The sequence below is a fragment of the Taudactylus pleione genome, unplaced genomic scaffold (assembly GCF_031769625.1).
Source record: "Taudactylus pleione unplaced genomic scaffold, aTauple2 ptg000006l, whole genome shotgun sequence".
NCBI lineage: Eukaryota > Metazoa > Chordata > Amphibia > Anura > Myobatrachidae > Taudactylus > Taudactylus pleione.
In genome coordinates this window covers 3,473,916-3,618,094 of record NW_028284409.1, presented here as the reverse complement: position 1 = coordinate 3,618,094, position 144,179 = coordinate 3,473,916, and the positions used below count along the sequence as shown (strand labels likewise).

The window sequence follows — 144,179 nt, the reverse complement described above, 5'->3', positions numbered from 1 at the left end:
CCCCACTGACATCACTAGTGATGTCAGTGGGAGTGATTTTGGCTCTGATAGAGCCAAAATCACTCCTGGGCTTGCGGCTGGGAAACCCGACCGCAGGGTTTCCTTCGCAAGTCTGATGGTCACGATGGTCAAGACCATCGCGACCATCTTTTTGCACGCTCGTATATACTGTGGGTGGTGACCCACAGCTATATGAGCGTCCAGGAGGATGCTCCATTTTAATGGAGGAGGGCCCTGATTCAGAGCGAGCGCTCTGGTCAGAGCATCCGGCTCTGAATCAGGGCCTTAGTATGCATTATATGCCATGCCATGCTGAACCGATCGGCGCTTCCACGAGCAGCACATCATCTAACATCTCTACCATTTGTTTGGCTCCCATCTTGGGGAAAAAAAACTCTAAACTTTTCAATAGAAATTTATATTGGTGAAAGAATGTCAAGGCTACTTTCACTTACCTGTGGACGATTTAACAGGCCATGCCCACACACCTATAGAATAATAACCAGGTTGCTTCCACGCACCTAAGCCCTTTTTGAGTGCTTTGTACTGCTAGAATTTAAGCATTCCAATAACACTTACCCTTTTCAGTGATTTCGTCCACCACAACTCAGTTCACAATCACGATATGCCACAACCGTGCAGTTCAATCACAATGCCCAATAACCCTAACTGATCACTGGATGCTGTGATCACACTGAGAGCTGATACCTAACACAAACAACAACAACTACCCCTGCTGAGTGTATAGACTACGGTATCTACTACCGAAACACCAGGTGCCTAGCCCCTAAGGGTCCTATGATACCCTTAGCTAGGGAGCATGTTACCCCTACCAACACACGTTCACTGTTACACACCTTTTTCTGCGCAGAAAAATAAACGTTTTCCCTGATATGGCAGCACCGACTAAGATATTTAAAACAGTGCTATCATGCTATCAATATCACAATACAAACTCAACGGCTTTGTTTAAACACGTGGCAGCAATACAGGAATTACGTATATGCTATTGTGTGACTTCCCCTTTTATCATGAAATTTTATCAACGAAGGAAAACAAACTTTTTCCTTCCTTGTCCCTGGATTCTAATCAGCGCTCCTTGAACTCACACAATAGTGGATAGCGGTCTCTCAGCAATAAAGTGGTAGCAGGTATTCGAAGGCACAATGCATTATTTCCTGCGCATAGCGCCTCCACCCTTTGCTGAGAGATCGATAACCATGTGTTACCATGTGAATGGTAGCGTGATTTCACTCTACGAGCCCCTAACTATTAATTCCTACTTATCTATACACCCTAAATGTCGTTATTTAGCATTATAAGTCGCACAAGAAATAATTGCTTTCCAGACTTTGATTGTGGTTCCAAAGCACAAAAATATATTATTCACCAAAAAGCAGATAGTTACACGTTGTGATCTAAAATACAATTAGCACAAAAGATTATAAACAAGGTACAGTCAATACATTATGCAGGCGCTCTGGATCCAGATTTTCAGCATCAAAGGTGAAGCCTCCGTCAACAGCTATATAAGGGGCAATGCATAGGTGGAGGACTACAACTGGGGGCACTGCATAGGGGGCCACTACTGGGGGCACTGTATAAGGGGCACTACTGAGGGCACTGTATAAGGGGCACTATATAAGAGGCACTATATTGGGGGCACTGCATGGGGGGACCACTACTGGGGGCACTGCATTGGTGGGACCACTGCTGGGGGTATTGCAAAGGGGGGACCACTACTGGCAGCATTGCATAGGGGACACTGCAAAGGGGGGCCTCTACTGGGGCACTGTATAAGGGCTTGTGTAGCTATCGAGGGTGGGGATGGGGGGGTAAGGCTGAAGAAATGCCTAGGGTGCCAAGAAACCTTTCACTGGCCCTGACTGTTAGTAATATATGTACATATTTACATATACTGTTAGTAATATATTTACATATTTTCCCTTGAAGGTGAATCACGTTCCTAAGGCTTGGAAGGTATAATAAGTGTGAAACTTGACCTAGAGTCCATACGATCCTCACATTGAATCCTAGGCAGATTTCTTCTTGCAAGTACTTTTGATGTACCACAGTTGGTAGTACGAGATTGGGGGGGTGGGGTTGGGGGGGCGGTAGCGGCGGCCGGTCGGAGCATGCGCGTGCACCTTGTCATTGTATTTTTTTTAAAAAAAATACAGTGATGAGGCTGTGGAGGGGATTCTCAGAGACAGAGCTTTATCGCAAGCTCTGTCCCTGCAGGGGATTTTTAATAATTCCCTATGATATTGCCTGAATTCGTAATGCGAATTCAGTCAGTAATATCACACTACAATCTGCATTTTAATGCAGATTGTAGTAAATAGAGCCCTATATAATTTATATAAAACATATTTTGCCTGAGTACTGTGGAATTATTTACTAATATGCAATATCTTTCTTTGACCACTAGAGGGTACTCTACTCTAGATAAAGTGAATGAATTATTTGAAAGGCAGGATATAACTACATATTTGGAGGATTTTGTTATTACTGTATATTTAGTGTAAGGTGAAGGCAACAAACAATTATTTGAATCACATAATTTCTCTTTCTTACACAACTATTTATTTTTATTATTTTGCTTTGATTGAAAGAATTCACTTCTAACATACTGCATATATATTTTTAATAGGACTAATAATGTTTCAGATATTTTATGTGTGTGCAATGCTTAGTTGTATGAACTGGGGCGTGCCGCTGTAAGCTGCTGCATACACAGATGCATAACCGCTCACACATTAGGCCATACTCAAATGGAGAAACTGTACTTGCCATAGGGCTGATACAAGTTTTGATGGTGCATTTGATGGACGCTGCAAGTACAGTAGGTGTCTCAGCATTAAAGATATTGGCTGTGGCATTAGCATAAAGATGCAGCCGCATCTATGTGCGACTCAGAATCAGCCTCATTACAGTATGTTCCAAATTCACTACCTACGTATGTATGCCCTTTGCTTGTGTATCTTCCAAACATTTTAGCATTACTTGCAAAGCCTCTTGCAGCAATAGGATGCCAGCAACAGAGCAGAGGATGCCGCCAGGAGGAGGACATCACTGGACCTTGCCGGAGAGGTAATGAATTAATGATAAATATCAAAGGTATATTTGTTATTTTCACTGTGATACTAAACAAAATATGCAGCTGGTATTAAGTAAGCATTTTTATTAAATTGGGCCCTTAGTGCAGTGTAATACATGAAATATATGAGAAACATTTATAAAACATAAATTACTATGGTCGCAATATGGTTGATTCATAAGAGAGACTTTCTCATAAATATGTCTGCTAGTTAGTTTATGTACTGTATCACTAGTCTGCTACTGTAGTTAGTTTATGTACTGTATCACTAGTCTGCTACTGTAGTTAGTTTATGTACTGTATCACTAGTCTGCTACTGTAGTTTATGTACTGTATCACTAGTCTGCTACTGTAGCAAGTTTATGTACTGTATCACTAGTCTGTTACTGCAGTTTATGTACTGTATCACTAGTCTGCTACTGTAGTTAGTTTATTTATTGTATCACTAGTCTGCTACTGTAGTTAGTTTATATACTGTATCACTAATCTGCTACTGTAGTTAGTTTATGTATTGTATCACTAGTCTGCTTTAAGAAATTTACTTAAAAAAGCAGACTAGCAAAAACGAATGTGCCAACTAACAGTGGGGCTCCTGATGTATTATATTTTGTATGATACAATTCATATTAAAATCGTAGGATACAACTTACTAGCCATAAAAGTGTCAATAATAATATTGGGCACTTAAAGACGCATTCTGAACTATTATGATGAATAGAGAAAATATCAGGGGTAGTGCACAGCAATTTTAAACACTATTCTTACTTATTCTGCTCTGTTCATTCTTTTAATACTTTGCATTCAGTATTTACTTTTGTATTGATAAATAAATAAAAAGAGCACATTGTATAGTGTTATCTATTGTATTATTGGGTAACAACACCATACTGACCCCCATTGTTCATATTAATTTAGATATCTAATCTTATAGGATAAACACCAGAAGAAAAAAGATATTCCTTAATGGGGCACTCACAGATCTGGGTATGCAATCTAACAATAAGTAATATTTAAAGTCGGGGAAATGATATGTGAATTAAAATATAACTTTTATTATTCCTATCTAAAATAATATTGGCGAAATATAGAAAATATATATATATTAATAAAATGGTGCAACCACTGTTTGTTGTCTATATTAATGCTTCTGTTTGTATCTCAATATCATATAGCCCAATGGCTTCTGGTTTATTTGTCAAACGAGTATCTGTATACTAAGGGACACAACATAGTAGGTACACTCAACGGTGGTTCAATGTCTAGTCCTGCCGTTATATAAACTGTATATAATAAATGAGTGTAACAGGGACTACTGGGCTAAGTAATGGTGAATTACAAAATAAACATAGTACTGGCTGACAGTTGATAGGGAATACGAATAGCTACTAATCACCAAACCCCTTCTAGATGATCATATGGTGCATCTAGTGTCACCACATCTGATAGAAGGCCAAAATATCTCATACGTGAGAGGGTTAATATGCAGACCAAGTAGTACTATTCCCCCTGAGTTCTAAAGTAAGATATGATATTAATCCACCTAATGTTGTATCAGTGAGCTTCTCACAATAAAATGATCATGATACTCTGTATCTATTCCCATCTCAAGTTAATAATCAGATATACAAGGGAAGGGCTACATGCTTATATTGCGGCTTAATGTGTAGCCAAAACAAAATGACATGCTCACACGATGCTCCTTAAATAGACAGGAACAGTGTGATTAAAAACAAAGCCCTACAATGCGTACATAGAGGGGTTAATATATGAGCCAGGTACTGCTGCTTTCCCTGAGCTAATAAATCAAGTATAGTAGTATAACTTTGTATCTGTGAACTCCTATCAGTATAATTACCATAACACACTGTGTCTGTTGCTATCTCAGATTACAAGTGTGCAGAGAAAGGGGTACACGTTTATATTATGGCTTAATATGTAGCCAGTACACAATAACATGCTTACTTGATACTCCCTCTATACAAATAATAGCAATGAACTAGGTATATGAGTAAAAGACAGTGAAGTCTATATATGTCTCTGTCTTTTATCACAGTTTACCAGGTCTAAAGTATACCTGGTCTATAGTACTGTGATCGTGATACAATGTATCTATGTGCCTCCGTTGGTCGGCTTAAGGTCACATGTGTTAGCTCTCACTGAACCTCTCTCATCAAATATGAGCCACCAGCATCCACTAACTACGTCCCTGCGTCTAACAGACACCCCAGAGAAATGCATTATTGACTTTCATTAAACAGTGATTTAACAACACAATAAAACAGTGCACATGCTAAAAGCGTGTGCAGCGTGTCTCCTGACACGCATTTCGCATAATTAGCTTATTCCTACGATCAACCAGTGTATAGGGTTGATAGTACTTAAAAAGCATGTATCGGCCAATCGTAGCGCTATCCTATTTGATTGATGTACACTTCAGCCAATCCGTATCTCTAGTTATGATTGACTGTTGAAAGGACCAATCAGAGCAGCCTGTCAGCTTTCCCATTGGTTCTTGCTCATACCACTTGGGAATACAGAAAAAATGAATGAAAAGCAGGTAAGTGGGATCAGTTTTATAACAATAAAGGTGTTCTACACTACTAGATTTCAACAGTCTATTATTCATCTCACCAAATATGTAATGCCCTATGATTGCATTCTCAATGCATCATATGTACATTATCACATATGTAGTATGCATCTATGAAGACATTTTTGTATATAAGCATTATTCTCAATATCTGACATATCCTATATAATATAGATGACATATGCGCACAATAATATAAAAATAATAATGTTCCCAATGATCATGTTATAAATAACTCAAATTATCCCACTGTATCATATATATAGGAGACTTGCATGTTAGGGTATCAACATTCCAAATATGTATATACCAAAATAATGTATATACCAAAATAATTATTACAATGATAATCCCCCTAATGTTATATCAGTGAGCTCCTTCCAATATAATTATACTGTGTCTATTGCTATCTAAAATTTTAAATGTGCCGGGAAAAGAGTACATGTTACTATTACATAACATGCCAAGTCTAAAGTATAACAGGTCTACAGTGCCATAATCGTGATATAGTATATCCTTATAACTATCTTGATAGCTATAAGGATACACTATATCACGATTATGGCACTGTAGACCATGTTATGTAATAGTGACAGTGACACATACCAAGTAGCTAATGAAATTCTCATAGACTTCTTCTGCACGGATTATCTAGTCTATTGTTCCTATTTATATAGGGAATATTTAGTGAATGTGTTATTGTGTATTGGCTACATATTAAGCCATAATACAAACATGTACTCTTTTCCCGGCACATTTAAAATTTGAGATAGCAATAGGCACAGTATAATTATATTGGAAGTAGCTCATTGATATAACATTAGGGGGATTATCATTGTACCAATTACAATAATGCATTTCTCTGGGGTGTCTGTTAGACGCAGGGACGTAGTTAGTGGATGCTGGTGACTCATATTTGATGAGAGAGCTTCAGTGAGAGCTAACACATGTGACCTGTAGCCGACCAACGGAGGCACATAGATACATTGTATCACGATCACATTACTATAGACCGGGTATACTTTAGACCTGGTAAACTATGTGATAAAAGACAGAGACATATACTGAGCAGCACTTATATAGACTTCACTGTCTTTTACTCATATACCTAGTTCATTGCTATTATTTGTATAGAGGGAGTATCAAGTAAGCACGTTATTGTGTACTGGCTACATATTAAGCCATAATATAAACGTGTACCCCTTTCTCTACACACTTGTAATCTGAAATAGCAACAGACACAGTGTGTTATGGTAATTATACTGATAGGAGTTCACAGATACAAAGTTATACTACTATACTTGATTTATTAGCTCAGGGAAAGCAGCAGTACCTGGCTCATATATTAACCCCTCTATGTACGCATTGTAGGGCTTTGTTTTTAATCACACTGTTCCTGTCTGTTTAAGGAGCATCGTGTGAGCATGTCATTTTGTTTTGGCTACACATTAAGCCGCAATATAAGCATGTAGCCCTTCCCTTGTATATCTGATTATTAACTTGAGATGGGAATAGATACAGAGTATCATGATCATTTTATTGTGAGAAGCTCACTGATAAAACTTTAGGTGTAATAATATCATATCTTACTTTAGAACTCAGGGGGAATAGTACTACTTGGTCTGCATATGGAATGGGTATGATATACCGCCGTCCGCATGGCCGGCGTTCGATTCCCGTCAGCAGCAGCCCGACAGTAGCAGAGTGTGACGCAGCGGAAGCCCGACAGCGCTGGAAATCCCGATCGTCGATAGGTAAGTATCCACTAACCTAACCCCCCTAACCCTAACCCTCCTTAGGGGTGCCTAACCCTAACTTCCCCCCCAAGTGCCTAACCCTAATCCCCCCTCTAAGTGCCTAACCCTAACCACCCCCTTCCCCGCTGCCTAAACCTAAGTCCCCCGGGGGGTGCCTAACCCTAAGTCCCCCCCGGGAGTGCCTAACTCTAACCCTCCCTCACCCTAGCCTAACCCTGATGCCTAACCCTAAGTCCCCCCCGGGAGCCCTAAACCTAACCCTCCCCCCCCCCGCGGCTGTCCGCTCGCGGCGCCCGGCATCACTACGATCGTGATGCCGGGCGCCGGTCTCCCGGCGTCGGGGAAATGCGGGCGTCTACATCTAGACGCCCGGCATTTCACCCTTGCCGGGATAAGACAGTCGGGAAGCCAGCTGCCGGTATATAGGCAGTCGGCTTCCCGAATGCTTCCCCTGCATATTAACCCTCTCACGTATGAGATATTTTGGCCTTCTATCAGATGTGGTGACACTAGATTGACCATATGATCATCTAGAAGGGGTTTGGTGATTAGTAGCTATTCGTATTCCCTATCAACTGTCAGCCAGTACTATGTTTATTTTGTAATTCACCATTACTTAGCCCAGTAGTCCCTGTTACACTCAATTATTATGTACAGTTTATATAACGGCAGGACTAGACATTGAACCACCGTTGAGTGTACCTACTATGTTGTGTCCCTTAGTATACAGATTCTCGTTAGACAAATAAACCAGAAGCCATTGGGCTATATGATATTGAGATACAAACAGAAGCATTAATATAGACAACAAACAGTGGTTGCACCATTTTATTAATATATATATATTTTCTATATTTCGCCAATATTATTTTAGATAGGAATAATAAAAAGTTATATTTTAATTCACATATCATTTCCCCGAACTTTAAAAATTACTAATTGTTAGATTGCATACCCAGATCTGTGAGTGCACCATTAAGGAATATATTTTTTCTTCTGGTGTTTATACTGTTGCTTTATTCCAGGGTGCACGTCCTCTGATAATATTACCTATTGGTTTTGAATTATGTGTGAAAAGGGAAGGATATGTGGTTTAACCAAATACTTTTGTGCGGGTGGTTCACCTTCTCTTTTATCTAATCTTATAGGGTAAGATTAGGGATTGGTACAGATAGATTTCTGTAAATTATGCCACAACTAAAAAAATTGTGAAGTATTCCCTCTCTGCCTATAATTGGTATTATTTGCAACTAAAAAAACAAAATTCTCTTTTGAGGATAAAATACTGATGCCTACATCTACAGTAAGTTTGGAATTGCATACAGTATTGTTCACAGATGATAAATTTTCAGAACCTTCCAATGCTACTTAATACAGTCCTGTGTGTCTCATCTGGAATGCGTGCCCACGGTTGATGATCCCTACCAGTGGTGGCTCCAGAGGTGGGGCTGCAACGCAGAACAAAATTCAAATAGGGAAGCCACATCAACTGCTACCCCAAATGCTGCCAAACATCCCTGCCCAGGACTCACTGGCAGTTGGTGTGGCTCCCCTATTTGAATTTTGGACTGCGCTGCAGCCCCACTTCTGGAGCCACCACTGATCCCTACTAAATAGACTAAACTTATCATCATATAAAAGTAAAATAAACTTTTATGCTTACAGAAATTTGCCAGAAATCTATACCATCACCAGTGCCAGTATGATTAGATATTAGCAAATTGAAAGACAAATTTGCAGCTTTAAATTGCTTTAAGCACACACAACTTGGATGTAATGCAAGCATTGTCATTTTCCTCTTTAGCTGTTGTCTGCAAGCTTAATTAAAGACATTCATGTTTATTTTTTATTTTAGGACACCAAACTCCTTTTAAAGCTTAAAAAGTGGGTTATAAGGAAAACTCATGGCACGTGTGAATTGCAACGCCTTGCAAATGATTCCAAGGGTGGTGCACTCAGGACATGTAAGTGTAGCAGTAAATAAAGGCTAATGTTGTGCTCCACTCACTTTCTACATTAAATGCAATTTCTATCAAAAGTATATATCACAAAAAAATATCTCACAAATGCACTAGGACAGGTTAAATGTTATTATTTCATTGTCTAGTGAAAGGCAAAGGATGAATAACAGAAGCGCTGCACTCACACTCAAAATGTCTTGCAGAAGCATGACCCATCTTGTAACTTACAGCAATGTTTATGTGCTGTCATTTAGCTCATTCAGAACAGTACATTCCTTACTTTGAAATTATATGGGCACATGATAGATCTTTAAACATCATAGTAATGAGATAGTCTCGGCTGTTATGACCAGTGGCACACGCAGGGGGAATTTCTGAGTGCCCAGAACCATCCACCCCTGACACACCGATTTTTTTTCTCTGAGGAGAATTCTGTGATTCTCTCTACAATGGCTGATGTTCTATTAATGTATTATAGGAGGGTGGGGCAGGCAGGTAGGCTCCCGTACGTACAGGAGATATGAGATGAATGTGAGTTTTAGAGGCTTCCATGATGAGGAATGGCATTGTCCTGATGGAAATATTATTGGTGTGGAAGTAACAGGATTGGGAGAGTGACTGAATACAGTTTGTGCATATTCTCTATTACACACAAGCAGCTGTTTTACGTGAGTGCGTAATTCAGTTAAAATAACATTTATTAGTATAAAATTGAAGACCATCTCCATATTTGTCAGAAAGTATTCTCCCTATTAGTAGAACAGAAGAGGCATCAGTGTGTTCTGCAACATAACAGTATGGAAGATTCTGTACATGTAATGGGCTGATTGCAGATTGTCCATTTACCACATACTGATAACCTGCCTTCATCCATGTTCATAATCACAATTCTCCACTCTGCAATGGATGGGGCATCCTTAACGGTGTGGTTACTGTCAGAGGTGCTGAGAGGGGGGCGAGCGGGTACTAATTACCCAGGCCCAGGCTGCTCCTCTTCCCTCTTAAATCACAGCAGCCCAGCACATGCTGGCGTGTGCTGAGCTGCAGTGGGAGACTGCTCGTGGCAGCTGAGCAGCAGCCACAGCGGTCTTCAATGCCTGTGGCTTTGTGCCGCGCTGGGGGGCTCACAACTCCCCCTCCCCAGCATGCAGTGCTGCTAAGCGACACTGCAAGTATTTTTTTAAAACAAATCCTAATGGGGCGTGGCCACACCTCCTGCAATTAGGCCATGCCACCTCCTTTCACCTGGGACCGGCCGGCCTCTCTACACCCCTGGTTACTGTTGTAGGGATGACTTCCGTTCTCATAGGCTGAGAAATGAAATTCCCATTCAAATAGCACTGAGGGCCTGATTCAGAGATGGATGCTTTTGCACAGCAGCTGCATATTTGTCTGAAGCACAAAGATGCCTCCTGCAGGAATTTGAGATCTGATACCTGTGTCCGAAGACGCAGGATCAGATCAATGCCCAGCTAACTCAGAATGGCCACCACCTGCCCACTCGCAAGGCCAGTAAATTGGCATCAGAAGACACAGACTCTGGCCTCAGCACTCCCAGAAAACAGGGCTGGCACGCCATTTTCTGGAAATGCAGGCAGTGCTGACCATTCCCTGCCTCCAAACGGCCACAGCATGTCAATCATGCTGCAGCTTGGGGGCACTGGGGGCACTCTGACATCGCAAAATTGTTTGTCCAAGTATAATTTTGCATTCTTTAGTTGGATTTTCTGCATACTGTAAATGAAGACCCCGGTGTATGACTAAATTTAACTTCAACACTGATTAGAACATTGTAATAATATACATCTGCTCTCTGACTATAGAGCTCTTAGCAAACAGGGTGAAACAGCTGCCTAAATCTGGCTGCATGCTACACAACTTTTCACCCAAATAACCAAATGAACGATTATCTGACCAACAAAATGATCATGCAGTGTAACTCCATACACCAGCTGTTGTTAGCCATTGCAGCCTATGGACTACTTACCACAGCATTTACCGGGAAAATGTTCCACTCAATGGCCGTCCCCGCATGAGCAGTTATGCTGCGGGGTCCCGAAGAAGAATTAATTGATCATATTAAAATATTATTATTATTGCATTTTGGTGAACAATCAGTTCTTATTGTCCCAATAAGCGCTGATAAGAAATTATAATATATGCCCCTCTGTCTTTTCAGAAGATGTCACTATTGAGTGGTCAGCTCAGGAATTGGTTTGTACAGAGAAGTTCAATAGATATTGAGAGATAAAGTTACACCAAAGTAACACATTTATCCTTGAATAGGCATTTTATGGACTAGAATAGAAGGTGTAATCACATGAGGAGGATATCAGATACACCAGTTGTCAAAAAACTCTTTATTATTTCATGTGTTTATTAGGGAAGCAATCGGGAAGCTGACTGCCTAAATACCGGCAGCCGGCTTCCCGACTGCCTTATCCCGGCATGGGTGAAATGGCGGGCATCTAGATGTAGACGCCCGCATTTCCCTGACGCCGGGAGACCAGCGCCCGGCATCACGATCGTAGTGATGCCGGGCGCCGCGAGTGGACAGCCGCAGGGGGGGAGGGTTAGGTTTAGGGCTCCCGGGGGGGACTTAGGGTTAGGCACCCCCCGGGAGGGTTAGGGTTAGGCTAGGGGGAGGGAGGGTTAGGGTTAGGCACCCCGGGGGGGACTTAGGGTTAGGCACCCCCCGGGGGACTTAGGTTTAGGCAGCGGGGAAGGGGGTGGTTAGGGTTAGGCACTTAGAGGGGGGATTAGGGTTAGGCACTTGGGGGGGAAGTTTGGGTTAGGCACCCCTAAGGAGGGTTAGGGTTAGGGGGGTTAGGTTAGTCTATACTTACCTAACCACGATCGGGATTTCCAGCGCTGTCGGGCTTCCGCTGCTTCGCCATGCAACCGGCGGTATTTCATACCCATTCTGTTTATTAAGTTCTCTAATGCTAGTTTGGAAAACTGAGTTAGTTGATTTAGAGAATCTGTCCAGGTTGTGATCTAAGGGCTTGATTCAGAGATTTTTGTAAAGCCGATATTTACGCAGATTGAGCGATTGTTTGCCATTGAGAATGTGCAAAAGCAGCACTGCGCATCTATCAAGAATATGGTGCCATTAATACTGAGGGCCTGATTCAGAGCCGATCACTGTTGGCGAGCGCTCGCTCTGAATTAGGGAGTGTTTTTTTTTTTTTTCTCCAGTCTGCTCGTAAAGCTGTGAGTGACCACCCACAGCTTGTGCGAGCGGCCTGGAGTCCGTCGCGATTATCGTGACCATGGATCTTGTGACGAGACCCTGTGGTAGGGTCTTGGCTCCCACAAGCCCGAGTGGGCTTCCTGCTCTAATAGAGCAGAAAGTCCACTACTGACATCACCGCACGCCGGACGTGGCACATGCGCAGACCATAAATATCGAGCCGCTTGCGAGCAGCTCTGAATGAGGCCCTGAATCTATCTGTGTAGCCTTCTTGCATAGATTGTAATGCTGGAAATATTATAAGAAATTAATATACATCATTATATGGGAACAATATATTTGCTATAGATATCTGCAGTATCATATACAGGTAGCAATTTTCTATTACATTTAAGAATATTTAGCCTGAAATAAAAATGTAACAGTTCATAAGTTAAGTAAGCTAACAGACACCTTTTATATACAAGGTTGCTATTTATTCATATTCTAAGAGACATCATATTTTTATTAGAACAAAGAATTACAATACAAAAAGAAGATTCAGTATTAATATTCTTGATAGATTCGTAGTTTACAACATAGATATCAAGTGTCCCATGAAGATCAAACACACTAAAAGAAACATTACTGACACAACGGCCGAACATGGGATACTAAGGGCCTGATTCAGAGCCGTTCGCAATTTGCGGACGTTCGTTCAGGAAAAGGGGGTGGCTATTCAAATGAACCGTTCGCTCTTTGCGGCCTGTTGACGCCTCCATGTCTGAACGAGCGAACAAAACCTGCGTCCGCTATTTTGTAAAAAACGCCCCCTGGCCGCTCGCATCATACGTCATGTCCGCTATTTATTAGATTAATCGAGTACATCGATCAGCGTATGAACTGCACGCTATTCTTGTGGTTGGTTTTTCCTACCACTATATTGCGAGCAGTTTTGACTATAAAACAACCAGGTGACGTGGTCAATGACGCTGCTGTTTTAATTATGTACACCCATAAAACGCCCGTTTTGACCTTTAAGCACTCCTGCATTCTTAATTCCACTCCCCGTTTTCAAGCACCTTCCCCTGTTACCACCCACATACGCCTCATCCTGTCACTCAAAGTAGCAGGCATTCGCTATATAGCGAACAAACGATTTTCGGCCGCACTGACTGGTTCGCGCATGCGTATTATAAACCGTACGCATGCGCAGCAGTGCTAACACCGCTCGGAACGAGCGTACTGCCGCTTACGAGCGGCTCTGAATCAGGCCCTGAGTCTGAAACATTTATGCAATAGATACTGCACACAAATTCCGTGTTTAAATGATATTTACTTACATATACATCCTGTATTAGGATATAATATCATTCAGATGGAAATTCCAATTATATCTGAATTAGGAAGGTGTTGACATTATTCATCTGGATATTTTCTAGATAGCTCATTAGAAATATATAAGGTCCATACCATATTATTGTTAGCGCCAAGCGATCGGATAAACTATTTTATTCACCATTTTTCTTTTCTGTTTTTCGCACAACTTTATTTTTAATATTTTCACTGTTATATGGATCCAATGTTGGATTTTTAAACTTTACGAGTAAAGGTTATGTTTTAAAATAAGTGCATCAAGATATGACAATTCTTTTTTCCGGTATATGTATACAGACTGCAGTTTATCATCCACGTATTGTGACACTGTAAGTTGTAGTACAGTGTGTTATTCTTAATCATAAAAAATCTTGTGACACTGTAAGTGGTAGCGCAGTATTTAACGCAAAAAAATCTTGTTACACTGTAAGTGGTAGCGCAGTGTAAATTAAACTTTTCACTTCTAATCCTCAATCGTGAATAAGTTATTAGTCTACACGCCGACTAAAAGACCACAGCAAAGTGCTTAATAATATATAATACATAATGACATCATGGTAAGTGGCAGCGCAGAGTTTTATTATTTTCTTATTCATAAAAAATCTTGTGACACTGAGGCCCTGATTCAGAGCCGGACGCTCTGACAGAGCGTTTGCTCTGAATCAGGGCCGTCCTTCTTAATTTTAAAGCGGCCTCCTGGCTGCTCGTATAGCTGTGGGTGACCACCCACAGCTATAGCGAGCGGCCAGGAAGAAGGTCGCGATGGTCAAGACCATCACGACCATCGGGCTTGCGACAAGACCCTTGTGGTAGGGTCTCGTTGCCGCAAGCCCTGGAGTGCTCTCTGCTCTATCAGAACCGAGAGCACTCCCACTGACATCACTTGTGATGTCAATGGGGCCGGCCCCAGACAGTAGGCGTTCCCATGGGAATGCCTCCATCTGGGCAGCCACGCCCTCGGCACACCCACCAAAGGGGGCGTGCTGTCACTCAACATCGACAGCACGCCCCCTTTGTAAGCAGACCCGGAGTGACAGCTTGCCCGTCACTATCCGGGTCTCATGCATGCACATGACAGAGCCGCCTCCATCGTGCGCATGCGCACTGGACCACCATCAACCCACTTGCGAGCGTTCTGTGCTCGCGAGCGAGTCTGAATTAGGCCCTGTAAGTGGAAGCGCAGTATGTTACCCTTTTCTTATTCATAAAAATTTTTGTGACACTGTAAGTGGTAGCGCAGTGTGTTATACTTTTCTTATTCATAAAAAATCTTGTGACACTCTAAGTGGTAGCACAGTGTTTTACTCCTAAAAAATCTTGTGACACTGTAAGTGGTAATGCAATGTGTTATTCTTTTCTTATTCATAAAACATATTGTGACACTGTAGATCATTGATACCACAGTGTAATATTTAAAATTGGTACAAAGTGATGTGTGTGCTGTACCCCACTTTGTTTGGGTTTGTTGATATGGAGAACGATCAGTTGAGAGGAGAGCAGGAACCACATACTAGTGCTGGAGCTGCTGCCTGTGCCAACAGTCATGATGATACTAGTCCGTCTACGTCATCTATTAAAGCCAATGCCCAAAGGCATACAGGGCTTAAGTCAGGATATCTAAAATAAAAGAACCAATCTTTTACATTGCTAATGAAAAAAACATCAAAGGAAAAGTTATCTGCAGAAAGATATAAAATTGGCAATATGCCTTTCACCACATGAAGTGGCAAGGAAAGGCTAAGGCCTTGGCCTTAATTTATGACTGGTGGTTCTGCCTGTTATGATGATATAAGCCTTTCTCCCTGTAGACATTTAAAAAAAATTTAAATTGTTAAGGCACAGCAACCAACTGTGCGCTCAGAAATGTCACAAATCCCTGAGGAAAGTCTAAGTGTGTCGGTGGGTGCCATGTGTGAGCCTGACCTTTCCAAAACTTTACTCGAAGAGGAACCTCCTTCGACCACTTGTGCATCCTCTGAAAATGTGGAGATGAGCAGCACAAGTCAACATGCTGACATAGAAATTGAGGATGCTTCTGTGGAAGTGCACCAGGATGAGGAAGATATTTGTGTAGCTGAGGTTAATAAGGATGTTGATGATGAGGATGCTGATGATGATGTTGTTGTTGATGAGGATGTTGTTTGTGTAAATCAGGCCCCAGTGGAAACAGTTGTTGCCCATGATAAGTAAAGGCCATTGTCATGCCTGGGCATAAAACAAAAAAATCCACATCTTATGTTTGGAATCATTTCTACCCAAATCCAGACAACAATTGTCAAGCCGACTGTACACACTCTCATGCCAGAGTAAGCAGAGGTAGGGACCTTAACCATCTAGGAACCTCCTCGCTGATACGTCATCTACAGTGCATCCATCCAATGTGTTTGCAAAATTCAGAAACTGGCTAAAAAAGTAACAACAAGCAGTCCAGCATCAGCTAGCTCCCTTCTCTCTGCTATATCCAAGCACCTGGCATCTTCACCACCAACACCTTCATCAACAATATCCTCAATCATGATCAGAACTAGTCCTGAATCCAATTTGATAAGGCTAACTCAGTCCTCCCCTGTCCTGAATTCCTCAAAATAAACCTTGAGTGCTATGCCTGCTGCTGCTGGGAGTGGATTCATCCCAGTAGGGGACCAGGAAGACTACTAGTAGTAGTTCTAAAAAACAACTATTATTATTATTATCTTTTATTTATATGGCGCCACTAGTGTACCGCAGTGCCTTACAAAGTACATAAACAACTTGTAGACAAGCGACTTACAGAACAATACAATACAGGACATGGATAATATATATTGCTACATTAGCAACCATATCACCCAGATAAGCAACAAACCATAAGCAACCAAGTGTTAGGTGCCCTAGTGGTGAGTAAGAAGTAAATGACACTAAAGTAAGGAGAAGCACAAGAGGGTAGATGGCCCTGGTCATGAGAGCTTACATTCTAAAAAGGTGGGGGAAGACAAATTGGTTTGACACAGATGGGGTAGATGGGGAGAAAGGAGCATATAGCAGGGAGTTAGGATGAGAGCTGGAAGGCTTTGATGAAGTAGTGGGTCTTGAGAGCCTGTTTGAAGGATTGCAAAGAGGTGGAGAGTCTGAAGGGGAGTGGGAGAGAGTTCCAGAGGTGGGGAACAGTGTGGGCAAAATCTTGGAGGCGGGAGTGGGAGGAAGTAATCAGCTGGCATGAAAGGCAGAATGCATTAGTTGAATGAAGAGAGCAGAGAGGAGCGTGAAGGGAGATGAGATCAGAGATGTATATGGGAGAAAATTGGGTGAGGGCTTTGTGAGCGAGCATGAGAACCTTAAATTGGGTTCTAAAAGGGAAGGGGAGCCAATGGAGGGCTGGTAGGAGAGGGGAGGCAGATGTAGAGCATTGGAGAGGAAGATAAGCCATGCAGCAGCATTAAGGATAGACTAGAGAGGAAAGAGATGGGATTTGGGGAGGCCAGATAGGAGGAGGTTGCAGTAGTCCAATCTGGAGATGACCAGTGAATGTATGAGTGTTTTAGTAGCATCCTGGGTGAGATAGGGTCTGATCTTAGAAATATTTTTGAGACGGAAACGACAGGACTGTGAAAGGTTCTGGATATGTGGTTTGAAGGAGAGGGATGAGTCCAGGATAACTCCAAGACAGCGCACCTTGGGACTAGATGAGATAGTTATTCAATCAATTGATAAAGAAATAGGGAAGTGAGGTGATGTGGGAGGGCGTGAAGATGATCAGCTCTGTGTTAGACATATTAAGTTTAAGAAATCGCTGGGACATCCAGGAAGAGATAGCAGAGAGACAGTTGGAGATACGAGTCAGAAGAGAGTGGGAGAGATCAGGGGAGGAAAGGTAGATTTGAGTATCATCAGCATAGAGATGATAATGGAGGTCAAAAGATCTGATGAGTTCACCTAGAGAGTAAGTATAGAGGGAGAATAGGAGAGGACCAAGAACAGAACCTTGGGGAACACCTACTGTAAAAGGCTGAGGGGGGAAGAGGAGTCATGAGAGGAAACTGAGAAAGATCAGTCAGAGAGGTAGAACGACAGCCAGGAGAGGACAGTTTCACGTAGACCAAGGGAGTGAAGGATATGCAGCAATAGAGGGTGGTCCACAGTGTCAAAAGCAGCAGAGAGATCAAGGAGAATGAGAAGAGAGTAGTGCCCTTGGGATTTGGCAGCAAGGAGGTCATTGCTGACTTTTGTGAGGGCAGTTTCAGTTGAGTGGAGAGAACAGAAGCCAGACTGAAAAGGGTCAAGGAGGGAGTGGGAGAAAAGAAAAGCGGTAAGGTGGTTGTAGACAATCTGCTCAAAGAGTTTGGAGGCAAAGGGGAGGAGAGAGATGGGTCGGTAGTTAGAAAGAAGGTTAGGATCAAGGGTAGATTTTTTAAGAATGGGGGAGACAAGGGAATGCTTGAATGCAGAAGGAACAGTGCCTGATGAGAGGGAGAGGTTAATGAGGTGGGCAAGATGGGAGCAGGCAGAGAGAGAGAGATAGCGGAGGAGGTGGGAGGGGATAGGATCAAGGGGGGAGGTGGAAGGGAGGGAGGACCGGATGAGGGCCATGACTTCCTCTCCAGATACAGGGGAGAAGGATGTTAGAGTTGGTAAAGTTGATAGGGAGGGGTGATCTGGGAAAGGAGGAGGTGGAGAGCTGGGGACTGGTTGGATATGATATCCTGATGTATGGAATCAATTTTAGATGTAAAGTAGGTAGCAAAGTCAAGGGCAGTGAGCAAGGAGGGGAGACAAGGAGGGGGTGGGTGAAGGAGGGAGTTGAAAGTGGTGAAGAGACGCTGGGGATTAGAGGACTGAGAGGAGATGAGGTTCTTGAAGTATGACTGTTTAGAGAGGGAGAGCACAGCACTATAGGATAAGAGCATAAATTTGAAATAGACAAAATCTGCCTTAGAGCGTGATCTTCTCCACTGTCGCTCGGCAGTTCGAGAACACTTTTGCAGGTATCTGGTGCTTTTGGAATGCCAGGGTTGAAGAGTAGATCTGCGAGTGTGAGTAGTGATCGCCGGAGCGACAGAGTCCAGAGCAGAAGTAAGGGAGACATTGTATAGGGAAGTGAGTGAAGATAGGGGAGAGAAGTGAGTCAAGCAGGGAAGAAAAGGAAACTGTCGATAACATCAATGTTACGCTTAGTAATGGTGACTTTTGGAAGGAAGAGGAGGGGAAGGAGAGAGGGACAGGTTAAAAAAGAGAAGGTGATGGTCAGAAAGTGGAAATGGGGAATTGAGGTGATCAGAAATATCACAACGGTGAGTGAAGACCAGATCAAGCACATTGCCACTCACATGGGAGGGTGAGGAGGTACATTGGGAGAGACCAAGTGAAGATGTGAGGGAGAGGAGTTTGGAGGCAGAGGATTCTGAGGGGATATCAATTGGAATATTGAAGTCACCTAGGATAATGGAGGGAAGGTCTGAGGAGAGAAAGTGAGGGAGCCAGGAAGCAAAGTTGTCAAGGAACTTGGAGGGAGGGCCAGGGGGATGGTAAATGACAGCTACTCGGAGGTGTACTGGGTGGAAGAGGCGTATAGCATGGACTTCAAATGAAGAGAATGTAAGGGATGGTTTAACTGACTGTTAAACAATCCTTTGCAAGGGGGAGCAAGTATGACAGCAGTCACCCAGTTGCAAAACGGATCACTGACGCCATAACATCTATGCGTCCGATATCTGCCATTAGTGCAGTGGGTTTTAGACAGTTAATTGAGGTCCTGTGTCCCCACTACCAAATTCCAACTAGGTTCCTCTTCACTAGAAAAGCAATTCTTAGTCTGTACAGGGACGTTAAAAAAAAACTTAATTAGTTTTTTCCAAAATGCCATTGTACCCACTGTCTACTTAACCACAGATATATGGACAAGTGGAACATGACAAACGCAAGATTACATAACTTCAACCGCCCCCTGGGTGGGTGTATTGCCTTCAGTGCCATCAACAGCAGCAGCAGCATCTAAGATACAGCAGCTCATTCAAAGGCAGGCTGCTCTGTGTATCACCGGTTTCACTAAGAGGCATACCGCTGACAACCTCTTAGAAAAACTCAGATAAGTAATTGCAAAATGGCTTACCCCACTTGGACTCTCCTCGGGAATTGTGATTTCTGACAATGCCACCAATATTGTGAGAGCATTACAGCAGGGTGAATTCCAACACGTCTCATGCTTTGCTCACACAATCAACTTGGTGGTGCAATTTTTTTTTTTTAAATTACAGGGCTGTGCAGGAGATGCTCTTTGTGGCCCGCAAAATTTCTGGACATTTTCGCCATTCAGCAGGTGTATGTAGAAGATTGCAGCACCAGCAAGAAATGTTGAGTTTGCCTTGTCACCAGCTGATGCAAGAGGTAGTTACAAGGCGGAACTCCACCCTTTATATACTTCAGCGGATGGAGGAACAGCAAAAAGCCATCCATCTCAGTGGAAAATACTTTCCGTGTTGTGCAAAGTGCTGAAACCCTTCCAAGTAGTCACCTATGAAGTGAGTTCAGACACTGCCAGTTGGAGTCTGGTAATTATCCTAATTAGACTGTTGGAAAAGCAGCTTAAGAAACTGTAGGAGGAGCTAAAATGAAGCGATTCTGCTAAGCATGTCAGACTAGTAGATTAATTCCTTTATTCGCTTTGCCAGGATCCAAGGGTTGTAAGGATCTTACAATTGGATCATTACGTTTTGGTGACCGTGCTGGATCCTAGGTTTAAGTCTTACATCATGTCTTTCTTCCCAGCAGACACAGATCTGAAAAGATGTAAAGAGCTGTTGGTAAGGAAATAGTCAGCTCAAGCGGCACGTGATGCAGCAATGGCTCCTCCTTCAGTTTTTCCAGCAAGTGCGTCTGCCAAGAAAAAAATTAACTTTCACAAAAAAAGACCCACTGGTGATGCAGATGAGTCAACACAACCAAGTTTTGACATCTGATTGGGTCTAAAAGAATTGCCCACAATTGATTAGACCTCTAACGTGGTCACCATTCAAATAATGGTTGAGGACTATTTTAATGAGAGCATCCAAATAGGCATGTCAGACAGTCTGTTTCACTACTGGCAGGAAAAAAAAGGCAATTTGGAGGCCTTTGCACAAACTGGCTTTGCTTTACTTGAGCTATCCACCTTCCAGTGTGTACTCAGCACATCCGGGAACCTTGTCAGCGATCGGCGTAGGAGGCTACTTCCTCAAAATGTGGAAAAATGAACTACAAATTTCACGAGGAAGACCTTTACTGCCAATTACATCCAAAAATTACAGAGGTACCTGAGGCTGTAATGGTGGATTCCAGTGGGGACTAATTAAAATTGTGTGAAGATGATGTACACACTGATGAGGGTGAGGAATCGGATGATGATGGCGACAACATCTTGCCTCTGTAAAGTCAGTTTGTGCATGGAGAGATCATGGCCAGCAATTTCAGCTGCCCATTGGTAGCTTGTTTTATGGGGGCCCAAACAAACCAATCACTTCAGCCACAATTGAAAGTCCTTGTCGCTGAAGTGATTGGTTTGTTAAACTGTGCTTGTCCTGTTTACTATATACACTACAACATAAGGGTGGGTGGAAGGGCCCAAGGACAATTCCATCTTGCACCTCTTTTCTTTTCATTATGTGCTGTTTGGGGCATTGCTGCCTGACATTTTTAATTTTATAGTTTTTTAAACTGCCATCCTGTCTGCCACTCTGTCATGTTGGAAACTGAACTTGCACATGTTAGTGCTGCCCACTTCTGTCGCTTAGCTTATTCAGCCAGCTAGCTCGATGCAACCTTTTGGCCTAAACTGGATGAAATCAATATTGTGAGCTGTAAGGTGGTCAAAATTGACTGGAAATAAATGTTATTGAGGTTAATCATACTGTAGGAACAAAACAGGCCCTAATTATGTGATTTCAGCTGTTTTTATGATTTTTTTGAAAAAAATACAGATCCAAAACCAAAACACGCAAGGGTGGTTGTAAAACCAAATCCAGATCCAAAACCTTGAAGTAGATACAGATCCAAAACCAAAACAAGGGGGTTGGTGCACATCCCTACTTTTCAGACAGATCACAAGTCTGGACAACAAACATTTAAGTATGTCCCAAGTTGTAAAGATGCAATGATAGTGTTCCTTTAACATAGCTCTAAATGTGATCCTTTCATCAACTGTGAGACATCCAAAAAAGCCATTCAGCATACCAAAAGATGGCAGAAGCATACATGAGTATTGGCTAAGGCACCTTATGGAGGATGGTCTGAGAAGCAGAGGAGGTGTGTCCAGTGCTGTGTGGGTGTGGCCAGTGCCATGTGGGCGTGTACACCTTTACACTATCAGCCCCAATGTTTCACTAAATATGTAAAAGTATAACAATTGCATCTTTTTGCGAGGAAAATAGAAATATAATTTTAATACTTATTATTTATGGCAGACTGTGTGATCAGCTGTTGGTTAGTCATCATCATGCTGTCATGATAATGGGCCTATTTTTATGTGGAGGCCTGGAATTGTATCTCCATCCACCCCATCGTTAATCTGGCCCTGCAACCAAATCCACAATCAATCTAAAAGGATATGTCTACTTATACTATATCTGGCAATAGTATGGAGTAGAGATCTTGATAAAATTGTAGCATGTTTGTATAAATTGCCCCTCTCAACGTTCCTGATGCTCTCTTAGCACTTTGAGGCAAAATCTAGAATCTTAGGGGAAAACAAGCATTGAATATATAACTCCAAGGAATCCTAAGAGACATATTCTAGTAGAAAGAGAGAGAGATTGCCTATACAGGGCATGTAGTGAATATGCAGGCAGACTGGACGCTGGCCATCAATATACGAATGCCGAAATTCCACCACCCTGCAAAATGCCAATACCGATACTCCGAATGTAGGATCCAGGTAAGTATTTGCGTTAGCCTGGGGGAAGGGGGGTTAGGTTTAGGGACCCCCGGGGGAAAATTAGGGTTAGGCACCACCCGGGGAGGGTTAGGGTTAGGCTGCGGGGAGGGGAGGTTAAGGTTTGGCACCACTGGGGGAGGTTAGGATTAGGCTGCGGGGAGGGGAGATTAAGGTTTGGCACCACTGGGGGGAGGTTAGGGTTAGGCAGCCCCCCAGGAGACTTATGTTTAGGGCACGGGAAGGGGGGAGTTTGGGTTAGGCACCACCAGGGGGGAGGTTAGGGTTAGGCACCCCCCAGGGAGGTTAGGGTTAGGCTGCGGGGATGGGAGGTTAAGGTTAGGCACCACTGGGGGGAGGTTAGGGTTAGGCACCCCCCTGGGAGACTTATGTTTAGGGCACGGGAAGGGGGGAGTTTGGGTTATGCACCTCTGGGGGGGATGTCAGGGTTAGGCACCCCCTAGGGAAGTTAGGGTTAGGAACCACTAAGTGAGGCTTAGGGGAGGGAGAGGGAAGAGTTAAGTTATATATCTTCACCTGTCGAGATTCTGCACCATCAGACTTATAGCATCGGGAATTGAAATGGCGGCTACTCAGCCACCGGTATCCCCCCATATAGGGCCTGATTCTGAGGTGGGACTAAAGCAAAAAAGAGCAAGTAACTGTGCACCGAACAACTGTGCAATGCAAAGGGTACACATAGATTTATTTATTTATTTATTTATTATTTTTGCCTGTAGGGTAAATCCTGGCTGCTTTGCCTGTAGCCCACAAATGCTGGACAACTTTATTTTTATACTGCAATTTAGATTTGTTTGGACACATCTCTCCCACATCTAACTCTCTCTGCACAGTTTATTGCATGGTTTGCCCAGGTACACAGTTACTTGCTCATTTTTGCTTTACGGACTCCCACCTCCGAATCAGGACCATACTGTGCCATGCCGATATTTACACAGTTGAGTGATTATCAGTGAACCGCGCATGTATCTAAGTCGCACAATGCATGGGTCGAGGCACATTACCGTAGTCGCTCACAGCAACAATTTATTTGCAGTGTGATTGACAGTCAGGGAGCATTTGCGATAGTGGTGGCAAATAATGCAGTGTTGCGACCATTTTGGAGGTGTGGCACATTCTGCGACTGTGATCCCATACACAAGAAAAATGGCTCCGGCATCTCAATTCCCACAGCCATTCTGTAGGATGATAGGCTTATGCAGGACTGCGACAATTGAATGATCTGTGAACGATGCTGTGTGTTTGTATGCAGATGCTGCGACATTGCTTGCAGAGAGAGGGGCCTATTCATTAAACATTAAAATTCTCTGGAGATAATTAGCTTTAGAACTCTCATGGAGTTCTAGCTAATTATAGGTGGAATTCATCATTCCACCTCTCCATAAGTATCTATTCCGAAAAGCTGTCATTTTTGCGATGACAGCTTTTCGGGAAATAGATACTTTTCCCTGCCTACACTACCTTATCGCATCTGGAAACAGTGCTGCGCATGCGCTGTTACATCTGTAAAACCAGCGCATGCGCAGCACTGCCTACAGTTTCGTACCCCCCCGATCCCCCCCCACCCCCCTCCGCTCACCTTCCCCCCCCCACTTACCTGTACGCGCAGCAGCCTCCGGCTCCGTCCTGCTGGTCTGTCATGTGGTTTCCCAGCAGACCACATGACAGATTAGAAAAAAAAAAAAAAAAAATTCTCTTTTTCTAAACTTTCTTGTGCTCTGCTGGGGAGCACACATGACAGACCAGCCTCCAGAGCCTGAGGACGGAGCAGAGCGCCGGAGGGACTCGTCGGGGGACCTGCACACGCTGATACAGGTAAGTGGATTCTGCTATTCGCCACCTCACAGTGGCGAATAGTAACTGCATCAAATTCCGAAAATTGATAATTTTGATGAATACCACAATTTCCACATCCCCATACTAATTTATGGGGAGTGTGGAAATTAATGCAGGGGAACTTAGCAAGGAGATATCTGTGATATCTCCTGTGTTAAGTCTGTTCATGAATACCAAAATAACGTTATTTAAGGAAAATGTCGTTAAAAACGTTATTTTAGTGTTGATGAATAGGCCCCAGAGTGTGAAGGACCATTGCTTGTGATTGTAAGTGCTGTTTTGTTGTAACTTGGACACTAGGGTGTATGTTCGATTTTGATTTTCGTGTGATTTCATATTCGATTTGCTTTCGAGTTTCATTCGATTTTGTCTTTGGAGATTCACTAAAGGCAAAATCAAATGTCAAATCGAACATAAAATTCAATGCCAATCAAATCCCACTCAAAATCGAACATCAGCAAAACATTGGTATTTTTACATAGACCAGTGGCGTAACTAGGGTATTTAGAACCTAGGGCAAAATTAAAATGGAGCCCCCATGTGCACACACTGAAAAAGTGGACGTGGCCACATGCCGCAAGGTGCATTGTCACTGAAAAATTGGGGTGTGTCAACATGACACACCACCGTTTCTCGTCACTCTGGGAACATTCCTTTCCATTCCATATGCACCTTAATGCCCCCAGTAGTAGTGCCCCTTATGCAATTCCCCCAGTAGTAGTGCCCCTTATGCAATGCCCCCTGTTGTAGTGCACATTATGCAGTGTCCCCAGTAGTAGTGCCCCTTATACAATGCCCCCTGTTGTAGTGCACATTATGCAGTGTCCCCAGTATTAGTGCCCCTTATGCAATGCCCCCTGTTGTAGTGCCTCTTAGGGAATGCCCCCTGTTGTAGGGCCCATTATTATATACACATTACCTCTGAGGAAGTCCAAGTGATGAGTTATTGCTCCATCGTAATGAAACACATTGGGTGTTTTTACTGGTTGGCTCTCTTCAAATAGGGTGTAATATTTCATGCAAATTATACAAGCATTATCATACTTTTTTATTAATGTATTTGCGTGGACAGGATTACACTATATGCTCTTTTTATTTTTATATCTTTTATGTATTATGGAGTCATGATTAAGGGGTATATTTATTAACATTATATTTACTAAAATAATGTGAAAATGGGTGTTTTCACACCCTTTTCACATTATTTTAGTATCACATAAATTTATTAATGAGCAATTTGAGTAGTTTTCATGAAAAACTACTCCAGTCTATTCAATTCACATATTTTTAGTAAGCAGATCACCTTTTCCATACTTGTAATGGGAAATGTGATCTGCTCAGATTTACTAAATATAATTTGTGAAAAAATACTGGGGGAAGCCCTGTGATAATAACGCCACCTTCAGATGGCTTTATTGGGGTTTTCGCTCAGTTCCCCAAGTCCTGCTCTGCTCTAACAGGCAGAGCAGAGCTGGGAGTCGGCCCCTGTGATCAGTTGTGTGGTCTAAATAGACGACAAGCTGATCACTGCAAAAATTAAAAATAGTTAAAAAAATAAAAACACTTACAGTACCCGCATCTAGGGACCGGTGATCGGTGCTCTGGTGAGGTCCTCTCTCTGGGGCTCCGGTCAGCTGGTCTCCAGGCTCCTGCACTGTGACTCTGGTCAGCTGCTGCCTAGGGGTCACAGTACAGGAGCTGGGAGACCAACTGACCAGAGTCCTCAGAGAGAGGCCCTCACTGGAGAACCGATCACCAGGCAGGTAACTGTAAGCTGGGGGCTGCACGCAGGGGAGGGGGATCTTCGATTGCAGAAGGATGGATGAATGCGGGGGGTAGCAGTAGCTAGTGGTAGCACCTGCGCAGACACATACATGCTGGATTTTTTTTGCGAAAATACTGAGACAAGTATGTGAAGTGGATTCGCAGGGACAGAGCATTATCACAAGCTCTGTTTCTGCATACAATTTTTGATACATCCTTGTGATGTATTCAACTATCACAGTGCAATATTAGGCAAATTTATCACAGCCAATCTGCATCTGAGAAGCGGATTGTGATAAATATGCACCTAAAAAACATTCCTGTTGCTGGGACTACTTGTGAAGTCTTTTCAAGATAGCAGATAAGCCTAAATGTATCTATTTATGGTATGAGTTCACTTCAAGCTACAGTATTTTTCACAAGTGGTGTTGGTTACACATTATTGCACCAGGGGGCACCCTTCCTCCAGAAATAAAGAGTTGGTGTGAATTTTCAGGAGGAACTCTGCCATTCCTTACATGTAGAATTTCTTATGCACTTTAATAATTTTTATTATTTTTCACATTTGACACTTGGAATATTAAATTTGTTTTTGTATGAGTGTTTCACTATTGAATTTTTCTTGTATACACTTTTTAGCTCCTAATTTTATTTATACAGTATAAACCTGTTTTATTGGATGTTGTATAAATAGGGCACAAAGGGGAAGAAAGAACCATGGTTAGGATCCTGTATACAAAGAACATTTCGTCAGCACATGTACATTTAATGTGTATATTTTTAGTGGGGGATGTAGTCCCGTCTGTCTAATCCCGGCAAAGTACTAATGACAGGCGTCATTACCTACTACACCCTTTAGTAGATATCCTGGTTAAAGTTTAATTTTGTAAATAAAACTGCAGTGTTGTCATTATGAGGATATTTAGTTTTATAAACACAGTGGTGCTCTCTGTCTCTTTTTTGTTAGGTGTCATATCAGCATATCCTGTTATATTCCATATTTCCTTATTTAGTAAAAAACTAAAGTGAAGGAGCAAAGAATATTTATTCTAATGTGACTGGTTTATTCAGTGCAGACTGCATAAAGGTAACCACTGGAGTTGGATGTAAAGTCAATCTATTACAAAAAAGATACATTAAAAATGCATACCTGATACTGAACTGAGGAACACTGTGAAAATAAAAAAAAATTGTGACTTGTACCACTGTATGAACCAGATTATTCAGAGAAATTCAATATGGGGGAAATGTAATTGAGTCCTGTTTTGGTTCAAACTCGCTGCAAGATGCCAGTGAAATTTGTCATCCAAACTACAATATTTAATACCACGAAGTTTGGAGGGGATGTAGTTGGCATCCCGGCGTGCGGGATGCCGACGGTCTGAATACCGGCGCAGAAATCCCGACAGGTTGGGATCCCGGCTGTCGGCATCCCAAAGGTAAGTATCGGGGTGTTAGGGGGAGTTTAGGGTTAGGTAGCTGGGTTAGGGTTAGGCATTGGGGGGGGGCTAGGGTTAGACACTGGGTAAGGAGTGTTAGGATTAGGGTGCGGGGAGAGGGAGGTTAGGTTTAGGCACATGGGGGAGGTTAGGTTTAGGCACCGGGTAGGGGTTGTTAGGTTTAAGGTGCGGGTAGGGGGAGGTTGAGGTTAGGTTTAGGAACTAGGGGGGGAGACTAGGGTTAGGCACCGGGGAAGGGGTTAGGGTTAGGGTAGGGGTTAGAAAAATGCTTACCATTACTTCCTATGGGTGTCGGGATGCCGCTGTCGGTATTCTGACCAGTGGCATCCTGACAGCAGGGATTTCATACCCAACCCATTTGGAGGCATAAACTGCAAATCGGCTACAATATACAGCAGGTTTTGAAAGCCAAACTCACCGTCTATTTGAACTAGAGATGAGCGGGTTCGGATTTCAGAGATCCGAACCCACCCGAATTTAGCAGATCCGACTCGGATCCAAACAGGCTCGATTTTTCCCGCCTGACTCGGATCTCAAACCAAGGCAAAACTATACTGGCTGAAATCTCACGGTTCACGAGCTTTTGTCTCTATGATCAATGTATTATATAAGGGACCAGGCAACGGACGCCATTTCACTCCGGCTGTGGAAACTGAATAGAGATGGTGGGTAGTGTAGGGCTTGGAGAGGTGCTGTGCTGCCTGTTCTGTCCACTGTATCTTCTTGGGCTGGTGCTGCTGATCCATTCTGGGCTGGTGTTGTGTTGTGCTGTCTGCTGTGTCCATCTGGGCTGTTGCTACTGAATTGATCCATCAGGGCTGGTGCTGTCTGCTGTGTCCATCTGAGCTGTTGCTGCTGAATTGATCCATCAGGGCTGGTGCTGTCTGCTGCGTCCATCTGGGCCCAAGTTCTGGACCAAAATACAGTGTCTTTTTTTGTGTAATATTATCATCAATCTGTGCTCTGGGCCCAAAGTTCTGGAGCAGAAAAAAATAAATAAAAAGAACTTGTCTTTTTCTTCAAATAATTGTCTGTGTGTGTTAGGCTTAGCCGCACAGGATCTATCAAGTCGGCAATGCAAGCTAGTGCTGCCCGACTCCAGTCGTGATCAATCTGTGCTCTGGGCCCAAAGTTCTGGAGCAGAAAAAAATTCATAAGAAAAATTATTTTTTTTCTAATAATTGTCTGTGCGTGTTAGGCTTAGCCGCACGAGATCTATCAAGTTGGCAACACAACCTAGTGTGGCCCGACTCCAGTCTGGGCCCAAACTTCTGGAGCAGAAAAAACAATAATTAAAAAAAGTCTTATTTTTCTAATAATTGTCTGTGCTTGTTAGGCTTAGCCACACTCCAGTTGTGATCAATCTGTGCTCTGGGCCCAAAGTTCTGGAGCAGAAAAAAATAAAAATCAATTGTCTTTTTTTATATCTTTTACTGTCTGTGTGTGTGTCTGTGCGTGTTAGGCTTAACCGCACAAGATCCAGCCAGAAATGCAAGTTGCAACCTAGTGCTGCCCCACTCCAGTCGTGATCAATCACTGCTCTGGGCGCAAGTTCTTGAGCATAAAAAAAATAAAAATCAATTGTCTTTTATTTGTCTAATATTTGTGTGTGTGTGCACAACTGCACGTGTGTGAATTTTGTAAGCGCACATTGGCTACACTATTGGTGCTTGTGACAATGCTTCAAGACCGCAGAAAATATGGAGGGCTGTTACATGACAGGAGAGCAAGGCCAAGAACCACATGTTGTAGCTGCCGCCAGCAGTGCAAGGCCATCAACTTCCTCGTCCTCTATGAAGGCCCATGCCCCAGGGCTTAAGTCACGCTATCGATATGGTAAAGCTACTTGTACTGAAGTTAAGGAAAAAAAATTGAAAGGAAATTTGCCTTTAGATAAACAAAAAATTGGCAATATGCCCTTCACTACACGAAGTGGCAAGGAAAGGATAAGGCATTGGCCTTGGAAGACTGCTGATTCTGATAGCCCTTCGGAAAAAAAAACTGTGTGCCCTGATAAATTGAAATCACAAATTCCACAGGAGAGTGCAAGTGTGTCCACTGTTGCCATGTGTGAGCCAGACCTAAATACTAGTGTACTGGAGGATCCTCAAAGTTCCAACATTTGTGTGCCCTCTGTAAATGTGGGGAAGGGCAGTCAACATCTTGCAGACGTAGTCATCGAGGATGCTTCTGTGGAATTGCACATGGAGGAGGAGGATATTTTGGTAGTTGAAGGTGCTAAGGATGATGAGGATGTTGATGAAGATGTTGGTGATGAGGATGTTGATGCCGAGGATGTCCTTTGTGTAAGTAAGGCAACAGCTGTGCCCATGGATTGAAAAACACAAAGTGCATTGTTGTCATGCCGGGGCAAAAGACAAAAAAATCCACTTCTCACATGTGGAATTATTTCAGTCCCAATCCAAACAACAGTTGTCAAGCCATATGTAACCATTGCCAAGCAAGAGTGAGTAGAGGGAGGGACATAAACCACCTAGGAACCCCCTCCTTGTTACGTCACTTGGAACGCATTCATCAAATATCAAAGTGTATGTCGCCAAGTTCCAAAACTCAAAATGTAACAAGTCCAGTGTCACCTACCTGCTCCCTCTCTGTGGGATCCAAGTGCCTTCGATCTACAACACCAACACCTTTATCATCAACATCCTCATTTGTCATCAGGAGTAGTCCTGCTGCATCCAATGTTGTTATTCGAAGCATGATTGACTCCTCTGCTATCCGTGATTCCTCAAAAGGATCCTTGATGACAACGCCTGTTGCTGCTGCTGTTGCTGTCAGTGGATCTTCATCCTAGAAGGGGACTAGGAGGAAGACTACTTGTAGGGCAGCTTCCAAAAAACAATTAACTGTCAAACAATCGTTTGCAAGGGCAAATAAGTATGACAGCAATCACACAGATGCACAGCGGATTACTGATGCCATAACAGCTATGCTGGTATTAGATGTGCGTCCAGTATCCACAGCGGGTTTTCAACAGTTAATTCAGGTCCTGTGTCCTCACTACCAGATCCCTTCTAGATTCCACTTCGCTGGAAGAGCAATATCAAATCTGCACAAGGACATTAAAAAAACCTTATTGACCACTTAACTGACAATTTTTTTTTCTAAAAACTGCTCCAAAATTTTTTTTTTTTTTTTTTTTTTTTAGTGAATGAGGTGGGGAACATCCATTTTAACTTATTCAATATGGTTTCATCAAAAAAAAAGATTTTATTTTTTTTTAAGATTTTTTAACAAATTTTTTTTTTTTAACTATCGAAACATCGGAACCACCATCGGAACATCGGAAACAGCGAGACCATTGCGACGTTCAATTTGAGACTGGATCCAGGAACCTGGTACATAAGGGGAGTGAGGGGGGAAGTTAACTTACTTTTCCCCAGCGGCTGCTCAGTTCTGCGGGCACTGGGAAGGGGGTCCTGCTTTGCTGACCGATCATCAGTGATCGGCAGCACAGCAGACAGATGGGGAGGGGGTGCTGACAAGCAGAGGGACCAGAAGGTCCCTCTAAGAGCAGCAGCTGCCGGAAGATTCTCTTCCTGCAGCAGCCCTCATGTTTATCTGTCTGAATGAAATTTTTCATCCAGTACAGATAAAGAACTGCCTGGTGTGGACAGAAGCTTACGTCCATGCCAGGCAAGTGGCTTATGTCCTCAGATATGCAGTTGTACCCACTGTCCACTTGACCACTGATATGCAAACAAGTGGGACAGGGCAAACTAAGGCTTACATGACTGTGACAGCCCACTGGGTAGGTGTATTGCCTACAACAGCAACAGCAGCAGCAACATCTACCAAAAGACAGCTGATACAGAGGTAGGCTACTCTTTGTATAACTAGTTTCACTAAGAGGCATACCGCTGAGAACCTCTTAGAAAAACTCAGGGAAATCATTGCTAAATGGCTTACCCCACTTGGACTCTCCTCGGGATTTCTGATTTCGGACAATGCCACCAATATTGTGAGAGCATTACATCTGGGCGAATTCCAACACGTTCCATGTTTTGCTCACACAATTAATTTGGTGGTGCAACGTTTATTAAAAACTGACACGGTCGAGCAGGAGATGCTCTCGGTGGCCCACAAAATATCCGGACATTTTAGACATTCGGCGACCGCTTGTTGAAGATTGCATGACCAGCAGGTACTGTTAAATTTGCCCTACCATCAGCTGAAGCAAGAGGTAATAACTCGGTGGAATTCTACCCTCTATATGTTTCAGCGCATGGAGGAACAGCAAAAGTTCATCCAGGCCTATACAACGGACTATGACATAGGCCATGGAGGGGGAATGCACCTTACTCAAGCGCAGTGGAGAATTATTTCTGTTTTGTGCAAGGTTCTCAAACCCTTTGAACTTGGCACACATGAAGTTAGTTCAGACACTGCCAGCTTGAGTCAGGTTATTGCCCTCATCAGACTTTTGCAAAAACAGCTGGAGAAACTGAAGGAGGGGGTGAAACAGAGCGATTGCGCAAAGTATGTCGGACTGGTGGATCAAGCCCTTGATTCACTTCACCGGGATCCAAAAGTCGTCAATCTATTGAAATCTGAAAAATATATTTTGGCGACCATTCTGGATCCTAGGTTTAAGTCCTACCTTGTGAGTTTTTTTCCAACAGACAAAAATCTAAATCTGTGCAAAGAGATGTTGGTAAAAAAAATTGTCAGCTGCACCCGCATGTGAAACGCCATCATCTCCTCCTTCAATTTCTGCAGCTGCCAGGAAAAGACTCAATTTTCCTTACAGAATGCCTGCTGGTCATGCAGATCATTCACCAAAAAAGACATCTGGTTGGGCCTGAGAGAACTGCCTTCTAGTGACATGTCTTCTACCGTGACTATGTGTGATACAGTCTCCATTCACAGAATGGTGGAGGACTATTTCAGAGATAACATCCTAATAGGCATGTTAGACAGTCCCTTTCAGTACTGGCAGGAAAAAGAGGCAATTTGGAGGCCCGTACAGAAACTGGCTTTGCATTACTTAAGTTGCCCACCCTCAAGGACTATTAAATCTTGCACCTTTTTCCATTCCAATATGTGCTGATTGGGGCATTGCTGCCTGACATTTTAAATTAATGTTATGGTTGGTTTAGGAACCAATGATTTATTTTTAAATTCATTTATTATCAATTTAACAGCCAGGGGCTGTACCAATGAATTGCTTTTATTAATTATTCAGCCAGGGGCTGCACCCAATGAATTGTTTTTAAATGTATTTATTATCAATTTTACAGCCAGGTGCTGCACCCAATGAATTGTTTTTAATTAATTTATTATCAATTTAACAGCATGGGGCTGCACCAATGAATTTCTTTTTATTAATTATTCAGCCAGGGGCTGCACCCAATGAATTGTTTTTTTTACTTTTTTAATTAAATTATTATTAATTATTCTGCCCAGGGCTGCACCAATGAATTAGTTTTAATTAATTTATTATCAATTTTACAGCCAGCGGCTGTGCCAACTATCAATTCTTCAATCCTCAAGGGTATCCCAACCATCATCTTTGCACAGTCCTCAATTCTATTAATAATTATATCAATCAGTTTTGAGCCAGAAAGCTGGATGCAACTTTTTGGCCCTATAACTAGATGAAAAAATCAATATTGTGAGCTGTGAGGTGGTCAAAATTGACTGGAAACGAGTGGAAATAAATGTTATTGAGGTTATTAATATGGTATTACAGCAGGAGGCGTTATGCTGGACACTTCTATGCAGCAAAAAAGCCAGGAAATGGTGACTGGTTCCACCCACAGCGGCAGCGAGAAGCATTGTCACACATACCAATACTACACGAATGCCATCTGCCTGGACATCACAGGGTTTCCCACGTCCCGCCAGCCAAGAACACTTGGGTTCCAGCCTATGAGAGGCCGCTAGATGTGAAGCGGCCTCTGATTGGCTGACGGGATGTGGGAAACCATGTGACAAACCGGCAGCTGGCATTCGCGTAGTATTGGTATGTTTCACAAGGCAGTGACACATATCAATACTAGTCCATTTGGTTTTGGGTAAGTGTATTATTGTTTTGCCAAGATCCCTCGGGATCCTACGGAGACCAGTGCGAGGATCAGATGAGTATAGAATCTTCGTTGCAGGTACTCCCATTGGAATTTATGGGGACAGAAACATTTGGTAGAAGGTAAGTATGTGTGATTGAGGTATGTATGTAATACACTTTTAATAAATATGGTGTGTGTACTGTCTTTATTTAACAATTTATTTTACAGTGGGGGTACGGATGCTGGCCGCCTGATGGCACTTGTAGTTCCACAAGTGCCAAAAGGCAGGTATGCTGGCACCTGTAGCTCTACTGTAAAGTACAATACTATTTTACACTTTGGGGTGCAGGAAAGAGCCCTGGGCTTCAGATCAAGCCTGTGGTTTGGGAGAGGGGGGACCCCTTTTTAGGGGTTCCCCACCTCGCCTGAGATCCCCAGCCTGGCCTGACTGGCTTAGTGTGAGAATGCTTCCCCCTATATTTAAAACCAGGACTGGCCCTGCAGCCTTGTGCTGGCTCTTAAAATATGGTGGAACCCTACTCATTTTGTTCCCCATAATTTTAGGAACCAGGACTGGCTGACATGTCCGGGGCTGTTTATGCTTTTGGGGGGGGACCCTACATCATTTTTTTTTAATTAACCCTTACAACACACTTTCCATTCATAAACATACACAAATCACACTGATTTGTGTATGTTGGATTGCATCTCGCAGCTCTGGAGCTGGTGCATTTAAACTTATATTGAGTCCTCGATATCAGTGTAAAATGGCCGAATTTAGCAAAACGAATAATGGTGAATTCACGATTTAGGCACAAATAAATGAAAAGTACTTCCGATTTGAGCCGATGGTGAATTAATTTCTAATGGGAAAAAACAGACGAATTTGCGGCATTAAATCACCCGATTTTAACCCCAAAAGATGAACAAATCACCCGACTTTAATGATAGTAAATTCCCGATTTGCAAAAAAGTGATAATATCTCCCGAGAATGCAAATCGGGACCAACACGATTCTTAGTAAATTTACCCCTAAGTGTAACAATCACCATTAGAATAAGTACCAAAGCAGCACTGGATGGACACATAGTGTAACATGATTTACACAATGATTATTTATTATGACTACTCACCATGATCTACATTAATATATAGATGGTATTCATTACATGGACACTGCTATATAGAGCATGGTAATGTTTACCTAGAAGTGACAGTTCACTATGGAATTATAATGGAAACATCAGATAATGTATATGATTGTGGGACTATCCAAAGATGACCGCCGTCAGGAAAAGAGACTAAAGGTTAAACATTAAGAGAATACAACCAATGATGATAAGGGGAGGACATGTGCACTAGAGGCAGCAACTCCATAGAGCAGGGGTGGCCAACCAGTCAGAGGCAAAGAGCCCAAAAATAGCTGTAGGTGTGTCAAAGAGCCGAGATCATGCACTTGCCAAAGGCTCACATTCAAAAACACCCTGGTATGATGTTTGTAGAAGAATGTAAAAGCGCATGCACACAATCACCATGGAGGTAACTATTAAAGGGAAAGAAAAAGCCAGAACAATATAAAAAACATTGAAAAAAACAGATCCACATAAAATACACTGAAAAAGCCACATACACAAATAATACACATATCCACATAAAATAAATTGAAAAAACAAAAACAGATTCATATAATACAATTCAACCCCTCCTGGTGTCACTCAAGCCCTCCATGTGTCACTCCAGCCCTCCATGTGTCACTCCAGTCCCCCTCATGTGTCACTTCAGCAGTTTCGTGTGTCACTTCAGCCTCCCATTTGTCACTCCAGCAGCCCTCATGTGTCACCACAGCAGTCACTCCAGCAACCCCCTATGTGTCACTTCAGCAGCCTCTCATGTGTCACTCCAGCCCCCTATATGTCACTCCAGCAGACTCTCATGTGTCACAACAGCATACCCTCATGTGCCAATCTAGCCACCCCATCTCTTCCTTGGCCACTCCAGTCCAGCCACTTTCCCCCACACTCCCTCCCACTCCACAGGCCACTTCAGCCTCCCATATGTCTGTGTCATGTAGGTAGGCTCTGGTGTCTGCGACCGCGTCCTCTTCATGGCTGCAGGTTCAATCACAAGTTGAGCTCTGCCTTCTGTTTGGATTGACATCACCACATTGCCCATACTGACGGCACACCATACTTCTTTGTTAAAGAATGATTTGTTGTACCAGGTACTGGTAATATTGTGTTATTTGTTTCTGTGTACCATGTACTGGTTCCAAAAATCATGAGCAGATGGTATTGAGAGCGGCTCACACACATTTATGGGGTGGCCATATTGGAGAGGAAAAAACTCTCCAATGTATTTAGTGAAGATTTTTCTGGCCAGGTATTCGTGCTGCAGTAAAAAAGTATTGTCAGGAATGTCTGGTATGCCAGAAGACAGCACCCCGGGCAAAATTCAGAGCACCTCTGGTTTCCTTACCTATTGTGTCCGTGCCTTTTGAGCAGATTGTTATGGACCTGGTAGATCTAGTGGAAAAGTCTGCTCGTCGACATCAATACATCTTAGTGGTGGTTGAATACGCTACCAGGTACCCTGAGGCGATTCCTGCTGCAGAATACTAGGTCTGGCACCATCTCCCAGGAGATGATAATGTTATTTACATGGTTGGGAATCCCAAAAGAGGTCTTGATGGACCAGAGTACCCCTTTTATGTCTAAATTGATGAAGGATCTGATACTACCATCTCAGTGTATCACCCACAAACAGACGGTCTGGTAGAACAGCTTAACAGCTTAATCAAGCCCTTAAGCAGATGATAAGGTGGGCGGTGTTCCTAGAGAAGCAAGATTGGGACCTTCTCCTACCCTACCTAATGTTTGCAGTAAGGGAGGTACCCAGTCATCTACAGGGTTTAGCCCTTCTGAGCTCCTTAATGGTAAGCAGCCTAGAGGGATTTTGAATCTCTTAAAGGAGGGTAGAGAGCAGCAACCAACTCAAGAACCTAATATTGTTCAGTTTATGTCTCAGTTATATGGTCGCTTAAGGCAAATTGAGTCACTTGTTAAAGAGCATATGAACCGGGCCCAACAATGTCAGAAACGTAATTACGATGTCACGGCAGTTAACTGCTCATTTAAAACAGAGGACAAGGTATTAGTTTTAGTTCCCACCCCTGAAAGTAAATTGTATGCCCACTGGCAAGGTCCATATGAGGTCATAGAGCAGTAGGACCCATTAATTATAAAGTACGGCAGGAGGGTAGAAGTAAAGAAATACAAATTTACCATATTAATTTGTTAAACCCTGGAAGGGAAGTGTTAGTCAACCTTCTATGCTGGCCCTTAAAACCCTGGAATGCCAAGTACCCACTGAAGCCTCGTTAAGTCGCAAACCAAAAGAGGGAAGCTATAGACCTGGTAGCATGGCACCAAGATGTCTTCTCTGCCCTCCATGGGAAAACCCAAATAATACAGCAAGACATTATTATTCCACCAGAGCTTGTGATTAAGCAAACACCATATCGCATTCCTGAAGCTAAACAGGCTGCGGTAAAAAAAGAGGTAGAAGGGATCCTGCACCTAGGGGTCATAAAGGAGTCAAATAGTGAATGGAATTATCCCATTGTCTTGGTACCCAAGCCTCCAGGAGCTCTGAGGTTTTGCAATAACTCCAGGAAACTAAATAAAGTTTCACAGTTTGATGCCTACCCTATGCCTCGGGTTGACGAGCTAGTAGAAAATTTAGCAAAAAGCCGTCGGGAGTATGCCGCAGCTTATCTTGATGACATCATCATCTTTAGCTCTGACTGGAAAACTCACCTTCCAAGGTAGAGGCAGTTCTGCAGTCTCAACGGGCACATGAGTTTAGGGCTAACCCGAAGAAGTGTGCTATCGGAATGGTAGAGGTAAAATACAAAAAGTGGAGACAGTAGCAACATGGCCGAAGCCAGAACGAAAGTCTCAGCTTAGAACATTTCTCAGACTGGTGGGTTTATACGTGATTTTGGCCCTAGAGCAGCTCCACTGACTTTGTGTTTAAAGAAGCAGGCGCCAGACAAAATAGTCTGGTCTCAGCTAGTGGAAGCTGCTTGGCAAGACTTAAAACAAGTCTTATGCGAAGTACCAGTGTTGCATGCTCCAGACTTCAGCATCCTGATAAATGGAGGTGCCCCATAGTAACTTCGCTATCATGAAAAAGCCCACAGTGACTCCTATTTCCACGGTGACACCACCGCTGTCACAATCTGCTGGAGTACCGCTGTTCTACCAGTGGTTCTGTTCTTTCCACTGGTGCTAGTTTACAATGTTTCAGCCAGTCTGGTTACATATGCTGTTTGGTGATCATGTCAGATTCCCGTACTTCTTTTCATCCTGTTGGATTCTGCCTCTTGGGCTCCTGGTCTCCCTGTGTCACTGAGGTATGGTTCTTCCAGAAGCTAGCAATTCCAAGTTCTGCTTTGTATATGCTCCAGTGCTGTCCAGAAAACCTGCTCAGTGCAGTCCAGCAAACCTCTCCAGTGCAATCCAGCAAACCTGTTACAGCATTTTCTTCACAAATCACTCTGCCACAGTGTTTTCCAGCACAACTGCACCAGTGATTACTTCAGCATATAGCTACAGTGCAATCCAGTTACCTGCATCTGAGGGCCTGATGGTTAGAGCACATCTCAGATTGTTGGAGGACTGCGCATGCACAGGATGTGTACTGTGCATGTGCAGCCCACCATCTGCAAGTCTGCTCTCAGTGCCTTCCAGCCAGAGCTTGATTGACAGGCTGCGGCATTTGCGAGAGGATCAGGGGCGTTCCTGGCCACCATTCCAGGAATGAAGGCATATTGCTCCTGTTTTCCAGGAGGGACGAGGCCTGGGTCTGCATCGGTAGATGCAGATTAGTGCCAGGCTGATGGCCACGATGGTGATCCGAGGTAGCATCTCCGAATAATGAACTCGAATCACAAATGCAGCAAGGAGCTGTCTATTTCCTCCAAACACCTCCTGCTGCATTTACATTTAGTTGGACGGTATCGCACAGTCTCTTCCCCACAGCTGTGCAATACCGTCCATCTCTGAATCAGGCCCTCAGTCACCAGTTATCTGCATTACTAAGTGAATGCTGCATCTGATTAAGTCTCCTGTTATCTGCATTACAAAGAGCACTCTGCATCAAATTCAGTCATTAATCTACTGCATTGCTACCAAGCAGTCTGCATTCATCACCTGTTTCAGGACATATCTACAGCAGTGTGTTACCTTGTTCATTTATCTGTTCCTGTGTCTCACCTCACTGCTACCAAGCAGCTCAGTATTGTGTTATTCACCACCTGTTTCTGGACTTGCAGTAGTAGATTATGTACCTGGTACCATTTGAGTTATTGCCTTAGTGCATTCTGAGAGTGCCTCCTTGAAAAAGCCATCAGGCGAAATGCTCGTCAGGCCACGTTCTCCACGGGAGTCTCTGTGCGCACAGGAACTCCTCACATCACGGACATCAGTTTGCGGCATACACACCCTCTCCCCACTGTTGTGCTGACAGGTACTCTATTTCTTCTTCCTCACGAGACTCTCATCAGTTGCCGGCTATACACTTTAACCCTGCAATGCTATGGTAACAGGGTGAGTGTACTGCCCGCACTGACAGCAGAGAAAGTACTCTATTGTTTCTTCACTGTGCCCTGGGACATAGACTCTCATTTCCAGTCCAATGGTAATTACAAGACTGGTAAAAAGCAGATCTATGTTCCTCTAAGTGCACAGGCACTATTGTCTGTTTCTCAGCACACTTTAATCAGGGGCATACCATTAATAGGTTTATGCAGAAGGACGCCTCATGCTATTATAGTTTATTAATTTAGAACTATAATGTCCATGGTGTTATGGCAATTATCTGTCATTATATTATGTAATTATTGAATGGTGACATTTGTTTAATATTATTGCATTTTCGCCTTGACATAGTCATATTTACTAACAGCAATTGATGTTATCTTATGTGCCAGAATGCGACTTATATATGGAATTAGAAGGTATGAACATTCCTGACTCTGTTTTTCAGGAATCATATTTATGTAGCATTCACATATTCCATTATACGCGTGCAGACGGCTTTCAGGTATACATGCAGTGGATTACAATGCACTAACACTTTATTGACAAATTGCTGCTATTTGTATGTTTTTTTGCTCAGGTATACATGCAATGGATTGCAAAGCACTAGCACTTTATTAACAAATTGCTGCTATTCATGTCTTTTTTGAATATCACTATATTTATAAATTTTTCATGATTGTTTCACATGTCATAAAGGTCTGTTTGCAAACCGCAAATATATTATGTTGCACTAGCACTTTTGATTTGCTCACAATACATTTTTTCATATTTTTATTTATATTGATTTAATATTTCTGCATTTTTTGCCGTCTGCATGTACATAGTGAATACTTTGAGAAGCAATCCTAATATTTATCTTCACATGTACAATCAGTGGATGTGTGAGCATACTCCACATTACATGATGGTATAACTCTCTGTCTTTTTCAAGGATTAAAAAATAAGTTTGTTTTGTTTTCAAAGTTCCAACCAATTAAATTTTTATATATAATAATAAAAGTAAATTTTTAATATTAATATATGACTCAGTGTGCCCCAAACTAGGGAGTTGTTCTTTTCCTTTCCTTTTTTCTTTTCAATGAAATATAATAGGGTCCGAGTTTGAAAAATGTGCGACTTTACCGCTAGAAACATGTAAGTTTCAACACATCGTATATAATAGAATCTGAGTAAACTCCCATTAAACACATTTCGACTTGTAACATCGGCCCAAACACACCATCCAGATGTTTCCCATTAAAAACATGCAACTTGCTGGATGTAAAAGGCTGTGAGTTATAAACTTTCACAGAACTAGTAAAAAAAAAATCATAAAATAATAGACTTGTTTCAGGCTGGTGAGTGTAATGTGCCACTTTACTGTGTCTCATCATCTGAGGCACATTAACACAGAAGCCATTAGCACTAATTAAACCCCTATATAAACCACACCTACATCCATTTCACCTGTGTGGGTGTAGCAATTGCATTTGTGCTGAGTTCCTATGAGCTGTATTTGTGTGGGACATCACTTTCATTACTGTGGAGGAGCTGCACAGAAAGAGGGTGCAGGAGCATGACCAGACCCAGGTCCCCATCAGGGTACCTGCCAGATGAACCTGTAGAGCGATGGTGGACTGGATCACCCTCTCAGACATTTGAGAGCACCAGTGCACAGTTTTTCTCTGACTGGGTCCCTCTTCCTCCTCATTTAGGTCACCCTTCAACTCTTAGGGCCTGATTCAGACCCGATCGCAAGTGCTGAGCGCTCGTAACCGGGTCGATGGTGACCCACAGCTCATGCGCACGATGGAGCCGGCTCCGTCGTGCGCATGCACGAGACCCGGCTAGCGATGGGCAATCCGTCGCTCCGGGTCTCGCACCAAAGGGGGCGAGCCATTGATGTTGAGTGACAGCTTGCCCCCTTTGGTGGGTGGGCCAGGGGGGTGGCTGCCCAAACGGAGGCGTTCCCATGAGAACGTCTGCTGTTTGGGGGCGGCCCCACTGACTTCACGAGTGATGTCAGTGGAGAGATTCCGGCTCTGTTAGAGCCGAAATCTCTCTGGGGCTTGCGGCCATGAGACCCTACCACAAGGGTCTCATCGCAAGCCCAATGGTCGTGCACATCATTATGGCTGCTCGCAATAGCTGTGGGTGGTCACCCACAGCTATGCGAGCGGCCAGGAGGCCGTTCTAAAAAAAGACAAACCCGCCCCTGATTCAGAGCGTGCACTCTTTCAGAGCGACCGGGACTGAATCAGGCCCTTAGTTTGCCAAACAAAAGAGATGACTCTCAATGCTGCTCCTCACTACTAAACTGTCTCCTTCACAAAACCTATCAAAGATAGAAATGCAGTGGTGCTACTTATGTAGGGCCAGTGAGGTACAAATCAGGTGACTTTTGGGGACCAATGACTTCCATCAGTGTTGGACTGGGGCATGAAGGGCCCACTAGGGGATTGCATAGATAGGGGCCCATGCTATATGGGTGTAACAGTCCATGTTATGGGCCCCTTTATGTATAGTTTACACAGATAGTGCATGAAGTATAAAGTACCAGATTAATAACAGCAATGCACTGTAGCCCAACTCCTAGGATAGCAGTATAATGTAACATATGTATAACAATAAAGCACATTATGGTGATCCTGTCTGTATATATCAAATTATTGCATTGCACATGTGATAGAGGACCCCGTGCGCACCAGCCCAGGACCTCAATGAAATCTGCATTAGTAGTAAAGGTCAAATACCTGCCACTGTACAAATAAAAAGGTTCTATTATCTAAGTTCTCAGATAATTGTTTACAACTACATTCATAGTTTAGCAATATGCTGTAATTAAAATTTTATTGTCACACAAAAAGACTTAAGATCTGATAACCTAACCACTAACTTTGACTAGCAGAAGGGCAAATCTTGGTGTAGTTTCTATAGAACAAACCATGCACCCATGTTCATCAATGGTTCTGCTTCACCAGGCAGTGGGGCCCACCGGGGATTTCCCCTGTACCCCAGTGGGCCAGTCCGACCCTGGCCCTCATGGTTTCAAACAAAACATGCTGCATTTTATGAATCTTGAATTCCAATTTGCTCTGCTACCATAAATCTAACATGGTGTTACATATAAGTTACGTAGGCACCTTGTAACTCAGAGGCCACTTCATACTGTGGTTTTCGGAACATTCTCGCACCAAACTCGTAGCGAGTCAGTGAGAGTTTGCACTTGCAAGAAAACTTTGACCCTATCACATTTTGCCCTGAGTATCCATTCCTGGATGACAGTTTTCATTACTGGCTCAACCCAATAACTAGAAATGTGAGGTTATTGGTTATTATCTAACAGATGCAGGATGACTGTTGCAAAAGACACAATGGTATAAGTTCATACATCTCACTTGTTTATTGTTTTTTTTTTGTTTCTAAAGATTTTCCAGTATTTGGTGAACATTCTTGTTTGGACCAAATGTGGTTCAGTGGGTAATTTAATATGTCTTCTTAATATGTTAATGTTATAATAAACTACATATAGCAAAATAACATGTAAACACTCAGTAATACAAAATAAACATTCTGTTCTGTGTCTGTGATTTAGATAAACCTGTTCTGTTCTTCCGATCTTGCGTAGGCACAGTCATTTCCGTAATTAGCCCTTTATAAGTATCTAGGGTGCCTGTGGTTGCTGCATTTAGACATGACAAGGTCATCAGCATGCCAAGTAATTCCTCTTGTATGACCTAAAAATGTGATGTACATAGAGGTGGTATCAGTACTGTGGCTCCAATATAAAATGACAGCAGCGTGTTAGAGGAATGCCTCAGGAAGCTGTCAGTCCTTTTGAACTTACTCTTAGCCACAGACAGATATTTGAGATGAGACGCTCATGTCTTGTAGTATATATTTACGCTATATTGGGGAACATGTAATGAAATACACAGACTGCTAATGGAAACACTGACAGAATACTCAATCTTCATCTTGTAGTCCTTTCAATTTTGAAATTATAATTAAAGTCTGGTTTCATCACCCAAACACATCCGATTCTTCTTCGAATGACCAGCTATACAAAGCAATAAACCATATTTCTCCTACTGACTAAAGCATAAGGCCTCCATGAGCTGCGAGGTAAAGTCCAACTGAGGGGACTCGAGCGCGGGGTATCCCCGCTAATTGAATAGGTCAGGTGCGGCAATTAGCCGCGGGGTTAATTGAATATGCCCCTTAGTGTGCATTTCCCTGAATTTAATTCACACATTTTTCTCACATGATTCTGCAAGATTTAGATGCACTTGTTGTCCAAAAATATATGTTCAATCTATCACATGGTTTGATTAATACTAAGGGGCATATACAATTGGGCGCGAGGTTTAGCGAGTTAAAAACCTTGCGCACCTCGCGCCCAATTCCGGAATACCGTGGGTATGCGCGCTCCCGCTACCTGTGGTATTCAATAAAAAAAATAGTGGTCCTACCTGGCAGGAGGTCTCCGCAGCTCCCAGTGGCTTCCCCTCTCTATTCTTACTGGAGAGGGGGCTGCTGGGAGTCCCAGGGGCTGATAGGAGGAGCAAGGGCTGCTAGGAGATGTAGTTCTCCCAGCACCCATTCCGGGGGGGCCACACACCCCTCAGCGGGGGTCACACACACACACACACACACACTCTCATACACACTTACATACAGCACACACACTGACATACTTACCCTGCTGCAAAAGAGCCGGCTCCCGACGCTGGATGTAGAAGAAGATACAGAAGACAGCGCTTCGGTAGGTGAGTAATTAAGGACTAATTAAGCTAATTGGATACTTCCAATTTCTTAATTAGTCCTCAGGGGGGGTGCCGCGGGGGTGTCAGAGCAAGTCCCGGGGATTTTTCCTAAAGTCATTGATTTTAGGAAAAATCACGCTTGCTCAGGAGGTGCGTGAAAAAAAACCATGCACCTAATAGAATAGCAATAAACCCGCACCTGCAGGAAAATACTATTTGCTATTCTCGCACACAATTGAATATGCCCCTAAGGGTTGTTTTTTTAAATAAACAAAGAGAGTGTTCTGATACTTGGGGGCATATTTCTAAACAAAATATTTGTGGGCCATGCCTCAAAAACGGGTTGGGTATGAAATACCGATGGCTTAAAAGCCATCGGTTCAAATCCTGACCCTGGAAGCCAAACAGATGAAAATCCCGACGCCGGCTGTTAAATATATTTAACCCTCCCATCTCCCCCCCTAACCCTAACCATCCCTTCTAGCCCTAAGACTCTGGGGGTGGTGCCTAACCCTAAGTCCCCCCCGTGGTGCCTAACATTAACCTCTCCTCCCCGCACCCTAAACCTAACCCTCCTGGGGAGGTGCCTTACCCTAACCTTCCCCCGGTGTGCCTAACCCTAACCCCCCTTCCCCTAGCCTGAACCTAACGCTAATGGGGGGTGCCTAACCCTAAGTCCCTTCCTGGGGTGCCTAAACCTAACCCTCCAACCCCCCCGCGGATCACATCTTGCAATGCCCGGCTAACCTATGTTCGGTATGCCAGGCATCGGGATTTCGGCGTGGGGCTAATGATAGGCGTCGGTATTTAGACGCCTATCTTTAGTCCCATGCCGGGTTTTCAGTGCCGGGTTTCTGGCCGTTGGCATTTTGACCACCAGGATCCTGACTACATCCACTCAAAAACAACTGTGAATGTATAAATAGCTGACCGCAGCAGATATTGGAGATCTTTGTTGCGTTCCCCCTTTTTCAATCACAAAAGCAGTCACCATAGTTTCTGTAGCGCTGCTAAAATGCCAAATTTACTAAACTTCAGATGGCGCTAGCTGTTGTAGCCTATATGCAAGGGCGTAGCGTGGGTGGTGCAGGTGGAGCTCATGCTCTGGGAGACAAGGCCAGCTGAGGAAGCCATTTGGGGTACACGTTTTTACCATTACTAGTTGTTAATAGACCACTGGGGAAGAGTATTAGCATTGTAGTTCTCAATCTGAAGACTTCCTACTATTATGATTGTCATGTGACTGCTACAGTCACACTGTAGGGAGGGCTGCTGGCTGCTGGCGTTCCAGCCAAGTTCAACTTCTGACAGCACTTCAGGAAAATCAGTTAAGTAAAAGGTTTGCCCCTACAATGCACAGCAATTCACACAACATATATAGGGGCCTGATTATGAGACTCACATTCTGCTGATGTCGGATGCAGTGGAGCAATGTTTTTTTGCTGCTCATGAGTCTAAGTTAGACCACGCATGTGGCCTGATTGTCAGCGCACAGAGTTGCAGCATTGATTCAATACAGTAGATAGAAATGTATTGGGAAGTAACAGGTAGGTGGCTATTCTGATGCACAGAAATGATGCGTCTTATGGGAGTGTTATGAGAGTGTCCCAGGCATGTCAATGAAAGAGTTTCTACACACAGATGATTAATTGTGTACATTGGAGGCCATATTCAGGTGAGAATCTGTGCCAAGCATATCTGGTGCAAGCATGATTGCCGCATCTAAAGATAGCCAAAGTGGGTGTCGCAGTCCATGCACATTCGTAGACACAGTTATACACCATGGAAGGGTTTGTAGCGGCATAAGTATAAAATCACAGATGCAACTGATGCACAAAATGCACTCGCGGTCGCCTCTGTGTCCAACTCTGATCAGCTCCATAATATTCACATTATATTATAACTAGAGATGAGCGGGTTCGGTTTTCAGAGATCCGAACCCACCCGAATTTTGTAGATCCGAGTCGGTTCCAAGCTGGCTCGGATGTTCCTGCTTTACTCGGATCTCTCAAATCGAGGCAAAATCATAGAGACGAAATCTCGCAGCTCGCGAGCTTTTGTCTCTATATATAAGGGACGCGGCGGGCGCCATTTCACTCCGGCTTTGGAGATTGAACAGGGAGGGTGGGTAGTGTAGGGCTAGGGAGAGGTTCTGTCTGCTGTTCTGTCTGCTGTGTCCTGTTCTGTCTGCTGTGTCCTGGGCTGGTGATGATCCATTCTGGGCTGGTGTTGTTGTGCTGTCTGCTGTGTCCATCTGGGCTGTTGCTGATCCATCAGGGCTGGTGCTATCTGCTGTGCTGCCTGCTGCATCCATCTGGGCCCAAGTTCTGGACCCCCAAGAAAAATAAAAATATTTTTTTTGTGTAATATATATTTGTCTGTGTGCATGTTAGGCTTAACCGCACAAGATCTAGCAAGTCGGCAACGCAAGCTAGTGCTGCCAGACTCCAGTCATCATCAATCTGTGCTCTGGATCCAAAGTTCTGGTTCTGATAGTCCTTCGGAAAAAATAACTGTGTGCCCTGAGAAATCGAATCACAAGTCCCCGAGGAGAGTGTAAGTGTGTCTGCGGTTGCCATGTGTGAGCCAGACCTAAATACTAGTGTACTGGAGGATCCTCCAAGTTCCAACATTTGTGTGCCCTCTGTAAATGTGGGGAAGGGCAGTCAACATCTTGTAGACATAGTCAGTCAGGATGCTTCTGTGGAATTGCACATGGAGAAGGAGGATATTTTGGTAGTTGAAAGCGCTAAGGATGATGAGGATGTTGATGATGAAGATGTTGGTGATGAGGATGTTGATGCAGAGGATGTCCTTTGTGTAAGTAAGGCAACAGCTGTTGCCCATGGATTGAAAAAGCCAAATCCCATTTTTATCATGCCGGAACAAAAGACAAAAAGTCCACTTCTCACGTGTGGAATTATTTCCACCCCAATCCGGACAACAGTTGTCAAGCATATGTAGCCATTGCAAAGCAAGAGTGAGTAGAGGGAGGGACCTAAACCACCTAGAAACCTCCTCCTTGTTACATCACTTGGAGCGCATTCATCAAATATCAAAGTGTATGTCGCCAAGTTCCAAAACTCAAAACATAACAAGTCCAATGTCACCTACCTGCTCCCTCTCTGTGGGATCCAAGAGCCTTCGATCTCCAACACCAACACCTGCATCATCATCAACATCCTCATTCGTGATCGGAAGTAATTTAAAAAAACAATTGACTATTAAACAGTCCTTTGATAGAGGAAGTAAGTATAACTGCTGTCACCCAGTTTCACAGCGGATCACTGATGCCATGACAGCTGTGCTAGTATTAGATGGTGAAATAATAAAAAATGAGGATGATAGTGTGGAGAAGTGCAAAAGGAGGATGAGTGGGAAATTTGAGTCCTATCTGACGCTAATGTGGATGTTGATGATAAGGATGTGGTTTGCGTAAATCAGCCACCAGTGGCAGCAGTTCTTGCTAATGATAAAAAGAAAGCCAGAAAAGTAAAGTCCTGGGTGTGGATTTATATTAATCTAAATTCTGACCACAGTTGTGAAGGCATCTGTTCCATTTGTAAAGCCAAAGTTAGCAGAGGAAGGGCCATCTAGGCACCTCCTCCCTGTTACGTAATTTGTAACGAGTTCATGCAATTTGTTTAACAAAATTATAATTTGTAAATTAATAACAAGCAGTCCAGTATCAGCTACCAGCAATTTGGACCAGCACATGCAATCTCCAACACCCTCATCATCAACCTCCAGTCCTCGCTAAAGGAATATTTTGAAATATATTTCAAAATATTCCTTTAGCGAGGACTGGAGATCATTACATTCCATACAGTGTCGGCTGACACGAGCCGCGAAGACACAGAGAGAGAGATCACACTAGACAAGAGAAGAGGATTCCAGAAACCATCGAGCCGGCAGGGGTAAGAGAGGTGTCCTGTCGAGGCAAGAGGAGGTGAGTTCCTAAGCGGCAGGGGGAGAGCGGGGACCGTTCCCACCAGAGCTGTCCTCAGCCATCCTTCTCTGCGTGCACCACACAGTCCTGCCCGACGAGACACGCCGGTGGTCACGAGGTGGCCCGGTGCCCTCCGGTGAATCCACGGGTCGGACCTGTGTCAGTGTTCTATGCCTCCCACTGCATTCCAGGTAGTATCCGTACTACTTACCCCAGAACATCACCCCGGGTATCCTGTCATCCCTCACACGGTTGCTGTAACTGACTTTGCAGTGCGGGACGCCGCACCAGCACACCTTAATTTACCCATTCAGATCATTGTCATCCGGCCTGAATATCTCCAGACCCTCGCCTTATACCCATATCACCTTACCACCATTCCCACTTATATACATTGTGGGATTGCATTTGTACTTTAGAGGTACACACCTCTAACATCTGGCATTTCTGCCTTGTCTATATACTGCATGTGTACTTCCCAGTTGTGATATTCTGATCTATACAAGGAATCACCTGTTGGATTACTTACCTCAAGTTTCACTGATTTGTTTGCATTTGTTTGTGACTATATCTACATATGTATGATTTTTATTAAGTAAATACGATTTTTTTCATCTTAGTTGGGAATTCTTTCACATCTCTATTCATACTTTCTTACGCATGGTTCTGTATCCACTAACGCTTATATATTTAGCAGGGGTATAGAGCACATTTACCTGCATTTTGTAATTCCTTGACATTTGGCACAATTTGGGGCATTGCCGATTGACATTATTATAGTTTATTAAACTGCCATCCTGTCTGCCACTGTTGTGTGGCAATGTTTCATAGATGTCCTATATTTTTTTTAAATGCCATACGTTTGTGCCGCTGCTCTGTTGCTTACTTTAGCCAGCCAGCTCAGTGCAGCCTTTGGCCTGTATTGGTGAAAAATAGTGAAATCAATATTGTGAGCTGTGAGGTGGTTAAAAATGCCTAGAAATGCCTGAAAATTATTGTTATTAAGGTTAATAATACTGTAGGAACAAAAACAGACCCAAATTATGTGGCTTTAACTGTTTATATCATTTTTTTTTTTAAAAAGACAGATCCAAAACGAAAACGAAAACCTAAAAACAAAACATCAAGGGAAAAAATCCAAAACCAGATTCAGATCCAAAACCAGGGGAGATCCAGATCCAAAACCAAAAGGAAAACACGGGGGTCGGCGCACATCTCTAATTATGACACTGAGGTTAATAATTAACAGACTTTCAATAGAAACCATACTTGCCGACTCTGGCAAGTTCCTATCCGGCAGTTCTCTGGAGAAAAAAAGGCAGGTGGGTGGGATGGGGCGAATTGCGCCATCATGGCTGGGAGCGGGGCTGCGATGATGCAATTCATAGTGAATCACATCATCATGCTCCATTGTCTCTCCCACTTTCACCAGTAAGGACAGGGGTACCGCTTAGTTGTGGGAGAATTGCCCACTTTTCTGGGACCCAGGAAGGTCTTCTCTTACTGAATTTCAGAAGAGTCCCCGAGGTTCAAGGAAAGTTGGCAAATATGAGTTATGTATAACATAATCTTCTTACTTGTCCTCTACTCAGGGTCAGATTAATAATTGGTAGGATGGAACTACAGCTCCAGGCCTCCAAATAAAAATAGGCCTATCATCATGACAGCATGATGACTAGCCAGCAGCTGGCCATGGCCACACAGTTATCCAAAAATCATCAGTTTTAAAATTTTATTTCTAGTTTCCTCACAAAATTATGACATTTGTATACTTTTACATACAGTATTTACGGAGACATTTGGGCCTTTAGTGTAAAGCTGTACATGGCACTGGTCATAATCACATAGCACTGATCACACCTCCTCCACTTCTCACAATAGGCCTTAGAACATTTTCAGCCCCAGGCCCATGTAGATCATACTTGCCGACTTCTTCTGTTTCCTTCCCGAGAGAAGTCCAGGGAGGAAACACAGGTGGGCAGAGTTGGGGGCTGGGCCGGATGGATAGCGTCATTAAGCCTTGCCCCCTCAAGGCAATTTGCAGTGAACGGCACTTTTTTTAAATAGGGGGGGCCACATGACGCGATTCTCATAGAATCGCCTCATTAGAGCCGTCCCCTACCTTCAGATCTGCCGATCACCGGGAATATTCTCCCCATTCTGCCCACTTCACTAGGAAGTGGGCAGAATGTGGGAGAAATGCCTACCCTTCCGGGAAGGTAGGCAACCCTAACGTAGCTCTTAATCCGCCTCTACCTCTACTGCATCAAATACATCTCAGATTTAAACAACGCAACATAACTTTGAGCAGGTAATGTTTTCTGATTTGTTTTGTTAACAAGAAATGGAAAACAAGCAGTTATCAGACAGCCAAATATATTATTGTGCAAACCTGAAAGATAGCAGAACGCTCCGCTTTAAGTTACCAAGCTACAGTATTCTTTTCTTCCTGTGCATTTGAGAACATCTATTTTTCAGTATACAGTTACATCAGACACATTCTCTAGAGGTTACTTGAGTGTGTCTCATGGGTACATTTTACAGTCTAGACAAAAGACATGCACTAAAGTTATGCAGAAGCTGCCAACAAGAATGATTTCCTAATGGACTAAGAATGGACAAGATGTCAAGTCCTAAACATAGAAGGATAAGCCTGTAAAACAACTACTTTAGTGCATTACAACAACCACCATACCTCAAGACAACTTAGGGCTGTGTAATTGTGTATACGAATAGGAAGTTATTACTGTTTTCCAGGTCAGTAACTAGGGTGGTGCAGCTGGTGCGCCCGCACAGAGCTCACATGCACTGTGGGCGGAACCGGCCGCCTCCACTTGCGATCGCGACCACTACCTGACTTGTTCTGCCCGCTACAATGTATAATAGTAGCGGTGTGCCCAACACCGCTACAAATACACATTTCAGCAGGCCGTGCTGCAGCAGCCTCTCCCTGTGTTCCGCCCCCTCCCATTCTGCAGTAGTGCTAGTGTCTTCAGGGAGGTACTGGGAGAGACCCAATCTAATCCCACAGTGCCCTGCGTCGACCGAGGAACCTTTCCTCCAGCGTTGGGCTGCATACTTGCCACTGCCAGTGCCGGATACAGAGACTGCGGCTTACCCCTGGCTCCCCTAGTGACGCGCTCTGCAATACTGGTAAGAGTGCTGTATTTAGGAGAGAGATCCAAGGGGAGTGGGGATTTGCACTGTGTGGCATAATGTGTAAGGATGGAGGGATTTGTTCTGTATGGCATAATGTGTATGGAACATTACTACTCTGGGCATAATGTAATGGGCATTACTACTGTGTGGTCACTCATAACCTGTAAGGGGCGTTACTACTGTGTGGTCATTCTGTGTAATGGGCATTACTACTGTGTGGTGTAATCTGTAAGGGGCATTACCACTACAATGTGGTCCTACTGTGTAATGGGCATTACTACTGTGTGGCATATTCTGTAAGGGGCAAAACTACTGTTCAGCGTAACGTATATAAGGGATACTACTATATAGTGTAATGTGAATAAGGGACACTACTGTGTCTCGTAATGTGAATAGTGGTTACTATAGTATGGCCACATCCTTTCCCTATGAAAACACGCCCTTTTTTTTTCATCTGCGCACCTGCGCCACACACTGTCCACGTTTACAATATGGGTGGGGGGGGCAGGGGCGTTTCTAGAGAAGAGAGGGCCCATGTGCAGTCTCCGACACGGGCTCCCTCCTCTCTGTCTGGCGGCCAGCCGCGCACTGAGCTGTGCGCAGCCAGTGCCGGAGTTATAGACTCTGGGCACTAGAGTACGCCCAGAGTCTATAGAGTATGCGCAGGTCACTGGGAAAATGGCTGCGGTGGCCATTTTCCAGTCATTTTTACAGCGCCGGACCCCCGCACTGACGTGGGACTCCGGAGAGGTAAGTAATACTATGGGTGCAGGGTGTGCGGTGCGGGGCCCATTATAGATATGCCCCTGGGTGGGCACCACTGCTCTTTCTGGCACATGGTACCAAAATGTTTAGTTAAGGCTCTGGTATTTTCTTTTTCATTGCACGCAATATGGATCATATGGAATAGACAGATGGGACCAGGCTATATTTCCATTTGCTTATAGTATAATGGATAAGTAGAACACAGAACATAAAACAGTAGTACAGAAACCATTTGTTTTAGAAAATTAAAACCTATGTAAAACTAAAACAAAAAAACAGCGTGCCCTCCCCAAAAAAACAACCAGCACCGGGCTTTGGAGACCCAGTACTGGATGTGCTAAATACAGGGTACAAATGTCATAGAAGTCCCCTGTATTAAGCACAACCAGCACCAGGATATTCAGAACCAGCCCTGGTTGCCAAAATACAGGGGACAAATGATGTAAGGGTCCCCTGTATTTAGAGCAAGCAGCACTGGGCTCTGATCCGGTCCTGGTTCTGGAAATACAGGGGACAAGAAGCGTAGGGGCCCCCTGTAATTTCCATAACCAGCACCAAACTTTTTCTAGTTTTGTAGCGGGAGGGGGGGGGGTTAATGCTATAGCCAGGGAAACCCTTTCACCACGTCCCCCGGCCAAAGCATTACCCCTGACCGCTAGTCAGCCTGGGGATCTTTGGGGAGCTGGAGATCCCCTAAATAAAGGGGCCACCCTCTCCAGGGCACCCCAGGCCTGGGCTGATAGCCTGGAGTGGTGGGTGCCGGGTTGATTATGTAAAGTGTGGTGCCATTGAAAGAGTTAAAAATATTATCTTTTGCAGTAGAACTACAGGTCCCAACAAGTCTCCCCTGCATTCTGGTACTTGGAGAACCACAAGTACCAGCATGCAGGGCATTATGGGCCCGTTGGTACCTGTAGTTCCACTGCAAAAGAAATATTTACAAAAACCACAGAACACAGACACTGTGAAAGCACAAATTAACATGATAGCTAAGGCGCCAGTGTGGGTGCACTGTGTGCTATATCTGCTGTTCCAAAAAGCTGCACACCTATCAGGGGTCTGCCACACCCCCAACAATCTAAACTATAAACAAACAGTTGATAGACGGCGCTAATGTCTCACAGCAGATAGAAAGAATATATAAAAATGTCTTTAATTTAAATATTTAATATATGTAAGCACATATAATATAATAGATAGATTATCCCTAAGTGGGATTCCTAAAAAGGTATAATCCTAAAAAACAGTTATTGTACAAAATAACAATAATACATTTAAATAAAACAGCCGGTGGGTAGTGATCTCCAATCCCCTGGAGGTAGGTAATGCCCTTCATGCTGGTACTTGTGGGTCTCCAAGTACCAGCATGTGGGGAAGGCTTGTTGGGACCTGTAGTTCCACTGTAAAAAAAAGATTTTTAACTCTTTCAATCGTACCACACTTTACATAATCAACCCAGCACTCACAGCTCCAGGGGTTCCTGGGATAGCCCCGGGCTATCAGCCCAGGCCTGGGGTGCCCAGGAGAGGGTGACCCCTTCATTGGGGGGTCCTCAGCTCCCCAGGGATCCACAACCTGGGCTTACTAGCGGTCAGGGGTAATGCTTTGGCCGGAGGACTCGGTGAAAGGGTTTCCCTGGCCCTGGCATTACCACTCTGCTAGAAAAAGTTTGGTGGCTGGTTCTGGAAATTACAGGGGGCCCCTACACTTTTTGTCCCCTGTATATCCAGAACCAGGAACGGATCAAAGCCCAGTGCTGGTTGAGCTAAATACAGTGGACCCCTACGTCATTTGTCCCCTGTATTTTGCCAAGCAGGGCTGGTTCTGATTGTGCTTAATACAGGGGACCCCTGCATCACTTGTCCCCTGTATTTAGTACAACCAGTACTGGGTCTCCAAAGCCCGGTGCTGGTTGTTCTTTTGGGGGGGTGGGCACATCATATTTTTTTTTTTTTTTACACAAGTTTTCATTTTTTTAAAAACAGACGCACAGACAGAGCTCACTGATCCATCCATGCATCTGTGTTTATTTTTTTACACACAGATGCATGCATAACGGATCTCCCTGATCCGTCCGTGCATCTGGTCATTCCAGTTAGTCAAAATCGAATGCTAAATACGAATGAAAAATACGAATGATATTGAATGAATACACCATCGAACAACACGAATGACAGCAACATGGCAGCTTAGTAAATTCAGTAACCTGTTAGAAAAATGAAACAAATGAATACACGACTGATCTCGAATGACATCGAATAGAAATCGGCAGCTTAGTAAATTTACCCAAATATTTCCACAGGTTACTGTTAGGAGCCAGAACCACGCTTAATGTGTTTCAGCACTACAGTATTTGGTCCTTCATCTAAAAAAGTTTTACCTACAATAAAAACTTCCTCTTTAAAAAGCAGATGGTAGACCGAGCAGGTGACAACCATTACGCACCCAGTATGAATGGGGGCAGGAAGGCAGAGAAAATCTAGTTTGTGTTCCTATGTAAAGTACCCAGTTGCCTAAGTGCTGCAGTAGTTACTTTGGAGTAAATTTACTAAAGTGGGAGTTTTTAGAAATGGAGATGTTGCCCATAGCAGTCAATCAGATCCTAGCTATTATCTTCTTGAAAGTGCTAGTTAAATGTTAAGTAGACTCTGATTGGTTGCTATGGGCAACATCTCCCCTTCTAAAAACTCTCACTTCAGTAAATATACCCCTTTATGTCAAACCCCAAAAAGAGGACTGCATAAGGAATGTAGTAGCTCAGACACATGCACAGAGATATGACTGATGTGACATTGCAGAGAATAATAGAAGCTGGTGCTTCATGCACTGGTAACTACTGTGTGTCCAAATTTACAAATAGTGATCTATAGTGCGCACACTCTTATATTAGCTGCCTGTTAAACACAGAAATAGCCTTCACCACACTCTCAAAATAATCAGTAGTATAAAGAAAATAGTGTCCCACAATGGCGCATTTACAAGTTACCAAATCCAAAAATAACCATACAGTAGTTCAAGTAAAAGATAGATTTCACAGTCACAAATTCAAAATCTTCACGGGAATCATACTCTTATTGTTTTCTTATGGAATGCAGATCTTTTCACAAATCAAGTAGTCCTCAAACAATATTGAACTCAATATTGAACTCAATAATGTAAAAACAAAGAAAATAGTGCAATATTGCCATATATGGAATACAAGTATTTATTAATACATTGCACTCACATAGAATAAAATGTTAACAGCATTGTATCCCCATATCCAAAGTGAAATCTCATGGAGCCACCCACAATCAGAAACACAATAGATTACCCTTACCCTTAACTTTTTGTTAACCCTAAACTGCATTGCTGCCATGATTGACTGTTGTTGTTGTTGTTTTTTATACTGAACAAATGGGCGGTGAAGATGCCTCTACTCCCTCTCCTCCCAGCCGAGACTACACCCCTTCTGCTCTGTGATACCTGCCCCTTAATCTCATCTACCCTATGCTGGACTTCTCCTCCCCTAGTCTCCACCCCATCCACTCCTCTCCAAGTCCTTTCCCTATCTGTGTCAGCCTGTCTGTAGTGATGGGAAATCAAGTTCATTTTGGTGATTAGTTCATTATGAACTAGTTCACTCAAAAGATTAGTTCATGTAGTTCATTTAGGTCATTACATCACTGGCTCTGAAACACTGCTAAGAGAAGTGATTGGAAACAGAAGAAGTCTTGTTCAAATGATCAGATATGTTTAAAATGTCCAATACATACCTACCGTCCCGGAAGTTGCGGGAGTCTTCCGATTTTTCAGGTAACCCCCCACATCCACTTCTCTCGCATTCTGCCCACTTCCTAGGGAAGTGGGCAGAATAAGGAGAATTTTCTTGTGGGCCGGCGTGTCCGTGAGTAGGTAAGGTGACCTAATGACGCGATTCAATGAGAATCGCATCATTTTGGCCCCGCCCCTTATTTAACTATGTGCCGTTCACGGCAAATTGGGGAGTGGCTTAATGATGTAACCCATCTGGCCCCGCCCCCAACACCTCCCACCTGATTCTCCTCCCCGGGCTTTTCCCGGGGAGGAAAACTCCAATGTCGGAAAGTATAGTATAATCTTATATTTTAAAACAGAAATCACTTATACAACAAACTAGTGGTGACATGTTTAGCTGTGCAATTTTAATTATTTTTGCGAAAGACCCAAATTCACAATATTGTGACATGTCACTTTTTTTGCTTTTAAAACACAGTAATTTGAAAAAAAAAACCTTACCTTTACCCCAATAATATTTTTTTTTAATTGCACCCATTAATGTCACTGAATGCACACCAGGACTAGAGTAAAAATGGGGTGGATGGGCTTACAGCTCCAGGCCTTCACATAAAAATAGGCCCATCATCATTACAGCATTATGACACCCAGCTGCTTAGCTGGCACACAGTCTGCTATACATCAACAGTATTATAATTGCATTTTTGTTTTCTGTTTTCAAGTATTTAGGGAGATAATGGTTCTGATAGTATAGGGGTTGTATATGCCAGCTTCTGTCATTTATCTGGCACCGTCTATAAAATGACAGAAGCTGATTGGTTGCTATGGACAGGGGCACCGAGAGGGGGGGGGGGGCGGGTACAGATTACCCGGGCCCGGGCTTCCTGTGGGGCCCGGTGCCGCTCCCCCCCTCACAGCAGCCCAGCACACAGCGTGTGCTGAGCTGCAGTTGGAGACTGCTCGTGGCTGCTGAGCAGCAGCCACAGTAGTCTCCTATGCCTGTGCGGGGGAGCGATCACACTGATCGTGCCCCCCCTGGCTTTGCGCCGGGCTGAGGGGGCTCCGAGCGCCCCCCTCCCCAGCGCTCAGCGCCGCTTCGCGGCACTGCAAATGTTTTTTTTTCTTGGCTAGAGGGCGTGGCCACGCCTTCCCAATTAGGCCACGCCCCCTATTACCGGGGCCCGCCACGGCTCTTGGCGGGCCTGGCTATGGACAACTTTTCTACTTGATCTATCTTGAAAGTTTGATACATATCACCCTATGTCTTGTGAAACAGTACATAGCATGAAGCATTCAGCACTGTGTCTTGAGCATATGGGGAATTTATCATGTGACTTTTGAACTACATTATCCACTAGCCTAAACGAACTACTGAACTAAATGCCAGAAGAATGACTAATGAGTCATCATGACAATCTAGTTCAATCAACTCCACAGAATCCTCACTATGTCTGAGCACAGTAGTGTCACCTATGGTAGTTTAGCAGTACTGACTCATGAATAATGTATGAGAGACCTGATGGGGAATGTATTATTTCTCTTTTGAACTACATGATCCACTGGCCTAAACGAACTACTGAACTATATGCCCGGAGAATGACTCATGAGTCATAATGACAAACTAGTTCAATCAGCTCCTCAAAGTCCTCACAATGTCTGAGCACAGCAGTGCCACCTGTCGTCATTTAGCAGTACTGACTCATGCCTAATGGAGCTGCTGTGCTCTCTCCTCCTACTTGTTTTAGTTCCTGATGAACTAATCTTTACCAGAGCTGTAAACTATATCAACTAGTTCACTTTGAAGATTAGTTCATTTTGAACTAATCATTCTTTAACTACCCATCACTACCTGTCTGTAGTTTTCCCTCCTCCGGAGCTTTGCAGCCTGCTGAGACCAGGTAGCCTACTGTTTTGTCCTGCTGAGGTAAGTATATGGGGAGGGGTAGGGGACATATTAATACAGTCTAAGGGTGCGGTGTATTAATGTAGCGTTCCTGCTAAGCTGTTTTAGTGGGGCGCGGCACCCTGCCCTCCTACTGGAGGGCAAAAAGCACCCTTATAGCCACACCCCATTTTCATGGCCATGCCCCCTTTTTGGGCATGCACACAAAGTTGCCCTCTCTAGCTCGGAGCTAGAGTGAACACTATTAATGTCATCTGTGGTGGTAATGTTAATGGGATGGAGGTGTGTAAATAATATTGCCAACCACTACTCTATTGGCCATTTAAGACTAATAGCTGTCCTCTCCAAGGACAACAGAAAGTCTTCAACATCATCTGAGGGTGTCATCTTTTGCGTGACGGCAGGCCCATTACTAAGCTCTGCTCTCAACAATATATTGCTCTCCACCTGGGTCTCAGCAATGGCTAACATTTGGCACTGCTGAGGCTGTGCCTAATGGCCACACTAGTTAAGGCCAGGAGGATTTCCTTCATCTTGCTATTTGAGCTGACGGAGTAGCGAAATTGGGCCTCCTTTAACTTACACCCATAAGCCAATGTTTCTGACCCTCATATAATTTAGCTGCCAGCGGCTACGGTGTATTACCTCCTGGGGTGAAACCACACACACCAAAAAAAAAACAACAACTTCCCCTTTAATTGGGTTTATAAAGACTACACACAAAAACAATTTCTCCTTAGCTGTATTGCCCTCAGGTAACTGCACTGCACCCAAACTTAACAAGGCAGAGAAAAGAGAGGAAAAGAAGGGGAGAAATAAGCACTGTTTTTTTCCAATAACTCTTTCTCTGCTGCAACAGACTCACAAACATTGTTTTTGCTTGTTATTAAATTCCTCCAGATGTGCACAGCAATAAAAAGATGGCTGATTGGCACTCTGCACATTACAGTTGAATTACAGTATACATTAATCCAGCATACTCTGAGGAGAATTTCAGTCCCCAGCTTGGAAGAGGTACTCCAGTTGGTGGTGTGTGCATTATACCTGGATTTCTATGCAGGGCTGTAACTAGGGGTTTGTGAGCAGTGCCAACGCAAAGAGTGCAGGGCTCTGTGGGTGGCACCATCGCTGTCTCACGGGCCTTGCTTCTGGCTAGCAGGGTGCATGGAATGGCACCCTGAAGCCAGGATCGCTGCTGCAGTGCCATCTGGAGTGTCCTTTGGATGCTCCAGACAGGCAACCTGCTCCAGTCAGTGGTGCACTTACTGATGCTGGATGCCCTGCCCACTCTGCATCTCATAATAATATTATGCCACTGGTTATCTGTATATAAGTATATATATATATATATATATACTGTATATATCGATATATATATGTGTGTGTGTGTTTAAATATATGTTCAGGCTGAAGCTATGCACAATCCAAATATAGTTACCCAAGTATCAGGCCCTTATGAATACAGATGTTCTTTTGTGTGGTTCTATCTTCTCCTGCCTTTATATCCATATGTAACATAACTATAAGGGTACTAAAGCTCAGGAGACATTGGTAGTAGATACTGTAGATAGTAGATCGTTTTTTTCTTTTAGGAGTCTTCAGTGGTGTAATAAATTGTGAAACACCCATTTATTTTAGTTAATTTTTAGTAGTCATGCATCAACAATAATATAAGAGACCAATTTTACTGATTGTATAAATTGTTTGTTTAGTTTTTACTAGTAATTAGATTTTGCAGAAAGTCCTTAATATTTGTCCAAGAAATAATGATTATTTTCATGACCAATTCAAGAACAATGCTGTAATTGAGATAGATTATAATTTATTTCTACAGAAAATAATCAGTCATTGCAGATCATATTTAACTATCCATTAAGTGTTTCCATATGTTGACTATGGGATTATTTAACATGGACACTTATAGTAAACTACTTTCCGTGGAACAGCCCTCCAGGTGTTATTGAACTACAGTCCACTCCCTACTCCTACATCTGTTTTAATTTGAGGCCTGGTGAGAATTCTCTGTATTTTCACATATTCATCAGTCAATCACTATAATACTTTGATAAAAGTCAGAGACAATTTTTGACCAGTTTGCAGAGTTGAATGTAAGATGGACACAATTGTACTTGCAATGCATGCAGGGAGCTAAATGCATATATTCACCCATATTCTGGGGGTTACGTGTCTTTACAATTGCACTACCCCATCCGTACGCTTGATTTCATACCTTTCATCATTATGAGGTTGCACTTGCACCAGCCTTATACTTCAAAAAGGTGTATTTTGCCTAGATTGTTAAAAATGGATTGGTGGCCATGGGTTACTGCACATTCATTCCTTTGTAATACAAAGGTACATCAACCCCATTGTCTAGAAATCACTACTTCTTTGTTTGTCTTCCATCACTTTGAATGCATATACATTTTTTAGCATACTCTTAATTATGTGTACATCCAAAGAGCGCCACTTCACAAGGTACTCTGGGGGAGATGTATGAAGCCCAGAAGCGGTATAAGCGCACGTTAGGTGCGTGATACCGCTTCTCACCGATGTATGATCGGGGGTCTGAGCGGTAAATGACAAGGGTGCTATGTGCCCCTGTCATTATCGGCACTGCTATCTACAAAATAGCAGCGCCGATAGCCTGGGCCATGTACAAATGGTGAGATCGCCTGACCGTTCGGCCTGCTGTAGCAGTCGCTATCGACAGCTACAACCTGGCGCTGTCCTATCTCCACAGCATAGACAGCGCTGTCCCTGCTGGGGCTGCTGCCGGCTCCAGGCTGCACGCGGGGATCTTGCGATACATGCGAGATCCCACACATGCTCAGTGGAGCCGGCCGGGACAGAGACACAGGGCATCAGCACTAGGCTGATGCGCTGTGGTCTATAGCGGGTAACGCCGGAGGGGGGAGTTAATGCTCCCCCTCTCCGGCCAATGAGATGTTCTTACATCTGGTCGGTAGTACTTCCTGCTTCGCCTCGGTAAAGAGGCAAAGCAGGAAGTGTTATAGCGGCACGTTAAATGCCACTATCTTACATCTACCCCTCTGGATTTAGGAGCTCAAAAATCAGCTTCAAAGGGAGGTTAAATAAAAATTATAAACAGTTTTTCTTTAGATGATGCTCTCTCATGCCCCATCCATTGCTCTCACTGCCCCCTCCATTGCTCTCTCACTGCCCCCTCCATTGCTCTCTCACTGCACCCTCCATTGCTCTTACTGCCCACTCTTACTGCCCACTCCATGGATATCTCACTGCCCCTTTCATGGCTCCCTCGTTGCCCTCTCCATGGCTCTCTCATTGCACATCATTGCTCTCTCTGTGGCTCTCACCAACCCCTTCATGGCTCTCTCACCACATCCTACATGCTTCTTTCACTGAACCCTCCATAGCTCTCACTGCCCCCTCCATACAGTAGTTCTTTCATGTCCCATCCATTGCCCTCTTACTAAACCATTCATTGCTCTCTTACTGCCCCTGCCATGGTTCCCTCGCTGCCTCTGCCATGGCTCTTACCACCCCCTCCATGGCTCTCTCACCACCCCCTCCATGGCTCTCTCACCACACCCTCCATGGCTCTCTCTCTGCCCTCTCCATAGCTCTCACTGCCCCCTCCATTGCTTTATCACTGCACCCTCCATTGCTCTCTTACTGACCCTTCCATGGCTCTCTCACTGCCCGCCGCCATGGCTCCCTCATTGCCAGCCTCTATGGTTTTCACTGCACTCTCCATGGCTTCCTCATGTTTCCTCCATGGCTCTCTTATTGCCCCATCATTGGCTCTCACTGCCCCATACATGGCTCTCATTGCTTCATCCATGGCTCTCATTGCCCCCTCCATAGTTCTATCATGCTCCATACATTGCTCTCACTGCCCCTCCATTGCTCTCTCACTGCACCTTCCATTGCTCTTACCGCCAACTCAATAGCTATCTCACTGCCCCTTCATGGCTCCCTCATTGCCCTCTCCATGGCTTTCTCATTGTCCCTCACTGCTCTCTCCATGGCTCTCACCAACCCCTTTCATGGCTCTCTCACCACACCCTCCATGCTTCTTTTACTGCACTCTCCATAGCTCATACTGTCCCCTCCATGGCTTTCTCATATCCCATCCATTGTCCTTTTACTAAACCATCCTTTGATCTCTTACTGCCCCTGTCATGGCTCTCCCTCCTCCATGGCTCTCTCATTGCACCCTCCATGGCTCTCTCACTGCACCCTCCATGGCTCCCTCACTGCCCCTTCTATGGTTTTCACTGCCCTCTCTATGGCTCCCTCATGTTTCCTCCATGCCTATCTTATTGCCTCCTCTATGGCTCTCACTGCCCCCTACATGGCTCTCATTGCCCCATCCATGTCCCTCATTGCCCCCTCCATGGCTCTCTCACTACTTTCTCCATGGATCTCACTGCCCCCTCAAAGGCTCTCACTGCACCCTCCAAGACTCTCTCACAGCCTCCTCCATAGCTTTTAGCACTGGACTGATTACGCCTAGTAGGGGTGGGGCATTTATTTATTGCAGGCCCAATTTTCCTCGTAAATTCAGCCCTGAGCTGAACAGATAAAAGGTAGTTGACATTATGGTAGACCGTAGAGGGGCCTCACACTGCTATTCTCTGCTATAAAGCCTGTCAAACTATTGCATGCTGTGGCTTTTCCAGCTGGGCATCAGACTGCTTGTCCTCTCATTTTAGCACATACCAGCAGAGGCTGGTAGTCCATTTGTGGTAGCCAGGAACCTGGGTGCACCCCATGTTGAGGTTACCCATAAGTACAGTACATATATGTAAAATTGTGTTTTTTTAAACAAATGTCAATGTATGAAAATGTGGCCAATGTATCTACAGTATCTTTAGAGTGTATTTATGGCGCTCCATCTCTGTGATATTGCACTATTGGACTACCCCTCCAATGGGGGAAATATGGACTCTTCAAGTCAGCAGGAGGTCACATGATGCAGAACCTGCTAGAACCAGCTGCAGGTGGCTGAAGGGGACAGTTAAGTCAGTTACAGAGTACCCTGAGGGAGCTTCCTGAGAGGAGAAACCTGCGCCGAGGGATTTACTGCAGCGGTTGACTGCGCTGTGTATCCAGCAGCAGTTCCGTGAGGTACAGAGTTCAGAGGGAACCCCTCTCTGCCCCTTGACCTGTTAGAGATTGGTGATTCTCCAGCTGGTTGGCAGGGAGAAAAACAGAAACCAAAGGCTGGAGCAGTGAGACTGAGGGGTCTATTATAGGCAGTAATAGGAGGCAGAGTGAAAAGTGATAAGGTGCCAGTCAATCGGGATGCAATCAGAAGCCGGCTGACATTTTACTGACAGCCGGCTTCCCGACTGTCATATCCCGGCGAGGGTAAAATGCCCGGCATCTAGATGTAGACGGCGCTCATTGCCCCGATGGACAGCCGCGGGTGGGGGGGTTAGGTTTAGGGCTCCCAGGGGGGACTTAGGGTTAGGCAACCCCCCAGGAGGTTAGGGTTAGGCTAGGGGGAGGGAGGGTTAGGCACCCCCGGGGGGAGGATAGGGTTAGGCACCCCCCCAGGGGACTTAGGTTTAGGCAGCGGGGAGGGGGGGTTAGGTTTAGGCACTTAGAGGGGGGATTAGGGTTAAGCACTTGGGGGGAGGTTAGGGTTAGGCACCCCTAAGGGAGGGTTATGGTTAGGGGGGTAGGTTAGGTCAGTTAACACTTACATAGGGACGATCAGGATTTCCAGCGCTGTCAGGCTGCCGCTGCCGGGATCTGTTCCAGTGTCGGGCTGCCATGCGGCCGGCGGTATTTCATACAGATTCCCAGCCAATCAGCTCCTAACTGCCATCTCATAGGCTGTGTTTAAAAATGACAGTTAGGAGCTGATAGGCTGGCACCTTATCACTTTTTACTCTGTCTCCTAACACTGCTTAGTAAATAGACCCCTTAGAGTACAGTATGTGGAAACACCAAGCACACTATTACACAGTCCACAGACAACAGTTAGTAAGCCGGTGGACACTACTCATCCAGTCAGTGTCATTGTGAGAAAACTTGCACTGCAGTGTTAGGTCCTGCAGTCATAAGGAGCCTTATCGGAATTGATAGTCAGCCTGCACTACACCCACTACCCCAGTAAGCCACACCACCAAGTAAAGAGAGACATGGACAGAAATTAGACCACAGGAAATAGTGGCAGTACTGTGCTGGTGATAGTACAACCTGCCATTGTGTGGGTTATGAATCCATGCACAGTAATCTGCAGTATCTTTGAGTAACACAGGAATTAACCTATCTACCTCCGCAGCCCCTCAAATTCCTGCTATGCACTGATGTAACTGTAGCAAATGGGGATTGCAAACTAATGGACACAAGTATCCTCACATCCACTGCTATTAAGTTGCTACATAATTGTACTTTAGAAGATAACCCAGAGTTAGCTATTGTATCCCTTCTACTAACAACCATTTAGCAAGATTGCAGTAAAATTCAGCTACAGAAAGGACCGAGACTAGACTGTATCAGAGACAATAATTTAGGATAACACAGTGAAGAAGATATATGGATACTGTGGCCACTAATTGTATTTAAAACGAAATAACCCGGACAACGATCCATGCACCACCAAGGGTATATAGCACTGAACTTGTAATTAAAAGTGGCTCTCTGGCTAGTAGGAATTAAAAATTATTAGGTGAAGATAGGTAAATAGCTTGTGTTAGTTCTTATAGTTAGATAAATATTCAGTATATTGTCCTTTTAGTGAAAGATAGATGAGAAGTTGTTAATGTAGTGTGTTATTGTACTAACCTTTCTCAATTCACAGTCTATATGTTGCATCTGGTGATTGTGTTAAATATGTGTATTTGTAGCTAAAAAGCTAGAAACTACAAATTGTAGCATACAGCCTGTTTTAATTTTTGGTTACCTTGAAAAGATACAGAAATAAAACAGATAAATAATCTAATATAGCTTGGATCAGGGCTGGATTAACAGGAGGGCGACAGGGGCGATCGTCCCTGGGCCCCCACACGTTAAGGGCCCCACACGTTAAGGGCCCCCACACCCATCGGGGTTATAATGGACTGGAGGAGAAGGAACCAGTTCCGCCTCCTCCGGCCAACCTAATGCAGGTGCCGCGGGGAGGCTCTATTTGCCAGACGCTCGCTCTGTAACTAGCGGGCACCCGGCTCCTTACCCGCAGAGGCAGCCGGAGCTGGAGGCTAGAGCTCACTCGTGAGCTCCGGTTTCCAGCTCACGCAGTGCACTATGGGAGAGATGTCATGACGTCTCTCCCATAGTGCAGAGGAACAGCCCAGCGGATTGCAGCGTATGCGGGGCTTAGCTTAAGGTAAGTATGAGCTTTATATTTTTTTCAGTGCAAGCGGCTTACTGGGGGCATTACGCAGGGTGGGCGCATTACTACTGGGGCATTACTTGGGGGGAGAGGCATTACTACTGGGGCATTACTCAAGGAGGGGGGAGGCATTACTGGCGGCATTACTTCTGGGTGCATTACTCGGGGGGAGGCATTATTGATGGGGAGGGAGCATTACTCGGAGGAGGAGGCATTACTACTGGGGGCATTAATCAGGGGGCATTACTATTAGGGACTCTACTACAGAGGGAGCATTAGTATTGGGAGCAATAGAGGGGCATTACTACTGGGGGAATTTCTACAGAGGGCTCTACTACTGGGGTCATGACTACTGAGGGCATTACTATTGGGGGCACAACTACAGGGGTATTACTACCGGGGGATTTATACAGGGGGCATTACTATTGGGCACACACAGGGGGCATTACTACTGGGGGCATTTATACAGAGGGCACTACTAATGGGAGTATTGCATAGGGGGCAGTGCATAAGGGGCACTACTACTGGGTGCACTGCATATGGGGCACTACCACTGTGGGCACTGACACTACTGGGAGCTCTGCAAAAGGTCCCCATTGTGCATAACCCCTGTTTGTCACATTTAATAGGGGCCCTCACATGTTTGTTGCCCAGGGGCCCCCACAGACCTTAATCCGGCCCTGGCTTGGATCTATTAATTACTGCATCCCTTACCTCTCTGTAAATAACTAGGAACCTATTCTTAAGCTGGCCACACATCAGACCAACTTTCCCCCAACCAACCAACTGACCAACCGTCCAACTTGTCTGTCCAACTAAAACGCTTCCCCACACATCTAACCAACTTTTCAACCAACCAGGCAACCTGCCAACTTTTTCAACAGACCAGCCAACTTCTGTCCAACTTGTGATGTCACAGAGGTAGGTGGATACTGCCTGCCTACATCTGCATGTTTTGAATAAATATATTGAACACACACACATTATATATATATATATATATATATATATAAATAATATATTTTACGTGTGTATGTATATATATATATATAATATACACATAAAATATATTATAATACACATATATACACACATATATATATATATATATATACGACATTGGACAGTGCCGAATGAGGGGAGGAGAGTTGGGATGGATCGGCGGGTACGGAGCAGTGATGGTGATGGTCGGGGGGAGGGTGACCAGATGCAGTAGAAGTCAGATGGTCATAAAATATATAGGGGCCCATTTATCATTCAATATTTGCGCTGTATTCCCCGAAAACCATTTTCGGGGGATAGCAGCAAATATTAAGTATTCTTCAATATCTGTTGCTCTCCCTCCATTTCCGTAGGCAACGCAACCCCCATTAGTTTCTATAGGGGATGCACTGCTGACAGATTTATTAAGTTCCAGAATGTGAAACATTCCGAAACCTTGATGCGCGCAGCATGAGCCTTCTGAAGATGGCATAAGCCACTGTAGCCTATGGGCTACACATCACAAATCTGTCTGGAAGATGGTTCCATAGGAAACATCCCTTGGCAATGGCCGCAGCGCATGCGTGGTCTGCAGACTGCACATGCGCAGGATCCAAGCACAGGAGTGAAGTGACCGCTGTCTCTGCAGGTGGAACTTCATACATCCAGGCAGTATGATCACATCCTGCAATGCGATAATGGGCGCTAATATGGTGCCCAGATCGCATTGCAAATGCGATCATTACTAAATGAGCTACACACACACACGCACATATATATATATATATATATATATATATATAGTCAAATGGCTGGCACTCCACATAAATGCAAAATAAATTACTTGCCTTGGTGCCTCCCTGGAAGCTCAATTGAACACCCACTTACATATGTAGAAAGTGAAAGGGAAACACTGTTCTTGATAAAAGTCATGTGAGACTGAAACGTTGAACAAGGCAGACACAGTTGTCAGGTTTGATTCTTTCATTTCATCAGACCTGTGAGTGCCGCCTTTCCCTTTCTACATATATATATATATATATATAATTATGAGACCGGCGGTCTCAATTCCAACTGCTGAATCCCGGCAAGAGATTTAACATAGGCGTCGAAATTCCGACGCCTATGTTAATCCCGACGCCGGACCGTTCGTCCTCCTGCCGGTTAAGTACAATACTTAGCCCGGGGATGGGGGGTTAGATTTAGGAACCACCGGAGGCGATGTGGTCACGATCCGATATCATGTCCAATTTCCCTTGAACTTTCCCCGACACTCAAGGACACGATGTGCAGCAAAAGCTGCATGATGTGTCACAAGATCTATCATGCACGATCTAAAGATTTGTCGATCTTTAGATCGTGCAGGATAGCAAACAGATGCTTGCACGGATCAGGGATATCCGTGATGCATGTATCTGTCTGTAAAGAAATAAAACACAGATACATGGACAGGAACAGTGAGACCCGTCTGTGCTGCTGTTTAAAAAAATGAAGTGTGTTAAAAAAATGGCTTGACCCCTCCCCCAAAAGAGCAACCAGCCCCCGGCCTTTAGTGACCCAGTGCTGCTTGCGCAAAATACGGTGGACAAACGACGTAGGGGTCCCCCGTAGTCTGTGCAACCAGCACTGGGCTCTGATCAGGTCCTGGTTCTGGAAATACAGGGGGAAAAATGAGTAGGGTCCCCTTGTATTATCCAGACCAGCACCAGACTTTTTCTAGTGGGGGGCTAATGCCACAGCCAGGGGAGCCCTTTCACCGGGCCACCCAGCCGAAGCATTAACCCTGACCGCTAGTCAGCCCAGGCCAGGGATTCCTGGGGAGCTGGGGACCCCCCCAATAAAGGGGTCCCCCTCTCCAGGGCACCCCAGGCACAGGCTGATAGCCTGGGGCTATCCCCAGCACCCCTGGGTGGTGGATGCCGGGTTGATTGTGTATAGTGTGTGTAAAAAATAGATGAACTAATATTGTCGTTTGCTGTGGAACTGCAGGTCCCAGCAAGCCTCCTCTGCATTCTGGTACTTGGAGAACCACAAGTACCAGCATTCTGATCATTACGGGCCCCGCTCGTACCTGTAGTTCCACTGCAAAAGCAATATTAAAATAAACACAGGACACACACACCTTACAAAGTATAAGTTTATTAAACATACATGCACTCACATGTACACACATGTACTCATACTCACCTATGTATCCCTATAGCATTGGTCCACTTGTCCAGTAGAGTATCCATAGGGGACCTGTTAAAAAAAAAACACACTCACCATCTCCTATGTGAAGTTCGGTCCTCTTCGTTTCAAAGTAGGCATTCCAGAAATCACGGAGCCACGAACTAAAGTACCGTTCTTTTGGAACGGTACTTCCTGAATGAGAGCTTAGCGGCGGGATTTCACCATGGAAACCCCACTGCTGAGCGTTCATTGGCTGAGACGCGAGCCCTCTGCCTCTCAGCCAATGAACGGCTCTCACCATTGAAGTCAATGGTGAGAACCGCAAAGGTAACTCAAGGTTAGGCATGCCCCTGGGCAAGATTAGGGTTAGGAAACCCCCCGAGAGGGTTAGGGTGCAGGGAGGGGGTGTTAGGTTTATGCACCCATGTGGGGGAGGTTAGGGTTAGGCACCAGGGGGGGGGGAGATCAGGGTTAGGCACCCGTAAGGGAGACTTAGGGGGGAGGAGAGGGGAGGGTTAGTATACTTACCTACCCCAGTCGGGATCTCCTCCATCGGGCATCTGCTGTTGGGATTTCAGCTGCTGCTGGCATTTCAATTCCATTCCGATCCATATATTATATATATCTATATATACAAATATATATACACACATACATATATATATTTACATATATATATATATATATACATACATACAAATGGCGGGGTAACTTGTGCGGGGGAAGGGGTGCACCTATGATGGAGACATGTGATCACGGGGGGGAGAACACCCGCGGGTGGGCAGACCTGTGATCGCGGTGGGAGGGGGGGGAGAGAACACCTGCGGGGGGGTTTCCTGTGATCGCAGGGGGGGAAGAGTGCGGGCATGGGACAGTGAAGGTGCAGGTGGTGATGATCGCGGAGGGGGGCGGTGCACACGGTGGGAGGGGGTGAGGGCAGTGCACACTGAAGCTGCAACAGTGGGTGGTGATGTGGGGACGGCAGTGGAGACCAGTGCTGTTGTCAGAAGCGGGGGGCTACGTACTTACTGGAGACTGGTGAGAGACTGTAGTGCAGCAGCAGCAGCTCCACCGATCCTCTCCTACGCTGCATCTGCCCCATCCCCTATACAAACAGGATCACACAGACATACATGGAGGAAAGGACAGACATATACACATACACACACACTGGCAAGCAGGGTCGTACATAGACACATACATACAGACAAGGAGGGTCACACATATACACGTACAGGCAGGGTGGTTCACACATAGGCGCACATACATACATACAGGCAAGGAGGCTCACACATACGTATGACGGCTGTGAGGTGCCTTCTACTGGAATGGGTTGGCATCGGCTGTGAAGTCCACCGTGAAATGGTGCCTGTGAGGAGGGCCCTGTTACCGGAGGTGCTGAGAAGGATTCCCTTGCGGAGCAGTCCTGTGCTGAGGGTCGCCGCAGTGTGCGCCGAAAGTCGCTGGAGTCCCTGCAATGTGAACAGTGGGGAGAGCTGGAGTCCCTGCAGTGTGCGCACGGGGGGAGAGCTGGAGTCCCTGCAGTGTGCGCCAGGGGGAGAGCTGAAGTCCCTGCACTGTGCGCCGGGGGTAGCTTGGTCCGTGCAGTGTGCGGAGTCCCTGCAGGGTGCACCTTGTGTCAGAGGACACTGTGCGATTCCCTGCTGTCCCGGTGTGTAAAAAGTAGGCGGACACTAGCGGCCAGTGCCTGCCTACTTATCGTTCAGTTGAGGGGAAGTTTCCCCCTACACTAGAACGATAGTTGGGGGAAAATCAAACATGTTTGATTTTCCCCAACTGGTTGGAACGACCGTTTTTTGTCGTTTTTCAGCGTGTGGGAGCAAACGGGTGACAATCGTTTGCTCCCACACACTAGACAATTATCATTCCAACCAGCCAACTAGTTGGCTGGTTGGAACGATATCGTTCTGATGTGTGGGGGCCATTACTCTTGTTGACACCGGTTTGTTGTATCAACAAATACCGATCTGTCACACTTTGGTGGTGGGGGAACTGAGTTTTTTTTTTTTTTATTTAAAACACTAACAAACACTGCAAATATCTATACTGGTAATGATTATCATCAGCATGGATATTTGCACCAGACTCAGGCACCAGTAACAGATAATAAGTAAGTGCTATTGCTATTGTATCAGTATTTACTGCACTTCACATATTGGTACAAACGTGTCTAATTTCATTTAACTATTGGACAGCCTTTCTATGGACATATTCACACACTGTCCAATTTATTATTGCAGGATTTCAATTTGAAAGCCCTAAATACTCGTCCATGAAATTTATATACATATTTTGTTATATTTACTGTATACAGTATGTGTTGTTTTGATATGCTTTTTTGTTTAACACTTTTACATTAGTGTCACACTAGTTTATTTTTTGCGATTACAATTTATCTGAATTTATATTCACAGTTTTTTGCAGGGCTGCATTTTACAGTATTTTTGGTAAAATGTTCATGGGCTGCTCTCTTCCACCTCTCCAGGTGTAAGAAGTACGTTCTCAACAGTGCATTTGCTTTCTGAGCATGTATAGCAGATTTTCACCTAAAATACATCTACTTCTATTTTACTCTGCGACATCTATTTTGTTCTACGTATTGCCATGTTTTCTAGTCTCTACAGAAAATCCCCAAAGCATTATGCTTCTGATTCAGGGTAAGGATCATTGGGATGTGTAATGTTAAGCCGGGTACACACTAGCTCAGTGTGTGCTCTCTTCAGATGTCCTCAATGGGATCGGAAGGTCACGAACGATATAACATGTGCAGCAAATCATATCCCGCCCTCCCAATCTGACCGTTGCAGGAGCATTCAAAGCTATTTATTGGCTAACGCTCCTTCATACAGTACACACTGTACAATTATCAAGCCGATCATACAATTATTGGTTGATCAGCCCCAAACTTGTATAGTGCATTCCTGGCTTTAAATTTGCCTACAGTTGAGTTCAAGAAGTTAATTTTCCTCCAAGCATAACTCTTGAGACACAAAATATAAACACAGTTTTTAAAATATTCGTATCTTCATTTTAATAAAAGCATTTACACACCCCTCATTTACCTTTTAACATAAAATTGATGGGGTGTGCATCTGTGGCTCCTCCTGGCCTGCAGCCCATTTAAAAATAATAAGGGGCACCAAAGGGTAATTACGCATGTTGTTGAATATTGCCTGTTAAGTAGCATTCAGTAACTTTGAAAACATGTACTTGAGAATCCCTAATTTCTATCGCTGCTTTAGTACTTCATTGTCCAAACCCTGTACACTGCAGATAACTGTTATTATTTTGTGTGTGAGGAAGAATTTGTGTAACATGGTTAGTCACTGTGTGTATACCATAGGTTTTTTTTTTATACCCAGTTTCCTGAGACCAGAGCTCTGTGCAGCTGTTTTTCTAGTCTGTGTTGCACTAATTGGGAAGGCTTATCAGCACACTATCTAGAAAAAAGAAATACAAGTGCACAACTCCAAATTAATTGATTATATATAAATAAATTTTGCAGTAAATAGAGGTTTTTGGCATAATCTTGGCCAAGGTTATGGACCTACCCACTACATCTGGGTAACCTCTGTAGGGTAGGTCCCTAACATACTAGGGTTCAAATCCAGAGCACAGGACACCCCCAAACTAACCCAGCTAAGCCACCCCAAGGCACCACTCTAATAAGAAAAGTGAAGTGTTAAGGAAATAGTTAAGAGCAGCCGCAGCTGCATATAAAGAAAAATAAAAAAGTGAAATACATATATAAAAAACAGACAGTGAAGCGTTAAAATGTGTTATAAAGGAGGTAGCACCCCCAATTATATATATATTTGTTCAGGGTGTGCAGTCTGAGACCCATTTTCCATTCACTATCTAGATAGGCCAAGACTAGGGGTCCACAAACCTGGGCACACGTACCTGACATGGCACATGTAAAAGTTTTAAGTGGTAAGCCGAAGAATTTGAGTTACAGACTTATGGTAAAATGTAACAGCCTGTGACTTACAAGCAACAGCGATATTCTGGTGAGTCTGATGTTTTCAAGTGGCTTTGCCTTTTAAATGATTGTCACTTTAAGATACGGAATTCAGTGTCGCCGATGCCTGCAAGTCGCAGGCTTTTACATTTCGCCCTTAAATTTAGGCCTTAATATTTTATCATTAAAAGATACATTTGTTTATTTATTCAGTTACTGATAGCAACCAATAGCAAAACCTAATCCAACCAATTTACTGATAAAGTCAGTTGGTATATTGGATGTGCCAGTTACCATCAACCTTTTGATCCTACCACTGTCACTACTCCCACCATCACTTTATAGTTGTGTGGTTTGAAATGTTTTACATATTTTCTATAACTAAAAATATGCGTTGCTTATTTGTTGATTGAATTCTAATTAATTAATCATACATGTAGATCTGCCACACTGAGCTTAAATAGATTTTAGCTGGCACACTGATAGCAAAAGGTTGGCAACCCCTGGCCTAGACATTCAAATGATAAGCTGCTGAAAGTTAACATTTTGGTATACTCACCCTGGTATTGCAGTCGCACTGTCTGTGCAATTCTACATCTGTTGTCCTGCATATTTTCCCTACAGACATTGGTTTGTTCTGTCTGTGTTAACTCATTAGCGATTCTGTCTTTGGCTTGTCACTTTTGCTTGCTGTAGTCCAATTCGTAGATCTTTGTTACTAAGACCTGAAGCCAAGAAGCTTATCTTTGTTTCTAAAGTACAGTTTTATAGAAGTGGAGGTGTTGCCCATAGCAACCAATCAGATTTTACTTATTTATCTAGCACCTTCTAGAAGATAATAGCTAGAATCTGATTAGTTGTCCAAGGCAACCCCTCCACATCTATAAACCTGCACTTTAGTAAATATGCTACCTACAGTGTGCGCTGTGTCCCCCAATTGATTCAGAGAAAAGGATTTAACATAATAACAATTTTGTTTTGTCAGGTAACCTTTGGAGACCCTAGGGACTTCCCAAAACTGTCACATCATTTGGGCATGCTCATAAAGTAGAGGTGCATGGAATATTCCACTCAATCTGTCGTCCCGATGCATCGGAATCGGGCTGATCGTGTAAAATATTGCCTAGTGTGTGGGCACCTTAAGACATTAGGTAGTGTTTTTAGCTATATACTGTACATCTGTGTTCAGCAGTTTCATTTATGTGCAATATAAGTGGCTGTGTCAGGAAAGGTTAGCAATGCCCAAAGTTCACTGTTTAATCCCAAAAGAAAGTAGTTTCCCATTGTGGCCAGACATTACTAAACCTCTGTTAATAGTGTCTTATTGTGTCCAGAGATGTGGCCATACATATGTAAGCATCCTTCAATAGTGTTTTACCTTCAGTTTATGTGAGTACACATCATAAATAGTCATATGTCTACAACATATCCAACTTTCATAATTGAGCAGCAGTGCCCCCTACTGTCTGTTCTTTCCTCTTTCTTTTACTTAATATTTCCAAATGACCTTTTTACTTGTTTAATGCTTATGCATACATTGCCTTCCTATATAAGAGGTAACCTGTCAGTATACAGTTAGCCTTTTGTCTATGCTTGATGTATGAGATCCCAGCTCCAAGGTGTTGGAGGAAGAGGCTCCTGGGAATGAAGCCATCTATGTTTTAAGTAGAACTGACAAGAAAGTTAAGTATTCTTCCTTAGACTTTGTAATAAATGTATTTTTAACATATATTACTTGGGTGGCTTGATTAACTCTTTGTATTCAAGAATCGTATTCTCGTTCCACCGAAAACAGGTCCCATGCAACTCTGCTAGTGTCGGGTGCCTTTTTTTTGCAAAATAATTGTCTAATGGTATATACACACATAAGCGATTTAAATGCATGAGTTGAACAATAGCGATGTCGTTCATATCGTTATCGTTCAAATCATTAATTTTATTGTCCCTAACAACCTACCAATTACCAGCGATGCGCGGGCACGTATGGACGATAGCTATATCGTCCATCGGCCGTGCATGCTGACCAATCTGCTCAATATTGAGCAGGTTACTATAGGGACCCGCGATAGTTGAACACGGATCGCTATAGTCGTTGGTGAGCTGGTGGTGTGCTGGATGATCGATCGATTATCCAGCACACCAGGGAGGGTGCAGGACGATCTGCCAGTGATATTGTATCGCTAGCTGATCGCTCGGTGTGTAAGCACCATTAGTCACAATGTGGTGCAACTAGGACACACCAGGAGACTGTGGTGATTAATTTGATATGCAACACTTGTATATCTATGTGCACCTGAGTCTGTAAACAGAATTTGGCATGGAAAAAAAAAGCTGCAGCCACTGCATATTAGCACTTCGCACACTGATTGACTCAGTCGCACACAGATATATGTGTTGCATATCAAATCAATCAGCTCAGTCTCTGGTGCGTCTTTGTCACAGAAACTTATACACATTTGCAGCAAAGAAGATGCCAAAAAGATGCCCTGCGCTATTAGAATCTCACGGGATTAGGAGCGTCGGGAGGGGTTGTTTGGCACGACTGCAGCAAAGACGAGTCAGGACACATTATCGCCAGCTGCTCACCAGGGTGGGTTGTGAGAAATGTGGTCACACCCCCGAAAATGCAGTTTTCGTATGTTTGACCGCATTTCTCATATGTACCAAGCACCGGAATGTATCTTGGATGCAGTGGGCAACGCCATCTGAAGATGGCGTTGCCCAATAGAAGCCTATGGGCTTCTATTTGCAACACCCCTCCTAGGAGGGACCCAATCAGATCCATTCAGATGGCGTTGCCCAATAGAAGCCTACCTGGGAAGGATCCAATCGGATCCCTCCCAGCACCCCCCGCAGCATTCGTATGTGCAGAAGGACCTCAGAGGAACTTCTGGGTCATAGACCCGGAAGTCCCTCACTCGGGAAGGAGAGCTCTTACCGAGAGCTGTCCTTCGCTGGTTTTTTTTATCATGCATACTGGCGTAATTTACACCAGCTTGCATGTGAAGAGTGGTGGGATGCGAATGTGATGTGTCATGCATCCCGCCCCTGAGTCTCCATACTACACAGCCCGCAATGCACTTATGGGTCTGGTAGGAAGCACCTTCGTTTTTCCAACCGCAGTGTGGACATGTGGAATCACAGAAGTAATTCATCTAGCTATTGTCTGTATGGATGCAAGACAACCTCTATTATGGACATCACAGAGGACCATCCACCTTCCTAGAGTCTCATATCCACGACATACTGTAGATCTTCATTGCCCTACCAACTTCCAAAGAGTGATGGGATGGTCTTTCCTCTGAAGTCTGATTCTGACAAAATCCAGAATCACAATGTTCTGATTTAAATGGAAGCAGAAACCACCTTACTGTAGGTTAAAAAGAAAAATCTCAAATCACAATATCCAATGAATTTATACATAAGTAAATACTACTTGTATGTAATAGTACATCTAGTATTATTAAAAGGTGTCAAAGAAACCACATGAATAAATCTCTCATTACTGTAGTTTGTTCAGAGTAAGCAAAATATTGAATATGTTGTTGAATTGTGTTATTACCACATCCTACAAATACACAATGAGATTTGATAAGCGCTTGAAAAAAGGGGCAATGCCACCTGTCTGCAGACACTGATGTTTTTATTGTTTCAGAGAACACATTATTTATACAGCCATATAAAACTCAATGCAAATCACAGAGAATTAAAGGCACCAAAGCTTGGGGACGTTACAATTCGATCACCCCTATTTTACATATAAAGTAATAAATATATTAAATGGATAACATGGTATATTAAGAACATCAAATACTCTGGATGAAAACTCAAGTGGGGAAACACCTTGACCGGACAAATCAACGAACAACCTCTAACGAAAACTTTAGGACTCCCGTTTGTAAAGAGGGCTCTGGCGATGCAACAGAAATGGCATAAAGTGCAGAAAGAATGTCACTAAATTGAGGATTTATTGGCCATGGAAAAGAGCACCAGGAAGAAACCCCCATACACTAGAAAGCATGGTTCCTCCTTTGCATCTCACTCTTACACAATTAGTGGCTGGAGAGCACAGCATGGCTTCTTCCTTTTTCTAAATAGAAAATGTGCCATACTTTCTAATTCGCACTTACAAACTAATTCTTCCACACACATGAAATGCCACTCGGGACTGTGTGCCTATACAGTGCCTCTACTTAATCAGCAGTGCATACAGCATCACATGGGTATGAGAGTATGACACCCGTGCATGACCCTTGAATAAAAATCATGAATGTGACTTGACTAAGCTCACCAATAAATGTTTTCTTCACATAATCTCATGTACAATGGCTTTTGTAAGAGCTTTATCTTCAACAGCAAAAGATTCAATAAAACTATAAGGGTTTGAAAAACTTTTAATAAAAAATAAATAAAGACGTTTTCCTAAATTCCTGGTGCCAAAGTTTAATAGAAACAAATGTTGCATCTATCCATACAGAGAATCTTATGCCGGGTATCCACTACCTGATTACATGGAGCGATTGCACGATTACAACATCATAATTGTGCAATCGTTCAGTAATCGGGCACACATCGGAGATGTATATGTCATGCGCCTGCTGGTCGTTTCCGATATCAATCATCGTCCGAACATGCTGGTCAACCTGACGATAACATCAGGTTGAGAATGTTAAGGGATGATTGATGTACCTACATGAACGACTGAACGTTCAGTGTAGGCACAGCACCAGACTGTGAAACGACTGCACGTTTACAATGTCGTCATCGTGCAGTTCTTTCTATGTCTTCTAGTGGATGTGTCCCATTAGACAGTTACATATTACTCCAATAGAGAACCAGCAAGATGATGCTTTATTAAAAGCAGAAATATTATTCATGATTAGTAACCAGAGAAACATATTTGTAGGATCCCTGGCACCAATGCTATCATATTTCTTGAAGCTAGTGATGCAACATCTCTGTATGCAAGCTGATGCCAAAATATAAGCTAAGTTTATACCTTTCCTAAAATATCTGTCAGTTTACCTGTTGACTGACATTGGGAAACATGCTAACAGAGTATTGATGGTCATAAGTGCTAGTCCTTCCTTCATCTATCATTTGCAATTACAAACACTGAGAGAATTTTGTTCACCAAACATTCTGCATTCATGGCATCAGATCTTCACTTTCACCAGAACGATGGATCCACATAATAGAACTAGGACTACTAAGACACTACAGTTTGGCAAATAACATGTAATGGTCCTATGAAATGAGATAAATATAGTTTTGGAATGGCTCTGTACATAAAAAGCCATATATCTAACAAGTAAATGATCAGAATTCGCTGCGCTGGGACAGCACAAGGATTTCCATTTTTACGCTAAATCCTTGTACATTCACCAGCTTGCTATATAAATATCAGCTACTGAATATGACCCTCCAGCCTACTAATGACCCTTCCCCTTAATTCATAAAGGTTCCAGGCTGATAATCTGATATTATCTACTGAAAAAGTTTTAGGGCTTATAAGGGAAACTCCCTTTATATCCAAAATGGAAGTGAATTAACTTCCATGAAAGGAAGAAAAGCCCATATAGCAAGTACATGTATGTCTACTGAGATACATGCCTTTTGCTGACCAGAACTAACATATATGTTGATGAAACAATTGCATCAGAGTCATACAAGAAAAATAATATTTGCAGGCTTATAGGTAAAATAAGAAATATAGACGACTTATTGAATATTTTCTAGAACTAAAGACCGCAAAGGTTAAATAATATGTGTATGTCCTGTAGTTTATATGTAAACATTGCTCCAGCAATGTCTAAACACAGGACACTGCATACTTAGATACATGCATTATGATCATGTTACATGCATATGACATTTACACCTGCTCAAAGGATGGAAATATATAACAAAATGGAACTGTACAAATGACTACTAAATATTACTAAGTGAAGGATAACCATAAAAATGCATAATAATAAACTACAGTATATAGTATAAAAAGTACAGAAATATGTTTCTGCCAGTCACAAAACACTGAAGTCTAGTTTGATAATTTAGCAATATGGTCTTATGAAGTTTTGTATGGACTATAATGATTTCCATGAGCACAAGTATTAAAGGAACACATTAACGCATTAAAATCATACATCTACCCCCATTTATTATAGATGCGGTAATTAAACAGCCTGATAAATGGGAAATAGGGATTGCATGGCAAGCCTCTCCATTACCTCAGCTGGGAAATATAAATGTTTATATGTATTTCCTTTTTGTGCTGGTTCATTGTTTTCTAGTTTAGAAAACATTTATTATTCAGATGATTTATGTTGCTCTTCCTTTAACAAAGGTTCAGGGAATAAGGTACTGTATATTAAATGTGGTATACTATAACATTTTACCTGAAAAAAGTGTTTTCTATGGTACAATTAGCTGCCATTAAGATACTGTACAACACTCAACATCTGTCTAGTCCGCTGATTACATCATATTATCCATCAAGAAGAGAGCCATTTTATATTGGTTATTATAGGTCAAATACTGACTTCACTCACTTATCTCTCCTATGTTTCATATTTCAGTCAGCTGTAACACTTTAGAAATCACAACATAGTTATAAATGTGGACAGTCCTCCAGCCCTGAAAGCATATTACAGCAGAGATTAGTGTGTTGCCCTCCTAACAGCTGCAGACATCGAAGGAGAAGTTGCTGAAGCCCATCTAGAAGGCGGGCGTCGATTTGCTGGTCGTGCAGGACGTGAGAATCCTTTTCCACTTGATGATGTTGTCAATGATATCTAGGACACAAAATAAACTGCTTATTACACGGGAGTGTTCAGCCAGATCAATATGGAATGAGCAGTAAGGGGTATATTTACTATAGTGCAGGTTTTTAGAAGTGGAGATGTTGCCCATAGCAACCAATCAGAATATACTTATCATCTAGCACCTGCTAGAATATAATAGCTAGAATCTAATAGTTTGTGGACATTATGAGGGTAGTTCTGGAATCAGATCTTGCACAGAGCAGAGGGGATGAGTTGGGAGACATTTTGTGATAAGCTGAGAGATGTTTGTTGGTATAGTGTTGTTTATGGCCTTGTATGTTAGCAAAACTATTTTACAGTGAATTTGGTCAAATATACTGAGACAACCAATGGGGGAGGTTGACAGAGCAGAACAACAGAAGAACTTTGTGAGAAATATTAGTCTAGCTGTTGCATTCAATACAGATTGTAGGGATGCAAATGTTCTACCTTTTTACATTTTTAAGTCTGTTTTTATTTCAGCCCTTGAAATGGCCTTATAGTAATTTTTTTGCATTACATTTAAATGTATTATCACATCTGGATTTGAAATTATACAGCTCAGGCCTTTGACTAACACAGCAAAGCCTTAGGGCTTTGTTATATCATTTACCACAAGTGGGAGCCCCTCCAATGTATGATTTACCACCTAAACCTAACCTCCCGTGGGGGGTATGCCTAACCCTCCCCCCTAACCCCACAGTTGTCCACGCCCGGCTTACCTTCGAGGACTCCTTGCGTAGAGAAAATGACAGGCGTCGGGATTTCGACGCCTGTCATTTAACCCTTGCCGGGATTAGTCAGGCGGGAAGCCGTCCATCGGCATCCCGACTGCTTCCCCCTCCAATGGAGTACCACGGAACAGACCTTAGCCGGAGGACTTCATTACTCTGCGCTGGGTAGGGCTAAGTATATACAGTGGGGAGGACGCAGGGCAGAGCAGCAGACGGAGTGACCCTTCAATATGCCAGATCCCTTTACTAGTTTAATAATATTTTCAACTGTGTTTCTGATTTATATTGTTTGAATGTATGGGAGCAGATGTTTTGGGGCACACATGCCACCCAGCATAATCTACATACGCTATGAAACACGGTGGAGACTGGCAACATAGAGCTCTCTTAGGGCAATGACAGAAAATAGCAGTATTATGTAAATCTCGTCTTGTTAATTAGTCCCACTAACACATTGTAAAAAGAGAATTTGTATCTACTTCCTAGTGGTACTATATAAATAAGCAATGGCAGTTAGTGCTTCACATACTGGGAACTCAAACTCCAGTTGTTGCTGAAATAAAGTTCCACCTACAGACATAGGCCTCATGCGGAGTGAGTGGTGCACTAGATGGCATAGTGTATTGTATTTATGGTCAATGCAAGCACGGAACACTGTGCCACCTATGCATATATGCATTATTCTGACATGCACATATGCAGCAGGACTGTTGAACAGTGATGTTCTAACATAGGATTGGTACAATAAGGACATGTTCACAATAGTGAACAGATGCAGACTGGGAAAAAGATGCATTTGTGTCTGAGAAAGCCGTATTATTTGCAGGTGGTCTGGCTCAAATACAAATAGTGGATAAGGATGGTCACCAGCTCTGGCAAACAGTTTGTGACTGGCTTTTGAAAAAGCTCCGCTTACAATGATTTGTGATGTCTTCATCATTTGAGCATATTTTATGCTTTTGTGTGCATGTGTAAGCTATTTTTTTCCATACACACAAAGAAATTACAGATTTTTCTTAACTTGGAATGATGCATAAGAGTGAATGCGTTTGTTGCACATAATAGAAATGGTTTATAATATTGTGTAAGTGGGACACAAGTATCTGTGAAGTGTGCTTGGCATAAGCCAGACACGTATGCAACTGTTGCCGAACGGTACGAATTTGAAGTTATAACTTTAGTTTATGTATGTTGACAACTGTTTCTTGCTAACTGAACAAAATGTGTGCCTGCGATTTGAGAACAATTGCAGATTACTGAGCAAAAGTGCCTTTCATTGTGAGGTGTATTAGGTATGGTATAGATTTCTGAATTTCCATAGTGTTTTATATGAAGGGCAGGAGACAATTAAACACCAATAATAATGATAAGCCCCAGTGCCTAATGCATTGACTTAAAAGGCTGTCATGTAAATGGTATTCCCAATGTGTGACTGCATCTCCAATAGAGTTGCTTCTTTCCATCGAATAAGTCCAAATTACATTTGCTGTTGGTCTGTGTGATAGATCTATAATAATAATTATAACTATTTATTAATATAATGCCTTTCACCCAATATGACTCAAGCATATCACATGTATATTTTGGGCACACTCAGTTACTATTCCATGTAATTCACAACATCCTTGATCCATTGGAGCTTACAATGTTAATTTCCTAACGGACATAAATACTATGGTGCATTTATGCCGGAAGCCAATTATCCTATCAGTATGCTTTTACATTGTTTAAGAAAAATTTAATTATGGGAAGAACAAACAAAATTTGTAGTTTTTGTTTTTTGTTGTGTTAAAATCATCAGATGTTTTGCTAAGCAGTGTTGCTACTTTACCCATAATTATTTGCCTATTGCCATTTGGGTTGATATTTTTGAATGCAACCAAAGGAACCACACAGGTTTCATATGTGTAACACTGACAAATGGAATCATTTCTGATACTGTAAAGTCACTATAAAATATTTATGGGAAATGATTTATCTAGCTACAGACATAAAACATTGGGCCCAGCACATATAGAAGGTTTAGTAACTGGCTGAACAGAACAATAAACACAGACTTTATTATTGTATTTTACCTCAGGTAGCTTGAGGCTCATTGCTTCCTTCTTTGATTGCCAATGAATGTCATTCTGTAAAACCTTTGTTGTTTGGTCCAGATGAAGCATTTCTAAACACTGAGTCACAGATTTAGAACTATTATCAGTCAGCAGGAAGTCTGACTGGGTCCATTTGCTTAGTGACTGCTTAGAATTACAAAAAGGAGCAGCAGCTTTGGTCTCATAGCTTTTCATAAGCTTTTCAACAACCCCGTAGTTGGACCTAGAGTCCGCAGACCGCGGCCGCCCTGATAGGTTGATCTGATTCCAGTTATACTCCTGTAGCCTGTTCTTGTAACTTTTTGCAGTTTGTGCTCCAGTTGTGTGGTGTTGTTGAGATGTCGCTTTCACACTCTTGGTATTATGGAGACTGCCATTTGCACAAGTTGGCTCAATGATCTCATTTACACTTAGAGGTTTTTTAGGACCATTCACTGTAGCTGGACACTCACACAAGAAGAGACTTGAAGGTTTTTCATCCACATCTATTACATCCAGAACCACATCCATTGTCGGTTCATGAAAAACTGTATTTCCTTTGCCAGTCTTAAATACAATTCTATTAAACTCATCGATCTTTGCTGCCAATTTACCATTCTCTCTATTATTACTATCATTATAACCAGAGTCTGTAGTGGGATGTTCTAACATTATCATGTCAGGGTATAGGCTGTTTGAGTGGAAACACCCATTTTGTGATAGTGACACATTTTGCTTATTCATCTCAGGAGTTAGGACTTTGACATCCGTAAAGCTGTTAAATAAAGTCTCTGTAAAGTTTATGTCTTCAAGTCCTCCAATGTCACATAACCATTGCATGGGACAAAGTCCATCATTATTGTCGTTCAGTCCAAAGTCAGCAGGCTCTTTGTTGCTAGAAACTTGGTTATCTTTCAAACCTGAAGTTGTATCTATGTCAGATAACCGAGAGTTTGGTAAATGTAATGAGAAACTCAAAGAAGGAAATTCAGGGTCCTGAGCTTGCGGAGATAGACCATCTTTCTCAGAGTGCTGAGAGGTAAACAGTGTGGCTTGTACAGTTTTACTGCTACTCACTCTGTCCTTTTGTTTGGTTGCAGCCATTTTAGAACAAGATGTATGATTCCTCTCAGTTTTTAGATAAAAATGTCTCTTGTATTCACTGGTGGCAACTTTGCTGGAAACAATTCTGCGAAACAAAAAATAATACCATTATATTGTTAAACTAACTGTAGTGTGAAATCAAGAGCTAAAAGTCCACTGATACAAACTGAAATGAAAAACAAGCAAGATGGAGCTTTCCATCAATTCACATTTACAGCCATTCTTATCCCTATGTACCAGTTTGGTGTTAGTCTCCTCCAGCCTCTATTGTTATTGTATCACAGCCTTCAGCCAGTAGGGCAGAGAGACATTAGAGAAAACTGAAAATGTTGTCAGACCCAACCCATTCTAAGGGCCAGATTTAATTGGTCACTTGTTACTGCTGGCAGATCGCTCTGCGCGCATATTAATTTATTATTCTAGCTGATTTCTACTTGCACTTCCATAGGCTGAGAGCAGAAATCAGTTCTGAGACCTAAGAAAACGTACACAAAACTGTCGGCGGCAGCTCAAGACTAGGGGGTCTATGTACTAAGCCTTGGAGAATCACATCTGACTGCAACTACAACACATTTTCAGGTGAAAAAGATGCTTGGCGCAAGCTGCGTTGAACAGGACCTGGTGCGCCGAGAAGGGCTGTTTGACACCCTACTGTAATAGTGTATGAGGACACATTTGTACATGTGTTATAATTTGTGTTTTCAAGTGCTAAAGATTTTTACATTCTAGTGTGTACATGGTTTGCAAAAAAATGCACTACAACACAAGTCAAACACAGTACATGCAAAAACACAAATGACCGTGGTATCACATAAAGAAATTATGTTCAGTGTCAGATCCATACATCTCTACTGCAATTTATACACATATAAACAAATATGACACTAAAAATCAATTTAAACTCAAACGGCAGTGGGTATTTACCATTCAACTGATTATTTCTTAGACAACTTACGGTCAGTAAAAAAGGTGTCAGTAAATCATTCCAGCTATTAGATCTAAACATGTAAAAGAAAACGGGCGACCTCTCCCTCCAGCCATTTGTTACAAATTAAAACAAGATGCTTTTACATTTCATATTCCTGTCAAAAAGATAACAAAGGATTTCTAATGTTAAGCTGACCATATGGGCCATGCCAAAACCACAAAATCAATAAATCAGTGTGTATATTGTAGTCTCTTCTAAGTACAAGTTGGAGGAAAATACAGAAATGTGTCTACTTCCGAGAAGAAACACATTACTTTTGAGAGACTAAAATGTTTTTTAGACACAAAGGCCTTTTTCTTCCAGTACTTTGCAACCAAGCCAATATCTTGCCTGTTCCATCAAGTAAAACGTAAGGATGAATAAGGATTTGGCAACATCATGTTAAGCCTCCTGGGAAAATGTGATCTAGATACATGTCCAAAAAATATTTTTAAATGCTTTTTCTGAACATCTTGGAAACATGTTGTCTCAATAGTCACAATGTTTTATAATGTTTTGTTGTTTCTGTGTGGATATTAGCCCCATTGCATATTTTGAAATCAATAGCTGTTAAAGAAATCCTATAAGAGTGGATGCCCACTGCCATAAAGAAAGCACCAGTGACACAGCATACAGGTATCTACAGATGTGTCTTCATGCATCTAGCCTCAATATGCCATGCAGCGAGATATGCCTTGCATAAGTGAACCGCCAGGTCCAATGAGACTCTGCTAGCGCCAGGCGTATTTCTTTGCTGAAAATGTATGGAAAGACGCAAAAGTCTGATGGGACCTGGTGCGCCGAGAGGAGCTTTCTAGAGCGACTGCAGCAAATATGTATAAGGACACATCTGTAACACTTTCCCATCTGACATGTGGTGTACCCAGCACTTATTGTTGGAGAGAGGGACAAAGGAGCTCACTTGTACTTACACTACACACAGTATAAGTAAATACAGCAGGCAGCATCCTAAAAAATGCAGTTTTGCTGCTGCCACGTCTGACTGCAGATGCAAACAGAAGTGGGTATGGACTCACTGGAACCAACATTTATTTAAATGCCTTTACTGGCATTTACAACTCAAGTGAAAGAACTATTTTTTTATGCCAGTGGGTAAATAACCTTATATGGTTACATTGCATTGTAAGTGGGAATCATGATGGGTACGATGGAATGCAGCAAGAAGTTGTGAAAATATGGTTTTATTTATACTGTATGTGTTAGTATATAGATTTACACTGACTACCCTTTTAAGAAATATATAAACATATGTAACGCTGATACTGGGGCATAAAATACACAGTGACAATATGCTATTAGACCAGGGGTCAGGGAACTTTTTTACCTTTTACCCCAAAATATATTTAAATACGCCGACGTTACCCCCTTGATTTGAAAGGAGATCCTATAGTAAAATAAACCATAAAACTTAACTTAATCCCCGCTCCTGCATCCGCCGCCGTCCTGTCCGCCCGGCTGCTCCTCGGAAGTATGGGAGAGACGTCATGACGTCTCTCCCATAGTGCGCATGGAGAGAGCCGGAAGCTGGAGTTCAGAAGAGAACTCCAGCCTCCGGCTAACGCGGCGCTGCAGGGAAGGAGCCGGGGGCCCGCTGGTAATCGCAGTGGGCGTCCAGCTTAGAGCCTCCCTGCGGCGCTGGAGGTCACTGACGCCGGGTGCAGCGAGTGCGCCGCTGCACCTGGCGCCAGTGACCTCCATTCCTGGGGGTAATGGATGGAAAGCCGGGCATGAAATGATTCATATGCATGCCCGGCTGTCCATCCATTACCCCCAGGAATTTCAGTTTTACCCCAAATGGGGTAATTTATCCCTGTTCCCCGACCACTGTATTAGACATATAGCTAGCTGATTGTAACATTTCCGGAGCGATATGTTAGTATAATCAGCATTGTTTAGTGTCTGAACTGCAGCAATAGTTCAGTGTTCTGAAAGGACCCTGAATTATTTCTGTTGGAGAAACCTTCAACATTAGAATTATCATCTGGATGGTAAATGGAAAATTGACCATCAGGACAACACAAATTTAAGTTTGATATATACTGACCTCCTGAACGGGTTATAGTTATTGCCCACTCTGTAGTCGCACTGCAGGGTTACAGCGCAATAAGTGGCGACAATACAAGCAATACACTGTGTGATGGACATTTCATCATAGCAATTATCTGTAGTTCATTTTGATCTATTGCCTTGAGAGCCATCATTTTAATAACATTCATGATGATGCACTACTACATAATCATGTTAAGACAGTCGCATCCAGTGTTCTCTTTCATTTTTTCTAATAACTTGAGTGGAAATTTAGTTTGTGATTATGTAAAATATTGTCTGTGCCTCTGTCTGTATCTTCTTCAATAATTATATATTAAATACAGATGTGCCCAGTTACATTGTGGCTGATTGCGCCACAAACGTGTGCACGCATCGCGCCATGCGATTCCCTGTGCCTGCATGCGCTGCGGTACACTATGGCGCACGCTATAATCGCACCATTCATTATTATGTAGGTGTGGTCGCATACGCAGTGCACGTATCCGCTCTTGGGCACGCGTCTCGCGCTATGAGTGGCGCGATTTGCCGCATCAGCCCCAAGGATATATCTGGGCATATCTGTACATACTACATCCAGCAGTGACCAATACCGTAAACCTATCAGTACAGAACACAATATACAAAGTAAAGACCAAAACACTGGACCCAGCATTGCGAACTGGTTTAACAGCCACTGCACACCTCAGAATTAAATTGTATCTCTGCCTAATCTTGTGCATCAATATGCCCTTTGCAGAACCTTTGAAATTATATCAGCATGCTGGCTACCCTTTCTGTGCCTCTGTGTGGCTGAGAATCACTTCTTCACTCCAAAGCAAGGTATCACATTACTGGGATCTCCCTACTCACATTCTCATCACATTTTCAAGCTGGACTGACCTAATATATGTCACTGTATGGCACTCATACTGCCCTGCAAGTGGCAAAAATTCTAATAGAACATCCTGGGGTAGCTTGTAATACTACTGCTATGTTACTGCAATATACAACACTGTGCAGTACTCAGGTGCACAAAGCTTAGAGACCAACTGCAAACTTGTTCTGGTACTTCAAAATATAGGTCCTGATTCAGAGCCGGACGCTCTGACCAGAGCGCTCGCTCTGAATTAGGGCCCTCCTCCATTAAAATGGAGCGTCCTCCTGGACGCTCGGATAGCTGTGGGTCACCACCCACAGCATATACGAGCGTCCAACAAGATGGTCGCGATGGTCTTGACCATCGCGACCATCGGACTTGCGAGTGAAACCCTGTGGTCGGGTTTCTCAACCACAAGCCCTGGAGTGATTTTGGCTCTAACAGAGCCAAAATCACTCCCACTGACATCACTAGTGATGTCAGTGGGGCCGGCTTCAGACGATAGGCGTTCCCATGGGAACGCCTCCGTCTGGCAGGCACGCCCCCGGCACGCCCACCAAAGGGGACGTGTTGTCAATCAACATCGACAGCAAGCCCCCTTTGGTGCGAGACCCGGAGCGATGGAAAGTCCTTCGCTCGCCGGGTCTCACGCATGCGCAGTGGGGACCATCGACCCACTTGCGAGCATACTGCCGCTCGCGAGTGGGTCTGAATGACCCCCATACTTCACTATAATTACTTAAGAAATTGAACCCTGACTAAAACACCATTGGTCAAGAATGAATGAGTGTCTTCAATGTAGTTAGAGATGAGTAAAGCAATATGCCATTTTGGTAATATCAGGGATCTATATTGACCATACTCAATGTTGTTAACTGGGCATTATTTGATAAGTGAATTATTAATAACTGAAGTTTAAAATGTTGTTTGTAATAAGACATTCTGTTAAAACACATAATATTTGTATTCATTTACCTACAAAATGTTTTTCTGATATAACCAGAAAACAAAAGAAAACCAATAGTTCCATAAAACATAGGATATTCCATCACCAAGTAACAATAATAGTTATAACCAAAAGTCACTTATTCTTCATAATCTGATGTAATATTTATTCTTCATAATCTAAATTATGCATCAGTATAATAATAATAATTGTCAGGTCACAGTACAAATACATACTTTTTGGAGCTGGATCTCGTCCGGATTTCTTCCTGGTATTTACATAGTTCCTCGCTGACTCTGGCAATCTCTTTTAATGCCTGAAGTGAATAACAAATTTAAACTGAAGTTACTGACTGTTAATACACAGTATGCAACCATACCCAACTTGTTAATCAAACCAGAACTCACATCATTCAAGGTGTCATTTTCAGTTTTGGACATTCTTTGGCCAAGCCACTTTTCTGATTCAATACTGCGAACATCATGCTTTTGATGGGACAATTTCAGCTCAGCTGTTTTTTCCTTATTTAAATGAAGACAATCGTTCAGCAATATTCTATTACTTTTGTCCATCTTGGTGTTGACCATATGATTTTGGTGACTCTGTCTTTCTATTTTTGAAGTTTCCATAGGTTCAGGCTGTGAAAAAGGCAATGCAAATTGCAGTGTGTTTTCCTCAGTGCTATCCTCATCTCCATTCAGGGTTTTCTCCCTTCTCAGTTTCACTTCCTGATACAGCTGCAGAAAAAAAGCAATAAATATGACTAGGGAATATTATGTGACCCTCAAGCACCATATATCTATACCCCATATCAGATAATCAGAATGCCTGTAAAAATGCTAAGTTTGAATTAAGCAAATGGAGGAGGGGGGAATCAATAATTAAATCTAAATCTGTTTTATCCTGACTTTGATCTACAGTACATATTGTATTATGTAGATACACTTCTAAACAAAAGCATGTGGTATGAATAAGGCAAATTAGACACCTCCTCTAACCACAATGGACGGGAACTTAAAAAAATTTGGTTTGATGTTAACAGAATTGAAGGCAGATTTATCAAAGCTTGGAGAGAGATAAAGTACCAACCAAACAGCTCCTGTCACTTTACAGGCTGTGTTTTAAGAATAACAAGTAGGAGCTGAATAGTTGGTACTATATCTCTCTCATTAAATCTTCCCCTGAGTTCATTAAAGTGAGGGCCTGATTCAGAGTTGGGAATAGAGTAAGATATAGCAAGTAACTGTGTATCTTGGTAAAGCCATGTTGCACTGCAGGTGGGGCAGATGTAAAATGTGCAGACATTTAGATTTGGGAGGAAGGTGTCCAAACTGACATATAAATTGCAGTGTAAAAATAAAGCTGTCCAGCATGTGTGGGCTACATGCAAAAGCAGCCGGTATTTACCCTGCATGCAAAAAAACTTGTATTTACACCCCTTCCATTGCAACATGCTCTATCTTACTCTATTCCCCAATCTGAATCAAGCACTGAGGGGGTCATTCAGACCCGGTCGTTAGCGCCGATGTGCTCGAACCGAGTTGATGGCCCCCCACAGAGCATGCGCACGACGGCGCCCGCGCCGTCGTGCGCATGCGTGAGACCCGCTACGACCGACAGCGCCGGTCGTAGCGGGTCTCGATACAAAGGGGGCGAGTTGTCGATGTTGATTGACAGCTCGCCCCGTTTGGAAGGCGGGCCGGGGGGGTGGCAGCCCAAACGGAGGCGTTCCCATGGGAACGCCTTCCGTTTGGGGGCGGCCCCACTGACATCACTAGTGATGTCAGTGGAGAGCTTCCGGCTCAGACAGAGCCGAAAGCTCTCCGGGGCTTACGACAAGGGAGACCCTACCCTAGGGTCTCGTCGTAAGCCCCGATGGTCGCGATGGTCTTGACCATCGCGACCATCACCTTAGGCGGTCGTAAGGGTTACCACCGCAAAGGAGGACGTCTTGAAAATTCAAGACGTCCTCCCCTCATTCAGACCGACCGCACGCTCTGTGCGACCGGCTCTGAATGAGGTCCTGAGTCTCTTAAAGAAAAGTACAAAACATCTGACTGTTTTCTAAAACAGTTACCTCTAACATGTGTTTACTGAGGCAACACATTCCTGGCAAATGTAGCTCTCACAATTTTCAAAGTCTAACCCATATCCCCCCCAGCTCCTTGCTAAAAAGATGAAAAATATTATTAGCAATAGTCATTTATTTTTCCATGTACCCTCAATAATGTTTTGCTGCATAAATATGGCAGTACAGATGTGTTCACATACATTTAGCCTCCTTGCACGTTATAGAGCCCTCATAGTCGCACCATGCCGTGGCGTGATTCTGTAGTGCCGAGCGTCTTTTTGTGCAACTTTTTCCCTTGAAACGTGAATAGGATGCACAAGCAGCTTCTGTTGATTAAAATTATATGCGGCACACCTATGTTCTGTGTGCAACTGCGGGTGTATCTCCATTAGAAATGCTACGTTACAGTGTCACAGCCGCTGTGAAGGTAGCACCAAAAAGAAGCTTGGTGCTACCAAGTCACACGGCACTCACGCGTTATGTGTAATGCGACTTGTAGCGCATGGAGGATAGATGTATGTGGACACATCTGTAGAACAGATCTAATCTATCAGATCTACCTCTTCTATCTTTTTCTGCATGGTTTTCCATTGGCATTCCCACTCTTTTCTTTCACTGTCAAATCTTTCCAATAATTCCATCTTTTCCACTTTCCAATTGCATTCATTATTCTCTAACTGTCTCTTGAGTTCCATGGCCGCAGTGTGGGTGTCTTCCAGCAGGCGCCTCTGTTCTATCCTATCTTTCCTTGTGTCTTTCGGGATGTCTGGAATACTTTTACTGGCACATGTCTTGGCTGAATTAGCTTCTAGCTATAAAAAGTTGCATGAGACAAAATGATCAAAACCTCATTAGAACCTTTAGTTTAAAATGTGTGGCATCTGCTATTAATCATAAAGAAAGATAAGGAAATGCAAGGGAGTCACTGCCACACCAATAGTTAGGGAATAAATGTATACATTTTTTTACCCAGATTTACTGAAGAAATACAAACACACCCGTCAAGAATGACAACTCAGTTTATAAATGTCAAATTAATTCATACATTTCCATAATAACACAAAATATCGTTAAGTACTGTCAGTATGTTTGGTTCTTACAATGGGATGTAGTCAGCATCTCGACAGTCAGGATGCCAATGGTCACAATAATGACAGCGGCCCCCCCGACTTGGATCGGTATGAATGACCACCGGACCTATGCCCGACACAGAAGACCGGCAGGCATCAAGATCCCGATTCGTAAGTACACTACCTATACCTAATCCTCCTCCCCCCCTAACCCTCCCTTAGGGGTGCCTAATCCTAATCTCGCCCACTAGTTCCTAACCCTAACCCCCCCGTAAGTGCTTAAACCTAATCTCCCCGTCCCCTCAGCCTAAACCTAACCCTCCTGGGGGGTGCCTAAACCTAACCTCCCCCCGGGGGTGCCTAACCCTAACCCCCCTTCCCCTAGCCTAACCCTAAATCCCCCCGGGAGCCCACCGCCCGGCTTACCTTCGTTCGGTATGCCGGGCATCGGGTTCCCGGCGTCGGGATAATGATAGGCGTCGGGATTTAGACGCCTTTCATTAGTCCATTGTCAGGATTACACAGTCTGGAAGCCGGCAGTCGGCATTTCGACCGTCGGCTTTCTGCCTGCATCACCCCCGACTGTCAGAATACTAACAGATTATGGAGTTAAGTATTAGGGTTAGGGGGAGGCTTAGGGTTGGAGGGAGGGTTAGGCACTAGGGGGGGGTTAGGGTTAGGCCGTGGGATGGTGGGGGTTAGGCTGTGGAATAGGAAGGGTTACAGTTAGGCTGTGAGAGGGGAGGGTTAGGGGAAGGGTTAGAGTAAGGATTATAATACTTACAAAAATCTGTCGGGATTTTGACAGTTGGGATGCACTGTCGGTATTCTGATCATCGGCATCCTGACCATCGGGATCCCATACCAAATCCCTTACAACACCAAAATCATGCATACCGTACTGTACCTTCTCCTTTAGTAAAATTATCTAGGTGAAGCACTATATCATGATGACATCATTTGGGCTACCAGATCCCTTATCAAAACATTTATGAAGATACAGATGTGTCCCAATACATCTTTGCTGCAGTTGCGGTAAAGTTCCCTCTCGACAAGCCATGTCCTGTGAAATTCTGCAAGCACCGGGCGTCTTTTTTCATCCTGAGAAGCTACAAGCAGACTGTGCTGATTCATTTCATATGAGACACTTGTATATCTAACAGTCTGCTGGTCGTTCCTAGTCGCTAAGCAATATGACTTAGATGCATTACCATCAAAAAGACACCCGACACTAGCAGAGTAGCGCGGGACCTGGTGGCTCACTCACGTCAGGCAAGTCGCGCTGCATGGCGTATTGAGTATAGATGTATGAGAACACATCTCTATGAACTGAGTGATTGCAGCTCTCTCCTAAGCAGGTATACCACAGAGTGGATTATAGTGGATAGTGAGACTTTTCCTAACCTAAACAGTTACTTGTCTTCTACCAGGGCCCCATTTGTGTCCTGCATGCCTGGATATTGTAGTTATTACATTACTACATTCAATCATAGGCTGATAATTGGACTGGCTAAATGCCAATTATGAACACTGTGACTCTAGGGAAACTGCTGGGAAAGTCACTGGATTATACTAAATAAATGAGGGATATACCCATGAATGTGAGCCATGTTGAGGATACATCCTTTAGTGTTTGGTGTGCAGCTCTGTAGTTGATACATTTTTCCTTATTTACATCATTGTGTTTGAAATACCTTGGGGACGTGTTGTAGTTCAAACCGGTCAGTCCCCCACCCACATCGATCGTTTAGGAACTGCAGCAGAAAGTCAGTCCATTTTTTTTCTTCTCTTCTCTGTTCTCCCTGAATCACTTCCAAAACAGCCTTCAGCTCAAGCAAAATCCCTCTGTTTTCACCTGCCTGTAACATGCAAGATATTTATGTGATGGAATATCACCATACACACAAAGCACACTACATTCCTAAGATGAAATAAATCTGTTACTACTTTTGGATTAGCCAAGTCCCCAGCCGTCAAATGGAAAAGGTCCAGCAGAAGACAGCCCATAAGCAAAGAGCAGGACATTTTATATAAAAGCATAATACAATAATAGTCTATCACATGAGAGTCAGCACTGGCCTATATATTAATACATCATTTATGTGTGATTTATTGGACTTTTCTGCTGATAAGGGAAACAGATCTCCTTGGATTCATATTGTTATACGATATAGTGAAATAATATTACCAATGCATGCTTTAATGTACATTGGAGAACATAGAGGTAAAATGTATATAACTAAAGAACACAACAAATTTGTATCTGAAATAAAAGCATAAAAAAGCATTGCAGCAGTACAAGGCATTATATTTCTCCCATGACAATGAGCCCAGCCCTTCAGTATATCGTGTTAATAACATAGAATGCTCTGAGCCTTTGGGGATTCCAATTGTGTAAGGTTTGATCTGAGCTCAGAATGCACATCTGCCAGTGATTCATCTACTGGACTTTGATAACTGAAACATGTTTCCTGAGCCAATGATCACATTATTCTATTTTTCTTGATATCAAAATAAAATGTATGGCTTAGCATTTAGTTACTTTAGTTCGCTTTCAAGTGTTACATAATGTTTATTGACTGATTAAGGTGTAGACAAAACCTCCGTCTCATTTATAAGAGAGAATCAGAAGCATGTTGCCAAAACCTCACATTCTTATAGTAGTATATCATGGGCCTGTAACTGTCACTGAGGATCTACTGTATGTACTTAGGGCCTGATTCAGAGCCGCTCGTAAGCGGCCGCTCATTCGCTCTGAGCGATGTCCGCACAACTGCACATGCGTATGGGTCGTAATGCACATGCGCAAAACAGTCATTGCGGTCGGAAATCGTGCGCTCACAAAACAGCGAGGGGCTGCTAATTAGATTGACAGAATGTACCGTTTGTGGGTGGTAACAGGGGAAGGTGCTTGAAAACGGGGGAGTGGAGATCCAAACGCAGGCGTGCCTAACGGTCAAAAGGGCGTTTAATGGGAGTGCATAATTAGTAAAGGAGCGTCATCGACCACGTCACTTGGTTGTATTTTAGCCTGAACTGCTCGCAGTGATAGTGGCAGGAAAAAGCTACCACAAGCACTGCGAGCAGTTCAGATGCCTTTCGATGTACTCGATTAATCTAATAAATACCGGAGATGACATGTGATACGAACGGCAAAGGGGCGTCTTTACAAAATAGCGAGCGCATTTTTCGTTCACTCGCTCAGACATAGAGGCGTCAACAAACCGCAAAGAGCGAGCGCTCAATTTAAATAGCTGGCCCCTTTTATGGAACGACCATCCGCAAATAGCGTCCGGGTCTGAATCAGGCCCTTATTCCCATAGAATGTTATTATATTGTACCAGACATTACTGCTCATAAACACTGCAGCCAACATTGAAATTGGAATACTTGGAAGTGGTTCAATAAGGAACTCCTGTTTACATTTTAAAGATTACAGTAAGTCAAGCAATGATCTTGTGAATTAGGACCTGTGTTCTACCAACAACATCTGTCATTTACCAACAACATCTGTCATTTTACATAAATTACATTATAGATTTACTAAAGTGGATTGTGACTAAACTGAAGTCAAATTTAGGAACCAGTAATAGAGATGCGCCCTCATACACAATTGCTGCAGTCACACCAAACAGCCCCTCTCTGCGCGCCAGGTCCCGCGCAAATCTGCTTGCGGCAAGTGTCTTGACTGCACTAATTGATTTGATATGTGACACTTGTATATCTGTGTGTGACTGATTTTGAATCTGTATACAAAGTGCCACGATGTAGCGGCCGCAGCTTTTTTCCACGCCAAGTTCCATTGTGCTTTGTTTACAGACTAGTCGCACGCAGATATAGAAGTGTTGCATATCAAATTAATCTTTGTAGTCTCCTGGAACATCTTACTCACACTGCATTGGGACTAAGATGCTTGGTGTATCGAGGCTAGGTGTATGAGTACACATCTGTATGTTAAGACAGAGAGCACAAGTTCTTTCTTTTTAAATATTGTTTCTAGATTGGAAACCTAGACGTAGGCAGTTTGTCTTATTTTATCTAATGGTTTACATATAGCACTGTGATCTTACTTTGAACACTGTAATTGACATACATTTATTTTATGGACTATCCCGGTTAAGTAGAAACGCTGAATGTGTAATATTAGCACCCACATTTACAAGCCCAATGAGAAAATATAAGCCCAAGATTTCCATCTTCTTTCTAAACATAATTACAGAGATGTATACAGTATGTTTATATTTTTGGGACAGTTGGACAATCCTGCCCGTCTTTTGGAATTTATACTTCTTGACAACTATTTAGCTTCCACTGTGTGACAACATTTAATAATGGTTCTGCCTACAAAGTGAAGTACAGCATGGGGCTATTGTCTTATTTTATCTAAAATTAGTACCTCGCACCCTCCCTCCACACACACATGCACACACATAACATAGTTGTGACACACATGTATGTGTTTATAATCAACATCTCTTAGTATCATCTTTTTTCCTTTGATGCTGGTGCAAAAACATAGCAGAAACTAACAACATTGAGTGCAACTGATATAATAAAAATTGCACTGCTAGCAGCTCAGTTTTAATTTCATATATTCAATATATATCACTTAAAATGAATGGTAGTGTAAAAAAAAACGAGAAGGCATAATAGAGATGAACATACTGTAAAAACTTCCCTCACCGGCATGAAGTGACAGAGGCACTGACCTACAGATAATATATCACATTTAGAAGATACATTCATAGACGTTTACACAATTAACAGTATACATGTTACCATATACAATAAAAAATGATGTAAATGCTTATCATGAATTAATTATTTATATACAACAATAGCTTCAAAATGTATACGGTAGTTTCAAATTATAAATTTCCTGCTATAGCACCTATGACACTTGTATTGTGGCATATATGACATATGGATTTATATACTGTATGTCTGTATAATTAGTGTGCCTAGGTGAGGAACACAGGTGTCTGGAATCTCCCAAGCCAAAGCAGTGCTCAACAATGCAAATTATGCTGAAGAAAAACACTGCAATACTGTTAATGACCACCAGGTGTACAATCTACATATATCTATATTTCACAATGTATTTGTATAATCATATGCTTTGCATATTGTAGTTTATAGATTATTTTAGGTGTGAATTCATATATGCCATAACTGTTGAAATTCTATATTAGTGCTATAACATATCAAATATATCATGGTGGAATAAAAATCCAGTCTACACCTGCAACAGTTCTCATATACAGTACCTCACATGTTTGGAAACATTCTTTTTTTGGTGTACATGTGCAGTATAAAAGTGCATATATTATGAGAAAGAACAAACAGACATACAACTATGTCTATACCAATTCTGCAGCTATAATACAAAGATAAACATCAACATGAAAGATGAACCATAAAATGAATACCAAAAATAAAACTATCTCTATTTAACACCGTGAATCTGCATAGAAGTATTTAGAATAACCAAGACCTTGTTAAAGTGGGCGCGCTGCAAAATGACAAAATAAACACTACAGTATTATACATTATGTGTGCGTTTTAGGTAGCATAGCATTGGGACTTCTTTATAACACTTAACACTGGACATAATTGTTATAAAGTTGCACCACATTGTGAAAGGAAGCAATTTACTCTTAAATCTGTAATTTCCTTCAAGAGTCCTTCCTTTTCCTTCATCCACACTTTCCGTTCCTTCTTGTGTTGTCTCCTGAGTTCATCACATTTCTGCTTTAAACACAGGATCTGTTCTTGAAAACTCAGTATAGTGTATTGACAAGAATTTCCTTTCAGCAGAGTGGCACCAGCAGGGTGACTGACACTGTTCTTTAAAGGGCTGTGACTTCTGGCTCTATTTTTTACCTTATTGCGGCTTGCAGACAAATCACACGTAGCATACCTGCATTGGTATCCGTGCCAATTACATAACCTTGGTGTGTTCTCATTTCCATGCCACATAGCTTGATCAGACATAACAGATGGGATATCTACCTACTCCCTCCCCCTTGTTGCATTGCTTCTCTTTTTAGGTGTAAACAACCATCATTAGCTGTAGCCATGAGTTCCTTCTGGATCACGGGTCTTTGGCATCTGTATCGTGTTGATGCATCTGCATTTTCCATGTGCCTTCAACAAGGTCACCAGGAGACTGTCTTCATACTTCTACTAATAAACGTCCTCAGTTCAGTCACAATCTCTGTCATGGAGCCAAAGTTTACTTTGAATTTCAGTCCCTCGCTTCTTACACTATGGATACCTACTGCCTGCAAGCTGGAGAAAGAGCGTAAAAACCTTATGAGCTCTACGCCGCTTCTAAATCTAAACCTCCTCTGACGTAAAAGCATGTCTGTTATTTTTAACAAGTAGACTTTATGGCAAGGCATTCTGTGTAAATATATATACATGATGTACATGTGGGATCATAAACAAAAAATGCTACCGGGGAAGAAATCTGTTGCTTTTTCTAAATAAGGAACATGTCAACTAAACTCATCCATGTTCTCATTTCTCTTAACAGCTGTTAATGAAAACGTTCATAAAAGGAATGCCATGATTACCACCTAGTGATATATCAGTAACACTAGCACTTGTCAATATTGTCTTGTCAATAAATCACTGTCCTAAACAGCAGATGAACAGCTGAGGTGTCTGCAGATCCCATCCTGTCTCCTTTTGCTCATTTATATCATAGTTAGACAAACCACGAAAGCATTTTGGCTGTGTTTAATTATCCCTGAATTATAGGCAGAGTATTTAAAAACATCTGTAAGAACTTACCTTCTGTGGATTACTGACAATCCCCTGAATATGCCGGATTCTCAGTGCAGTACAATAAGCAGCTGGACGCAGACGTTGCTATAAGACGGAATCTAGCAGTGCGGATTGCTGTACAGAATCTCTATGGAGCTCTTCCAACTAGAGTGAGAGGGAGCACAGCAGTCACTTCATCTGTGATGTGCAGAGAAAACCGTTTGCAAAAATAAAAATCAACCCAGCAACATTCAAATGTTGTAAACCAGTCCAGATAAAAATGACCCAGGCAGATGAGTCCCCAGTGACGTAAGCTTGGGAGTGGACAGCCTAACAGCCTTCACATCCAGCCCCCATTCTGTAACTTTAGATCTGCTGGTATTCTGTATAAACAACTTCAAGTCCAAGACATTTTTAGCCTTTATAGTGTAGCTTAGAAATTCACGGGAACAAAAATGAACCCACGTGAATTTACATCAAAACTTTAATTGCTGCCAAGTTTAGTTCCAAGTTATATAAGATTCATTTTGTCTTTTAATGGGCGAATAGAATGCTCTTAACAGAGCTAAGAAGTGGAATGTGTTACAAGTTTGTTAACTTTTAGGGAAATTAAGCCTAACTATCTTACCAAGTGCGGACAAGATTAGTTAACCAGCTACTGTATGTTTAACTTTACAAAATATATTTTATGCAAATCCACATAAAGTACCTGATTTAAATCTGGATAAAGGAGCTGATGCAGAGATGAATGTAAGTTAGTTATACAGAAGGATCTTGTATGTTTTCATACTGCAGGTTATCTGTAGCTGAATGTACGCAACTACATGTGGTGCAGTGTCGTATACAACTCAGTTGCATCTCCATTGAAAAATGCAGTAACTGGGTGCTAATGAGGAATTTGTAAGTAGAGTTTAGGGAGGTAGTATCAATGGAATTGTAGGCTATTCAGTTGTGCGTATGGGTAATTATGCCTGTTTTCAGAGGATTTCTTGCAAGGATTGGGCTGGTGCCAGTAAGCACTGAAATTGATGACTGGTATAAAACCAAGCATATAGACAGCTAGTGCAGTAGCATAGATGCCCACAGCTCCTCGGCAAACGGTCAAATATCCAAATTTAGTCCCATGTGCCATTACTGCTGACTTGAATTCAATTCTGCATCGGCCCCGATGGGTGTAAATCTGCAACTGGCAAACATGGTGATGCAAGTGGTGGAAATGCAATTTTTTTTTGTGCATGTAGCACACACATACAGGGCAGCTCTGACAGAACACTCTTGGGCATATCCAATCAGCTGATTTTTGGCACTGACCAATTCGGTTAACGGTTGATACCTCACGCTTTAATTACCAGAGGGTGCAGTTTTCCTCCCAGCCTCAAGAGCTGCAAAGAATCAGTTGTGTGTTACCAGATGTTTTACCACACGGGGAAAAGGCTACATAATTGAATAGCTCCAGATGTGAAACCGAGAGCTTTTCCTGCGCAGTAAATCCAGCGTCTAATTGAATATGAGTTAGAATGCCCCCCCCAAAAAAAGTTTTTACATATTATAAATGTGCCCACTTGTGGAGCAAAATGGTTTTAGTCCTAAATCTAAATATGGCACAATGTCATATTATCAGGCAGGTCAATTCTTGGCACAATGCAAGCTGATACAATGACGAGCGAGTGCTTGAATAAGCGCAAGCAAGCTTAAACCCCTATGGAGGGTAGGGTTGCATACAATCACACAGGAGAATATTGGGTCAAGTTATTTTAGGGAATAGCCTATAGGATTAGTTAGGGGCGGGTTTAGGGTGGCAGACATTTTGTGGTTAAGACTAAATAGGATCAGCCTCTTTTTTATCGATTCCTTCCCGCCCACCCCAATAATTGGCTATTTTTTCTTTGCTGGATGGGTTTGTCAACCTCTAAGCAGCAGGAAAGAACGTCAGTCCAGTGGGTTTTGCGCAGCCATATTTGAGGTGCGCTCTCCATACCAATATATTAATTTAGTCTGAGCTTCCCTACTGGGGGGCAGGGGCACTGGCTGACTGGCCGGCTCCATTATAGTGTATTGGTGGGAGAGTTGGAGCCTGATAATTTTTATTGGTGACGGGCATTTGGCTCAGTTACTCAAATGTCGTGGACATTACTTTGGGCTTAAGACGTAATGTCACTGAGCAGCTGGTCGTTCTTTCTTGCTGCCACCATACTGAATTTCATTGTTAAATTTAATAAATGGTTGACCAATTTAATGGCATTTTCACTGTGTCTGTGTCGTTATTTTTAGTTAAGTTTATAGGTCGTTTCTTTATGTATTTAAGTTAAGTGTGAGGGTAGTGCAACCTCACTTCTGCCTATATGGAGTTTATCAATTAAGTAACATATTCTATATATGTTCTTACCTTAATAGGAATTGTGGATTTATACAGATAATAAACACAGCATGAAAACTTTGCTTTCATTTTTAATTTTATTTTAAGCAGTAGTGCACGCAATCTCCCTAAATGTATTCTAGCATGTGGAGAAGCAGGCTGTGTGGCATGCCAGATTATATAACATCAGGAAGAAAGGACAAAATAAACGTTGGAAAAGTGAGGTCGTTGTTAGAGGCGAGATAGCTCAAACCGTAGAATAAAAAAGAAAAAAGATGAGGTCAGTAAATGCATGGCTATTCCCCAAAACAGAAAGTGCAATAGGCATTGCTACAAACAAGAATACATCAATAAATTGTCAAATGCCTTTTGCATCACTCTGAAAAGAACAGTATGTTTATTATATGGCAGTGTGCAAGATGTTCTTTCCCCATAAAATAAAGTAGTCTGAAGATCCTTATTAAGAGAGTATTCTCTGAAGGGGTCATCTATTAAAGGTCAATTTTTAGCTATAGTAATAAAAAAGCAATATTTTTTTACCAAAATATGTCTTAAGTCAGGAGTACAGAGCTTGACCATAGTGGCAATAAATTAAACCAATATTTTTAAAGAAGCCAAGTATAGTGTTATCTGTCCTTGACATTTGTTCCTGCACATAGGACATACGCGGATTGTATATTGCAACTACACACTAATGTCGTGCGCTGGGTACTCCTGACTTAAGACACATTTTGGTATTATAGGTGGTTACCACCGCAAGACTGACAGATCTTGAGCGCATAAGCGCACAAAACACCTAACCTGTATAAATATTTTTTTACCGGTTAATTTCCTTATCAAGGAGTCTACTGAAGGCAAATCAACCTATATATCAGCAGTTTTCCAAATCCTCCATCAAAAAAACACCAGATAAGCAAAATAACTATGGGGCCTATTCATCATCGATAAATGGCCCGGTAACCATGCAGAAACACTAGTTTCCGCATATTTTAGTTACCGGGCCATTCATCATCAGGGGTCCCAAATGGACCAACTGAAAGATTTTGGAGTTTGCTTGCGAGAACAAGCGCCATCTTCAGACGACAGCGCTTGTTCTCGGATCCTATGGGAAGGAGTTCCAGAGATGCGAAGAGGGGTCCGACCATTTTCTCACTACCACCCCGAGGTCACGCATGCATAGCCGCCTCGGGAAGAGGAAAGTAACACATCTACTTCTGTAACTGCGATACTAACCGAAGGGACAGCTACTTTTTGGAGCAGCTGTCCCCGCACCAGAGCCATGATGAATTGCTCCGGGGCAAAGTTTCCCCTGCTGCGAGTTAGATACTTAAGTATCCCTCGCAGCGAGATCATATGGCCTCCGATGATTAATACATTTGTCATTGATAAGTATAGGAGAAGTGAATTTATGAAATTGGTTCTTCAATCTAATAATGTTTTCAAGTGCTCCAAACACTAGAGAGTAGTTCCAAACCTGTGAGATGAAAAAGACACACTTTTTTGTATGTAAAAGCATAAAAATGAATGGGACCATTCATTACAATGTTGTTTCCACATATGTGCTAATTTAACTCCACTAAAGTGAATGTGAAAGCTCCATAGCCTTCTGTCTATTTGTCAGGATGGCAAGAATATTCATATAAGTAGTCCAATTTTCTCTTGGTGATCCCTAGCACTAATCCAGCATAGTTAAACTCTCCATTAGATCAGTGAACTTGTCTAGCATTGGCCACAGGCCCATTGTAAACACATGACTTTTTAAACTCTAAAGCTGAGTACACACTAAATGATATATATTGTACGATATATTTTTCCATCACGGATCAGAACGATATATCGTAAACATTGTATAGTGTGTAAGTCCGATTCGTTGTTCATTGCATTTTCCAATCTGCTGTTCTGCACAGCAGATGGGACGATGCAATGAACGATGCAGTGCTGTAACATGCAGCATGTAGCAACACAGTGTGCCGTTATACACTGGATAGTGTAGTGTGTATGGTGCAAGTGATGTGTTGTTACATCGCATTGTACCGTCGCTGGGTATACACATCATATGGATCTTAGCGGGAGATTTATCAAATCTTGGAGAGAGATAAAGTACCAACCAATCAGATTCTAACCGTCATTTTACAGGCATTTCTAAATAAATGACGGTTAGAAGCTGATTGGTTGGTACTTTATCTCTCTCCAAGATTTGATAAATCTCCCCCTAAGATCCTCCCCGGCTGTAGGCTGATCTCAATCTACCCCTGAGTCTCTGGTGACTGGTGTATTTCTTCCCCTGACTTTGATACTTCCCTCCTACCAAAGATAAAGGTGATCAGAACAGGTGCTCTGATTTGACTGTCTACAAAGTCTCATTACTGTCACACCCTGTAGACTGCTAGCTGTGAGACAAGACCCTCTGCTAAACACATGTAGTATGTCCCTCACTTTGCCCTATTGATTCATTCTTTAGTTAACATCTGGATTATGCTCAATATTGAAAACACACCATTGGAATAATGTAATTGTAATCTATAATAATCAACGTGATATAAAATTAGTTAAATACTTACGATTCTTCATTTCGATTCTGTGTTGAAAAAACAGTTATGCACTATGGGAGCACTGTGGTAAAAATGCACTATTAGATGGAAATCACCTGACAACTATGGAAGTGCTGTTCATAGATTAGAGTGTTGTGAAATTCTCAAAGTAGCCAAACACTGTGCAATTATGCTGTCAAACAATTGAATAGGTGGACAATTTGACTAGACATATTAAAGACTACAAATAAACAGATGCATTTGTATTAGCATTAGGCTGAATGACCAGTTGACAAAGGGCAATTCCTGCTTCCAGGGCAGAGGTAAGAATGTATACATATGCTGAACAGACTTGTTGACCAACATGATTTTATATTTCCCTTTCTCGAGTCCAATATTCCCGTGGTCACCTTAAGGCAGGGGTCTTCAACTTTTGGCCCTCCAGCTGCCGTGGAACTACACATTCCAGCATGCCCTGCAACCGTTTTGATATAACAGCATGCTAAAACTGTGGCAGGGCATCCAGGGATCTGTAGTTCCACAGCAGCTGGAGGGCCAAAGGTTGAAGACCCATGTCTTAAGGCGATGAGCAAGCCAGGGTAATGATGGCAGTATACATCTTAACTGCAGATGGACAAAGGAAGGACATTTAAATGGAAGTTCACATATTTTTTTTAAATTCTTATAGCTCACTCCCTAAAGACATAATTGCTAATTATTGTTTTCAACTTCTGCCATCAACAGCTTGAATACCCTGTATATAAATCTTGTGGAGATTCGATTAGCCGCAAGGTTACGTCAGAACTTTGTGTGCTAATATAACGTAGCTTACCAGGCAAGTATATATTGCTTAAAACACAGTAGAAAATGCACCAGCGCTTCACATACACTATTAAGGCTGCAAGAAAACTACATAGGAGAAGTCTCTATTCCTCCAAATAAAAGTCACACGAATATATAGAGATATAGTTCTTGCGCCACTAGAAAAAGTCACCAAATATTCCTCTGTAAAATATAGGGAATAGGTCCGATGATATCAGTCACCAACGTTTCTTGTACAGTATTACTGTCTCAAATCTTCTTATGGCCCAGGATAACACTTTAATGAATATTCCAAAGATCTGTTTATAGAGACATTGGAAGATTCTGAGTTGTGCGCAACGTTGTAAGCAGCCGAATCTAGCGATCTTTCACTTAATGTGCACGCGTCCCGACTGCTAACACATCTTAATGAACATACGCATGTCTCTCAGCCATTTCTGTGTGGATGCTAAATGGGTGTATCTGGTAGGAGACAATGAGAACGCACGCCAGGATGGTGTATAGCCAGGAGTAGCTCTGGCTATACACCATCCTGGCGTGCGTTCTTATTGTCTCCTACCAGATACACCCATGGCTATACACCATCCTGGCGTGCGTTCTTATTGTCTCCTACCAGATACACCCATTCATTTAGCATCCACACAGAAATGGCTGAGAGACATGCGTATGTTCATTAAGATGTGTTTATTAGTCGGGACGCGTGCACATTAAGTGAAAGATCGCTAGATTCGGCTGCTTACAACGTTGCGCACAACTCAGAATCTTCTAATGTCTCTATAAACAGATCTTTGGAATATTCATTAAAGTGTTATCCTGGGCCATAAGAAGTTTTGAGACAGTAATACTGTACAAGAAACGTTGGTGACTGATATCATCGGACCTATTCCCTATATTTTACAGAAGTATATATTGCTTGTTTAGCTTACACTCCATAGAGATGCCAGCAAAAAGTCAAGTCTTCCCTCCTGTAATTTCCCGTAATGTGAACAGACGCACATTGTGCGAGGTTCTGACGGGTCCTCATGCTTAAATGAGATTTAAATGAAACTCCCTGTAAAAATTTAAAATTCATTTTAAATACTAGTAGTATGGGCTCTATCATCCACCCCCCTTACCTATACATTACAATATGATTTGACAGACAACCACTAGCACTATTTGCTTTTACTTTGTGGGAGCAATTACTCTATTATAGAAGCAAAAATTATTACATGGTCTTTATCAACCACAGTACAACCACAGTACAGCATAAAGAATAACAAAAGTCTGATTCTCGTATCAATTATCTAATGGAAGATATGATTAAAAATGCACATGGGTATCTACTTTCATACTGTTTAGTATATACCTGAGATGAGGATAATATAAAAGACAAAGGCCCTCATTCAGAGCCGTTTGCTATTTGCGTTCGTTCGTTCAAAAACAAGGGGTGGCTATGCAAATGATCCGTTCGCACATTGCAGTCTGTTCACACCTCTAAGTCTGAACGAGTGAGCAAAACATACGCTCGTTTATTTGATAAAAACGCCCCCTGGCCGCTCGCACCATACGTCATGTCCGCTATTTATTAGATTCATCGAGTACATCGAACAGGATAAGAACTGCTCGCTATTCTTGTGGTTGGTTTTTTCAACCGCTATTTTGCAAGCAGTTCTGAGTTAAAAAAAACCAAGTGACGTGGTCATTGACGCTGCTGTATTAATTATGCACACCCATAAAACGCCCGTTTTGACCTTTCAGCACGCCTGCGAACGGATCTCCACTCCCCGTTTTCAAGCACCTTCCCCTGTTACCACCCACATACGCCTCATTCTGTCACTCAAAATAGCAGGCACTCGCTATATTACGTACAAATGATTTTCGGCTGCACTGACCGGTTCGCGCATGCGTACTAAAAACCGTACGCATGCGCAGATATGCGAACATCGCTCGGAACGAGCGTACTGCCGCTAGCGAGTGGCTCTGAATGAGGGCCTAAGCGCAACACTATTTGTGTAAATGTAAACTGTGAAACTGACCCCAAAACATGATGGAATATTAAGATTTCATAACAAACACAAGTGAATATATTACATGAATTCCGAACACAAAAATACATGTCAATTTTTTATAAAATTTAATAAATGATATGTACTCTGTGTAGAATTACACCTAGTGGTATATTTACTAAAGGTTGATTTTAATCTATTTAAAATCGATCAAAATCGATGTTTTGTTTCTGGGGTTAAATCACACATTTACTAATACTTAAACAACTAATTCAAAAGTTGACTGTTAGTAAATGTGTGATCGATTAAAATCAATTAAAATCGACCTTTAGTAAATAAACCCCTTAGTATAATCTAAGAATAACAGATGTCTCAGAATAGACCAATGACTAAATGTACAAGACCAATGATCACAAATTTCTGAGGTGTCTTCTTATATCCGTATAATCTACTTGCTTTGCATGGTATCCTGTCAGAATGTCAGCAGTCAGAATAACAACACCAGAATGTCAAAATGTGAAAGTCAGAATGGACGTCTGTATATGAAGCACAACAAAACTTGGCGGCCGCTGCATTGTAGCATTTCGTGAAAAGATTCAGGGGTCTATGTACTAAGCAGTGATAAGTGACAGAGTGAAAAGTGATAAGTCTGTGATAAGTGCCATCCAATCAGCTTCCAACTGTCATCTCACAGGATGTGTTTGAAAAATTACAGTTGGGTGCTGATTGGCTGGCACTTATCACAGACTTACATTCCTGTGTGACTGGATCATGCAGCCCACCAAGAAACTCTGCATATTGCAATATATATAGCACCTTTCCTTGTGTATCAATGCCTATTTCCCTATAGACTGTAAGCTTGCACGCAGGGCCCTCTTACCTCTATGTCTGTCTGTTATTACCCTGCTTTGTTCTATAAATGTTTCCAATTGTAAAGCGCAATGGAATATGCTGCGCTATATAAGCAACTGTTAATAATAATAATAATAATACTTATCAGTTTCACTCTGTCACTTATCACTGCTTATAGTACATAGACCCCTCAGACTCAGTCGAACACAGATATACAAGTGTCACATATCAAATTAATCAGTGCAGTTTCCTAAAGTGGTTTTCCCAATAAAACTGCAACTAACATGCATTTTCGGGTGAAAAAGATACGAAAAAGACATAGGTTGAGTCGTGTGAGCCCTGGCGTGCCGAGGAGGGGTGTGGCGCAACTGCAACAATAGTGTATGAGGACACATATCTAAAATGAAATGTCAACATGATACATTATATTGACATTTTACATGTCAACACCAGAATGTTGACAGTACATTTTAGTCTTATATTTAGTTTGATTAGGCTTAAATATGCAAAAAATATGGTATGTTAACATTTTGTTGTCGAAATGTAAAATGTCAACATAATGCATATGCTGACAGTTTGACCACGTCGACAGTTATGGGTGTCGACATATTACACGTCGACATAACGCCCACGTTGACATTCAGAACAAGTCGACATTTTCATGTTGATATTCTGAATGTCGGCTTTTCATGCCACACCCTTTGGACTTAATGACACATTACTCTGTGTTAATATTTCTTTAAAAACAAATTTTAGCCATTCTGATTTAATGTCCATTTCCATTGTGATAACAGAGAACCATCAGAGTCTGTACTCCCTAATTAGTATAACCTCTGGAGCAGAGTAGTGTGACATTGCAGGAATTACAGTAATTAGTGAGATTACACAATCATTTCCATCAAGCTGAAAACTTCTCAGAGTCATTTGCTTTAAATGTGTTCTTTCTTTAATGTGCCAAGATGTCATTGTTTGGTAGCCATGCAAAACTGTTTCAATACCAAAGCAAATAGCAATGTTCCCATCCTAATTCCATTTTGCATGGATTTACTGAGGAATTTCCTCCAAGTCTTGCTTCATGACTCAAGTGCAGGGTGTGTCAGTGAATAAATGTTACATGATTCCAAAAGCATAACAGATGTTGGGCACAGAGTTGTGCACTTTCCATGCCCTCCAACGACTATTCAAATAGCAATATATATAATATTTTGTTTCTTCAACAATAAAAGATATGGGAGACACATTACTCACTTGTAGTAGCTGCGGGAAAATGTAGCATTGGGTTATATAAATAGTCTTCAGTGTTTTCTGTAACTGTAGCTGGAGCAGAAACTATATTTCTTTTACTTCTTATCTCGGTGAGTGGACAAAACAAACAAAACTGAAAATAAATAACTACACAAAACTGAAAAAGGTGGAAAGGGTTACAGGACAAAAAAGAGGGTGAAAAGGAAGACAAGCTTAAATATAGTTGTGTAGGAAAGAGAAGAAAATAATACTAGGATGAGGATAAGTAAAATAATAGGCTGGAACATCTGGGAAGGTAAATACAGAGACAGAAAGATTTATTCACTCACAGTGCTGCCAGCAATACACATGTACAAGTAACAGTACTGCATCTGAAATGAACTTCTCAACCCAGATACTGTATGTATTATAATCCACAGGATAATTCATTTGTGTTTTGTTTCTGAGTTGGAAATATAAAACAGGTCACAAAACAATTCAAACATCCTAAAATTGGTTAAAACAGTATCATAAATACAAAACAATGATCATTTACACTAACATAGATCTGTGCTGAATTGACTTTAGATCTAGACGAAGATCCCAGTTAGGTTTTTAAAAATGTTTTAGCTCAGCTTCAACTAAACATGTAAAATAATAATGTACTATCTGGGGATAATGCATAATAGAAAGTCAAGCTATGTCCAGACTGGAGTTTATACACTTTTATAAAAAGGCTATAAGAGCGTTACATAAAGAATCATCTAAAATGTCAGACTTGTGTCAGGGCCTTTCACATCGCCTTAATAACCCGGGTTATTCCCAGGTTATTGCAGATTTGGTGTCTTTTAACTCAACCTGGGTTGCCCATGTTAAAACAGTGTGATGTCATTTTCAAAGGATTTTATTGGCTCACAATTATGAAGACGTTTTCGGTAAAGGAGGGGCTGGGTAATGCTTGCAGTGCAGATGACTGTGTCACAGGTCTGCTTAATGCAGTATGGCCAAATGCATTGGCACACAGCTCAAAGAACTTCCAGTCCATGCGGGCAGCACCACTGCGATATCTATTGTGGTCGTTCACCTTATGAAATTGCTTCTTCAGTGCCTTCAGCTTATTGACGACCTGCTGTTGGGTCCTGATGAATCCAGATGCAGCCAATATTTTGCTGATGTTGCGATAAGTTATCGCATCCTTGACAGTGCCATATTTCTTCCTCATGTCTGATCCGCTGCAACTCCATTACTTCTTCATCACTCCAGTTTGCCACGATTCCTCCACAGTGAAAGTGCAGTATAGTACACTGTACTGTCTGTATATAGCTTATTATTAGCTGCCTTTTCCCCAAAGTGTGCAAAGTGTGCAGTGCAGGACAGTAATGTAAATACAGAGACGTGCTCTGTGTGCAGGCTGGTCAGCTGACTGGAAAAAGCCAATCAGCACTATTTTCTCAGACCCTGGTCAAATATCCCGGGTCTGTACCATTTAAGAGCCAAATAACCCTGGTCCGACCCATGTTTAACCCTCCTTTTAGCCCGGGTTGAAATACCAGGTCGGTCGACCAGGGTTATTCATTTTGGTGCTTTTTAAAATCACGTCGACCCGGCAATAACCTGGGTTATTTTGGCAATGTGAAAGGGGTATTACTGTACCTCCCTGCCCTATCTACCTACCAACCCTAAAGATAATGTGAAAACATGCTCAGACCACTAGTGGATGTGAACAGCAGTGGAGTTGTTATCTTGATAAGCTGGTTCTTGTTCGTATGTGATGTCAAATATAAGCAGGCTATAAATAAATACTTAGCAACTAGTGCTCCTTTCTTCATGGGGTAACTTTACTAAGAATCGTGTCTGGCCCTGTATTCAACACGCTGGGTATAGCATGGACATGAGCGAGTTTGTTTCAAACAAACTCACTAATTTACTAAGAACTGTGTCTGTCGATGCTCTATGCAACCAGATTTGAAAGTGTGTGTGCTCAGCTGGATTTGGACTGAAAACAATAGAACTGCCTGTCAGCAGTGTGTTTAAGAGAGGCACTGCACAGATTACTGTGAACTATGCAGGCTTCTGAGTGTTATAACTTAATGAAAGGGCTAAAAAAAATGGCGTGGGGTCCCCCTTCCAAAAGCATAACCAGCCCTTGATGCCACACTGTGTGTCTCCCTGCTGTAGTGTAAGCCCCCCGGCTGGTTTAGCCCGGTGCTAGTTAAGGAAAAAAAGGGGGAAAACCATGTCGGTGTTCCCCCAATTTTACTCTACCAGACCGCGCTCAGAGGTCCAGGGCTGGTTATGCTATTGGGGGAGGGCCCACGCAAATGTAATAACTTATTTTAACCCTTTCATTAGTTTATTACACTCAGAAGTGCACAGATCACAGTGCTCTGCACACGCTTCTGCTAAACATGCTGCTGGGGATGAGGACTTTTTCCGGCTTCTATTTGTCCCGAGTTTGCTCTATTTACGATCGTGTTAGCAGACACGATTCTTGGTAAATCCCTGTGTTGTACTCCTGTCTACGGAAAGTACTTGTGAGTTTGGATGACTTCTATTTATGCTTTCAGCCGAGTTTTGCATATAGATTTGTGTTTTAAACACCCGTGTTTGCCTTTAGTAGATCTCCGTGTTTGAAAATCAGGGGGGACTCTCACAGAAATACTAACCCGACCAAACCCGATTCTTAGTATAATTACCCCCAGGTGTTCTAATATATATATTTATATATTATATAAAGCCTTGCAATACTCTCAGGGCTGCACCAAAGGGACAATATAGTTATTTTTAATTTCTAGTTGGAACACCCCTTTAAGTTTAAAGCAATTACATTAATTAACTGGCGTGTTAGTAAGTCCAACATATGCACATCTGTATTTTTAGGTTAAGGGGCCAATATATCAGCAATCAATTGGAGCAATTCTGCACTATAATGATTGCGTAAAAAAATTGCAATGTATGGGGTTCTCAAATCGTAGATTCCACCAAAAAGTGACTGGAATTGGTGAATCAGGTTGTCCAACATGTTGAAATTCACAGACCAATAGGGGCTGTAAATTGCTAGTGTATGGTTAGTGTTCCCGCTAGGCTGTTTTAGCTAAAACAGGCTGCCCTGAGCCTTCCCCACCTGTGGGCCGCAGTGTCCCAAGGGTGGGAAAAGTTATAGTGACAAATCACCGCCCGGTAAATATATGCCGTACGCATGTGCTGAGCATTTCTTCACCGTGACGGGAGAGCTTGGGGGAAGCCCAGCACCTCTGTAAGTGCTAGGCACGCCCCCAAATGTGACAAATAGCGGGCGTGTCATAAGGACATATCCCTCCCCAACCGGCCACGCCCCCTTTTTGTGAGCACGCGCAGAAGCTCCCGGCTGGCAACCCCAGCACCCTACCCTGCTTTCTAGCAGGAACACTATATGGTTACAATCAGCTAATTTGCAGACCATTACTAGTACTGTATTTTACTATGAAAATGATCTGCTAATCACTGTAATATATCTGCAATGTATGGGTGCATATTCATGTATTGGAGGATTGTTAAATCAGGGGAAAAAAAACAGTTTTGGTAAATCCTTTTTTCTGATTACTGATGTATGGGCCCATTAGTTTCACTTGTGCACAAAATTCCATTTTCTGTTAAAATGCTTACAGGATTTTTCATTATATCATCAGCTTTATGTTGCTTTTAAACAGTACACTTTTATAATAGTGATGACTTCTAAATTATATATACTTTAGTTACAATATATTGCTCTATTACAAAAAAACATTCTAGTGTAATAAAAATCAGCATAGTTATACAGCGATGATATGATAACCAAAAATGTTATCGCATTTATCTAATGCAATCTTTTACATAAATAAAAATCATGAATAATAAATTAAAGATTTTTTTCTGCACTGGTAAAATAAAAACATATATCGTTAATTAAACAAGCATTGCCTCATTATAAAGATAAAAAGTTATATTTGAACATAACAAATTGTAAAGATAAACTTACGTTAAAATGGACCTGTGACCAACAGACATCCATTAATGTGGGCTGAACCAATATGTATAAGTGTAACCTATCTATTCCAATAATTCATGAATATAAGTCAGGCAATGATAAATTAATATGTAGCTTACTGGTTCAGCCCACAATATGAATACTTTATTTATACTTTTTGATGCTTATTTGCTTAAATATACTTAGCTTTATTATTTTGCTCTCTCCTCAACATTTCATATTAGTTTAATCCTAGTGCCAGTGAAATTAGTATTACTCCGTAAAGTCCAGTGGGTATATTTACTAAAGTGCGGGTTTTTAGAAGTGGAGATGTTGCCCATATCAACCAGTCAGATTCTAGCTATTATCTTCTAGAAGGTGCTAAGTGTTAAGTAGAATCTTATTAGTTGCTATGGGTGTCGAAGCTAGATTATTGGCTGAGACAAGATCAGTTTAAAATTGGATCGCAGCGACGCCATCTTGCGACTGGCCATAAGACGCCATCTTGGAAATGAAATCGCAAGACGCCATTTTTCGAATGGTCGCCCAAGCGCCATTTTAGATAAACTCACACTTTAGTACGTGTGCCGATATTACTATTAGCATCATGCGATTGCATCTTACACCATTTCTCATACACACATTAATACGCACAATTGCGCAGTTGACTAGTCGCATATTAGCGAATGCATAAGATCCTGTATGAAAACGCTGAATATTAGCTTCATGCACACGCATCTGCCCCAAGTTAACTAGCGTTTTTACATCAAACCCCACAAACTCACACATTACATATCCACATACAAGGTTCCATAAGCTTTAAGGTATAAGAATCAAGTATGCACATTTACTATAATTGCTATGAAATAAAGATTATTTTGTAACTAAGGTTTTATACGTGATAAATAAGCCATGTTTGGTATTGTACTGATGCATACTCTCTCAACAGTATTCCGGTAACATCAATGTAGAGATCGCAACAGGCATTCTCAACTTATGGACCGCAGAGACTTCAGCAACAAAATGTACATTATATGACCAACTCTTAGGATTTGCATGAGGCGGGAAACCAGAGACCACCAGTTGTTAGAGGCTGGACTGTGTCTATTTGAACCAACCTGTTAGATGCCTTGTAACATATGCCCTCTCCTTTAGGACTAATGGTATTAGCAACAAACTTCTCTATTGTGTTGTCTATTTCTGGGGGGGTATAAATATGTGTGCTCTGACCCTGGGTTTCTAGTCTTCATGCTGAATGCTGATTGACGAGGGGTTTCTTGCTGATGCCTACATCTGGTCCAGAGCGCTGCGTATGTATAACTGTACTTGGGTCTGTATAATTCCTTTGCGCTAAATTATACTTATAACTAGCGTGTAACTGACTGTACTTTTACTTGAATAATACTTTGTGCTTTGGAACCACAGGTTCTAGGTCTGGAGTCTTTATTTACTGTATAACTGCGTACACAAAATAGCGTCATCCTCAGAGGTTTATAGGCAGGATATCAGAAGGTATAGGCAGGGGTGTATAGAGGTTCAAAGACAGTATCGTTATGGGCAACATATCCACTTCTAAAAACCTGCACTTTAGTAAATACACCCCCAGGACTGTACTGACAAATAACGCTGTGCTTGGCAGAATTTAGTTCTCAGATCTCCAGTGCACAAATTGCCAGCTGCACTGCATGATACGTCTGTCAGATTACATAAAACCCTATCCAAATTGTATAGAATCCACCCTTCACACTAAACCTCCCAGCCACATTCAGCATTCAGATTGCACTGAACCCTATGTACATTACACAGATCACCCTGCATAGACCCACCATCCACACTGTACAGACAACATTACTGAATAGACCACCTACATTGCATAGACAACTTCCATATATATTGCACAGACCTGAAACCAAACAGATTACACAGGGCCTGATTCAGAGATGGACGGATTTACACAGGTGCACACAAGTGTCTGTGCAAATCTGTCCATCTCAGATGCAAAGGCAGAACGAGGTGTCAGACACCTTCTTGCTGCATTTGCAATCCCAGCGCTGCGACCGACACTTGTGTGCGGCTGTGCACATCCGTCCATCTCTGAATCAGGCTCCATTATCCTGTTCACCCAAGGGTGGAACTACCGCCGGTGCAGCCGTTGCACTGCACCGGGGCCCACCGCAATATAGGGGTCCACACTGCCAGTATGGCAGGCTGCAGTGCAGCTGCTTGACAGGCAGTCATCAAGGCTGTGAATGACCCGGCCGGCAGCTACACACAGCGGACCGGAGCACAGTGCAGTCAGGTAATAAATCCCAGTATTCTCTGCAGATGGGTCAGAGGAGCATGTGTTGAGCTCTGAATGGCCATCACATGCTCCTCTGACCCAGCAGCAGCGCAGCCTCATGGGTGTGTCTCATTGTGAGGCTGTGACTGCTGCTCCGCAGGCTGCCTGTGGATGCTGCTAGTGTGGGGACTGCAGTGTAGCATAATGTGGGGGGCACTTCAGGTGGCATAATGTTTGGGCACTACAGGTGGCATGTGTGGGCACTATAGGTGGCATAATGTGTGGGGACTACAGTGTAGCATAATGTGTGGGCACTACAGGTAGCATAATGTGTGGGCACTAGAGGTGGCATAATGTGTGGGGACTACAGGTGGCATGTGTGGGGACTACAGTGCAGCATAATGTGTGGGTACTACAGGTGGCATAATGTGTGGGGACTACAGGTGGCATAATGTGTGGGCACTACAGGTGGCATAATGTGGGGGTACTACAGTGTAACATAATGTGTGGGGCACTACATTGTGACATAATGTTGGGGATACTACAGTGTGGTATAATGTGTTGGGCACCCACTGCATCTTCCTGTCACCCAATGCCTGTCACATCTCCCTATCACCCTCTCCCTGTCACTTTCTCCCTCTCACCCACTGCTTTTCCCTGTCACTACTGTCTGTCACCTCTACCTATCACTCTCTTCCTGTCACCCACTGGCTATCTCCTCTCCCATTCACCCATTGCCTGTCAACTATCCCTGTCACCCGCTCCCCCTCTGTCACCCTCTGCTTCTCCCTGTCACCTCTAACCCTCACCCCTGTCACCCACTGCCTCTCCCCTCTCCCTGTCACACGCTGCCTGTTTCCCTCTCCCTGTCACCCACTGCCTATCCCCTCTCCCTTTCACCCATTGCCTGTCAACTATCCCTGTCACCTTCTCCCCCTCTCTGTCACCCACTGCTTCTCCCTGTCACCTCTCACCCTCTCCCCTGTCACCCACTGCCTCTTCCCTCTGCCTGTCACCCACTGCTTCTCCCTGTAACCCACGGCCTGTCATCTCTCCTTATCACCCTCTCCCTGTCACCCACTGCCTTTTCCCTCTCCCTGTCACCCACTGCCTGTTATCTCTCCCTGTCACCCACTGCCTGTTATCTCTCCCTGTCACCCATTGCCTGTTATCTCTCCCTGTCACCCACTGCTTCTCAATGTCACCCTCTCCTTGTCACCTTCTTGCCTCTCTTTGTCTACCTCTTGCCTCTCCTTGTCACCCTCTACCTCTCTCTGTCACCCACTGCACTTTGAACTTGGAGTAGGGCGTCCCAAAGCAAATTTTTGCACCTGGGCCCACCACACACAAGTAACGCCACTGTGTTAACCCACTAAAAACAATTAGCCCAGCAGGAGGAATCCTAGATTCCATTGGCAGAGTGACTGCACTGACGCCAGCTAATGCATCATCTCTGCCAGTCACCAGTTGTGCAAGATACTGCATGATGGGTTCTTGTGTAGTCCTATGCTGCATATCCGGTAATCTGGCACTACGAGAAGATTACAATGCTAATTTCTCTGGCACTCAAATTAAAATTATCGTGGAATGCCAAATAACACTAGAGGAAAGTCATCAAATAATATAGATTTTTTTTAAGACCTTTAAATAACCTAAAGGGGAACATATGCAATTCAGGAAAGATAACTCTGAAAGAGATTAGTTTTCTATATCTGACACAATGTGCTAAAGAAATACTTCCACCTACAGTACATAGAAATGAAATGTCATTACTATTACCTACCTGACTGACTGAAAGAGGGTCATCAGCGCCCCTGTCTTCAGAAGACTTTGGGACCTCTAGCCGGTCGATGAAAGTTTGAAGTTCTTTCCTGAAAGCCTTCATCTGTGCATTTATCCGGTACAGTAGCTCATGTTCCCGTATTCTACTTCCCTCATCCTCCTCATCCATTAGTCCAAACAGATCTCCATTGGCCACATAAATTCTAGCTTCAGTGATGATAGTGCTTGTGTCTGAAATAAGGCGGTCAATTGTCTTCCCTAGTCGTTCAGCTTCAGAGCGAATATCCTTCATTTGCTGCCGCTCAGCAAAGCTCTTCTGCCAGACATTAGTTGGAGGATAGAAAGATCTAGTAGGAGTAAGGCTGCGAATATTGCGTACCTCTTCTGAGTCACTTTCACCACCAATGGGGCCTTCTCGTTTTCTGTGTGGTGGACGAGAATCATCATCACTTTCCTTTTTACCTGCATCACTTTCTGCATCACTGTCTCTAGGACTTGCACGTATACCTAGGTGTGAGGCAAGGTCATAACGCTGCATGTTAGACATAAGAACTCTATTCTCATACTGGAGCTGCATGACTTTCCCACTCAACTCATTGATCTGCAAGCGTGCTGTTTTCAGTTCCTCCTGCAGTGCTTCAGTCTTGACATTGTCATTATGTCTAGAGGTCTCATGGGTCCCTGACTTAAACTTGTACTTGTTCATTTCTGCAGTGATGCGTTTATTCTGTTCTTCTAAGTCAGTAAGGTTCCGCCGTAACAATTCAGCCTCATCTTCAACCAACTGCAAATGCTGCCTTAATTCCGAGACTGACTCACTCTGCTCCCTCATTAAAGAATTTGATGCTCCAGAGTAATCGTCACCTCTTAGGTCATCAAGTTCTGCTTTCAAACCTCTATTTTCTACTTCCAGCTCCACAATCTTCCTACCAAGTATGTTAGCTTCTTCTTCAACCAAACGAAGTCGGAGTTTCAGCTCTGCCTCTCTTGTTGTGGGAGGGCCACCAGCCTCCCCTTTTGGTAATGGGCTGTCAAGATCACCATAAAAGGACCTGTACTTCTGAAGTTCATGCTCTAGCCTGTCTTTATCTTTATCAATCTTGGCCATTTTCTTTCTCATCAACGTTGCTTCTTCTTTAACAAATTGTAATTGACACTTTAAATCTTCATTGTCCTCCTTATAAGAAAAAATAAAGGTAAATATAATGTGAACAAATATACATATACCTGAATTATTGTCTTTACAGAACAGCAATGCTTACACAGGAAATCATCTATTAGATTTTACGGGGAAAAGATATACAACTAGACAACATAATTTGCAAAAAATCAGGTTTGATAGTATTCCATTTATTTGAAATTCCTGCAGACATCCTGCCTTTGTTTATAGCTGATTTAAACAATAAAATATTTTACTGAATAAAGATTTATTCATCCTGAGTTGAAAATCCAAACAATGAAAACCATGCACTATCAGTGTACTGGGCTGGCAGTTTCAAGTTCCAAATGGCAAACCAAGACCTTATGCATGAGATTTCAATTCAGACAAATGGTTATGTCACAGGAGAGGGGCACTGCAAGCCAGCCCCAAATGGGGAAGCAGTGGGACTTTCTAGATAAGAGAAAATAGTAGAAAAAAAATCAGACCACTTCTAATGAATCGGAATAATCTGACTATTCAGATACAAGTGAAGTGAAGGAAAATACTCTGATTGGTTAAAATGTTCAACCATTCACTGTTCTGGGGAAAACTTTACTTTTGAAAATCTTTTAATTATTTTTTCCTTGTTTTTTTTTTTGGAGGGCGGAAGGGCTGGCTATATAGGATAAAGAAAGAATTATGAATTTGATTGCATTGCAGCTAATAAAGATTTAGCAGTGCACAAGGGCATTAATTGACCAATCAGAGAAGGGAAGTTAGGAAGTACTTTAGGCTATAATAAAAGTTTTGTTCTGACAAGGGGAGTTTTTTTTATTTTAATGCAGTGGGATAGATAGTGGCACCAGAATTTAATTTGCTCTGGTCCAACATCAGGTGGTGTTAGTTAGGGCCACATGTACCCAAGTAAGAAATGCTAGCGCAGCCCCAGCAAATAGAGAGAAATAACAAAACAAACTTCAGCCAATTTTTCCATTTTTAAAATGATTAAATTGCTAAACAGATAGTCATATTTTATCCTCCTATATGTAGCATTTGTATAAGAACTCATATGTGTTTGTGAACATTTTTCTTTAAAATCCCACTTAAGCAAAGAGAGAAGAGGTTACCAGTATTGTGGAAGTGTATCTAAAGAATTAACACAACCCCCAAAAAACTGTCCATCTAGACACTGCCTTTAAAGGTAGCAAGTTTATATCAGTGAGACTGAACTGTGGTGTCACAGTAACACACATTGAGCTTAATTTACTAGCGGGTTTGAAAGTCATCATGTCTTCAGCAGTTTCGACTACTGGATTTAAAGAAGAATTTATATTTCATACAAAGCGAGGCTTGTAATTGTACCTTTAAATCCAGCGGTAGAAACTGCTGAAGATGTGGCAGCTTTGAGAAGTGCAGCAAAGGACATTTGGCCCTATGATTGGCCCTATTGTTCGTCACTAAGGTTTAATAAATGTAGAATTTAAGGTGAAAAGCAAAGCAGTAAAGATGCTTTGCAATCACATGCATTGTCAGCATTTATGATACTTATATTACTTTGTGATAATAGGGACTTAGATTACCACAAAAAAACATTGGTGATCCATGATATTAAATTTACACATTATCAGTTGTATGTAACATTTTTGCTTTTTTTCTCATTTGTGTGGCATATTTTATCTGTTAATATAACATTAGGCTTGGTGAATAGCACACTTGCCAAGTTACAAGTTACAATGTAATATAGAACAAGAGACAAAATAAAGCACGTTATCATTTCACTAAATAATAAATACAGTATTTACATTCCTTAACACAATCTAGATTTACATTTCTTTAGATATTTTTTTCAACAAAGCATACTGACATTCCATCAAAACAGGGGAGAAAGTGAGATAACATTTAGCTTAGATTATAAATGGCAGATATGGATCTAGACGTAGCAAAGATATTAATGGACTGTATACAGGTCTTCGTGTTACATAGCACGCCTTAAGATTGTAATTTATTTAAGGAAGTATTACACTACATTTATACTTCCAAAATAGCATTGTTTCCTTATTTTTCCTAATAAAGTACAGTCCTTCTGGATTGTTACATGCAAAAATACATACCACACACCATATGACATGTCCATAGAAGGAAACATAATGGGACTGATTGTGAGTTGGGAGCAATGCAAAACAAGAAAGTAAAGCTGGGTACACACTACTCGATAGATGCCACAGACTCAATAAACACTAAGATCCGGCGGAGCGATTATAGGATTGGTGCATACCCCTACGCACTGAACAATTTCTTGCTCAGTGGGAACTTTCTTTGATCTCTACAATGGGATCAAGAAATTGAGAACAATATAGTGTGTGCAGCACATGCTATATCAGCCTCCTGATCTGATCATTGCAGGGGCATTTGAAGCCATTTATCATCTCTAAATGCTCGAACACTCCTGCATACAAACTATCCAATTATCGGCTGATTGGTCCGACAATTTGATAGTATGTACCCAGCTTGACTTTTCACTTGGAACAAACAATGTTGCAATACAAGGGGTGCAAATACATTTATATTTTTGCATGTGGGTTAATACTGGCTGCTTTTGAATGTTGCCCACAAATGCTGGACAGCTTTATTTTTACAATGCAATTTAGATTTGCGTTTGGACACACCCCTCCAAAACCTAACTCTCTCTGCCCCACTTGCACTGCAACATGGATTTACTAAGGTGCAGAGTTAGTGTACTTTGTTGCTCTATGGATAAAAGTGAGCCTGAGAAATAACATAACAGCGCATCATCCTTACACCTACGGGATTTTTCTGCAGAGTACACTCACCCTCTATTCACCACCAGAAATAATAGGAAACAGCAGCCAGCAGGATATACCCTTAGGTACTGTCTCTCCCCTGTCTTGCATGATTCTCTTTTCTTTTTTTCTGATACTCTCATTTCACCAGATCTCCCTACTATAGTAAAACCAATTTGCAATCATATTATAAACAAAAAGGAGCGCAAATAATTTTAAAAAACTTTACTGCATCAATTTTGGACATTCAATTACATAAAATAAAATAAAAATTAATACAACACACATCATATATTAAAATCAGTACATAAACAAGTTTGAGAGATATACCATATTATACATAAAAATGTATTACTCTGCCCTCCGGCTTAGTGCAATCCAAAATAAAATCACTGAAGTATCCACAGAGACCCTAAGAATGGGGAGGTAGCAGTGGTTTCACCTCATCAGCTATTCGTTAAAAACTTATCAATATCCCACAGGATTTATTACTAAAAGGCTGGATAAAGCATAAATATAACATCTGGATTTAAATACCGAAAATTTTTCCTGGTATATTCATTATTTGTGGATACTTCAGAGATTTTATTTTGGATTGCACTAAGCCGGAGGGGAGAGTAATACATTTTTATGTATAATATGGTATATCTCTCTAACTTGTTTATGTACTGATTTTAATATATGCTGTGTGTTGTATTCATTTTTTTTTTATTTTATGTAATTGAATGTCCAAAATGAATGCAGTAAAGTTTTTTTAAATGATTTGCGCTCCTTTTTGTTTGTAATATGATTGCAAATTGGTTTTAGTATATTCTTTTTGAGAGTGTTACAGATACACTCAAGTAGGAGCAGCAATTTAAATAACAGTGTAATTAATTAATTACAAGCAAATTTAGTTTTTAAAAAAATATTTTCTGTATATGCACTGCGCCTGATAACTATTGTGTTGGTGTTGCTCCCTACTATAGGTCTGCGCTACTGTAACAGACCATATAGGGGGACAGGAGTAATAGCAGATGTCCATTATCTTTTTCTGTATTATCTGGGAAATAGATGCAATGGTGAATGCAGATTTCCGATTATCAGGAATCTGCATGTGCGCAGGACCCATTCTGCGAGTGTGCAGAATGGGTCTTGCGCAATCGCACGCAGTCCCTGCGGGTGCGGGGCCGGCCGGCATTCCTGGAAACGGGGGCGTCCCCACCATGTATTTCGGGAGTGGCAAGGCCAGGTACTGCATCGACGGACGCAGTTTCCTGGCCTCGCAAGCCGGCCAGCCTGAGTAAGCTGGGGCTCACTCAGCTGGCCGGCGGCCCGGCACCGTCCACCATCGCGACCAACAACCACCGATGGTGGCGATGGTGATCCCAGTCTGCAACCTCGGTCGCTGTGCTAGGATCACAAATGCAGCAGGGGTGTCATACACCTCCTGCTGCATTTGCATATTAGCAAGGACGGAATTGCAAAGCAGCCTGTGTGCAATGCTGAATCACCCCCATAGTAAGTAGCAGCTATCTACCTTTTTCCAAAAGAGAATTCCCTTACATCCAATTGACTTGCTGCTGTATTATGCTGTTAGATTTTCTTTCTGCAGCAACACATTTTTATTAATTATTGCAATTTCTAATATCAGTTTATTGGACACTTTTGTCCCTTGTATTATAACTGCGAATAATGGAGCATACACACGGTCAGATTTGTCAGATGAACGATTGAACGATTTGAACGAACGATTTTACCAAAGTTTTGAATGATTTGAACGATTGAACGATTTTTTACTGCATTAAAATGAATGGAATCGTCCAAGTCTGACTGCAAACACATCAGATGTCAGATATCGTTATCTGACAAACGGGAACGCACATCGTTCATCGTCCATCATTCAGGCATGTCAGATATGTCAGATTTTCCTTCAGATATGAACGACTGAACGATTTTTAAATTGTTATCGTTCAGATCTGAAGGAAAAATCTGACCGTGTGTATGCACCATAAGTACATTTCTGCTATGTCCATGTGAATTACTGTAGCAATGTACCATACTGAGGATTGCAACATTTATAGTTACTTACATGATTTTATTATTATGTGAGTTAATAACTGCTAACAAGGGGCTGATTACATTTTAAGTGTGATCTTAACACTGTGAATTATATGATTATTGTAACATCCATTTGTGGATTCTACTACATTTTGCCAGAGGCGTCACTGGATCTAGTGACTCCCGGTGCGCACTCTGGAAACCCCCTGCGCACCAGAGATGCTGGGCTGCCCTGGAGACTCTTCTATGACAGGAGCCAGGTGCTGCAGGAGAATGTCACACTGCAGCACCCGGCTCCTGTCACTGCAGAGGAGCCGGCATTTTGGTATCATCCCCTCCGAGGTTGACACCTGGGTGCGGCCCGCACCCTCTGCATCCCCCTCATGACGCCACTGCATTTTGCTTATATTATCACCTTAGGACAACTGTAATAGCTGCTATCTTGGAAGCAAACTGACACTGTTATTTTATCATTGTATTGATATATTTACTTTCTGCTGACCAATTACAGATATCCCTAACATTGGATTATTGTTGTTTCTACATTTACCCTACTTTATTATCCTACAGCCACTCTCATACAGTGATCTTATTATTCTGCATTTACATAATTATCACTAGCCCCGGGCTATCAGCCTAGGCTAGGAGTGCACTGGAGAGGGAGACCCCTTTATTGGAGGGATCTCCAACTCCCCAGGGATAACTGGCCTGGGCTGACTAGCGGTCAGGGCTGATGCTGCGGCTGGGGGGCCCGGTGATAGAGCTGCCCTGGCTGTGGCATCAGTCCCCCATTAGAAAGGGTCCAGGGCTGGCTCTGTGAAATACAGGGAGACCCTACACAAATTTTTCCCTGTAATTCCAGAACCAGCACTGATTCCCATAGCCCAGTGCTGGTTGTACTAAGTACAGGGAGACCCTACGCAATTTTTTCCCTGTACTTAGTCAACCAGACCTGGGTTTGAACAGTCCAGGGCTGGTTCTGTTTTGGGGGGAAACCTTATGTCATTTCCCTGTACTTAGTCAACCAGACCTGGGTTTGAACAGTCCAGGGCTGGTTCTGTTTTGGGGGGAAACCTTATGTCATTTTTGTTTATACTTTTAACTCTGTATTTACTTTTTACAGACAGATACATGCAGGCATCTCACTGATGTCTGCATGTATCTGTGTGAGAACGAACTGCTGAAAGTGAAAGCATGAAGCAGTTCTATGCTGTCTGGGATTTGCAGTTCGGTTTGAAGTGTGATTTGCCGTTCGATTTGTACATGAACATGTCAAGTCGAACAACAAATCCCTTTTATAAATCGACCTAAATCGAATTCGATTTGCAAAATCGAACACAAACTCGAATAATAGTAAATCTGGCAAAATCACTTGTTTTTCAACATTCGATTTGAGTCGGTTTGAGAAGAGCTAAATCACTCTTCAAATCGACCATCAAATCGACCTTTGATAAATTTACCCCTAGATCTCTGCATGTTAGCCATGGAGAGTCAGAGAAAGGGAGATTTTGTGCAAAACCTTTCCTCCTCCCCCCAATGAACACCACCTTTGATTAATCTGCACATCTTTTTTAAATTCTTTTAATTTTCATTGTAAATACAAATAATAGTAATAATAATAATAATAATAATAATAATATGTCTACAAGAAATAAAATTTATGTAATAAAAATGACAATATGAAACATACCTCTGTTGGTGTCTGCTGAGTCTTTTTTTCTGATTTCAGTGCATCTTTGCTACCTCTTCTCTTTAATGATAACTAAATAGAACAAACAAGAAAAATAATACCAGGACATCATTGTTACACAGTTATACTTATCTAGCCAACAGGGGAGGCTACAAGCCCATTATCAGACTCAGGCGGGATGTACTAATGGTACAATGTGATTAAAACACTGAAAACTGTGATTTCCAGAAGATTGCTGCATTCCCCATATGGATCAAGCTTAGTGTATGCGGAAAGTATTCACAACGGGTTACTTTTCCACATTTTGATGTGTTACAGCCTTATTCCAAAATGGAATAAATTAATTTTTGTCCTCAAAATTCTACACACAATACCCCATAATGACAACGTGTAAAAAGTTGTTTTGCGATTTTTGCTAATTTATTTAAAAAACCAACGGAGAAATCACACATTCATAAGTATTTACAGCCTGTGCTCAATACTTTGGTAATGCACCTATGGCAGCAGTTACAGCCTCAAGTCTTTTTGAATATGATGCCACAAGCTTGGCACACCTATCTTTGGGCAGTCTCGCCCATTCCTCTTTGCAGCACCTCTCAAGCTCCATCAGGTTGTATGGGAAGCGTCAGTGCACAGCCAATTTCAGATCTCTCCAGATATGTTCATTTGGATTCAAGTCTGGGCTCTGGCTGGGCCACTCTAGGACATTCACAGAGTTGTCCTGAATCCACTCCTTTGATGTCTTGGCTGTGTGCTTAGGGTCGTTGTCCTGCTGAAAGATGAACTGTCGCACCAGTCTGAGGTCAAGAGCACTCTGGAGCAGGTTTTCATCCAGGATGTCTCTGTACATTGCTGCATTCACCTTACCCTCTATCCTGACTAGTCTCCCAGTTCCTGCCGCTGAAAAACCTCCTGTCTGGCTACTCTAATATACAGGCCTGATTGGTGGATTGCTGCAGAGATGGTTGTCCTTCTGGAAGGTTCTCCTTTCTCCAAAGAGGAATGCTGTAGCTCTGACAGAGTGAATGCTGTAGCTCTGACAGAGTGACCATCGGGTTCTTGGTCACCTCCCTGACTGGGGCCCTTTCCCCTCCAATCGCTCAGTTTAGACGGCCGGCCAACTCTAGGAAGAGTCCTGGTGGTTCCGAACTTCTACCATTTATGGATGATGGAGGCCACTGTGCTCACTCACTGGGACCTTCAAAGCAGAAGATAGTTTTCTGTACCCTTCCCCAGATTTGTGCCTCGAGACAATCCTCTCGGAGGTCTACAGACAATTCCTTGGACTTCATGCTTGGTTTGTGCTCTGACATCTACTTTCAAGTGTGGGACCTTATATAGACAGGTGTATGCCTTTTAAAATCATGTCCAATCAACTGAATTTACCACAGGTGGACTCCAATTAAGCTGTAGGAACATCTCAAGGATATCAGTGGAAACAGGATGCACCTGAGCTCAATTTTGAGCTTCATGGCAAAGGCTGTGAATACTTATGTACATGTGATTTCTTAGTGTTTTTTTATTTATTACATTTGCAAAAATCTCAAAAAAAACTTTTTACACATTGTCATTATAGGGTATTGTGTGTAGAGTTTTGAGGACAAAAATGAATTTATTCCATTTTGGAATAAGGCTGTAACATAACAAAATGTGGAAACAGTAAAGCGCTGTGAATACTTTCCAGATGCTCTGTGTACATGGTGCTGCCTATAGAAGCCAATGAGCTTCTTTACGCAGTTTTCCCTTGTAAGGGATCTGAAGGATCCCTCTCTGACTCCCCCAACTCTGCGTCTAGCACATTCGCATGCCAACGTCCGTGCATGTGCAATAGAACTCCCGGGTTATAAATCAGGAACTTCTCACAACACATAGGACAGCTCTTATCAGAAGAGCTGCTCTTTGTGTTTATAATCGCAATTATACATGCATACAGATGAGTCCACATACATCTGGCCCCCTTACATGTTAAACAGCCCTTCTAGTCGTGCCATGCCGTGGCGTGACTCGGTAGCGCCTAGCGTGTTTTCATGCAACTTTTTTCCTTCAGATGCATCTTCTTCGCACAGCGAATGAGACGCACAAGCAGCTTCTGCTGATTAAAATTATATTTGGCATGACTATATTCTGTGTGCAACTGCGTGTGCAACAGCCACTGACACTGTAACGTAGCATTTTGCATGCAGATACACCCGCAGTTGCACACAAAATATAAGCATGCCTCATATAATTTTAATCAACAGAAGCTGCTTGTGCTTCCTATTTGCATTGCTGTGCGAATCAGACGCACCTGAAGGAAAAAAAAGTCACACGAAAAGACGCTCAGCGCTACCAAGTCACACGGTGCTCACGCATTAAGTGTAACACGACTTTTAGCGCACAGAGGATAGATGTATGTGGACACATCTGTATGGCGTTAATATACTCTGCAATGCATGTGATAAGTGGCGGGATGTATGCAATCATAATACATCCCGCCCCCAATCTCCAATCTCATTACTTGCCAGTAGTCAATGTAAAATGAGAAATGAAAACTCTACATATTAAAAGAAAGTAAAGCAGAGTGTATTATTCAAAATAGAGATCTAACAACTGGCATCATACTTCATAAAACTCAAGTATTATAAAGTATAACCAAGTGAACAAAAGTGGACAGGATGGTGAAATGGCCTACATTTTCTACATGGTGCAGTTTATAAAAAAAAGCCCATTGATAGCTGCAAATCTACAAGTGTAAAAAATAAAACAAATATGGATACAAAAATGCCACATGAAATAATGGTAATGATGTCCCCTTATAAGTAATATAATGATCAAGCACTCCTTTAGCATAAAAACATGCTCGCTGATGTTAATAGTATGGGGGACTTATCCTCTGTAGTGTAAGTCCCAGTTGTCTCTTACTCCATTTGTCTTCCAATGTTACCTAAATTATCCTTTTATAATTAGCTCACATTTTTAATATTGTTTTATTTTTGGACATACTTTCCTGTTGGAAAACTTTTAAATTACACATATTTATTATACTACAATTTTAAAAATGCCAAAGTCAAAACATCACAGGAAAACAATTCTAGAGGGGCATGAATAATAAATGTAATGCCATTAAACAGTATATGAACAGCAGCAGCCATGTGGAAAATGGTCCTGCAGCTTCTCATGACTGTGCAAAACTAATCCATTAGCTGTTCCTGGATGTTGATGGATTTACACACTATATATGGTGAGGTGGAAAAAGTGCTGTAGCAGGAAGCATGTCTATCGTTCTACTGTGTGTGTCCTGAGAGAGAATGTGCTACACACTGTACTGACCTCCTTGAGCTTTTCCAGCTCATTCTGCAGAGCCTGCTTGGTTATGTCAACTTCAATGAGCTGCTGGCGTAGCTTTTCATTCTCTTCCTCTGTTTTAGTCCGCTTTTCCTCCACGTTTTCCAGCTCATGGTGAAGTCTCACTGATACATCTTTGGCTACCTATAATAACACAGGTGTATATGAGTGCACTGATTCTATAAAAATGTATTATGATACTGATAGATCTTGGTTATTTACCTAAACAATGTTCTCTATATACTAAATCTATATATATATATGTAGCTTACCCAGGTTTAAACTTCGTCAGGGCCACACACTGTTACACAATTGCTAAAAATAAGGGCCACTCGTAAATTACACAGGTTCCAGAGCTGGCTCCAGTGGAAATTGGCAGTCTGACAAAAACCTGTGAGAATGCAACAAAAGTATCCTTTTCACCTCTGAGTAAACTTGATAACTCATGTAAGTTCTTATTAAATACAGAGTCTCTGTGTTTGCATGCAAGGGGCGTAAATAGGGGTGTAGAGAGCAACCCTGGGCCCGGGGGATGGGGACATGGCCTAACCGTGGAAGGCATGTAGAAAACCTTTTTGCTGCACACTGGGGAGGGGGTCGCAGTGATTCCCTCAACCTGGCGCAAATACTGGGAGGGTGCGATCAGTGTGTTCACCCCCCAAAGGCAGAGGAGACTGCAGCAGGCAGTCTCCCATTGTGGCCCAGCACACAGCGGCGTTTGCTGGGCTGCTGAGAGGTAAGAGGAAGGTGGGGCGGTGGCGGACCCAAGCCTCTTCCACGGCCCCTCCAACAAGCCTGGGCCCGGGTAATTAGTGCTTGCTCCACCCCTCTCAGCACACCTGGACATAATTAGAACTTTCTGGGCCACATAGTAGGATCTTAAAAGGACCCCCCCAGAGGTTATAGAGGTAAAAAAAACACATACATTTGCCCACACAGACCCCATTCAGATTATGCCACACAGAGCCCATTCAGGTTATGCCACACATTAGTACTCCTTATACATATTATGCCACACATACATTATGCCACACAGTAATGCCCTTTACACTACACAGTAATGCCCCGTAAACATTATACCACACAATAATGCCATTTAAAGATTATTCCAAATAGTAGTAGTGCCCCATATAACACATTATTCCCGGCCTGCAACTCACCTCCCCATGCACCTCCAGCAGCCTCTCGCCTCCCTCTGTGTGACATCAGCAGCCAGATTCATCAGCTGGGACATCAGCTAATTACTGCTGGCGCACCAGCAGCCTGCAGCAGAAATGGACAGACAGCGCTGGTGCCATTTGAATCTGGCGCCGGTCGCGAGCCAATCGGAGCTCGCGGACCAGCAGCCAATCAGGAGTCGCCACTGCTAATTTGCTGCCAGTCTGCAAGTTTTGATTGCCTCGCAACTTGCGGTGCTGTCTCTCCATGACTGCCTGCCAAATCAACACTGCCAACACCCGGGGCCCCCTCCCTGGTCCTGACTGGTTCGACCAACCTTCTGTGTGTGACTGGGTGCATGGGGAAGCGACGGGGCACAGAGGCAGCTCGGGCACCATTGCAGCAGCAAACAATGGGGTCCTTTTCAGGATCAATGGAATGGGGTTATAGGTGAGGACAATGTAAACAAATAAAGACTGCAGGTGTACTTCAGGGTCCAGTCTTCAACCCGGGAAACACCGGGTATCCCAGTTAGTAGTAAATATACAGTGGAGTGGTTTCTATACATATGCCATTATTTACCTGTTCATGGGATTCATTTCATATTTCTACTTCAGGGTCCATAGGGGGTCCACAGGGTTGACCTTGGGGTTATAGCTGGAACAGGATCCATGGGCACCACACAGTTAAGCTTTTAGCTCCCAGGATGCACTTGGGTCCTCCTCTATACCCCGCCCCCGAGCCACAGGCACCTCAGTGTAAGCTGGTGCCCGGCCGGAGTCGGTCACCGCGCAGGGGGGCTGCAGGAGCAGCCCCCAGAAGCTTTTTATTTTAAGTTAAATTTTATTTTAATCTTTTTACTACAGACGGCAGCGAAGGGCTGTCTGTACAGACGCCCACGCTGCCGCTCTGATCCCCGACTGGCGCCGCGACGCCAGTACTGATCTGGGGATCGCGGCGGGAGGACAGAGTCCGTACTAGCCGGACTCTGTCTACCTCCCAGGACTGCTGCCGGAGTCGCCGGGGATTCAGGTAAGCCGCGTGTCGCTGGCTAGCGGCGGCGCGCGGAATGCCTTAAATGCAGTCCTTTAGCCTCCGGTCCGGGGGACAGACCGGAGGCTGCTGGCAGTGGCGGCGGGCCCCCCCATAACCTGTGGGACCACTAGACCACCAGGGATAACCGGCAAGCGGGAAGCCAGCATCCCTGGGGTTATGGCCAGCCAGGGGAGGAAGCCTTCCCTGTCAGCGGCTCCTCCCCTCAGCTCAGCGCGCCTTTCAGCACGTAGTCTGGCGTCGCTGAGCTGCAGATTCCTCGGCCACTCCTCCTCTGAGGTCTCCAGCGGCCATTTTCTCACAGTGGCAGCGCAGATCTCAGGGAGCACGCGGACCGGTCCCCCTGTGTACCTCTCCCCTGATTAAGGACAGCGTACACAGCACTATAGCCCTCCCAGACACTGAATCTGGGCAGGTTGATTGTAGTGTAAAGGTGCAGTGAGTATATCTTCCTGCATGGTATGTGACTTTTTGCTAGTGCTGCCTGTCTGTGCTTATTTTCCGCTTACTGTCAGCTTATACCTATCCCTTTACTTCTCCTACAAGCCCTGCAGGTGTGTGGGGGAGGGGCATTTCTACTGACCTCACTTATATAGATCACGTATTTGTGAGGTCCGTCACATACAGTTGTGTGCTACTCAGTGCCATATTGTGGGCTGTTGTTCAGCACACCGGTGAATGCGTTTTACTTCTACCCTGGTGCCAGATATATAATATATTCTGTCATGTCAGACGAGGAGGTTGAGCGCTCAGTGGCTCCGGTGTTGGCCTCCTGCGGACGCTGTTCTGCAGGAGTAGATAGGGAGGATTTGTCACAGGATGGCCTGTGTAGTCGATGCCAGGTGGCTCCTGGTCCATCCAGACCTTCTCTGGCGCAGGAACCACCGTGGGCGATGTTTTCTCAAGTGCTGGTGTCTATTGCGGACCGTCTGTCGGTCCCGACTGCTCTCCCTACTAGGGCGGTGCCCCAGCCGACCATCCCCCATTCCCCGGGTGTCCCGCAGTTATTGCGGAGTCCTCCTGGGTCTCAATCAGTTGGTCCCTATGCGGGGTTGCCTATGTATATACAGGCTTCCCCTGTGCCGCAGCAGCCTGTGGTACCTTTTCAGGCCCCTATGGCGACGCCTCCACCATGGGTGGATGTGCTCTCCAACTCCGTGCAAAATTTGGCGGCCGCTTCCTCGGCTTTTCAGTCAATGTTGCAGACTGACATGCCTTCTAGGATTTCTAAACGCCCACTCATGACACGGGCTGCTCAGGTATCGGACTCAGAGGGTTCCTCAGATGATGGGGAGGTCCCTGATGACACGGACTCGGACGCCTCGGTCCAGGAAATGGATACCAAGTCGTCCATTAATGTGCGAGCACTAGTTAGGGCGGTGCGAGCTATTCTTCTTATAGAGGATGAGGCACCGGTTCCTAGGTCGAAGTTTCCTAGTTTCAAAAAAACTAAGGTGGCTTCTGCGGTGTTTCCCCTGTCGGATCAGTTGACGGATCATATGGCGGTAGCCTGGCAGGCGCCCAGTAAGAGATTCCTTCCTCAGAAGCGGTTGGCTTCTAATTACCCCTTCCCTGAGGCACATTGTAAAAAATGGGAAACTCCACCGGCGGTGGATTCCCATGTCACCCGTTTAACTCGGGGCGCCACCTTACCATTACCGTCGATATCCTCGCTGAAGGATCCCACGGACAGGAAAGTTGAGACTTGCTTAAAGTCTATTTACTCCCTCTCCGGGGCGGTGGCCCGACCGTCCATGGCCATTTCCTGGGTGGCCAAGGCCATTGAGGGGTGGGCCAATGCATTGGAAGATACCTTCCCGGACGACGCTCCGGATGTCCAGCGGGCGTTGTTGGGACAAATGAGGGACGCCGCTTCTTACATTAGAGAAGCTTCTTTAGATGCTAGTCTGCTGACCTCGCGGGTATCGGCTGCAGCGGTGTCTGCCCGCCGATCCTTATGGTTGCGGTCCTGGAGAGCAGACTCTGATTCAAAGAAAGGTCTGGAGGCCTTACCTTTCAATGGGGAATTACTATTTGGTCCGGACTTGGACAAAATAGTGGACACCCTGGCTAAATCCAAGTCGGCCTTCCTCCCTTCGGCGGCACTGCCTGCTAAGGTTCGGAGTTCGGCTTTTCGTTCCTTTCGGGTTCAGGGTAAGGCGAAAGGTCAGTCCTTCCCGAGACAGTCTGCGAGTAAGACGGCCTCTAAACCCAAGAAGCAAGCCTGGAGTGCTCGGCGCCCTTCTTCCAAGCAGGAAGATAAACCTGCGGCCTGATGGGACGGGCCTCCCTCTGGGGGACCTCAGAGTGGGAGGCCGACTTCTTCTATTTGCCCAGTGCTGGCACAATACCACCACGGATGCCTGGGTTCGAGAAGTGGTCTCCCAGGGGTACGTCCTGTCTTTTCGGCACAGACCACCCCACCAGTTTTTCTGCACAAGTCCTTCTCAGAACAAGACCAAGGCGTTACAGGTTCAGGAGGCTATAGAGTCCTTGCTGAAAGCAGGGGTCATTGTTCCCGTTCCTCTATCACAACGAGGGACGGGGTATTATTCGTCTCTGTTTCTGGTGCAGAAACCCAATGGTTCTCATCGCCCTATCCTCAACTTGAAGTCTCTGAACAAATTCCTCAGAGTTCCCAAGTTCAGGATGGAAACGTTACGTTCCATCATTCTGGCGATGGAACCGGGGGATTACATGGTGTCCCTGGACATCCAGGACGCCTACCTCCATGTTCCGATAGCATCTTCACACCAGCGGTATCTGAGGTTCGCTATCCTTCAACACCACTATCAGTTCCGGACGCTACCCTTTGGTCTCTCCACGGCACCGAGGGTGTTCACGAAGATTATGGCGGTCATGGCCGCACATCTTCGGAACCAGAATGTACGGCTACTGCCGTACCTGGACGACCTCCTGTTGCTGGCGAGCTCCCCGGAGGTACTGCTTCAACATCTCCACCTGACGATCGCTTGCCTGCAAGCACACGGGTGGTTGATAAATTGGAAAAAGTCCTCTCTGATTCCATCACAGCGGATGGTTCATTTGGGAGCCCTGCTGGATTCGCGTCAGCAAAGGATCTTCCTGACTCCGGAGAAGGTCGCCTCACTACAGCTGCGGATACGCAGTTGCCTGAGCCGTTGCCGCCTGTCGGTCCATTCGGCTATGAGAGTTCTGGGGTCCATGGTGTCGACATTCGACATGGTGGAATTTGCCCAGTTCCATTCCCGGCCCCTGCAGGGGCTGATTCTATCAGAATGGAACGGGTTACCTCACCGGATCCGCTCTCAGGTGCTGGTGTTGTCTCCGGACGTTCAGCTATCTTTGGCTTGGTGGCTTCAGACAGCTCATCTGGTCGAGGGGCGCCCATTTTGGATCCCGGACTGGGTCCTGCTCACGACGGATGCCAGTCTCCGGGGTTGGGGGGCAGTGACCGGCTCTTTGTCGCTTCAGGGTCGTTGGTCAGCGGAAGAAGCACTTCTCCCCATCAACATCCTGGAACTGCGGGCAGTATACAAGGCCCTGCAGTCGTCCGGCCCCGCTCTTCACGGAAGGGCGGTACAGGTGCAGTCCGACAACGCCACCACGGTGGCGTATATCAATCACCAAGGCGGAACTCGCAGTCAGGCAGCGATGTCGGAGGTGTCTCGTATCCTGTCTTGGGCGGAGGGTCACATTCCAGCGATCTCGGCGGTCTTCATCCCCGGAGTCCTCAATTGGGAGGCGGACTTCCTCAGCCGTCACGACGTGCATCCCGGGGAATGGTCGCTTCACCCAGAGGTGTTTCAGCTACTCGTGGACAGGTGGGGACTGCCGGAGCTGGACTTGATGGCCTCCCGTCACAATCACAAGTTGCCCGTTTACGGGTCAAGGACAAGAGACGCAGGTGCAAGTCTGGTGGACGCGCTGTCGGTGACATGGACGTTTCACCTGGCGTATCTGTTTCCTCCGATATCCCTGCTTCCTCGGGTTCTGCGGAAATTCAAGCAGGACGGCGGCATGCTCGTGCTGGTAGCTCCGGCGTGGCCCAGACGTCCTTGGTACTCCGATCTGAGGAGCCTCTCCATCGACGCTCCGTACCTTCTTCCTCAACGTCGGGACCTGTTGTCTCAGGGGCCCTGCCTTTACCCGGATCTGGGTCGGCTGTCTTTGACGGCGTGGCTCTTGAGACAGCCGTCTTGAGGTCTCGGGGCTTCTCCAGTTCGGTTATTGGTACGATGCTCAGGGCACGCAAGCCTGCTTCAGCACGGATTTATCACAGAGTGTGGCACACTTACTTTCAGTGGTGTGAGTCCAGACTTTATGATCCTCAGGTGTTCCGAGTTTCTAGGATCTTGGAATTTCTTCAGTCAGGATTGGATCTCGGCTTACGCCTTGCATCTCTGAAGGTTCATGTGTCCGCCTTGTCCGTGTGGTTTCAACGGCGGATTGCAATACTACCAGACGTTCACACCTTTTTCCAAGGTGTTCTCAGGATCCAGCCTCCCTTTGTGCCTCCTGTGGCTCCTTGGGACTTGGCGGTGGTGCTACGGGTCCTGCAGGGTCCTCCGTTTGAGCCTCTTGAGGCGGTGGAGCTCAAGTGGCTGACATTTAAGACGGTTTTTCTCCTGGCAATTGCTTCGGCCAGGAGGGTGTCTGAAGTGGGGGCGCTTTCCTGTCGCCCTCCTTTCCTGATTTTTCACCAGGACAGAGTGGTGCTCCGCACTCGTCCTGAGTTTTTGCCCAAAGTGGTCTCGAAGTTCCATATTAATCAGGAACTTGTTGTGCCAGCTTTTCAGTCCCCTGATCTTTCAGCTGGTGAGACTTCCTTAGATGTGGTCCGGGCGCTTAGAATTTATGTAGACCAGACGGCTTCGGTTAGGAAGTCTGATTCCTTGTTTATCCTCTTTGGTTTTCACAAGAGGGGTTGGCCTGCCAACAAACAAACGTTAGCCCGTTGGCTTCGTTCCGTTATTTGTGAGGCTTATGCACAGGAGGGCTTACCTGTGCCAGCCTCTGTTAAGGCTCATTCCACTCGTTCTGTGGGTCCCTCTTGGGCTGCTAGACGTGGCGCTTCTGCTGTTCAGCTGTGTAGGGCGGCCACTTGGTCTTCAATTCAAACGTTTTTGAGGTTCTATGCGTTTGACACCTTTGCCTCTCAGGATGCATCCTTTGGGCGCCGGGTACTCCTTTCAGCACAGGAGCGTCCCCGCCCTTAGTTGTACTGCTTTGGGACATCCCCAAGGTCAACCCTGTGGACCCCCTATGGACCCTGAAGTAGAAAACAAGAGATATGGTAAGAACTTACCTTTGTTATCTCTGTTTCTACGAAGTCCATAGGGTCCACAGGGCGCCCGCCCTGACGCACCTGGCTTCAAATGGGCTGTGTGGCTGGTCACCGGTTTTCCGTCTCCTATTGCTGTGAGTATGGTTTCTTGTGTGTTCCAGTCTTCCTTCTCTCTGTTCCATATTCTCCTCCGGCCTAGGCTGCTTACCAACTGAGGTGCCTGTGGCTCGGGGGCGGGGTATAGAGGAGGACCCAAGTGCATCCTGGGAGCTAAAAGCTTAACTGTGTGGTGCCCATGGATCCTGTTCCAGCTATAACCCCAAGGTCAACCCTGTGGACCCTATGGACTTCGTAGAAACAGAGATAACAAAGGTAAGTTCTTACCATATCTCTTGTTTTTTCAGTCTGTTATTAGAAGTCAGTAGGTTGGCTGGTAATATGGTTATCAATTTAATCTTCCCTAATGCTAATATTGGCATATTTGCATATAATAAATCTATTAGTTATATTAGAATAACAGTGATTGCAAAATATGCGCTACAGCGTGTATTTACGCGATATGGGCAATGAGGGACTCACTTTTTTAAAATGAATGGGTCCTGCAGATGCGCTGCAGCAGTCGGTCGAGCAACTTCCCAAGCCAATCAGCTTCGGGCGGCAGCGTCTCCTCATCCAATGAGGAAGACTCCCGCCCTGTCCCTGGCTCATCGCCCACTAGCTATTGGAGGACACAAAGAGCAGGGTCGGGCCTGGATTGTACAGCACACAGCAGCCGCCACAACAGAAGAGGAATGCGCATGAAGAGCATTGAGCTGACCCAGAGAGGCGGAAGCTGGAGCATGTGCTCCCCGGCACTGCCCTCTGATCACTGCACCTCCGAACTCCTCCCATCCCCTCCCTAGTACAGGCAGCACCTGCACCTCCAATCCTCCCCCTTCAGTATCGGCGGCACCTTTGATCCTCCCCCCATACAGAAACTGGCAGCAACTGCTCCCTGGACACGTACAGGCGGTACCTCTGATCCACCCCCGGAACATATGGCACCTGCACCCTCTGCTCCAAGTAGCAGAAGCAGGTGTCTGGGGGGCTGTGTGTCCTGGAGCCCTTTTCCAGTTACTGGCGTCTACACGCTCCCGGCGGCCGCGGACCGAGGGCTCTGCAGACCTCCGATCCGCCCCGGAACCTGCACCACCACTCCAAGCAGCAGAAGCAAGTGTCAGGGGAGCCATGTGTCCTGGAGACCTTTTGCAGTTACTGGCATCTACACTCTCCCAGCGGCCACGGACCAAGGACTCTGCAGAGGGTTACTCTGCCCAGGACCCAGGTGAGAAGTGGTAGGGTGTCCTTGGCTGAGAGCTGTTTGGGTGAAAAGTGACCTAAAGTAGTGTGGGCAGGGGGCAGCTCAACTCCATATCTTTTACACTCTCTGGGCTGACATGGAGGATGTGAGGTGCAGGCAGGTGTATGTGTATATGTTTTGTAGATATACTGTGTGTATATATATATATATATATATATATATATACACACACATACATACAGCAGTCGCCGGCCCAGTATCTTCCCAAACCAGTCAGCTTTATTTGCAGCGTCTCTTTGTCCAATGAAGGGGTGGGACGAATAATGTGTGAGGGCTATACTAACAAGGGGAAAGCCAGAGTAGTGGCGACGGGTCTCCCTGTCTTAATAACCCCAAGGTGCTGTCAGTATGAGGTGGGACCCTTTTGTGCAATGCCAGTGAAAGCCCATAACCCCCTCCTTGACCGTCAGTACTGCACCAGCTATCTACCTTTGCCACCTCCCTATTCCAGCACTTGCTGCCCCTTGCCCTCTCCTTGGCCCCCAGCACTGTTGCAACTACTGTCTGCTCTTACTCCCTCCCTACCCTCAGCACTGGCTGCCCTTACTTCCATCTACATCTCCCTGCCTTTAACCCCAGCTCTACCCCAACTGCTGCTTGCCCGTATCCCCCTCTACCCCATCTGCTACCTGTCCCTAGAACTGTCCAAATTGCTACCGGCCCTCACTCCCCATAATATGTGATGGGACCCAGAAACAATGGAGAAGGACCCCAATTTTTTAAAGTGAGGAGTCCCTGGGACCCACAATTTTTTTTCGCTCAGCACGATCGCTGAATAATATTACAATACATGTCAACTGTATAAAAATAATCATAAAATAAAGAGCATTTAGTAATATGTTTTTAAGACACAAAAGAACAATATTAAAAATGCATACTATATTCCAGTGGTTCCCAAACTTTTTTGAATCACGGCGCCCTAGAGTATCAGCGTTGTTTTCACGGCACCCCTAAGTTTAAGTTTGTTTTTGAGAAATTCCGAAAAAAATTAAGTAGTAAAGTGAAGTAAATTGTGCTTACCTGTCATCTTTAGGTTCTCAGTTATGTGGTGGTGGACAGGTTTGTGCTTCTGTTTGTCCACATATTTACATTACACTAACCATATATAATTTGATTTGGTGCTGAACCACCAACCTGAGGCACCCCAGGGTACCACTGCGCACAGTTTTGGAACCACTGCTATATTCCTATTACATGTGATAAATCAGCATTCATTACACTAGTGATACTGCTTAGTTAAGAATCGATGTAGCGTTAGATGGATAAACAATATCGTGTGTAAGTAGTTTTCATATGGCGTAACTAGGTATTAAAAGGCCCCATAGCAAAAGTTTGTAAGGGCCCTTATGAACCACCCAATTGTGAAAAATGTATATGACACATGTAACTTTTACAAGGAAGATGGGCTCCCATCAGCTCTGGGCCCCATAGCAGCTGCACCCCTTGCACCTATGGTAGTTCCGCCCATGATACGCTAAACATTTTCAAAATGGTTTGAACCTAGTTGTAAGTTATTACCATTGCATGTTGTATATAATAAAGTATTAATTTGATTGACTGAAACAAATGTCATCTTTCTCTATGTATTTTGATTTTGTGCATTGCATGCAAGCTGCAGACTGGATATTGTGATACAGGGCCACAACTAGGGTAGTGCGGCAGGTGCCACCACACAGAGCGCAACAGCCTTTTGGGGCGGAACACCGGCCGCCCATCTCAATATCTGTCTCTGCCGGTGCCGGGCGCCCGCTGCTTGCATTGCGATGCACGGTGTGAAGCTCTGAAAAGGGACATAAGCAGCGGCCTCCCCCCTCCATGCGACTCCACCTCCCGAGTCCCGGCAACTTCAAGACCCGCACAGCCGGCAACAGCAGTCTAATAATAACAACAGCAACACATATATATTGCTTGCACCGCAGCCTCACCAACATGCAGCAGCGATCTCTTGTCCCGCAGTCTCACTCGCTGTGTACCCGGAAGAAAATGTTGTGAAGCTTTAGCCAATCAGCACTACGAGGCGGGGCTAGTGCTATCTATTGGGTGGGTGCAGCCTGAGCCGTCACCACATGACCAGACCAGTGCTCCAGGGACTGAGAGGGCAGAGGCTGCGCTGGGCGGTAATATTTCATTTTTTTTAACGCTTTCATTTCTAGCAGCAACAATATAATAGAATGATATGTGCGTTTCTGCAATATGTTCAATAAATCAATATTTGTCATAGTACACTGGTGTTAACAGTGTGAATGTGTGTTAGAATGTTTTGTCTCTTAAATTCATGGGGTCAATTTATTATAGGGTAAATAATTATAATTTCTTAACTTGGCAATAAGAAATTATTGGGGAGAAATAGCAAATCTTGAACAGAGATGAGTGAAGAGAGATACAGTATCAACCAAACAGCTTCTAACTGTGATTTTACAGGCTGTTCTTGAAAAATGACAAGCTGATTGGTTGGTACTTTATTACTCTCCAAGATTTGATAAATCTCCCCCTAGCTACCACCAACAGGTATCATCAAACACATGCAGGGTGTCCCTGCAATGTGAAAAGTAAAGTCATAGCATAAGTGGGTCTCAAGAAACCCTTCTTCATCAAAACCTTCAATCTCTCATTCTAACCAGGGCTATAACTAGGGTGGTGCAGGTGGTGCGCTCACATAGACAGCACATGCCCTGTGGGTGGACCTGATTGCCCGTCACAATGTAGGTGCATCCGGCTCCATCTCTGCAGGATGCACAACTCCTAATATACATTATAGCGGGCAGCGTTGCAGTTATTTGCCCCATGCGCTCTGTCCACCCCCCCTAACCATCGTCTGCAGGGACTGGATTTCAACAACAAAGGTATATAGAATAGCTGCTTCCAGGAGAGGGAGGTGGAATGACGAGTAGGAGGAATAAGGAGGAGAAATTAAGAGAAGAAGGAATGAGATGGAGGAATGAGGTGGTGGGGCTCTACCATGTACTGTGGTATAACATGTATAAGCAGCTCTACTGTGGTGTATAGTGTATAAGGCGCTCTACTGTGTGGTGTAACGTGTATTAGGGGTACTACTGTGTGGTGTAATGTATAAAAGGGTCACTACTGTGTGGTGTAACATGTATAAGGGGTACTACTGTGTAGTGTAATGTAAATAACGGACACTACTGTGTGGTGTAATGTGAATAACAGGTACTACTACTACTACTACTACTGTGCAGTGTAATGTGACTGGTGAACACTACTGTGCGGTCTAATGTAAATTGGTACTATTCTGTGGCTACATCCCTTCCCCATGAAGTCACGCCCCTATATTTTTGGCACGCACCTTTGGCAAGAAATGTCCCTATTTTAAACAGGGGGGGAGAGGGGGCCAATTCTCTTTCTGGCACATGGCACCAAAATGTCTAGTTACGGCTCTGTTGTTATATGACCCTGGTAACACAAGTAATGTGCAGACTGTAGAGCGTGTAATTTGCAGTACAGTACAGCTGCAGTTGTACAGCAATATCTTGCAATCACACATCATCATCAGATTGTCACCTTTAAATCCTGCTCCAGGCTGCGCAGAAGCTCGCCATCTATCTCGCCGGTCTGTGCATAGCGGAGGCGTTTGCGCTCTGCCTTCCGGAGGCGGTACTGCAGTATCCGGCAGTTCTTGTTGGCTCTCTCCAGTTCATGGCGCATCTCCTGCAGCTGGCAGGCGTCCTCCTCAAAGAAGGTGTCCCGCATCTCGTCCATCTCCGTCCGCATCTCGTCTATCTCATGCTGCTCCCGACATTGGGGGGTAATAAGGAGAAGAGGGGGAGAGACTGAGTGACAATACAGGGGATTGGAAGGAGACATGTCAGGGGCAAAATTAAATAAGGATACATCTTGACTGAGGCCATGATAATAGTGTAATACTGAGAGGCGTAATGGCCGTTATGGCCTCTTCAGGCTAGGGCCTAGGGCAATATATACAGTATAGCCAGTCAATACATGTTACAACAACTGCATTGAGTGTATATATGTGAGTTATATACAAGTGTTACATATGTGGAGGATAAGATGTAGTAAAGCTGCTGCTGGCAGAGGTGATGACACAACACAACAAGTGCTGCAGCCGGGAAGCTCCTGGTCTCATTGCAGCAGATAGGGAAGGAGCTGAGTGCAGCCGCTCATCATTGTCTCCCTGACACATGACATCACCGCTTGGTGCAGCAGACAATAGCGGCAGCAGCGGCCCCTCCTCACCTTCAGGCTCTCGTTCTCATCCCGCAGCTTCTCCAGCTCCTTCTGCAGCATCGGGCCACTGGCGCCCCCGGTTTCCTCCTCAACGAGCTGCACTTGTGCTCCCGCCCGGAGCTGCGTCTCAGCGGTATCGGCCTGAGCACTGACGCTGCCTCTGGGGGTGACACCAGTGCCGGCCGCAGCCAGGCCTTTCTTCAGGTGGAACTGCATGAGCTCTGACTGCAGGCACCCCTCCTTCCAGTAGCCGCCGCCACTGGTACTGTGCTTCTTGGGGCTCTTCCCCACCGCGGCGGCGGGTTGGGATTGCGGGGACTGAGCTCCATCCCCTCCCTTGGCTGCGGTTTTACCTTTACTCTTTACGTTCTTTGGGGATCCGTCCCCTGATTGCTCAGGGGTGCCCGCCCGTGCCTGCTCCGTCCTTGCAGGAGACAGGTCAGGGGGGTCCCTGCTGCGGTGTCCCTCCAGCTCTTCCGTTGATGTCTCCCGGCCGCCGGCCTCCGCCCTCGATGCTGCGATTTCAGCACCACCGCCGCTCGGGACAGCTCCCAACTGCTGCGGTCGCTGTGTGCTTGCCGTGCCGCCGCTGTGCGTGCGAGATGGCCGCAATCTGGCCCCTATCGCCCCCTTTACCCTGCCCCCCACTCGGGTCACCGTTCTGGCTGCGGTGTCCCCGGTTCTGTTTGGTGACGATGCTCTGCCAGTGCTGCTGCTGCCCTCCGGATGCAGGCGAGGCTCAGCTGCATCAGGAACAGTCACAGCAGCGCCCCCGGCTGGCCGCCTCATGGTGGTTCTGGGTCTGAGCTTGGTTAACAGAGAGGATGTAAAAGTCTATTACAAAAGGTCACTCTCCACCCAAACCCTCATAGACAGAGGGAGGGGCGCAGATAAAATGTCAGTCTTCGGTTGAGCTGCAGTGTGCCTGCTGCTGTGTGAGGATTTCATACAGTATACGAAACATATACGGATTAGTTACAAAGGTTCATAAATGCTGGTTCAAACCAATTTTATTCTTACAAACGATTCAGCATAGAAGGGCTGACAGTGATAGATCTAGATGTGCATAGCTTGTGAGTTATACACACTAAACATTGGCACCATTGTCCTTAGTTTGGTGTGTATGCCATTGTTTGCAATAAACTAATTACCATGTGAGTTTATCAATATATTTTACTTAGAATGCACTAGAATAAATGGCAGCTTACATTATCCCATACTCATAGTTGGAATAAAACCACTGGTACTGTAAATTCTATGCTCTTTTAAATTGAATAATGAACAATGATATCAGAGCATGTACAAATTGAATAGAGTTGTAGTACAATGGTCATTATACTGGGTACACACTAGCCGATAAATCGTCCGTTCAATTGAACTGGCAATATATCGCGCATCGGCCAGTGTTTACAGACGATGTGTGTCTGTGAACGACGTAGTTCAGACATATTGCGTTGGCTGTGCTGCACAGCCAAAGCCCAATATATCTGCAGCTAGATTGGTGCACATGCTGTGTGCCGACCGCCCGTACACTTTCTGCAGATGCCGCCGGTGACAGCTTAACTGGGCGGACACATGCAAATGCCCGCCCAGTTGTGACGTCAGTCATGACACATTGGGCCAATGATTGGTAAATGTGTTTGCACTTACCAGTTGTCAGATATTATGTCAAATAGGACGGTGGATTGGACAGCCAAGCCGTCATCCTAGCATGTATCCAGTTACATTACATTAGCATTTACTCTTGGGGTAATGACATGTGAGCACTTCTATCATTGCTCCCTCCAAAGATAATAAACTCAACAGTTAGGTAAATTAATAGAATCTTTAATACCCCTTTCAGATATACAACCCGGGAAATTTCCTGCTCAGACCCGGGAAATTCTCCTGTGCAAAATACCGGGTATTTGGTCAAGACCCTCCTTTCACACTACAGTGTCTACCCGGGAAATTACCGGGTAGATTCCTTTCAGACAACAGCAGGGTTTTTCAGAGTTTTACATAGAAAAAACGAGTTTTGTCATTATAAGTGGACGTTATGCTGGCACACATTAATGAGGTCATGCAAAGGTGGGGATGTGGTATAAGGGGACTGGGAGTTATAGTTATTGAAATAAATACAAATACTTAATATTTGAAAGGTTCAAAAAATCTTTTATTTTAATAAAGGCCTTTGTTTTGCATACAAATTTTGAAAGCCTTACTTCCATATTTCTTACAAAATACAACACAATTCAAAACCAAACAATAGTATAAAAAAAAATAACAGTAAAGTGCACATTTACTTCAGAACATTGTTAAGTGCGCATATAGCTATGAGGCATTAAACAAGCCTTTAAAATAAAACAAATAGGTAGATCCTTGTTTACACCAACTCAATATCCTATGACAAAAGCAGTAACCATAATATTTTCAACATCGTCATATGGGATATGTCTAGTTAACATCACTAGATATATTTGATCACCACAGTTAAATATTTCTGTAAATTGTAAACTCTGGGTTTTGGTCAGGAGTACGTTCCTGTGACAGAGTATTAGCTGGCAAAGTATCTTTAAATTGACCTTCGAGTACATTATCTAATGTACTATCTGTAAATGTTGAGGATGACTGAGGTGTTTGCGGATGCTTGGATATATGGGATGTAGTTTGGCCAAATGCTGGGGTGGACTTTACTTGTTGCGCATACTGGGCTGTTTGGCCAAATGCTGGGGGGGGGGCTTTGCTTGTTGAGCATACTTGTATGTAGTTTGCCCAAATGCTGTGGGGAAATTAGCGTGCTAGCCATACTGTGATGTATGCTCAAATGAGTTGGGAGACTGAGGTTGCTGCACATACTGGGATGGTTCCCCAAATGACTTTGGATAATTAGCTTGTTGCCCAAAATGGGTGGGTGGTGGAACATGTTTTGGTTTGTAGTGGATTGTGCTCAAGATTTGAGTAAAAAATTTGCGGTTATCGCGACTAAGCCTTTCCTGCATAGCCATCATTTCCTTTAGCAAATTACTCTGCATTTCTCTCTCATTGGCCATGAACCGCTGCAGTCTGGCATCCTCTTGTGTCTGCCATTCCGAATCTAGGTCGCGTATTTGTTCACAAATAATATTTGTCATGGCTTTGGTAGCAACATCAATTTTGCTCTTCTTTTTACGTGTTGGCACTGTGAAAACTGAAAGTAAAAGAGAGAAAACATTGAGTAACACATGTAAAAAATATTTCAAGCACAAAACAATAAATGGTCCCAATTCAAAAAGCAGCACGTCTGTTTGCATGCGGTGCCCATCTTCCACTACAAGATAAACGCAGAAACAATACTATATGCTAGAAATTTAATGACATTACATAGATTAATGCAGCAGAACATAAGTTATTTGATTTAAACTTACTGTTACTGCGTAGGGTGGGCTTGTCTCCCTGGGTCTGTGGCTCTGACTCAGAATCTTGCCTTTGCATTGAAGAGATCACATCTGTGCCAGTGCTTGGTTCAATGATGATGGTATTAGATGAGTCCTCATCTGGGTCATCAAATAGGACCTGCGATAATGCCGGGATCTGCTGGCTGCTCTCAGGAGTTGTTGAAGGCATGCATGTTGTTGTTGCAGACAGTGTGCCAGCATCACTTGAAGAAGATAGAGCAATGGGATTGCATAGTGCTGTATGCCCAAAAGCCGAAGAGCATAAATCGTATAAGGCCCACTCCATCCTTCCCACACCACTGCGATTATGATTGTGGTCATGGACCTTTGTGTATTGTTTCTTTAGGCTCTTTAGCTTATTAAGGACTTGTTGCTGTGTCTTCACAATACCCCGGGTGGCCAGGATTTTGGCAATGTTGCAATAGATCATGGCATCTTTAACAGTGCCTGTAATTTGAGCTTTTATTTCCTCCTCTCCCCTCACATGTAAGAGCTCACGGACCTCCTTGTCCTTCCAATGTGCCATGATCACCAACCACCTGTACACAGCAAAAATAAAGATTACCGCACTAAAGAAAACCCAGAAAATTGAGATAAAAAATAATAAATAAATAAGAAAATGAATAAAAAATAAATCTCTTGTTAGGTAATAATGTTTTCAGTATTTTAAAACAGATGCCATATATAATAAGAGACAAGCTCTTTTAATAAGGTAATAAAAAACAGTCATTTACCTAGTATAACACTATGACATAAATAATAAAATTAGATGCTAGATAAGTAGATATGTTTACACACCTGGCACCACTCTCCAAACACCTGGTACAAGTTCACCTCGTAGTGTTGCGGGCCTCTCTGCAACTGTTGCAGCACCTAAATCTGCTTTGTAGCACTGCACAGGCTTCTTAGCGCTATGTTTAGCGTTTATATGGCGTCTGCCCTCCACTGTCCGGCTGTTCCTGATGATCTTATCAACAGGCAGCCGCGTCCGGCCAATCAGGAGCTGTTTGGTGAAGCCTGGGAGTAAATTCCCGGGTAGCACCATTCAGACAGAAGCAGGGTAATTTCCCGAGACTTAAGTCCCGGGAAAAACCCTGGTCGATTGCAGGGGCGGCTACCCGGGAACGTGTTCCCGGGTAGGTACCC

General features: G+C 43.4%; 2 protein-coding genes across 5 annotated transcripts; both read right to left on the bottom strand.

Moving 5' to 3' along the window:
- Positions 1 to 75,916: 75,916 nt before the first annotated feature.
- KIAA0408 (KIAA0408 ortholog) lies at positions 75,917 to 97,352 on the bottom strand. 3 transcript variants are annotated; one of them, XM_088452141.1, is made up of 7 exons: positions 96,642 to 97,352; positions 92,681 to 92,845; positions 90,477 to 90,728; positions 88,253 to 88,582; positions 88,082 to 88,161; positions 81,903 to 83,091; positions 75,917 to 79,084 (listed from the first exon to the last, which is right to left on the bottom strand). In XM_088452141.1, exons 1-7 carry the CDS (start codon positions 96,978 to 96,980, stop codon positions 78,950 to 78,952), a joined length of 2,490 nt encoding a protein of 829 aa, XP_088308267.1. In that variant the 5' UTR covers positions 96,981 to 97,352; the 3' UTR covers positions 75,917 to 78,949. The 3 variants fall into 3 exon arrangements, with proteins under 3 accessions (XP_088308267.1, XP_088308282.1, XP_088308277.1); XM_088452156.1 differs by having other exon boundaries at positions 96,907 to 96,983; XM_088452151.1 differs by having other exon boundaries at positions 95,652 to 96,732.
- A 10,283-nt stretch (positions 97,353 to 107,635) lies between these two features.
- MTCL3 (MTCL family member 3) lies at positions 107,636 to 140,406 on the bottom strand. 2 transcript variants are annotated; one of them, XM_088452128.1, is made up of 6 exons: positions 139,627 to 140,406; positions 138,934 to 139,158; positions 126,560 to 126,718; positions 123,251 to 123,322; positions 115,580 to 116,755; positions 107,636 to 107,838 (listed from the first exon to the last, which is right to left on the bottom strand). In XM_088452128.1, exons 1-6 carry the CDS (start codon positions 140,404 to 140,406, stop codon positions 107,728 to 107,730), a joined length of 2,523 nt encoding a protein of 840 aa, XP_088308254.1. In that variant the 3' UTR covers positions 107,636 to 107,727. The 2 variants fall into 2 exon arrangements, with proteins under 2 accessions (XP_088308254.1, XP_088308247.1); XM_088452121.1 differs by lacking the exon at positions 107,636 to 107,838 and having other exon boundaries at positions 115,265 to 116,755.
- Between the last annotated feature and the right edge of the window lie 3,773 nt (positions 140,407 to 144,179).

What these genes read in the sequence shown, in the direction of transcription:
- MTCL3 (XM_088452121.1), bottom strand. Translation starts at nt 140,406, where the DNA reads ATGAGGCGGCCAGCCGGGGGCGCTGCTGTGACTGTTCCTGATGCAGCT. An exon ending in GCCTGGAGCAGGATTTAAAG is followed by an intron (nt 126,719 to 138,933) that starts GTGACAATCTGA and finishes GTGTTATTATAG; the next exon opens with GTAGCCAAAGATGTATCAGT. An exon ending in CTCAGCAGACACCAACAGAG is followed by an intron (nt 116,756 to 123,250) that starts GTATGTTTCATA and finishes TTTTCTTATAAG; the next exon opens with GAGGACAATGAAGATTTAAA.
- KIAA0408 (XM_088452141.1), bottom strand. Translation starts at nt 96,980, where the DNA reads ATGTCTGATCAAGCTATGTGGCATGGAAATGAGAACACACCAAGGTTA. An exon ending in AACTACAACACGTCCCCAAG is followed by an intron (nt 90,729 to 92,680) that starts GTATTTCAAACA and finishes AACTTTTTATAG; the next exon opens with CTAGAAGCTAATTCAGCCAA. An exon ending in AAAATGACACCTTGAATGAT is followed by an intron (nt 88,162 to 88,252) that starts GTGAGTTCTGGT and finishes TATTCACTTCAG; the next exon opens with GCATTAAAAGAGATTGCCAG.